This window comes from Phyllopteryx taeniolatus, chromosome 5, assembly GCF_024500385.1.
Source record: "Phyllopteryx taeniolatus isolate TA_2022b chromosome 5, UOR_Ptae_1.2, whole genome shotgun sequence".
NCBI lineage: Eukaryota > Metazoa > Chordata > Actinopteri > Syngnathiformes > Syngnathidae > Phyllopteryx > Phyllopteryx taeniolatus.
In genome coordinates, this window is record NC_084506.1 from 1,791,838 (window position 1) to 1,936,016 (window position 144,179).

The 144,179-nt window shown below is 42.8% G+C and overlaps 2 protein-coding genes and 1 long non-coding RNA gene across 6 annotated transcripts; 2 read left to right on the forward strand and 1 right to left on the reverse strand.

Annotated features, from left to right (window-relative positions):
• Positions 1–15,706: 15,706 nt before the first annotated feature.
• On the forward strand, positions 15,707–86,107 carry LOC133477769 (transcriptional enhancer factor TEF-1-like). 4 transcript variants are annotated; one of them, XM_061772895.1, is made up of 14 exons: positions 50,139–50,223; positions 58,763–58,799; positions 58,918–59,079; positions 68,747–68,811; positions 71,114–71,176; positions 74,401–74,532; positions 74,651–74,665; positions 74,736–74,785; positions 76,597–76,658; positions 77,584–77,708; positions 79,036–79,209; positions 80,825–80,965; positions 83,049–83,201; positions 83,290–86,107. In XM_061772895.1, the coding sequence occupies exons 3-14, from the start codon at positions 58,983–58,985 to the stop codon at positions 83,401–83,403; spliced, it is 1,191 nt and encodes a 396-aa protein (XP_061628879.1). In that variant the 5' UTR covers positions 50,139–50,223; positions 58,763–58,799; positions 58,918–58,982; the 3' UTR covers positions 83,404–86,107. The 4 variants fall into 4 exon arrangements, with proteins under 4 accessions (XP_061628877.1, XP_061628878.1, XP_061628880.1 ...); XM_061772893.1 differs by lacking the exons at positions 58,763–58,799; positions 58,918–59,079 and adding an exon at positions 15,707–15,929 and having other exon boundaries at positions 49,876–50,223; XM_061772896.1 differs by lacking the exon at positions 58,763–58,799 and having other exon boundaries at positions 50,094–50,223.
• LOC133477771 (uncharacterized) lies at positions 45,812–53,015 on the reverse strand. Its single transcript, XR_009788471.1, has 3 exons — positions 52,259–53,015; positions 51,535–51,621; positions 45,812–45,898 (listed from the first exon to the last, which is right to left on the reverse strand). It is a non-coding gene; the product is annotated as an uncharacterized LOC133477771 (long non-coding RNA).
• Positions 86,108–88,186: 2,079 nt separating the features above from the next.
• On the forward strand, positions 88,187–91,643 carry LOC133478491 (ras association domain-containing protein 10-like). The gene has a single exon (XM_061774591.1). The coding sequence runs from the start codon at positions 88,505–88,507 to the stop codon at positions 89,894–89,896; it is 1,392 nt and encodes a 463-aa protein (XP_061630575.1). The 5' UTR covers positions 88,187–88,504; the 3' UTR covers positions 89,897–91,643.
• Positions 91,644–144,179: the final 52,536 nt, after the last annotated feature.

The following is a 144,179-nucleotide window of genomic DNA, read 5'->3' on the forward strand; positions in this document are numbered from 1 at the left end:
CTGACTCTTGCTCTTTCGTGTCTCCCTTCTCTTGGTTTTCCCTCCGGGTGGCTTTGGGTGGCCTCGGCCGTGCCGCCGCCCCTACGGTCGTGGGTCCCGCACAATAAGCGTTGCTAGGCTGTACAATATTAGTGCTTATTAATTTGGGGGAAATTACTAGCTTCACACAAAATCCCAACTTCGCTCTCGCTTTGACTCAACAGATTAAACGCTCACAGTTTCAACTTTAGCCCTGCAACACGTTCTATTTTATTTTCTGTACACATTTTTTTTCTTTCACCATTATTCGTGTTTCGTTGTTGTAGTTAGACCCCTCTTTGTTTTTCCCTATAGATCCCTCGTAGATTTCATTAAATATTCTATAAAATTCCACTCTCTGTTGTGTTTTGTGTGTTGTGTTTTGAGTTTAATAAAGAAGAACTGTGTCTATCTAGAACTGGTATTTCATAAAATGTAGCAACCTTTAGATTTTGAGACTGATAACAGAGGTTTGTTGTCGCTTTTCCTAAGTTTTATACATATAAAAAGTGACATGGTGCCCTTTTACGAGACAAAATAGCTTGATTTATAACGTCAAATCACGCTAAACCGGAAGCAACGCAAGCGTCGCTGCTTTGACGAATTTATTTCTTAAATAAATTACGTTTTATCCAAACGCCTATATACGCTATAGCACTCTCATTTGAACAACAGCTAGAACCCCAAAATTATGTTCAACCGCTAATTTAATATGCTGAAAAATTACTAATAAATTGTGGTGTCATTGATTAAAATGATACAAACACGATGTTGAGTGCCACATCTTTTCAAGGCTTATGCAAGCCCCCAAACAAATATATACGTGCTTTAATGTCCCAAAACTGTCCCCAATCATCACCAAAATTTACATGGACATCTATATTCATGGCAGCTTCAATCTCTGAAAATATTACAATGATCAGCATATTATTTGGGATTTTATGGACATAACGTGTGTTCATTTTTCTCAAATGATTGGCTCTGGAGAAGAAAATGCTTAGCGTCCATAAAATAAAAAACAGAAGGGCGATGTTCTGATATGTTCAGAGGTGTAAGTGGACATAAACAGAGATGTCCAAATACATTTTGGCGACGACTGATTGCAGTTTTGGGACACTTATTGTTCAATTTTTGGCCGGGACATCCTGTTAGGACAGTCAGCTGTGCCCATTTCAGTTCAGTTTCAGTTTATTTTTGAAAGGGGACAATGCAATTTCATAAAACACATGAAGAACACATGGTTAAAAAAGCCAGAATTAGCCAGAAGGCTAGTTTTCATCTGTAGTCCCCTGGCCATGATGTAAAAAAGCAGTAAAATACATCTACAAGACAATATAATACAGGATACATAATCAAACTATACTATTAAGAGAGAATAAAACCATAATTTTTTTTATCATAACAAAAAGACAACATAACATACTTGTCTTTTAGTGTTGGCAGCTATAGGTGTTAACTAGCCACATTTTCAGTTTTTTTGTGAAGGCCTTGTATGTTGTAAGCAGTTTAACCTCCTTAGGTACTGAGTTCCACTCACCAGCGCTCCTCACTGACCAGGCTGACTTACTGAAAGTGCTCCTGCGCAGAGGAATGAGACAGTCACCTCTGACAGAGCCTCGAGTGACACGCTCAGAGCTGTTTCTTTGGCTGATGAACTCAGCCAGAGGAGCTGGGGCCAAATCATGCAGTACTTTATAAATCAAATTTAAATCTGCAAATATGTGAAGACGGTCCCAGTTTAAAAGACTGTATTTTTTTAAAATTGCACAGTGATGATAGTGCCTTGGTTTTTTATCCATCACTTTAATTACTTGTTTGTACAAAACTTCCAATGGTTTTTTTGCATTCTGACCAGCCTGGGACCAACTGGTTATGCAATAGTTAAAGTGACTAAGAATCATCGAATGCAGGTAAATTTTTGCAGCTTCAGTTGACATTTCATTCCGAATTGCACGAAAATTTGCGAGGTTTAATTTGATATTTTTACACAATTTGTCAATATGGGTTTTAAAGGAAAGCTGTGAATCTATTATTAACCCAAGATATTTGTATTGGCTGACAATTTGCATTTTTTCTCCATTAACAAGTATGTCGGGGTCAGGTGATACTCTATTTGTTTTAGTGAAATACATGCCTACAGTTTTAGAAACGTTTAGCTGTAGACAGCACTCCTGCAACCAAGTTGTGACACAGGACATTGTATTAGTGAGTTTAGCAGCAACAGTATCTTTGGAGCGACCATGAACAAAGAAAACTGTGTCGTCTGCATACATTACGCACTCTGCTTCAGAGCAAACAGTGGGCAAATCGTTGATAGAAAGACTAAATAAAAGGGGGCCCAATATTTATCCCTGAGGGACTCCAGAGGTTAGCCTAAGAGACTCTGATCTGCAGTTGTTAACTGATACAGATTGTGTTCGGTCATGCAGATATGATTCAATCCAGCTCACAGCTTTGCGAGAGAAGTTAAATTTTGAGAGCTTGGTAAGAAGAACAGAGTGATTTACTGTATCAAAAGCTTTCCTGAGGTCCAAGAACACCGCCCCTACAACTCCATTAAAGTCCGCGTCTGTCACAAAATGCTACCATGCACCCTACAAAAACACCTTTGTCATTCAATGAACTCTTTTCAAACGTCTTGGAGGAATTTTTGATGGAATGAATATAAAATTGAGCTGACGAAACCCACTTGTGTAGGCGGAAATTAATCTGCAGGAATTACGTCTTGTGGGACGATGTGACTGTCTTACTTCCTCAAGGAGGCCTTTTAACAGTCTATTTTTTTTAAACAGGAAGCCTTCTAACATGTCTCACGATCACTGCTTTCACAAAACAACAAAAAAATCCAGACTTTCATCCATCCATTTTTTTTTTACCGCTTATCCTCAGTAGGGTCACGGGCTGCTGGAGCCTATCCCAGCTATCTTCGGGCAGGAGGCGGGGTACACCCTGAACTGGTTGCCAGCCAATCGCAGGGAACATAGAAACAAACAACCATTTGCACTCACATTCACACCTACGGGCAATTTAGAGTCCTCAATTAACCTAGCATGCATGTTTTTGGGATGTGGGAGGAAACCGGAGTGCCCAGAGAAAACCCACCCAGGCACGGGAAGAACATGCAAACTCCACACAGGTGGGGCCGGGATTTGAACACCAGACTCCAGAACTGTGAGGAAGATGTGCTAACCAGACTTTCAATGAAGGCAAAATTTACACTTCAGAACACAGAGTAGTTCTGCGACAAAATGTCATTGGCTCCTGCTCATTACGTGTCAGGTTGTGACATGTTTACGTGGCCAAAATGTGGTTGGAAAATCCAATATTTGATCAGAAAATCAGCCTAAAGTCACTACTGAGTCTTTTTTTTTCTTTGTGTGTGTGTGTGTGTGTTGGGGGATTTTGTCCGCAGACATCACTTGTAAGTACAGAACTATGGAATAAGGGTGAATAACTCTTAGCCGTCCCTTTTTGTCTAGTCCCTTCCCCTTAATCCGTAAATGGAATTGGGACGACAACATCGTCACCCCTCAGCCCCTGCTGGTTGTGTTGAAGGCCGACACGACAATTGTTTACATTTGCAAGATGCCCTCTTGTGTCAAATGAATGTTACTATTATTATAAATTGCGTTTTTTTAAAATTATTTAAATTTGTCTGTGCTGTTTCTAAAGGTGCCTGGTATTTAAAAATTATTGATAATGTTTTTAACAGATGAAAGGGTGGATACATTTCTATATTTCATCTTTATCTCCTCAAAAACATTTTTTGTTTTTTTTTGGGAGAAGGAACATTTGTACAAACTTTATGGCCTAACGTCGACCAATAAAGAACACCAACAACAACCATCACAAAACATATAATCAAACATTTGTAAAGACATGCAAAAAAATAAAAAATAAATCGCTCAAGCAGAATAGAATAGAATAGAAGAGAACCTTATTGTCACTATCACAGGAATATCCATTGTCATTCTGGCATTGGGCTTGTCGTTCTGGAGTGTTGTGTGCTGTTGTAGAAGATGGTTGCCTTGTCGCATCTCTGTGGAGGAAAAGGTGTCCGGTTATTTATTACGTTGACATCGTGTGTTGAGTAAAACCGATTTGAGACGAGGATATTCATGGAAATCACAGCTAACGGCTCCACGCCGAAGAACACATGTCATCATTGTGTCCCTGGGCAAGACATTTAACCCACATTGCCTATGAATGAGGGGCCGTAGGCGCAGAATGGCACCCATGCTTCCGTCAGACTGCCCCAGGGCAGCTGTGGCTATACAAGTGTTACAACTACCAGGGTGTGACTGAAGAGTGAATGAATAATGCATGAAATTGTAAAGCCTCTTTGAGCGCCCTGAAAAGCGTGATATGAGTGTAATTTCTTAATTATTATTATTATTATCAGCTTTGGGTTCGATTAAACAGGACCAGATTTCACATTAAGCAAATCTATTTGTGAGTAACTTTATCAAGATCATTATTAGTTCGGTATTTTTGTTTAGTGGTGCGCCTTGAGATTTTTGTAATGTAAAATCTGTGACTTTGCTCAACAAATGCTGAGAAAAACTGGTCCAGAGTGTGGAATAAAAGAGCGAAAAACGTGTTCTTGACTAATTTCTTTAAATATCTAAAACAGTTTTTGACTATTTAATGCCATACCACACTGTTAGTGAATTCATTCATTCTACTGATGGACTGATGGACTGATTTCATGTTCTCGAATATGTTGATCCATGGTGGCCGAGGATTTAGGACAACTGTCTCAGTCCTGAGGTTTGTTGTTCAAATCTCAGTTTAGGCCTGTGTGACCAGTCTCAGGGGTCATTTCAGTTGCAAAAGTTGCAAAATGTTCTATGGGGAAACTGCAATAGGATCCAGCACAGTCAAAAAGTGAGTTTCCAGGATAAAAGGCGAAGAACAGTAGCCTGCTTTGCTGCATATAAACAAACAACCATTTTCACTCACATTCACACCTACGGGCAATTTAGAGTCTTCAATCAACCTCCCATGCATGTTTTTGGGTTGTGGGAGGAAACTGGAGTGACCGGAGAAAGCCCACGTAGGCACGGGGAGAACATGTAAACTCCACATAGGCGGGGCCGGGGATTGAAACCCGGTTCTCAGAACTGTGAGGCAGATGTGCTAACCAGTCGTCCACCGTGACGCCTCCATCCATCGATTTCTGGAAAAAAATCAATTATAAGTAGGTTAAATTAGATTGTGATTTTGACTGCCATTCGTAGTTTGGAAGCTGTGATAGCTGATCTCATCTTTCCTTTTTGAAGACCGTGATTATACAGACATAGCACTCATCATACTATTTCATACACATTATACACTTCATAATTATTTTATTTACTTACAGTCTTACATTACACTCGACTATTCACAGAAGTACAAACCACAACGGCTATGTTATTATATATGACGTTTGTGCACTACACTCTTCTACTAGAATCACAAAGTTTTTTGTTACCATCTCTTTGCTAGTCTGTTTATACTTGAATACAGCACCCCAATGTGAGTAACACAGCAACATTCCTTGAGAAATCACAAGCTTTGAATGTATATAATAAATCTATAGACCGGTTCTTAAAGGTGCTATATTTTACCAAACCAACTTTTTCTAGTATGTGGGATGTAATATTGGCTCTATGCTGCCTCAGCAAACGTGTGAAATATGAATTAAAATTGTCCACGCATTCCCGACGTTTTTCTGCCAAGAGGCCTGAAATCAGATCATTTGAATTTCTCAAGCTTATCTATGTCACTAGTGTAGATCTCCGCCTACCTCTCCACGCCGAATCAACGCTGTCAACATAACAAACACGAGTGCTCTCACAAGTGGATCTTCTACATGGAGGAAACCATTCAGAAGAAAGGGGGCATTCTTAAACAAATATGGACAACATGGATACAAAACTGGGTCAAACAGAAGTAGCCGTCAGAGGGGTCTTTTCTGGACACTTTTCTGGTATGACAAAACCGAGGTAATTTTTTAAAATAAAATTGACACTATTATACAAGGTCCAGGGTAGAGGGTCACTCTATAGAGGTCTAAATAGCCAAAATATAGGACCTTTAACTTGGTACACATTTTGGCCACAAAGTTGTTCCATTTACAAACCCCAATTCAATGAAGCTAGGACATTGTGTAAAGCACATTAAAACAGAATACATCCATCCATTTTCTGAGCCGCTTCACCCTCACTAGGGTCACGGGCGTGCTGGAGCCTATCCCAGCTGTCATCAGGCAGGAGGCAGGGTACACCCTGAACTGGTTGCCAGCCAATCGCAGGGCACATAGAAACAAACAACCATTCGCACTCATGCCTACGGGCAATTTAGAGTCTCCAATTAATGCATGTTTTTGGGATGTGGGAGGAAACCGGAGTGCCCGGAGAAAACCCATGCAGGGACGGGGAGAACATGCAAACTCCACACAGGCGGGGCCGGTGATTGAACCCCGGTTCTCAGAACTGTGAGGCTGATGCTCTAACCAGTCGGGCCACCGTGCCGCAAAGCAGAATGCAATGATTTTTAAATCATTTTCAACTTATATTCATTTAAATACAAAGAATAATATTCAAACTCCATCCATCCATCCATCCATTTTCTGAGCCGCTTCTCCTCACTAGGGTCGCGGGCGTGCTGGAGCCTATCCCAGCTGTCATCGGGCAGGAGGCGGGGTACACCCTGAACTGGTTGCCAGCCAATCGCAGGGCACATAGGAACAAACAACCATTCGCAATCACAGTCATGCCTACGGGCAATTTAGAGTCTCCAATTCATGCATGTTTTTGGGATGTGGGAGGAAACCGGAGTACCCGGAGAAAACCCACGCAGGCACGGGGAGAACATGCAAACTCCACACAGGCGGGGCCGGTGATTGAACCCCGGTTCTCAGAACTGTGAGGCTGATGCTCTAACCAGTCGGGCCACCGTGCCGCAAAGCAGAATGCAATGATTTTTAAATCATTTTCAACTTATATTCATTTAAATACAAAGAATAATATTCAAACTGATAAACATTATTGTATTCATTTTGAATTTGATGCCTGCAATATTCAAAAAAAGCTGGGACAGGGATTGTGTTATATCACCTTTCCTTTTAACAAACCAATAAGCGTTTAGGAACTGAGGACACTAATAGTTGAATCTTTGTAGGTAGAATTATTTTCCATTCTTGCTTGAAGTGTCTCCGTTGTGGTATTTTGCGCTTCATATTGCGCCTCCACATATTTTCAATGGGAGACAGGTCTGGAGTGTTGGCAGGCCAGTCTAGTACTTGCACCCTTTTCCACTTTGCGTCAGTCCATCTCAGATGAGCTCGGGCCCAGAGGAGCCATCAAGCAGCGTTTCTGGGTGTTGTTGATAAATGGCGTCCACTTATGGTAGTTTTAACTATTAACTATTTGTAAATGTAGCGACGAACTGTGTTAACTGACAATAGTTTTCAGAAGTGTTTCTGAGCCCACGTGATAATATCCTTTACACAATGTTGCAGTTTCTTAATGCAGTACCACCTGAGGGATCGATGGTCTAGGGCTTTCACTGTTGGTTTTCGGCAATGTCGCTGATGTGCAGAGATTTCTGCAGATTCTCTGAATCTTTAGATGATATTATGGACCGTAAATATTGAATCCCTAAAATTCCTTGCAAATGTATGTTGCGAAACATTGTTCTTAAACTGTTAGACTCATGCAGTTGTTCACAAAGTGGTGAACCTCGACCCATCCTTGCTTGTGAACAACTGAGCCTTATGGGGATGCTCCTTTTTATACTCAATCATGACACTCACCAGTTTCCATTTAACCCCTTCACCTGTGGAATGTTCCAAACAGGTTTTGGAGCATTCCTCCACTTTTCCAGTCTTTTGTTGTCCCTGTCCCGTCTTTTTTTTGGGAACAGGTTGCAGGCATTACATTCAAAATTAGAGAATATTTGCAAAAAAAAAAAAAAAAACAATAATGTTCATCAGTTTGAATATTAAATATCTCGTCTAGCATATTCAATTGAATATAGTTTGAAAAGGATTTGCAAACTATTGTATTTTGTTTTACACATCCCAACTTCATCGGAATTGGGGTTTGTATTATTAATAAAGTTACAATAATTTCACTGTACTGTCACAATATCAATCCGATTATTTTGTACTGTTTACCATGTTATTGTGCCTAGTCAAGCTGATTTTGTGTGCAAAGCAATTACACCCTGCCAGCCAAACACAGACCACATATAGACAACACACTCAAATTCACACCTATGGACATTTTAAAATCTTCAATAAATTATCACATATGCTTTTGGAATGGCGGCACGGTGGCCGACTGGTTAGAGCGTCAGCCTCACAGTTCTGAGGTGCGGGGTTCAATCCCCGTCCCCGCCTGTGTGGAGTTTGCATGTTCTCCCCGTGCCTGCGTGGGTTTTCTCCGGGCACTCCGGTTTCCTCCCACATCCCAAAAACATGCATTAATTGGAGACTCTAAATTGCCCATAGGCATGACTGTGAGTGCGAATGGGTGTTTGTTTCTATGTGCCCTGCGATTGGCTGGCAACCAGTTCAGGGTGTACCCCGCCTCCTGCCCGATGACAGCTGGGATAGGCTCCAGCACGCCCGCGACCCTAGTGAGGAGAAGCGGCTCAGAAAATGGATGGATGGATGGATGCTTTTGGAATGTGGAAGAACATGGAAGTACCTGGAAAGAATGCACAGGGAGAACATACAGTACTAACTCCACACAAAAAGGGTTGAGCCCAGATTTGAGCACAGAAGCTCTTATCCATCCATTTTCTTTTCCCCTTATGCTCACGAGGGTCGCGGGCGTGCTGGAGCTTATCCCAGCTATCTTCAGGCGTGAGGCGGGGTACACCCTCAACTGGTCGCCAGCCAATCGCAAGGCACATAGCAACAAATGATAATTTGCACTCACATTCACACCTACAGCAATTTTAGAGTCTTCAATCAACCTAGCATGCATGCTTTTGGGATGTGGGAGGAAACCGGAGTACCCGGAGAAAACCCACGCAGGCACGGGGAGAACATGCAGACTCCACACTCGAGACTGGATTTGATCCCAGGTCCTCAGAACTGTGAGGCAGTTGTGCTAACCAGTCGTCCACCGTGCCGCCTCCAAAATGAATGTAAAAATAAAATAAAAATGTACAGATTATCCTATTCAGGGTTGCAAGGAGCTGAAGCCTATCCCAGCTGACTTCAGGTAAGAGGCAGACTGCACCCTGGACTGGTCGCCTGTCAATCACAGGCCACAACAAAGACAGACCTGAACTCAACCCATGCTACATGCATGGAGGTCATGTGAGAAAACCACAACCATGTCAGTGACAAATAGTAAACTATTTCATTTTAAAAATAGCTCATTTTCAAAAGCTGGTGTTACATTCACGTCTTACCTTCACTAATAACGCACTATTTGTGAAGCTAAAGTTATTTCTATCTTTGCAATTATGAAATATTTAGTATGAAGTAACAATGAGGAAAAGACAAATTTTAAACGTGGCGAGAGTACAGTAGAATAACAGAAGAACTGGGCTAAGTCAAGCCATTCACACTAAAAGTACAACAGAATTGATGGTGATATTCGCATTCAGCAGCTTGAAAGCATAATTCCATTTCACCATTACAATCAAGCGTTTAGGCCTACAGGCGTTAATAAAACCAGGAAACCAGGAGTGGTCAGACTGATACTGAGGTCACTGTGTTGAATATTTGAGCGTTTTGCTTTGTTCAGCTGTGAGTGAGTGGAAGGAGGCGCACATGTTGCTACAAATACTGTATGTCAGTCATACACAGACAGTGCGTGCATGGTTCACATGTTGCTCAGCTGTGTGCGGGTATGTCTATGTGTGAATATTTCTTCCAAACATACTGCAGGGTGGAATGGTGTAATATGCCTGCTACCGCTCTGCTGTGTGCTTGTAGTGTAGAGTTTCAGTGGGTGTTCCGGGCTGTGACCCTGGCATATCTGTTTGTTTTATGTCACAACCCCTCCCTTTAGGGAAATGACAGTCCAGCTTCGCCTGAGGGAATGAAACCTGAGATAGGCAGAGCTTAGTAATAAACAACAACTCCTTTATGAGGCGGCTGCTTGGTGCATTCAGAGATCTAACAGAGTGAAAGAGACAAAAGAATTTCTGGTTAGGGCAGTGGCTCCCTAAAAGTGGGATCCCTGCAGTGCAGCCCCTTTTGTGGGGGCCATGTGAACCATAACAAAAGTGCACATTTAATTTAAAGATAAAACAGAGCATGTAGAATACTTCTAGGGTTTGAAAAGTATCTTTGTTTATTTCAAGATGCCCATCTCACTTTTTGAAAAGGTCATTTATTTTGTAGATTTTCAATTTCCAACAAGCATCATCAACACAGGGAACTATAATACATTGGCATTGGTAAGGTTAAGTAAACAACATACTGTAGTACTGTTGTATACCATACAAATTCCAGCGGCTGAAATGTTTCAGCCAAAAACAGTCCAAAGGTGCATTTTCAGTTTTGGAGCAAAAGACTGAAAATGTCACTGAAATAAAACAGACAACATTATTTATTGTTTATTGGTGGTAACTCATAGCTTTGCTGAAGCCAGCGCGAGAGCTTGTACACTACATAGTTAAAAAGTATTTGCTATTAACAAGCAATCCCTCTCCTTGAGCCATCACCTTATCGTGGTGGAGGGGTTTGTGTGTCCCAATGATCTTAGGAGCTAAGTTGTCTGGGGCTTCATGCCCCTGGTAGGGTCACCCATGGCAAACAGGTCCTAGGTGAGGGACCAGACAAAGCACGGCTCCCAAAACCCCTATGAAGAATACATTAAATGGATCTAGGTTTCCCTTGAGTCCAAGTGGACCTCTATTGCCGAGGCGGCCGACCGGAGCTGTGGACATAAGGTAGTTGGTGCCAATCCTCGAACCCATTGGTGGACACCCGCGGTGAGGGATGCCGTCAAGCTGAAGGAGGAATCCTATCTGGCCTTTTTGGCCTGTGGGACTCCTGAGGCAGCTGAGGGGTACCGGGTGGCCAAGCGGAATGCAGCTTTGGTGGTTGCTGAGGCAAAAACTCGGGCGTGGGAGGAGTTTGGTGAGGCAGTGGAGAACGACTTCCGGACGGCTTCGAGGAAATTCTGGTCCACCATCCGGCGTCTCAGGAGGGTGGGGGGGCGGGGGGAAGCAGTGCACCATCAACACAGTGTATAGTGGGGATGGGGCGCTGCTGACCTCAACTCGGGACGTTGTGATTCGGTGGGGAGAATACTTCGAAAACCTCCTCAACTCCACTGACACGCCAGGCACAGGGGAGAACATGCAAACTCCACACAGGTGGGGCTGGGGATTGAACCCCGGTCCCCAGAACTGTGAGGCAGACGCTCTAACCACTCGCCGCCAATAGTGGATATAGTAAATACAAATACAAAAATAACATGGAAGAGAAGTCATTTTGCTGCAAATGCGTCCACCAGTACAAGGTTTAAGCAATAAGTACAGTAAAATAACAAATATTGAAGCCTTAAGTTTTTCACGATTACAATTAATAATCGTGTTGAATATTGAATATGATGTGAAATGCAACATTATGCTTGAATTATTTTTATCCTGCTATATAACATACAACAATAATTGTCCCATGGTCATGTTCCTGACACAATTTTAAAAATATGGAAGTTCAGAAAAATTCCAATTAAGGAGTTTAAATTAAATTGAATATAGTAGGCTAGTAATTAAATATTAATGTTTAATTAGTTATAGGCTGGTAAATCAACACTAAATCAAGAGTACTGCGTATGCTGGCATTGCTTGTGTTAGCTGCTATAGTAACTGGTCAAGAACAGACTTACCGTAGCTGTATACTAAGAAAGGACAACTTTGATATTGTCTTTTTCTGATTATATGAGCAACAGGGTTGCATTGGTATGTGTGCGTGTCACTACATAAGGACTGAAAAACTGAAATATAGAAGAGATGACTGGTCAAAGCAATTAGCTTGTGAATTTAATTGCCGCGTTATCTAGCTACTAGCAAATAACATTTGGGAAACACTTTTACAACCAGTAGTTAAATTTTGTCAAAGGACAACTATAATTTACAGCATGTTTCTGTCGTTTGCGCATTCGTTCATGGGAGGGACAAAAAAATGTCCTGCAATTCTGGAATGACCCATACATGTAAGTCAGTCAGCCCAATTCCTCTTTCATATACAGCAGCTTCACAGCACAGCAAGCATATGATGGACACAAACCAGGGCGACCTGTCTCCATCTCCTCCATCTCGTTCAACTACAAGCTGTCTCTCATGCCGTGGCCAGGTTCTTCAAACGCTGCACTTCAAATGCCAATTAACCAACTCAAAGTTCTTTCAAAGGAGCTTTCAAATGTAGCCAAGAAATGTGGCCTTCTTTTCCCTAGGAATGAATTTTGTAGCATACAAGCAGCTGTTTTCATTTTGTTATTTATTTATTTTTTTTTAAACACAAATTTGTCATAAGTACATTCCAGATACGTGTTCTGTTGATACACGGTATCTTGCAAAAGTCTTTGATCACCACTTTGTTCATTATCCTCTATGAACAAGGAAGTACCCTGCTTCAAATACATATTACTGTATAATACAAATAATAAATGTTATTTTCAAAAAAGATTTTAAAATAAAATCATATATGAAAATTACATTTATTATTCATGGGACCAGAAATACATACACAGCTAGTACGTGCCAGAGAAACCTTCCCAATACAGCGAACATGGCTGGAAGGTCATTATTCATCATACAACATACAACAGTCATGGGTTCACTAAAGAAAAATGCCCACTAAAAACATACTTATTACAATGTGGGCAAAGCATGCTGGGAGTGGCAAGGCTTTCACTGTCATTAAAACATATATTCTTCTCATATCACAGCATCAATTCATAATTATTTCAGTAAGTTTGAACTTAATTTAGCATGTGAAAATACAGGAGTAGGGAAATGGCACTGACTCGTCTCTCTCAAGCTGAAGAAGTAGGTGCAAAGGTGCATCTTAAATGAATACATCACTGAAGAGTTAATCTAACACCGTTTGATCAACACTGTGAAATAACCCCTACTCTGGACACGATTTAAATCCGAAATCAGGCAAAATTCAACAACTTTATGACACCAAAAAGCAAGCAAAATTGGAAGCATTGTTTTACTTTTTGTTTTGTTTTTTTACTATCACTGACTCCGTTAGTAATACAAATTACGTCGGCGTCAATGCACGCATTGCTGATGTCATAGACGGAACATGGCATCTACAATCTTTTGCCCTGGCTGTCCAGAAAACAATCACCAGACACTATATTGAAATTTGTGCAGAGCATTTTCTCTCCGTGGCAGAGCAATGAGGAGTTCTACAAAAAGTAACCACAATGGGAACAGACAGTTCATGAACAAAGAGAGCTTCAGCAAGACACCTCCCATTTCAACACAGGCCCTGTATTTCTCACATCTTGCAAAGAGCCATCACTGCTAGCCTTGCTGATAGCGGGTTTACTGATGCATTAGCAAAATGTCGCAACATAGTGGCTCACTTTAAACACAGCCCTGCAAATACAGAGGAAATACCCCAGGAGCAATCAAGACTGGGGAAAGACAATGAGCGACTCATGCAGGATGTACCCACAAGGTGAAATTCAACACTGGAAATGATCTCTCGTCTAGTGAAGAATCAAGAAGCTGTTTTTGCTGCTTTCGACAAACAGAAGCACAAGCTCGTCATGTTAACTCCATCAGAGCTGCTAAAACTCCAAAAGCTGCTGACTGTCCTTAAGCCATGCGGGTAAGTATTTATATTTTGATATTTGACAGTATTTATATTTCTATTTAATATTTTTAATGGCATGTATTGTTTCTTTAAAAAGCTCTATATTTGACAGTTAGTTTGTAGATTAACACAGCAGATTTGTGACTGAACACCTTGGAGGTGAGACATAACTGTATATCTCATGTTCAGTGGTTTTACCTGCTCGCCGCCACCTGTACCGCTCCATGGAGGTCTCCAATGACGACGCAACCTACACTGTGACATTAAAGACAGCCTTCACAAAGGACTTCGCAACGTGTAGCGACACTCAACCATGAGCGGCTCAAGATGCCCACTGTGCATGACCAACGCGTTCAGGATTTACAATGTCTTGCAAGGGGAGAGCGAGCAGAAGTTTGAACAAGCCTTGGGGCCCTACTGCAGGAACAGTGTGAGGATACCGCCGCACAGGAGCCAGCAAAGAAAAAAAAGCTTCTTTGTCTCTTCAGACTCTGATTCCGATCAGAAAGGCTGGTGTAGCAGGGCCCTGAATTTGTACAGAGCAGAATCCACCATCAGCGAAACAGATTGCCCAGCCCAGTCCAGTCGAGCAGGGACTCACCCATATCTGTCTATCTGATTAGCACTGCCACTTCTGTTCCATGTGGGAGGCTGGTCTCACTTGCAGGTCACATAGTTAAAAAAAATATAGCTGCCTTGAGCTCTGGTAATGTGAGCAGGCTAGTTTGTCTTTAGCAACGGGCTGAAAAAGAGGGAGAGGAAGTAGTCATGGAGGTATTGTGAAGCCAATTTTTTGGCACTAAAATGTTATAGCCATATGTACAAAATTATGTTTGCTAAGAGTACTTGGGAGTTTTAGGCCTTTTGAATGACCATTTAAAATTCTTGTTGTTTTACCAGAAAAAAAAGATGTGCACTTTTGTTGATTTTTTAAAAACCCTTTTATTGACAATACAGTTCTGAAAAAAAATCTGTCTTAAAATGGCACTTTAACTTGGAAATAAAATATCCTTAAATGGAACTCTAAGTTTCTGCTTATTGAATTTTGACCAGGGAATATTTTGTTATATTCTATTTGTTTTTGTACAGTTTAGTATTGAAATACAATTAAATGCATTTTTGCAGAGTTAACAGTATCACGTCTCTGATTGAGTCGTGCACTAAAAATGCATTTAAATAATAAAAAAAGCTTTTTTGTGACAAATGTTTTATGATTAAAATGCGATTAATTAATTTCAAAGCATCTAATTAATTTGATTATTTGTTTTAATCGAGTCCCACCACAAGTTTTTTTTAAAGGCATAAATAATTGTACTCGAAGAAATCTGCCTAGCAACAGGTGGTTGCAAGCCTCATAGTTTTTTTTTTTTATGCTTTCTCAGCAAATTGACCTAATGTACAATTTCATGTAAATTGAATTTGCGTGTTCTTTAATGTACATTACTATTGCCATAAAAAAATATATATATTTTTTAAATATCTATTTTTTTATGACAACAGTAATTTGACTTGACTAGAGAATTTTCTTCTCGTTCAGTTACGACTCCGTTTTTCCCATTCAGTAAAAAAGAAAAATGGACGTTTTTTTCCCCCTTGACATGAAATGTGACTTTTCCTTTTAAATAGCTTTCTTTGAGTTTATAACAGCAATGGCGTGTGAAGGAAATATGAAATTGTTCCAGCCTGGTCTGCTGTCATTGTTTAGTTTGACGCTGTCAGCTGCTTGCTCTTATTCTCTTGGTCAATTGAAAAGAGTTTGGGCACCGCACTCTTTCTTTTGTTGTCCAGGCTCCACTACAGTCAGCCCCCCTCTTTCTTTTCTGCCACCCATCCTCCCACCCTCCCTCCCTCCATTTGATCTATCCAGGGTGACGCCAGTCACCCCGCCCCGTTCAACTCCGTCCACTGCGTTCATTTCATTCCTGCTCCCATTCCGCGCATATTTCGCATCCTTGGAGAGACCCGGCGGCGCATTTTACGCACTCAGCGCGCCCGACTCTCCGTCAAACCAAAACCGAGTGGAGGCTTGCGAGTTGCCGAGGGAGCTTCCGCATGCGTCGGATGCCCCCGTGTGCGCCAAAGTGTGGGAATTTAGCCATAAAGGGGCAAAGAAACCGAGGTAAGTTGTCCAGGAGGCGTCCCCTCCTCCGCGTTTGCTTGGAAACGTTCACCTCCAAGTCCTCACTGACGCCAAAGAACACTTTCGCCGACATTGAGAGGAAGCTAGACGCGACCCCCCCAAAAAAAGCACGTTTGGAAGGTCTACCCGAGAGTATGAACAGTATGAAGTGTTTGTCGTGTGCACCTCGGAGCCGCCGACGCCGCTTTTTTCCCTTCCACTTTGAGTCGGCGATTCCCGGGCTGAAAATGTTGTTTTCTTCCCAAAATGGTCGCCTTCCCGCCGTTCCCTCACAGTTGAGCGATTCGCGTTCGGAGCACGCGGGCAGTTTGCGAAGGCAGCTTGAGCGTCGACGGAGAGACGACTTGTTGCGTCGGCGGCTTTTCGCTTAGCTCCGCAGGCGGGGGGAAGGGAGGGGAGGGAGGCGGGCAGGCCCCGGGCACGACACACGACGCGTTAGACACGAAAAAACGACAGCAAACGCCTCAACTCACTTGCAATCTCTGTTGGAGTGCCGCCTTTGCTGTCACCGAATCAAGACCAAACGTGGAAACGCCAAGAAAGTACACTTTCATACATTTGGCCGTGTCTCATATCTTTCTCATGGTTGCGCTTATAGGCATTATCCTTCAATGTAACCAGACTGTCTTCAGCCATTTGTTTTTTGTTGTTGTTGTCATATCTATGGCAGTTTATGCCAGTATCCTGTCTGTAAGGTTTAAATGCGTATAAGAAATTATATTCATTGTCCAAGTGTGTACCCCACCTCTCTCCCGAAGTCAACGTAATGGGTAGATCATATATATTTTTTTGTTGTTGTTTATTTTGTAGGGAAGATATTTGCATTGTTAAAATAAAAGTTTTCTCGCCTTAGTTGCTCTTGTATGGCTCAACATACAGTTGATGGTAATCCATAGTGAAAGAAGACCAGTATGAGTTTTTTTTGTCGTATACTAGTGATGAAGATGGCAGTATCCAGCGATTGGGATAGTTGACAGATATCTAGAACTTATTATAAAACAACGCTACCAGTCAGTTGCAGCTCACTTTTAATCACGCAGATGTGTGCAAGTGCATTAGGACATTGTTATGTAGTCAGGGATGTTACAATATTGACGTGGTAATGATGGGCATTTGTCCAAATTTTCTTGCTCGACTATGGGCAATTACTTGTGATTAAAAAAATATATATCAATCAAAATAATTCATTATAGATGACAGAAAATACTAAGCTAAGTGTGTTTTTTCCAAACAGACATCTGCATTTCAGCAATTATTCTTTTCTTCATTAAAAAAAAAAATATATCTTAATTAAACAGACCTCTCCCGGTTTGAAGACTGAATCAACAGCGCCTCTGTGTTGGAGCCAATTAGTGCTAGTGTAAATGCAACTGATCAACAATCAATTATACAAGTGACAAAATTTCAAACGACAATCAGTTTGTATGGTCATCCCAATTAAGATGTCCTGTGTACTCAATTTGTGGTATAAGCTTGACTCAAAGGAGTTTGAACATTAACATGAGGCAAACTGTGACCCTTTCATGAGTTCTTAAAATATAAGAAGTTTTTTATTTATTTATTTTTTTATACTTGTCGCACACATTTACACCTATAGTATTACTAGTAAGGTATTTTTTCCATTCTCTGTTCCTTATAACGATACATTTGTTGTGAAAGTACTGTATATCAATTTGTGTGTGTCTGTTATTGTCTTTGCTGTGTCCAGGCTTGGGAGTGTACAAAGCGTTTCAGTCACCCTGGGCAAACAGCCTCCTTTCGTCCCCCCACTTTCCTGCCCTCCTCCTCCACCCCCACCCTCTTCATTCCGTTGACATCTGTTTTGAGTGCTCTGTGCACCTGTAGACTGTGGAAGAGTGTGCATGTGTGTGTGTGTGTGTGTGTGGGTACGAGAAAAGCGAGGACGATAAGGGAGGTGCAGAATGCAAATCCAGGCGTTTGTTCAGGGACTAAGCAACGCAGACCGCCTGACCAACGACCATTTGGTGTGTGTGTTTGTGTTTTGTGTCTGTGTGTGTTTGCCTCTTGCTGTCCCGGCCAGGCAGGTCTATTGTTGCAGCAGCAACAGGCGTCGGTGGATGAGGACGCACCATATGGCCTCTGTGTGCTTTAGTCACAACCGCTGTGTACTTGTGCATGTTTGTGTGTGTGTTCATGTACTAAACCAATGCGGTCTCAGTATGGTGAAGTTGCTTGCTGCAAGCTGCTCCCTTTTGTATCATCTGGCATCTCATTTCTTGACACGAGGACAAAATATGGCATCCAGACTTGAGGCATTTTTTTTCTCTCCAAAACACGTTGAGATAGGCATGGGGTCCCTCTTTGAGTTGAATCAATCAAAATGAGTTCTTCACATTGGCACACATCAACAAGAGAATTAATGCTTGTTTCTAGATAAAAAGGGATCTTGGAGCTCACTGATTTGCTGATTGCATAATTATTATTTGAAACACTAGCCCTAAACCCAAAGCAGTTGTAATTCCAGGATCACAATGGTGTTTTGCTACAACATATAATGAGCTTCTTTATGCAGGTTCCAGGAAGAGACCACTTCTTAAATGTATATACAATCAGTGTGATTACTGATCTACAAGCAGTGTGTGTAAAAAAAAAATAATAATAATTGTACTATACTGTAGATGTATTGAAATTTTGGGAGCAGCAGAGAGCAACAATGTTGAGTGGGTGGGTTGGATCTGAGAGGTTCAGGGGGCAACTGGAGTAGGTGTAGGGGGGAAAGGGAGGGTGGGTTTTGGTATGGGAGTTTGGTAGGCTTTGTTTTGGGGATAGGGGGAACAATGAATATCCTCCTGGGTGGGGTAAGGGGGTGGGTGTACATGGGGGTGGGGGGTTAGTTTGTGGCCCCAGGAGGCTGGCCGTGCCTGTGCGAGCTTGTCTGACTGCCCCGGCACCCTGTTACTGCTCTCCAGTAGACGTCTGTTTTTCTGTCTGTCTCCAATAACCACTAATGAAATTTGAACCACGATGCACCTCTTTAGGGCTTGTTTTGGAGATTTCATGATCGTGATCTCAATGGTAAAATATTTAGGATTGTTATGCAATATGTTTCACAATAGGCATTGGGGATATGTTACATTACATAGTACATACAGTACATATATGTCAGAGTACACTGTAAACACTAAACTACCTTTTTAGTTACATCCAAGCACACACTCAAAGTTTCCAAATTATAAAGAAACACCACACCAAGAGTGTAATAGAACACAATCCAATCCTGGACATTTCTTTCTGAGATTAAACATTTTTTTACAGGCAATGTTAAGTAACACCTTTAAGATAATTTAATGTCATGCAAGTGTAATATTAAAACGTAATACCCAGGGCTCTATTTTCTTGACTGGTGTAAATCTGACACGGCAGGCAACGTAAATGTGTACGGAGACGGGTCAGACCATGTTTTTTTTTTATTTTTCAGATGCGTACAAGCAATTGTATTTCACAGAGGGGGGGGGCATGTCTATGTTACTGTGGGTGCGAACCACCAATCAAAGCGGCACTTCTCATACCCTTTAAATGTGACAAATCTCTCTGCGGAAGAGGACGAAGTGTTACTAGTCTTGGCCGATGTGGCAACAGACAATTTGAGCGGGTACCCTTATTAATACAGAATTAAATGAGTGTATCCCGCCTCTCGCCCAGAGTCAACTGGGATAGGCTCCAGCATGCCCGCGACCCTAGTGCGGATAAGCGGTACAGAAGATAAATGAATGAATGAACGAACATTTGACAGGCCACCGCACATGATCCGCAGACTTCAGAATCTGTCTGCCTTTGTCCCAATCAAATTCACCAATATCACGTTAGACCATCGGTCTACCTACTGCGCCGGACTTAGACCTGGTCCCAGCAGTTATAGGTTTAGATTGATTTTCTGGCACCAAATTGTCACTTAGCTGGGCGCATATCAAAGGACACACCCTCATTGCGCTGAAACAACCAGCTTGTCGCAGACTGGTCTGCCAAATTGGCAAACGCACAGCAAACCTTGCACTTGCATGAAAATCAAGATATGCTAGAAATCGTGGCCCACTGCAGATGCGCCATCTACAAAAATAAAGCCCTTGATGTGAGTGAACGTTGTGGCGGTATACAGCTGCACCATGCTAACAACTTAAAGTGTTGTACTCACTATATTTTGCATAACTGTTGCACTCATAAAATTAGGTAGTAGTGATGCACCAATTATTGAAACCAATCCCGTACCAAGGTATACTGTTGTAAAAAAATAGCAGGATACCATTTTTTTTTTAGTACTGGTAATTTAAATCAAACAAAAAAAAACATGCAACAGCTCTTAATTCATATGGTGTCTTAAAGGCCAGTACCCAAAAAGCCGACAGTCAGCCAATAACTCCCTGTCTTCTGAAGTTGTGTGCGTGCAACTTTGTGGGAGGCGGGAGAATGAAATGGCTTCAAACTGCAGACTAGCTCCTGTCTCCTTCGGACACGTTAGCACGCGTTAGTGGTAGCCACCGGGACGTCCTCAGAGTCCGGAGCTCACGAGGCTATGTGACCAAAGTCAATTTTATATGCGGTGGATTCGCCTGTGCTGTTAGGAAAACTCTGCATCTGATGCACACGAGTCAGTGTTGCCAGCAGGAGATCGATAGCATCGATAGCACAGGTGTGCACCGCACTGAAGCTGGGCTCGGAGCGCTCCAACCTGGGTACAGGTTACACTCCTTGTCGGAGACCACTCCAGAAATCAGGCAGTTCTAGAAGAATAAAAATATCTACCTCAATGCAAAAGGAAAATCACTTATTATCCAACCTAAAGGTCCACTTTTTGAGTGTCGTGGCTCCGTACGCAATGAAAAACACTGGCAGGGCCACTGAGTGGGTGCGCATGTATTGCTGACAATGGGAGAAATCAAATGCAGTCAAATACAAGAATACTACACCCTGAACTGGTCGCCAGCCAATTGGAGGGCACATGTAAACAAACAACCATTCACACTCACACCTATGGTCAATTTACAGTCTTCAATTAACCTACCATGCATGTTTTTGGGATGTGGAAGAAAACCATAGTACCTGGAGAAAACCCACACAGGCACGGGGAGAGCATGCAAATTCCACACAGGTGAGGCCGGGTTTGAACCCGGGTCCTCAGAACTGTGAGGCAGATATGCTAACCAGTCGGTTACCGTGCCGCCTATACATCATAGTATACTGTATATCGATGGACAGTTTTATATACATACAAACATTTGTCATAATATATGTGTATATGATAATGTAGGCATTGATGTAATTATTTTAATGACGGTTAAGAATGGGCTAATTCCATTATTACATTATTTATCATTTTGAATTAATTTTTTTTGTCAGTTTTCATTCCACTACTTTTATTGATGATTTGGATTTTTGGTATCGTTTCAGTACTAGCATCAAGGTACTTTATGCAGGTATAGTATCGAAGTCAACTATTGCAGTTCTATACTAATAGAACTATTACGTAGTAATATGTAATGTTGCCGTGTTATGGAAGGATGTAGTGTACGGTGAACCAGTTTTGGCTGGCTAACATCTGTGTAACAGGAAAGAAGGAATGTGTCTGTACCGTTTGTGTTTGACAATAGGAGACACACGATATTGTAATCATCTGTTAGTCCGCCTGAAGAGCGACATTCCTGTTAGTCTTGATCAACAGGTAGTGTTTACCACCTTGACTCTCATCAGCTAATTTATGTAAATCTTGAAATCTAAATGTTGAAAGACAGTTAACCAAAAGCTAGTTTTAAACATACGCAAATTAAATTCAGAAAAAATTGTGGCAAAAAGAAATTAAAACATTTAAAAAAAAAAAAAAACATTATTTTTCCTTCATGAAAGAAATGTGCCTTAAAGACACTGTACATGAGATACAATGCCTACATGTTTAAACTAGCTACACTTTAACTAGCAATCTCTTTCAGATGTTTTGGATTGTCCAGTATTTCAATGAAGTTCATCAGTTTATGCTTTACTTTCGTTTGTTAATTTCAAGGCAAATTTACAAAACCGCGGCACGGTGGACGACTGGTTAGAGCGTCAGCCTCACAGTTCTGAGGACCCGGGTTCAATCCCCGGCCCCGCCTGTGTGGAGTTTGCATGTTCTCCCCGTGCCTGCGTGGGTTTTCTCCGGGTACTCCGGTTTCCTCCCACATCCCAAAAACATGCATGAATTGGAGACTCTAAATTGCCCGTAGGCATGCCTGTGAGTGTGAATGGTTGTTTGTTCCTATGTGCCCTGCGATTGGCTGGCAACCAGTTCAGGGTGTACCCCGCCTCCTGCCCGATGACAGCTGGGATAGGCTCCAGCACGCCCGCGACCCTAGTGAGGAGAAGCGGCTCAGAAAATGGATGGATGGATTTACAAAACCTTCAGTATTCAGTTGTTTTGCCAACTATATTTTTATCTTAATCTTCATCAGTATTGTCCTGAGTGAGTTGCTTTATTGGTTGTAGCCAGCAGATAAACAGGAGTGACTAACCCTCACTGGGAAGCCTGAATCAACCTCGTTTCCTGAGCCCAGCATGAGGCGTACAGGAAGTGGGGATTTCAGCTCCATCTTGCTTATGTGTTTTCCCGGCTGGCCAAGCTGACATGATGAACCCTACGAGCTGAGAAAGCGCTCACTCTGTTGCCTGATTTCTTCCTAGATTAACCTTTGTTTTCTTGTCGTCAGCGGACCTGGCAGTAACGCCTCAGTCTTTGCTCTGCTGTACTGCTCCAATTGTGTAGCACCTCATCAAAAAGAGAGATCCTCTCTGACACGTGATGACTGCCAAAATATAAAGAACAGATTTTGCCTTTGAATTCTATTCTGTACAGACTCATATTAGCTACTGATAGTGAAGCTGAATTATAACTGGACTGTCCTGTTAGAAGACATTTCACCTCTCATCCGAGCAGGCTTCATCAGTTGATGCAATAAGGCTTAGTTAGGACGCACCAGCCAACTATTTATGCTCCAACTTAGAGGCATGCCCCACCTCACGTTAGGGGTGGGCGATATGGGCAAAATTTAATTTTACGATAACGATAATTTGACGATACCCTTAAAAAAAAAAAAAAAAAAAAAAATAAAAAAAAGTGTAAATCTCTACTTCCTTCCTAGGACATTTATTGATAGACAGCATTTCAGAACAACTTGTTTATTTTGTAAAGTGCTTTATACATTTACTGCAAAATATTGTACAAGAATATTGTATGGCAGTATTTAACAAATAATCTCAAATTTATGTCCAGGCTGTATAGATGAGTATATGTCAATTTAGGTTTGCACAATAGTATTTTAGTTAAGATTTTGTAACAAAACAGATCAAAAACTATTTAAATGTCATCATCTAAATGTAAACCTAATAAAATATTTTAAACCAAATTTTTGTTTGTCTCTACAGCACACACTATCATACAAATGTGGCTAGAATACTGCAGAAAGAAATGCAGTTGATGGCGTTCTTATGTCTTGACAATATTTACCTGCTTTGTCACATGGCACGTCTTTGTTAAATGGCCATTTGTTAAATGGCTTTTCTGAGTGCGTTTTCTTTAGCGGTAGTCGCGCATGTGGAATTGCAAAGTTTTACGTATTCCTCATACTCGAGGTTGGTAGGGTTACTTTAGAAATTTATTCTGATACAGATACCACCTATGATGATGACAATGTGATCTCATGACAACAGATTTTTTTTTTATTCAGGGTGATAAGTTTAACAGCTGGTAATGGTGTTTTTTTTTTTGCCATGGAGTCACATGACTGAATCATGTCCGCTAATTCGACGAATGAGGACTTCCTCCTTTTTCTCTTCCCCCCATGTCGTGCATGTTACGGCTGCGTCAAACAATATATTTGGAACCCAAAGCAAAACAACAGAAGATGCATGTTTACGGACTTTATTCAACAAAGGGAGCACGCTGATGTGAAAAGATGAATATAAACAGAAAGTGACGTGACAGAAGGGTAACGTGAAAACAATCTAGCGGACCGGTACTTAAATAAGGACAATGGACGGAGAGCCACAGGAGGAAAACACTAAAGGAGGAGAACAAACTCTAACCTACACAAGGAAGAGAAACAAGAACAGAAAAACACAGTATTACTTACTAGAAAAACAGCAGACGAACAGAGCTAGTGGCAGGACAGAATGTGCGAGAATGTAACAAAGCTGGCAAGGTAATGGCAACAAGCGAAGTACAATTTCTCAGCGTTTTCCTCCTGCGTCTCCCATGCTTAAATACACTGCTGATGACAAATCACCAGCAGCTGCATTGCGAGAGACTCCGCCCACCGACCTGGACCCAGGCACTGCAACACAACAAAAAGTTCCACACAGGAAACAAGCAAACAAAACAGGATATGACAGTGCATCTTTCCGTTTGGTTTTCTTTTTGAGACTATGAATACTCGATAATGTAAAATTGCACATCGTTGAAGCAACGTTCACAATTATATTAAAGCCGATATATATCGCCCACCCCTATACAACGTATGGAATCAATCTTTTGGAATGCAAAAATGGGGGAGAGCCATTAAGCCGCCTGGCCGAGAGGACATTGTCAGTCCACCAGAGTTGTTGGGTGGAAACTGCTCTATGTTGTTGTGCTTTTTCCACCTTAGTGTATATGGCCTCTCTCACCCCTCTTTCAAAACATGTCTTCCCTGTCCGGCATATATACATTTTTGTCCACAAAAAAGTGCTGTTTCTCTTGGAGGTGCAGCTATACAGCTGAGTCTTGATCTGAGGAGTTTGCCCGTCTGTGTTGTGCCATGCGTCTGCTTAGTGGTTGCTTGGTTGCTAGCAACCACTGTGCAGACGCATGGCACAACACAGACGGGCAAACACAGACCGGCCTTGCTGAAGATAGGAAGGAGACTATCCTTTCTCCACCAGCTAGTTACAATTTGCACAAAGTGTGACCTAGGGCTGCATGATTATGGCCAAAATGATAATCACGGTTATTTTGGTCAATATTGTAATCACGATTTAATCATGATTAATCCTCATGTTAGTCAAAACATCTGTATTTGTATTGCGTTACTTTTGAACAAACAATATGTGAACAGTTTTCGATGCAAAATGAAACTTTGGATAAGAATAAATGATATAAAAAAATAACATTTCCTCCAAAATTTCAAATTTACCAAGTGCTAACTGAATAAATATGCTATTACAGAGTGCAATCACCAAGTGCAGCTCACTATAAACAAGTACAGTTTATACATAAAATGCATTAACATTATTGATTTCTCATTTGGAAATACCTGTCAATATAGTGAATTGTCAAGGACAGGTATGGCTCCATTGTTCTGCTTGACCATAGGTCAGTCGTGGTCACAAATTGCAAAGAAATCAAAAATTGTGATTTCCCTCTATAGTTACTCCCGAAATGTTTCATACAACATGGACAAAGTTTTATATCCTGAAAGCTGAAACAACGAAAGGGATTATCAATCAAACTGAATTTGTAAGCGCTTTTCAAAAAATGCAACACAAGGTGATTTACATTTGATTAAAATATAAATATGAACCCATTTCCATTTTCTTTACCGCTTATCCACACTAGGGTCGCGGGCGTGCTGGAGCCTATCCCAGCTATCTTCGGGCAGGAGGCGGGGTACACCCCAAACCGGTCGCCAGCCAATCGCAGGGCACATAGAAACAAACAACCATTCGCACTCACATTCACACCTACGGGCAATTTAGAGTCCCCAATCAACCTACCATGCATGTTTTTGGGATGTGGGAGAAAACCCACCCAGGCAAAGGGAGAACATGCAAACTCCACACAGGCGGGGCCGGGATTTGAACCCAGGTCCCCAGAACTGTAAGGCATATGTACTAACCAGTCGATCACCGTGCCGGTAAATATTAATCAAACCTGTCAATTAGTAATTACAAAACTATGCCAAAAATTGCATATGGCTATGACTGCAGAGCTGCCAACCTATAGGAATTGACTTCCAGAACAATTTGGCTGAACTTCCATATTTTTTAAATTATGTCAAGAAGATTACCATGGGACAGTTATTTTCAAGCTCCTCAAATTTTGCCATGCAATATCCCCGCTTGAAAGGGATAGAATCGTCTACTCAGAGGTTTCTCTGGAATTCACTCAAATGACCAGACAGCTTTCCTTTTTCTTCCTTTTATTTGTGTGCTGTTTTACGACAAGCCATTAGCCTCTAGCCCAGTGATTTCCAACCCTTATCAAGCCAAGGCTCATATTTTACAATTGAAAAGTCTCACGGCACACCAACAAACAAAATTAAAGTGGACATTAATTATTGTATGTACTTCCTGGCATCTAATAGAAGAACATTTATTTGTTGTCTGTCACTATGCCTCACTGGCATAAATAGATGAACAAAGAAACATTATTTCTTGTAAATAAGTATTTTCTTGAGCAATTAAGTAAAATCTGATAATTTCCCACGGCAGACCCGAAAAACGCTCAAGGCACACTAATGTGCCACGGTAGACTGGTTGGGAATCACTGCTCTAGCCTCTAGGTGAAAAACCTTCAAAATAAAACTCCAATTCCTCCAGAACTTGTTCACCTCAGTCTGCACTGCTTTGAGTCTTTTACAGGGATAAAAGCATTGCAGTCTCCGTTCTGAGTTGCTCGGCCAAGTAAAAGGCTGTTAGGCGTCACATACTGAATGCAATTCTCCCGGCTCTGCATCCTGGCATCAATCGGTCGCTCATTTGGCAGGTTGGCGGCCATATAGAGAATTGTTTGGAACTCACTGAAGCTGAGGGAAAGTTCTCTTCCAAGACTCTGCAGTGCTCTCTTAACAACACACACAGCAGCTTCTGCGGCACCATTCCGGTGTGGGGAATCGGCTCAGTGGATTTTCCATATCCACGTTGTTCCGTTTTTGGCAGCATCATCTTCTAGGGCGGCTTTATCTTAGCTGTCCAGGAATCTGTACATCTCCTCCAACACTGGCTTTGCTCCAATGAAATTGGTGCCTGGATCTGACCAGATTTTCCTTGGATGTCCACAGATTGCAGTAAACCTTTGATAAGTCATCAGGAAACATTCAGTGGATAAGGTGTTGACAAGCTCTCCATGGATGGCTCTGCTGGCCATGCAGCTGAAAACAACTCCCCAGATTTTAAGCGTAACTCTTTTCTTGACATCTTCTCTGACATAATAGGGTCCAAAGAGGTCAACTGTTGTAAACTGGAAGGGTGCAGCAGGTGCAGTTCTTTCAGGAGGAAGAGCACTCATTATTTGTTGGCATCTTTCAGAAGTTGCCTTCCTGAAACACATGCATTGATCAGCGATCCGTTGAACAATTTTTCCTCCCCTAACAATCCACGCCTTCCTTCTCATTTTGAACAAAGTTCCCACCACTCCATCATGACCCTTATCATGAGCTTCACGAGCTAGTAGCACAGATACCCAGGAATCATAGGGCAAGATGGGACACCAATTGTGTCCTTGTCAAAGCTCTGGACCACCACATACCATCATTCCCAGTATCTTGATCTTTGAAGACTACCAGCCGGTCTGTTGTGGTACTTGGAAAAGACTTGCCTGATTGTGCAGCCATAAAAATGTCTCTCAAGGCATCCTCTTGTTCCTTGACTGAAATTACTCCTATTACGGACACTGCCTCCCACTTTGTTTAGGGCTCTTTTTTGTCCAAGAAACCGCTTTGCGGCTCTCCAAACCCAGGCTACCGTCTTAACCAATTTTGACAGAAGGCTGAAGCTCTTGACATCCAAAAGACTGTTAATAGCAGACACTGCTAGAGGTCTTTGTTGTTTTGCATATTTTGATTGTTCTTTTTCCTCTATTTTTCTAAGTGCAGCGTTAAATGTTTTCTTTTGCTGATTTGATTGGCCAACCCCTTACTGGCAAACTCAAGAACTTTGGCCCATTTTTCCACTGCGAGTTCTCTTCCAAGTCTCGGGGCCTGGTTCCTCTTGTAATTATGTCAGCAATGTTTCTTGATCCTGGAATCCACCACTAGTCTTTAACTCTAGTGCCACCTAGAATCTCCCCAATCCTATGAGCAAAAAACGTTTTATATCCATAGCTTTCCCGCTGCACTGCACCAAGAACTGTTTGACTATCCACGAGATGGTACCACTGCTCCACTTGGATTTGGCTGTGCAGTTCAAAGTACTTTTTTAAGCGTGAGGCAAACACCTTCACACACATTTCTGCTTTAATGGCATCACCTTTGTGGTCCAAGGGAGGGAGTTTGGCCTTGGCTTCGACCAGCCTAATATCTAAGCCTTGATCTGAATCCCATTTCAGATATAGCACAGCTCCATAAGCTTGCTCTCTTCCATCGGTAAAGGTGATTGCTTAGGGCTTACTTTTGCAACACGGCGGAGTTAGCGCTCTTGTGAATAAATTTTTTCCAAGATGGACATATTCCTCAAAGAGCTTAATTGCATCCTCTCTGAGACAATCTGAAAGTGCCATGTCCCATGACTCCTGGTTCGACTCTTTGCCTCCTGAAAAGCTCTCCGTACCAAAATGGCCCCTTTTTGCTTAGCAGGAGTCACCAGGCCGATCGGGTCATAAAGTCCTGACACCTGGCTGAGAAGTTATCTCCTTGTCGGCTCTGATTTGCTCAACCAGGAGATCTTGGCCTAGTCGCATATGCTTCCTTCTTTTTGAGAAGTTGATGCCAATCATGATATGGAGCTTGTCCTCTTCTACGATGTATCCAAGACCAAGTGCTTTGTTGTCATCCTCACGCATTTGGTTGGGTAAAACCATGATTTTTCCCTCCATCCTCCCCAGCTTTGTACTGAGCTCCTTCCTCCCAATTTGACCAGACAGGAAGGACCCATGGCTTGAGCTCAAAACCCCCAGCTCTCAGGATTCGTTCCACATTTGGTTTAATGGTTTTCAGCTGGTTGAGAATGTTGTAGGACGTGAGAATGTCATCAACATAGCTATCAATATGGAGTACGCGTTGCTCCTCTTTGAGGTGGGTGAAAACAGGCAGATTAGCAATTTCTCGCATTGCCAGCTGCACAATGCAACCAGCTGGTTTATCTCCAATGTTCACTCTCGTAATCGCATACATTCCAAGCTCCTCTTCTTCTGAGTCTCTCGATTGGGGATTAGGAGCACTGAGGTGACTAACGTACCAGACTGGTCCCTTCCAGTTGGCAATCGAGTCTTTGGAAAGTTTCAATGCAACCTTTCAATCAATCATGTTATGAACTTGTGCTTTGTGGGCACTTTTCCAGTCAGGCTGCTTGGCTAGCCGCTTCTCTGTTCAGAAGAATGTGGCTTCCACAGCTCCTCTGTTGATTGGCGGGGATGTCGGGTCTTCCAGCCAAGGATATCTTACGTGCCACTGTGGTTTTTTTGCTATGGTCGTTCCCTTTGACATAGGTTAGACCTTCTCTTACCACCTGGAGCGCTCTCAAAAGTCATCTCCTGGCCACCCGGCTGACAATTCCCACATCGACAACCACCACATCTAGGCTCACATGCAGCCCCAATAGTTTCCCACTTCCACCAATCCAAGAAATCCCGGTTGGTGGTTGCTGTACTTACCTCAACATGTGTATTTGGAGGAAGCTGTCTTTGGACATTGCTGCAAATCTCCTCATATTTTGAAGCAGCTGCTCTCATTGATCTTGCAAAATGTGTTTTAGACCTGTGGGCACAATGAGATTCTTAAAAAGCCCAGGATGTGAGCTTCCAACCGTTTTTCGAAGAGGACCATCCCACAGCACAAGATCTCCAACAGCTGACCTTCTCTATGGCTTATGAGCAAATTAATTTCTCTTGGCCTTTTGAGTTCATCTACTCCTGGAAAGAATTCCCGCAGCTGTTTTGGAGTCACATGTCTGTGAACATCTGCAATCTTGTCCAACCCATAACCAATCAACTCGTATGATCTGAGCGTGCCTTTTGAAGTATTAATTCGGATGCTTAGAAGGTATCACCTCGTCTCAATGTGGAACTTCATTCCTCCAACTCCATGCACGACGAGTAATTTCCTCACTTCTGAGGTTTAGTTTGTTTGCAGTTTTATGGGAAATGTAGTTGGTGCCAAAGGCCAAGTCAATTAATCTTCCAACTTTTCCCCCAGCATTTGCAGTTACATTGAGAAGCATCATAATTACTGGAAGCCCCTTTCCTCTATGAAGTTAGCCTTTCTGGAAACTAATTGGATGGTCCAGAGCTCCAACTTCATTAAAGTGAAGCTGGATGTCTTTCTGCTCATCTGGAGGGACCCAGCTTTTCCATTGACTATAGAACTCTTTGGAAGTCTTTTCGAGTTCTTGCATGTGGCTGAGTATGAAGTCACAGGCCTCCTGGTTGCCATTTGGTTTTGTAGCAGCCGCACATTCACACGTAGCCTCTAACGCTTTCATTGCTGTGTATACTTCACTTTTTGCAAAATTAGCCCAGAGAGAATCCTGGATCAGACTATTGACCTTCTTTAGCTTTGACTCACACTCACTTGCAGTCTTGGTTATGTCAGCTTTTTGCTGCTCAGTCAACTCAGCTTCCAGCTGCGCCTCCAACGTTTGCAATGAGCTCAGCCTCCATGTCATTGTTTGCATCCATAACTTTACTGGCCTCCATTTTTAGTTTGCCAAAATTATCCTTTATACATGTGCGAACATTGAAAATATTAATGTTTGCATTGAGTTATGAAAAGCTAAAATCCACACTACTTTGACATTAATTTACCCTGAGATTCCACAATAAATATTTAGTTCATGATTTCTCAAAGGACAAGATCAAATTAAAACCACACATATTTTACACATAATAATATCACCACAATTCAATAAATCAAAGACGTTCAGCAATTAGCCCATCCATCCATCCATCCATTTTCTACCGCTTATCTGAGGTGGGGTCACAGGGGCAGTATCTTTAGCAGGGACGCCCAGACTTCCCTCTTCCCAGCCACTTCATCCAGCTCTTCCGGGGAGATCCCGAGCCGTTCCCAGGCCAGCCGAAGGATGTAGTCTCTCCAACGTGTCCTGGGTCGTCCCCGGGGTCTCCTCCCGATGGGGCGTGCCCGGTACACCTCACCGTGAAGGCGTCCGGGAGGCATCCAAATCAGATGCCCCTCTGGCTCCTCTCGATGTGGAAGAGCAGCGGCTCTACTCTGAGATCCTCCCGGATGACCGAGGTTCTCACCCTATCTCTAAGGGAGAGCCCGGACACCCTGCGGAGGAAACTTATTTCGGTCACTTGTATCCGGGATCTCGTTCTTTCGGTCACGACCCACAGCTCGTGACCATAGGTGAGGGTAGGAACTTAGATCGACCGGTAAATTGAGAGCATCGCCTTTCGGCTTAGCTCCTTCTTTACCACAACAGACCGATACAAAGTCCGCATCACTGCAGACGCTGCACCGATCCGCCTGTCAATCTCCCGTTCCATTCTTCCCTCACTCGTGAACAAGACCCCAAGATACTTGAACTCCTCCACTTGGGGCAGGATCTCATCCCCGACCTGGAGAGGGCACGCAACCCTTTTCCGACTGAGGACCATGGTCTCAGATTTGGAGGTGCTGATTCTCATCCCAGCCACTTCACACTCAGCTGCGAACTGCTCCGGTGAGAGTTGGAGATCACGGCTTGATGAAGCCAACAGAATCACATCATCTGCAAAAAGCAGAGATGCAATACTGAGGCCACCAAATCGGACGCCCTCTACGCCTTGGCTGCGCCTAGAAATTCTGTCCAAAAAAGTTATGAACAGAATCGGTGACAAAGGGCAGCCTTGGCGGAGTCCAACCCACACCGGAAACGAGTCCGACTTACTGCCGGATATGCAGACCAAACTCTGACTCCAGTCGTACAGGGACCGAACAGCCCGTATCAGGGGGTTCGGTACCCCATACTCCCGAAGCACCCCCCACATGACCCCCCGAGGGACACGGTCGAACGCCTTCTCCAAGTCCACAAAACACATGTAGACTGGTTGGGCAAACTCCCATGCACCCTCGAGGACCCTGCCAAGGGTGCAGAGCTGGTCCACTGTTCCATGGCCAGGACGAAAACCACACTGCTCCTCTGAATCTGAGATTCGACTTCCTAACGGACCCTCCTCTCCAGAACCCTTGAAGAGACCTTACCAGCGAGGCTGAGGAGTGTGATCCCCCTTTAGTTGGAACACACCTTCTTAAAAAGGGGGACCACCACCACAGTCTGCCAATCCAAAGGCACTGTCCCTGATGTCTACGCGATGTTGCAGAGGCGTGTTAACCAGAACAGCCCTACAACATCCAGAGCCTTGAGAAACTCCTGGCGAATCTCATCCACCCCCGGGACCTTGCCACTGAGGAGGCCTCAACCCCAGAGATAGGAGAGGCCGCCTCAGAGAACCCAGACTCTGCTCCCTCATGGGAAGGCGTGTTGGTGGAATTGAGGAGGTCTTCGAAGTTTTCTCCCCACCGGCTCACAACGTCCCGACTCGAGGTCAGCAGCGCCCCATCTCCACTATACACAGTGTTGATGGTGCACTGCTTCCCCCTCCTGAGACGCCGGATGGTGGACCAGAATTTCCTCGAAGCCCTCCGGAAGTCTTTCTCCACGGCCTCACCGAACTCCTCCCATACCCGAGTTTTTACTTCAGCGACCACCAAAGCTGCATTCCGCTTGGCCAGCTGGTACCCATCAGCTGCCTCAGGAGTCCCACAGGCCAAAAAGTCCCGATCGGACTCCTTCTTCAACTTGACGGCATCCGTCACTGTTGGTATCCACCAACGGGTTCGGGGATTGACGCCACGACAGGCACCGACCACCTTACCGCCAAAGCTCCGGTCGGCCGCCTCAGCAATGGAGGCGCGGAACATGGTCCACTCGAACTTGATGTCCCCCTGCCTCCCCCGGAACATGAGCAAAGTTCTATCGGAGGTGGGAGTTGAAGATCCTTCTGACAGAGGATTACGCCAGACGTTCCCAGCAGACCCTCACAATACGTTTGGGCCTGCCACATCGGACCGGCATCTTCCCCCATCATCGGAGCAAACTCACCACCAGGTGGTGATCAGTTGACAGCTCCGCCCCTCTCTTCACCCGAGTGTCCAAGACATGCGGCCGCAAGTCCGATGAAACGACCACAAAGTTGATCATCGAACTGCGACCTAGGGTGTCCTGGTGCCAAGTGCACGTGTGGACACCCTTATGCTTGAACATGGTATTCGTTATGGAGAAGCCGTGATGAGCACAGAAGTCCAATAACAGAACACCGCTTGGGTTCTGATTGGGGGGGCCGTTCCACCCAATCACGCCCTTCCAGGTCTCACTGTCATTGCCCACGTGAGCATTGAAGTCCCCCAGCAGAACGATGGAGTCCCCAGCGGGAGCGCTCTCCAGCACTCCCTCCAAGGACTCCAAAAAGGGTGGGTACTCTGAACTTCTGTTTGGTGCATAGGCACAAACAACAGTCAGGACCCGTCCCCCCACCCCAAGGCGGAGGGAGGCTACCCCTCTGTACCGCAACGTACAGGCGCCGAGTCGGGGAGCAATAAGTATACCCACACCTGCTCGGCACCTATCAGCATGGGTAACTCCAGAGTGGAAGACAGTTCAACCCCTCTCGAGAGAACTGGTACCAGAGCCCAAGCTGTGCGTGGAGGCGAGCCTGACTATATGTAGTCGGAACTTCTCAACCTCACACACCAGCTCGGGCTCCTTCCCTGCCAGAGAGGTGAGATTCCACGTCCCTAGAGCCAGCTTCTGTAGCCGGGGATCGGATCGCCAAGGTCCCCGCCTTCGGCCACCGCCCAGCTCGCACTGCACCCGACCCCTATGGCCCCTCCCACACGTGGTGAGCCCATGGGAAGGGGGAACCACATTACCCTTTTCAGCTGTGCCCGGCCGGGCCCCATGGGTGCAGGCCATTTTAATCAAAGATGACCAGTTTTTCTTAAAGTTATCCATTTGGTTATTACGTTTAGCAGAGATATTTTCTAGTTTTATATACTCTATGACAAGATTTTGGCAGGCTAATGGATGCCTCCTTCAGCGGAGATACCGGTGCAGGGCTCCAAACTACAACTGCGTACATGCCCAAATGCACATTAAGTCCAAATGGCGTCGGCCATAAACAAAGCCTCAAAATTGTGAAATGTTTTAAGTGAATGCGCGACACGGTGGACGACTGTGAGGATAATATTATAATATTATAATATAATATTTGCATTTCAGGCTCCAAAATGCTGTTCTTGTGTAAATTAATAGCAAAAACAACGCCATTTCTTTTTCCTAATTTTCAGTTAAAAATGTGGAAGGCCCACAGTTGAGTAGCTTTTCTCAAAGATTCATATTTAAAAACAAATCCCATGCCTGGGGCTGCCTGTCTTATCAGTGTGAAAGGTCATGTTTAGGGTTGAGCTGTGGGTGTTGTTTAGTGCTTCTGGGAAGCTAAGCACCAGAAAGTATCCGAAGCTGAGCAATCACTTGTTGGCTGAGAATCACGTTTTCAAATTGTTTGACGTTTTTTAGCAAAATGCAGTTGATCTGCTTAGTTTAAATTACAATCGTTATCCTTGCATAGCTTCTCAACATTGGCTACCAAGAAAATTTTCTTATTTCTGAGAGCAGAGATTCGGTGTTCCACAAAATGGAAAAAACAAGAAAAGTAATGTCAATTAGCAATTAGTACGAATACATTAATTACTTGATGAATTCTGGACACAAATAAGGAACTATATCTGGTTTTATCTCAGTTGGTAATCATTCTGTATAACCAGTACTCATGCATGTACTGTATGTGTTTTGCAAAATATTAATGTGGGCTTGTAATGGATCTTCAATAAGTGTAATAGTGTAAAATAAGTATCTGTTTTTCCAGATGTTGTCATTTGTTTTTTTTGTTTTTTGTTTGAGTCTTGTTTGGTAACATCTAGGTATCCCAGAAGGTTCTTATTGGTATTAAAATGAAAAATGTTGTACTGCTCCATGCCCTCAGCTATGGATTGGGGGAAAAAACTGCCAAAACCCACAATATCCTTGTGTGGGTGTCACCTTTTAGTTTTGTGCTAGCTCATTTTAAATATACACGTTTGATTAACGCTGATGATCATGTTTGTCATCTTGCTCTTCTGTTCTTTTTTTATACTGCTTTGAGAGAAAGGAACAGGAAATAACCAGATTTGATAAAAACCTTTAAGGTTTCCTAATTAAGTCACTGATGGTGTAGTGGTACACTCGGCTAACTTTGGTGCAGGCAGCGTGGGTTCAGTTCCCACTCAGTGACGGTGTGAATGTGAGTGCGAATGGTTGTCCGTGTCTATATGTGCCCTGCGACTGACTGGCGACCAGTTCAGGGTGTAGTTCGCCTTTCGCCCGAAGTCAGCTGGGATAGGCTCCAGCGTCCCGCGACCCTAACCAGGATAAGCGGTGTTGAAAATGGATGGATGGATGGAAAGGTTTTCTAATTAGCCACGGGACATACTCTTCCACACGCTACCATGTTTTCAGGATTTACAGCAGCCTCGCCCTATGCCTCCTAATCTGCATCTGTCTAAATAAAAATGCAATAACCAAGATATAATGGACAATATGTGCGTGCGTGTGTGGGTTTGTGTTCATATGTGTTTGTGGTTAGGTGAATACAAATATTAGATAGAAGAGGATCTAATTGTAGTGGATGGATGGACTATAGATTTACTGTTGCATTTAGGCAGCTATAAAATATTCCTACATGAGTATGGACACACACACACCAATGTCTTTCTTGGCAATACTCCTAAATTCACACTTATTAAATGTGGCTGGTATACCTCCGCTGGCCTCTTTAATCTTGTGACAGATACTGTATTGTTTTGTGTCGTTGTATGTGTGTGAGTACGAGATGTGTTCACCCCCACTCTATCCAAAGGAAAAGGCAAGATATTGATTCGCTGACTCAGTAAAAAAGTAGATGTTGACAAGAGAAAAGAGTTAAACCTTCCCATCACATTTCACACGAAGTAAGCCAATCATTGTATCGGTGTGCAGTTGGGGACCATGCTAAGGAAGACGTGTATAATGATTGTGCTATGAATCAAAGCCGCCTCACCATGATAAAAACAAGGGTCTCACTTGTAGAATTAGGATAGTATTAGCATAGAAGAAATAATTGTTTACTTGTTTTTTTCCCCACTAATGCCCACTGCTTCTGAAAACATCAGTTCTAAATAAGGAATTAACAAAACATTATTTTTTTTTTTTATGAGCAAATAAAAAAGCTATATAGGCTATATACAGCATAAGACCTTTGACAGGATTTTGTGGAATTTTTGTCCATTCACCCAGATGCATGCACATTTGTGAGGTCAGAGCTCTTGGATGTTGGAGTAGAGGGCCAGGCTTTTTTCTTCTTTTTTTTTTTTGTCCTGTTCCGCTTTCAGGTCAAGCAGAATGGAAAATCTGTATCCCTTTCATGGCGGAACAGTTTTACTGTGTCACAGTGGAGTTTTTAAGCTTCCATGTGGTATTGTCGGTACCCCCCTACCCACCCTTGAGGTCTTGCACGCTGCCAGAACTAAGACAAGAACGTGTAAAATCCTCTCGGACCCTCCACATCCCGGTCGCGAGCTCTTCCAGCTCCTTCCCTCAGGTAGGCGCTACCGATCAATGCAAACTAGAACTAGCAGACAGCTTCTTCCCTCTTGCGATCAACTTCTTAAACACCTAACCTACAATTCCATTACAACATGCTGGCAATTTTTTGTCTTGAGTTCGTTGTCACATTTCTGTGGGGCCAATTATATATTACTCGTGCACTCACTGTAGTAGTCTCGCCACGCTGCGCTATTTGCATATCTGTTGTTGACCAATACTGGCCACTCATGCCAGAGTAGCATCTGCTCCATTTGCACACTGACTGAGGAGTATATGCAACATTTGCACAATCAACATTGTCCCATATTATCGCACTACTCGCTTGAAGTCTCGGGGCCCTTTGCACAATGGTCATTGCACCGGACTATTGCAATATCAGTCTTTCGAACTGCTCTAAGTGCTAGAGGACTGTGCATCTTTTTGCACAATTGTCAAAAAAAATAAAATAAAATGTACCGGCATGACCAGATAACTAGCAACCCTTTATTGCTCAGTGACTGGTTTTGGCAATGTCTTTATGTCTCAAAAGTGTTCTCTGTCAATTGACTCTCTGTTGTTGTACTGGAGCGGCTCCAACTACCGGAGACAAATTCCTTGTGTGTTTTTTGGACATACTTGCCAAAAAAAGATGATTCTGATTCTGATCTGATTATAATTGAGGTTCAATGAGAATCAGACTTGATGAGTCGAACAGAACAAAGTTTCTAGAAGGGAGAGAGAACCAAAGACAAAAGACAAAGCACTAATTGTAAACAGGACGAGAGAAGTAAATCTTTACATTGTCTCCAACAATGAAACATTAAATATGAGTGTTGCATGGGGCTGTAGTGCTACACCCTGTGAGGGAAGGACAGGACAAGATAGAATAGGACAAGGACAGGAGAAGAAGCATGCAGGACAAGGGTCGTGAACCCGACTGTACAACTGAAGTGTGGTGGCATTAATTATGTGAATTATAAAAGTCTACAGAACGAGAGTATTAGTGAGGGGATACACAAGCGATTTGCATATTCACGAGTTATTCGTCGCAGTAAGTGCGGGACCCCACACCAAGTGAAAGAGTCCTAGGGGTGTGTGTCTGTGGATACATGCAAGTGAATTGATACCGTTTTACATGCAAAAAGACTGACAGAAGTGTCCTGTAATTGCTGTGGCTGCACCGCGGAGACTGAGGATCCCACCCAATCAATAGAGGGGCGGGATAAGGCCCAGGGGTCTACCCGAGAGCAGCCCGTCGGACGGAACACGTCCCACACCGAGGGAACCAGGGTGGTCCGCCGGCCCCACCGAGGCGCCCCAACAACCGGCCATCCAGTGGGGGCCCCAGGGACCCAATGCAACCCCTCCAGCCAAATCCCCCACCCCACCCACCGCCCCACATGCCCCTCCAACCCCAGGAGAGCAAAACGCTCCCCAACCCGCAGGGCCCGCAATGCAGCCAGTCCCCACCCAGCCCGAGAGCGGGAGAGTGTCCCTTGTTTGTTGGAAAGGAGGGCAAATAGGGCCACCCGACAAGGGAACAATAATGGGGGGAACCAAGGAGCAGCCATGAAATGTCAGCCCCAACACCAAGCAGTCATCCAGCCCAGGAGCACCGCCATGCAAGTAAGTGAGACCCACCTCCCCCCCTGTTACTATGACTGCCAGGTCCCCGACTGGCAGTCATTGGCCCTACCCCGTGTATCAGTGCCCCCCAAGTGGTGTGTTGCATTAAAATCTGGAGAGGTCAGTGAGCCGAGGGGGTGGGGGAAGGGCTGCCAGGCACTACTGCCAAACAGCCAAACAACCCCCTCCCGCCCCACCCACGACCCACCGCCCCCCCAGAGATAGGTGTGTGTGGTGCATTAAAACATGGGGAGTGTGTGTGATACATTTAAAATCCAGGGAGGCAGGCAGGGCGGAGGGGCAGTGCGCACGGACCGGGAAACAGCACAGGCGTGCTGAAACCCGATCCGACACCCACACCCTCCCGATCCCATACCAGTCCACCAGGAACCCTTTAATATGTGTATGTGCCCAGATGTGTTTAGTGAGAAAAATATATACAGTCCTACAATTTACGAATGAGTTCCGTTCCTACGCTGGCGACGTAACCCAAATTTCCGCGGAAGTCGGATTTCACCGTTAAAGTCGAAACTTACGTCAAAATACTTCTGTTACGGGTATTGTCCCACGTGATTGTGACAGGAAGCTCAGTGTGTGTGGGCATGTGCGTCGATGCGTGAGTGAGACGGGACTGTGAAGGAGGAAGGAGTGCTCGCAGGTGCGAGTGTGTACAGTGGCAAGTGAAGTGACGGCGACTTGCGGAGGACCCGTTGAATGTGCAGAGGAGCTAATAAAGCCATTAAAGCAGCAAATCGGTGCTTCGTGCCTTCATTGTTGCCGCCACCCAGCTCAGCTGTGCAACGAGAGAAGGGTGTTAACCCCGAGGAGGACAACCTCGGCACTGGAGAAGGCGTCTCCCCTGCGTCTCCCGACCACGGTCAGGTGACCGTAGCAGGAAAGGTTAAGACTTCGTATAAAGAAACTAAAATACATTAAAATAAAAAAAATAAGATACTGTACTTACCATTACTGATGAATAAAGTGTGAATAAAGGAGGGCGAAAAAGGCAAAGATACTCCCGGCGCACAAACACAGACAAGCACTATGCACTAGCTAAGCAGAAACACTATGGTGCTGGGGACAAAATGGCGGACGAGGCACGGGCATCGTAAAGTCGAAACGTCGTAGGTCGAGTACGTCGTACCTCGTGGACTTCCTGTACAGTGAATGGTGTGAGTGTGTGCTAAGTGAGTGATTAAGAGGCATGGCTCCCGCAGGTCGGGCCCATTAGGGCGGACAACCACAGACGAAGAGGGCAATCCCTCCCAGACCCGAAGCCCCCCCCCCCCCCCCCCCCCCCCCACACACACACACACACCCCCGCCAGCACCCACTACCCGCCCCTGAGCGTGGGAAGTGGAACCCTCGCCAAACCAGCCAGGGAAAAGAACCCCAAAACAGGCCCCACAGCCTGCAAGGACCTGCCCGGCTCCCCCACGGGAAGAGGAAGAGGCGACCACAGCGGGACGCAAGGAACAGAGAGAAGAGGAGGAAGCAGGCCCGAGGAGCGACAGGGGGGCCCCACCGCCCCCACCAGCAGCCAGCACATCTGCCTCACAGTTCTGGGGACCGGGTTTCAAATCCCGGCTCCGCCTGTGTGGTGTTTGCATGTTCTCTCCGTGCCTGGGTGGGTTTTCTCCGGGCACTCCGGTTTCCTCCCACATCCCAAAAATATGTGTGGTAGGTTGATTGAAGACTCGAAATAGGTGCGATTGTAAGTGCGAATGGTTGTTTGTTTCTATGTGCCCTTCCATTGGCTGGCGACCGGTTCAGGGTGTACCCCGCTTCCCGCCCGTAGATAGCTGGGATAGGCTCCAGCAGCCCGCGATCCTAGTGAGGGTAAGCGGTAAAGAAAATGGATGGATGTATGATATATCGTTCTCAAGTTAAGTACTGGTAGGGTCCATCATCTGACTTCTTAATTAATCATCAATTGAATTATCAGTTAAGCGAAGGTAAAACAACATTTGAGAATAATAGAAACCGTTCCATGTTGACTGTCCCTCAAAAGCCCGTTTATGTATTTATCAGTTGGCCCTTTCATGTGTGCGCTGGTGATGTTACTCTCCTCCACTTTGACTTTTCAAGGATACGTGTCCTCACATGACGCTGTGTTCAGTTCACACTCCATCAAAGGGGGGAGTGTTGTAAGATGGCACAACCACCACATTTTGTTGTGTCTATGGCTGGTTGATTTAGCTCTTTTAAGAACGTCAGCACGGCTGCTGTTTATGACCTATGACAAGAGGTGTGTGAATTGCAATTAGCCTCATTTGACCAAAGTCCTCACAGTCCACTACTGAACTCTGTTCCCTTTTAAAGGTTTGCCTGCAACAAACTGTATGTTTTGGGCATTTTTCCTTTTTTTTTTTTTTTTTTTTACATGAACAGTGTTTTGGAACCTGAAAATGCTAACGTTTGGAAATGGTTCTTGAATTGGGAGGTTTTGGAAATGAACGTTTTAAAAACGTCACGTGAAAATGGAGGAACATTAAAGATAGATAGATACAGTAGTTAGACCGACAGATTATGTTTCTATAAGGGAAAATCAATATGTTTACTGATTAAACTAATCACTAAACTAAAACTACATTTAAAAACTAAACACTAGAGGTGTAATGATTCGTTTTAGCAACAATTCGATACATATCACGATTTGTTGTTGTTGATTTTATTCAAGCATGATATTCTCTCATTTCGAAAATATGATCTGAGACGACTCAGTAGCTGGAAATCGATTCAGTAATTATTGAGCCGAAAGTTTAGCCAGTGTAAAGGCTTCTTTCTACTCGCCCGGGTGGCGACTGCGATGACGTCTCTGCGGCTATCCTGCGTGCAGTTTGCCTTTATACTCGAGCACAACCCATGCTCGCTTTTTTGAAAATGTGCTGCAGTTGTCCTCCAAGTGGGGGGTGTCGCTGCGGCTGGTATTTGCTCGGACACCACAGGGTGGAGTTTCCTCTGCATTTTATGCAATTCCGGTAGCCATTTTTACTTTTCGTAACAAGGAACAAAGCAAAAAAGTGGCGACCGTGGAACAGTGCCTGCTAGAACAAATGGACCTAGATGACTAGGTGATGCGTTTAATTATATTGCAAAATTGATCAAGAAGGCGGCGGCATAGGTGGTATGTTCGGCCACTAAATGAAAGTCGGGATGGCGGTATTGAGGAACAAAGGTGAAAGCCGAGTACGTCATCACCGCATGTGATTAAAACGGACCAATCAGGAGAGATGATCTCCACGGCATTCTGCGCGCGGTGACAATTTGTGCCATGTGCGTGTCAAGTGTCGGTCACGTGATGCACGTGATTTTCCTGCTGTACTTGTACTGCTTTGCAATAAAACAAAGGGGAAAACAGCAACTTATTATTATTCATATTCTTCAAGCTACAGTTGTGCTGGTTCGGACAGTTTTTTCCTCAAAAAGATATGTATTTGGTGTTAGAATTATGACAGGGGGTACTTGGAAAAACGTCTCCACTGTAAGGAGTCCCTGGCTCGACCCAGAATCCTTGTTCTAAACAGTCCAATACTAATACTTTCAGCAAAGCAAAGCAAATGTATTGATATAGCGCATGTCATACACAAACTAACTCAATGTGCTTTACATGATTAAAAACATTTAAAAACAAAGAAAAAACTAAAAGTACAATTAAAACAGTGTAAAGTGCAAGAAATATCATTTAAAAGTGGAAATGCTCTAAAAAGCATGAGAAAAAAGAAGAGTTTTTAACCTGGACTTAAAAACATTAACACTTGGGGCTGACATCACTTCTGTTGGCAACTTATTCAATTTGTGTGCAGCAGAATAGCTAAATGCTCCTTCACCATGTTTGCTTTGGACTCTATGCTCCACTGTTAGACCTGAGTCTGTAGATCTCGGAGCCCTACTTTATATTCCATGAGTATTTCTTCCATGTATTCAGGACTAAACCATTTAGTGACTTATAGACCAGAATCAGAACTTTAAAATCTATTCTAAAGCTGACTGGGAGCCAGTGTAAAGACTTTAGAATTGGAGTAATATGGTCTCACCTATGCTCTGGTCAGAACCTGAGCTGCAGCATTCTGAATGAGCTGCAGCTGTTTAATGCTCTTTTGGGAGAGTCCATTACAATAGTCAAGTATACTTGAGATAAAAGCATGGATGAGCTTCTCCTGGTCTGCTTGGCACATGCAAGAAGCCTTCACTCTGGATGTGTTGTTCAGACAGTAGAAGGCAGTTTTAGTAATTGATTTGATATGACTGTTGAAAGTCAGGTCGGATTTACATCTAGGCGAATAGAAATATGATTGACACATGCATCCATTTCTGAGCCGCTTCTCCTCACTAGGGTCGTGCGCGTGCTGGAGCCTAGCCCAGCTATCATCGGGCAGGAGGCGGAGTACGGCCTGAACTGGTTGCCAGCCAATCGCAGGGCACATACAAACAAACAACCATCCGCCCTCACATGCACACCTATGGGCAACTTAGAGTTGTCAATCAACCTAGCATGCATGTTTTTGGGATGTGGGAGGAAACCGGAGTGCCCGGAGAAAACCCACGCAGGCACGGGGAGAATGTGAAAACTCCCCATAGGCGAGGCTGGGTATTGAACCCCGGTCCTCAGAACTGTGAGGCAGATGCTCTAACCAGTCGTCCACCGCGCTGCCTGGGTTATTTCTAATCATTTCTTAAAAGAAGTGGTTGTGACAGTGAAATATGCAGAGTTGAGAGACTTTTATTTTGAAATGACACATAAGATTTGGATGGGACCACTTTTGTTGGAGACCTGGGGTGGTGTAGTGTCCCCCAGAACTGGACTGGTTTGTGATACCAAAAGGATTATTTTTGTTCCTTTTTAAAAAATCAGTATGCATTGATATCCACAAATTAGTTTGAGGCTTTTATTTTGAAGGTGGCTTATTACCGTAATGCCTAGCATACACAAAACTAGGGGCGGCCGGCCCGACCCCTTTTTGAGTGGAGGCTGGCTTGACCACACTAAATTACTGCAAGAACCCCTTGACGGTTAATTCTACCATCCAGTTGGCACATTACATTCGATTAGCAACCAATTTATTGTCATGATGTCAACAAAATGACAAATGATGAGGTAAAAGATAATGGCTAAAACTACAAGTTATGTTAAAACATAAGTAACTCGTTTACGTTCAATTTACTGCATGTTTGAATTTGTCTCCCACTCTGGTGTAGTGTTACTCGCTGGTGTGGAACTTGACCGCAGTTGACAGCCCTCACTTGGCTCACACATGCAACGTAAATCAATTCCCTTGTCTATAAAGTGGAATGAAATGTATCTGTCAAAAAAGGTCAAAGTCAAAAGCCATTACAAGTATAGTAAAAACAGAAAACAAAAAAATATTCCCTATATTTAAGATGCATTAAAATACATCAACAGCCCTCTGCATCCTGATCGAATTGTGAGGTGGTGAGAGATTCCTACCTTTAGTGGGGACATGACTGCTTTCTTCTTTATTTGTCAATCAGCAGCCTACAATCATATCCTCGATTTTCTCCAAGCATCACGGTTCACATCAGTTTGATGTTGTATGTATTGTGTTGTTCTAGACTGTTGATACCAAGTATTTAAAGTCCTCCACCCTCACTATCTCTTCCCCTCCCCTCATTCATTCGTCACACCTACAGCACACCTCACCACTGTTATGCTGCCTTCATACATGTCCTGTACTATTCTAACTTACTTCTCTGCCACTTTTGACTGCCACATGCAGTAAGTACCACAGTTCCTCTCTGGGTACTCTGTCATAGGCTTTCTCTAAATCTACAATTACACAATGTAGCTTTTTCTGACTTTCTCTGTACTTCTTCATCAACAACCTCAAGACAAATAATGCTTCTGTGGTACTCTTTCTGGGCATGAAACCATACTGTTGCTCACAAATACTCACTTCTGTCCTGATTCTACCCTCACTACACTTTCCAATAAATTGATTGTATGGCTCATCAACTTTATTCCTCTACAGATCCCACAGCTCTGCACATCACCCTTGTTCACAATGTCTGTTGATCATCACTCCCATGTGACAAAAGAATAGAGGATAAGAAATTCCTGTACTTGGAAAAAAGCATAAGCAGCTACATACCAAAAAGAAGGAACTCAAACTGCTGGCTGTCGATTGTTGCTATTGTTTTCTTGGTTGAATGCTTTGGCAGGCCACGAGACACACACCCATTTTTTTTTTCTCAGATGAAAACTGGTTACATTTGAAGTGCAGTGGATATGGAAAGTCTAAACACGCCTGTTCAAAAGCCAGGTTTTTATGATATAAAAAAATTAGACCAAGGTAAAAGATAAAATTTTTCCCCACCATTAATTTGACTTATAACCTATACAACTCAATTGTATTCTTATAAAAATATTTTCAAGAAGGGAAGTAAAAAAAATTCTACTCCTTAGCCCATCCCCTTATCCCATCGTTTGACGAGCTAAGGGGAAGGGGTAAATGGCCCTAGGAATTGGGACAACACATTGTCACCCCCTGCTGGCTGTGTCGTAGTCAGACACAACAATTGTTTACTAGACTTTACGCCGATCTGGTCGATTTGATCGGTATCGGCCGATAATTAGCATTTTATGCTGATTGGCTTTCATGTCATAATTCGCCAATCCGATCAATGACCTCATCGATCGGCTCCGCACATGACATTTAACTCCGCGTCTTCGCCGTGTATGAATCAAAAAGCTAGTTTATTTTTAGCCTTGTCACGTGTCTTGTGGTGCAGTACTGTAACTATCTGACGGCCAATAAAGTTTTTTCAATCTTGTCGGTGAAAAAACACATCGTCGGTGTTGGACTATTTTGCGGTATCTCAGACAAACAACACGTAAGTTCGTTGCAGTCTGTTCACTGAAGTACGTCGTGGGGAACACCATCTAAATGCTTCAACACAACAAATTTGATCGGACACCTGAAGAATGTACACGAGGAGGAGCATGCCGCGTTCAAGCAACGCAACGGGGGGGGGACAAAACAAAACAAAAAAACAGGAAAAATCAAATGGACGCAAACTCTGGACAACAACCGTCCATATAGCCGTGACAGTGAGAAAGTTAGAGTAAGCATGTCATTAACAGTATTTGTTAAAGTAATTTAATTACAGTAAGTTAGCACCAATTATTTCTGTCATGTAATGTTGATTTGACCTACACAAGTATATACAATAAATTAACAAGTCATGTAAATAGACACATTGCTCCATCTTGTGATCGGATCGGTGATCGTTTTTTTAAACTTGCTGATATATCCGAGATCCAAGAGTTCTGCCACAAAAAAATCATGTTCGTGTAAAGCCTATTGTTTACATTTGCAAGATGCCGTCTTGTGTCAAATGAATGTTCCTATTATTATTAATTTTTATTTTTATTTGAATGTCTTTGTGCATTTTATAAAGGTGACTGGTATTTTAAAACTGTTTATAATAAATGTTTCCTGCAAGGGCAGGGTACATGCATTTCTATATTTTGTTTTTATCTACTCTAAAAACACATTTTAATACAAGTTTTGACAAACTTTATGGCCTAACGTTGGCCAATAAATAACACCAACAGCAACCATCACAAAACACATAACCAAACATTGGTAAACACACACAAAAAAGAAAATATCTCAAACAGAATAGAATAGAAAATATAGAAAACTTTGTGACTGTCACAGGAATATCCGTTGTCATTCTGGGACTGGGGTTGTCGTTCTGGAGTGTTGTGTGCTGATGAAGAAGACTGTTGCCTTTTTGCGTCCCTGTGGAGGAAAAGGCGTCCGGTTATTTATTACGTTGACCTCATGTGTGTTTAGTTAACCCAATGTCAGACGAGGATGTTTACGGGGAATCACAGCTAAAAGCTTTACGCCGATGACATACTGCATTGCATGAGTGATCAGGTTACAGCTTAACTATATGGAAAGTGCACATCATAGTATACTCAAACGCGACATTATTAGCAACGCTACATTAGCTACGTAGCTTCTGAATGTGACTTAGCTTTCTAACAATTCTTTCTAATCGTTCATAAAATGCATGTCATTTTTAAATGGGATACCCCTTCGTTCTCATGCACACGCAAAACCAAGGACTAAGATGAAAGGCAAGGGCTAAGTGGTACAATTGGGATGGGCCCTAAACCCAAATACATTTCAGAAGTTCTAGTATGCCTTTCCTGACGTTTTTGAATGTTATATTACAGTAGAAGCCATGGTCCGCAGAGAACCGCCACAGCATCAAAGAACAGAAAAATTCATTTGATGTGTGTTAAACTTGCTCCCTCAGAGCCTAACGTGAGGTTAAGGGACAGACAGTAAATCAGCAGTGGTTGAGATAATATTCTTGGATAAATTCTGTTTGAAAAACATGAGCTGTACCTGAACGATTTTTGCCTTGCAAATCTGTTAGGGAGGATGTTACTGTTCAAGTTGTAAGACAAATGAAAGCTCACGTGAATCAGCTTACATACTGAAATATTCAGCTACTGAGTATGGTCCTTGATTTGAAGGCAAAAGTTGACTGCGTGCAAAATATTACATATTCAGAATAATTCGGTTTTATTCTCAAGGGAGCACTAAAGCATGACAAAAGTAGAATAAAAATGTTTGTTTTGTGGATTATGGAAAAACCCGCCTTTATACAGTAGAACCTGTATGTGTGCATGTTGGAAGCAGTTAAAACGGATGCCGTCGAGTGGTCCAATAGAAGAACTCATGGGGGGAAAGGACTAGCTTGTTGTTATATTATAAGTACCAACAAGAACCCTGCTGCAACGTGTCTATGTGCTCTCAGTGTGCAAACGAGACCAGAATTTTACATAATTAAAAGATGGACTATGGAGGCTTTTAGCCATGGGCTTTATATGCAGATAAACCCATGCATGTATTTGGCTTGTAGGGAAGCTGTAACAAACTAGTAGGCTACACAAGAAGAAAAAGGAACACCAAGGGAGAACGTGAGGGTCCAAGGCAGCTGCAGGATTGTGGCTGGATGCCCTGCGTGTGTTCTGCTGACGGTTTGGCACTGAGACCATGAAGCCTGCTGTCCTGGCTGGAGTGTCCGAGGCCTCACTCACTAACTCACTCACTCACTTACACACACACACACACACACACACACACACACGTACAGAGTACAAGGGGTAACTCAGGGTATGAAGCCCAGTAGTCAGAGTTGATTGTTGTGTGACTAATGTTTCTCTCCAGCGTCCATCTGTTACTGGGCCCCTCTCATGCAAGAATCTCATGAAAACTCCTTTCTGCCCTCTTCAATAACTCCCTCATTATGAGCAATGCCAGACGAATTAAAAAAATAAATAATAATAATTACAAGCTCTTCAGTAGTCATTTCTTATATCAACCTGATATGTTAAGTGGACAAAATCAAAGGTAGATAACAAAGGGTCGGTGTTGCATTAAAAACTTAATGTCTCCTCACACTGAGAGAGGTGTTTGAAGGCCATTGCTGGTAAAAATGTGCTCTGTGTTATGAATGTTAGCATGTGATTTACATGCAGGAAGCGAATGAGACAAATACATTTAAAAAATCATGACTGCCGATCAGTGCTAGGTGTACAGTACCTAAAGTGTGCTTACGTCAGCTGCGATTGGTTTCAATAGTCCCGTGATCCTGACAGGATAATTTAGTTAAGTTATAAAATGGATGCAAAAATACCCAAAGAGGACAGATAGACGGGGCATATACATTATTCAGATCTTCAACCAAATTGAATGGATTTTTCCATGATACACAGCAAGCGAAAAACAAAACCTTTATCCTTTATCTTATAAAGGACTCCAAATTCTTTTGTCTTCTGACGTGAATCAGGGCAGGAAGCATACAATGTGTGTCAAATGCACTCTTGTTATAGGTTAATGAGAACTGAGTTTTTGGGTCATGTAACTAAAAAGAAGACTTAAAAGGGATTCATATGCTTTGATTCAGTCAATCCCTTCATAAATGTTAAATGTTGCAGCTTAAACGCTCATGATCAGCTCTTCATTTTTGCTCATCAATATTCTAACACATCTAAATCTATGCTGACCGAAGCCTCTATTTCTTGCCTGTGACTACCACTGGAGGTGAGTGATGTCCACTGGGTGTTTTATCACTTGAAGACATGCAGCTGTGTATGCACACTGTCACTCACAGTGTCAGAGCAATGGAAACAACATGCAGCTTGCTGAATGAATGGATTGTTGTTTGAATGGAAAATGTTAGGGCAGGAGAGGAGATGGGATGGAAGTTAAGGGCAGGAATTTGGAGAGGAAACATAAATGGAAGTGAACAGAATGAGCACGGAAGGGGTACCGCAGGACAAACACCCGTAAAAACAGCACATCTCATCTATTACAGGTTCTAGGGGAGTCCAGGTCATCTGATGTCCCCTTGCGGCGTTGTCTGTTCTTATTGAGTTATCATGCACTGCTGAAATGTGTGGACACTGTTAAATGTAGCCAAATGGAACATGCTCCTGTACATGCTCCTGTTGCATATTTGTGCATGTAAGTGTTATTCTACAGCCTCTCCACCCCCCAACCAAAACACACACACACACACACACACACACAAAAACAATTCAAACTGTGGCAAGGGACAGAGCATAGGAAGTGTGAACAGTTGAGCCCTGACAAAATGACGTTTGCCCAAGGAGCTGGCACTGCAATTGTGTGTGTGTGTGTATGTATATACTACGCCAACCCTGCTGTTCACCGGAGGGGATTTTATGAGAATTGTAGGCAGCTGGCAACCCACTTCATTTCCCCCCCTCCTTATCTGCTGGTTGCGATGTGTAGTGTTTGTTGCTCCACTTAATGTAATGTTGGAAGAAAATGAGCAATTTATTTTTTCTTCATGAAAGAAAGCAATAATATGCCTCCAGCTGTGGCTGTGGTCTACTCTGCACTACAAAATGATTTCTTTATGGACTCTTGTGAGCCATACAGTAAATTCATCCAGTAAGAGTAGAAATCGACAACTAGACGCAATTTATAGCAAGACATTTTGGTTTTAATAACGGCATCAATGAAGGCTGTAATCAGTTCAGGTGACATGTAAGGACAGTGTTGTGCACGTTTAGTGAAATGGGGCCATTGTCAATATTTGTATTTACTCCTGTGCTTTTGTTGATTTTCAAAATGTCTGCTACGAGTCTTATTCAGATCAGACAAGATGAACTTAGAACAACACAGCAGAATGCCGTTGGCTCCAGTCTGACTCGACTTGCCATTTTACCACCAATGCTGGATTTTTTTTTTAACCATGTTCATTCAGTGTCACAAACAACAACAATTAAACTCTTGTAGTAACAGTAGATGAGCTTTAACAACAACACAAGTCAGCTGAATGTCATCATTTGTACTATGTTGTACTTATCGTTCAGGAACAACATCCATCTTCAGAGTTCTTCAAAGTTAACATTTATTTTGAACTGTAACATTGCTGTAAGTCGAACCAGATGCCGGTCGTGGGCACCAGTGACCCTTTACTATCTTGCTTGGAGGATACCCATATTGGGAAACTGGCCTTCATTGTCACTACAAAGTTGAAAATCTAATTCTAGTTGTAATACTATTGCAATGACAGAATTCATCTGCCTCCAGGCAGATATACTGTACTGACATACCAGACATAGTAACTACAAAATAACAATGATAAGTGACCATTTTGAGTCATTTGAGCTATCGATTTTCTCTGCATAGCTTAAACATTTATTTCCTTTGTCTTGTTTCCATAGGCTTCCTCGCACCTGCCCTGGGATTTTTAGAAACGTTTCTCTTTTCTATGGTTTGCCAGCCAATTTTTGTGGAATATTTCGGATCTTAAGCAATTTGGGGCTATCCTTGTGCACTGACCACAAACCGAACATTAGCTGCCAGGATGGAACGCAGCAGTTGGAGTGGCAGTGAGAGTCCCGGGGACGACATAGACAGACTGAGTGACTCTGGTGGGGACAAGACAATGGACGGAGACCCTGAGGGAGTGTGGAGCCCTGACATTGAGCAAAGCTTCCAAGAAGCCCTTGCCATTTACCCGCCATGCGGAAGAAGGAAGATTATACTGTCGGACGAAGGAAAGATGTATGGTAAGTGCTAATAAACAGGACATGTTGTTCAATCACTTCAGGAGAAATGTTCATTCATAAAATGTAGTGTTTGATCGGTCATCCCAAACAAAAGCCTCCTTTGCCTTCATGAAGAAAAAAACTGGTTAATTAATTACTATGATACTCCCATCCAATTACATGCAGCGACCACCAGGGTAGTTCATTTATGTTACACTGTTGTTCACACACGGACATAAAAGAGTTAATTGCTTAGTCCATTTAAAATCTGTTGCTAGCTCTGTGGCTAACCAAAACAACAGCACCTACCAAGGTAGTCACTCAAATAATTAGTGTGGAGAGTCTTGGCAGCCACCTGATGTTAGTTTCTCTCAGCTTGTTACACTGAGTAACCTGTTCCTGGGGCTGAAATTTGGCCATTACAAAACTCTCAACTATAGTACTGGTTTAGTCCTAAATTCCTTTCTCGTTGTATCTGTTAGGGCTGCACGATTTTGGAAAAACATTGACATGCGACATGACATTGCATCTTTTTTTTGTTGTTGTTGTAACTGCAATATATACAGTAGAACCTCGAGAAAACTGACCCCGATATAGCAGATGTCCGATAAAATGGATTATTGGGACTGAACATTGTGTTAAAAAATAGTTTCCATTTTTCACTTAAAATGCCATTGACAAAGACTGTTAGTTCCAGAATTGACCGCTGTTGTTTACTGGTGCTGTGGAGCAATGCGGGCAGAGAATGGGACTGACATATTTCCAGGTCACAGATATACAATATGACTAGACATGCCTCCCGTGCCTATGTCACGGCCATGTCATGATGGTAGTATCTATTGTGCTGTAGAGTTGAGAGAGAGCGAGAGAGAGAGAGAGAGAGAGAGAGAGAGAGAGAGAGAGAGAGAGAGAGATGGCGGCAGTGTTAATTCTGAGCAATACAAAACAAGTCTGGAGTCTGGAACACACCATTTTTGGTACAGTAAAGCTGTTTTGTCAGGCCGTTTGCCTTTGGCAACATATTTGGATCTAGGAAGCACACTAATTCCTCACAGCTCATGAAAGCGACTTGCCTAAGATGTAAGGCTGGGTGATTATGGAAAAAGAAATGATCATGATTATTTTGATGGATATTGAAATCACAATTAAGAAACTTAGTATTTGTTTGACTACCAAAACAATATTCTGGCATATACAATATTCTGGCATTTTAGCAAGTAGAAATAACGTTGGTAATCATAATTGACCTAAAAAAGGAACATTTTTGTCTGATTTCATGTCAGACAATCAGGGGGAAAAAAGCATTTGTGTCTTTTTATACAAAGCCATGACCATGATCTGTTGTTCCTGCTGTATGCTTCTTGGCATCTTGGGGGCAGTGTGGTGCGTTGCATGCATGGAGCTGCATATTAGAGTAACCTACAAAAAAAAAGTAAAAGAAAGTTGCTATAAAACTTTATTAAACTTGTTTTTCACAAATTACAGAGAATATATGGCCTTGGATATTGTTATATTGTCCCTCTGTATGTGTTACTACGCCATTTGTGTGTAAATATTCGTTATTTGAAAATAAATCCCTCCCATTATCTAATGCTAATGTTAGCTAGCCTGTCTGTTTTGGAGGCTATGTTGATAGTGGGTGTGCGAATAATGACTGTAAAAGGGCAGTTCAAATTTCGATTAAGTATTGCTATTAAATAAACGTCCATTCATTCCAACAGTTTCCAAGAACATCCAATATTGTCTACATTAACTTTGTCCACATAACTTTCCACTTTTGTAAGGAATTTGGGGTGATTGCGGTATCTTGTATGTGTCTATGTTTACCCCGGTTTGGTTTCTATGTGGTTGTGGTCTCGACAATGAGAGAAACAAAGAACAATTACTAACTGAAGAGAGCAATTACTAAGTTAAGGTGTTAATGTGCTTACCACTATAAACTACACAGAAAATAAGGCACATTAAATATGGAGAAATAGGCATTTAGGTGACAATCGCTAATGCTAACGCAGCGCAACACGATCTGTAGCAGAAGGACTTAACTTCACCAACTTACAATGAACAAAGAAGTGGCGCTCCCACACACCTCTCATGGAAGCACACTCGGTAAAGGAACACAGACACCTCTCGCTCCTAACTGACAGGTGGTAAATATACTGCGTCACACTAATTAGCAACACGACCGCTCGCAGTGCCGCTAGCTCTCTTTTCTTCCTCGCTCACCCGCTTGCACACGCGAGCCACGAAGGACCCAAACCTAGCTGGCTGAACATCGCCTGTCTGAAACATACAAATATGTACACCTTCAATAGGGTTTTCCATTGACTAATAGCGTAAGATGGCGATTTCTAAAGCGATGTGTCTTGTATTTAAATATCCGATGTGTGTAACTCTTTTTGTTGTGCGTTTATTTTTACTGTAAACTCCCAATGGGGTGTCAATAAACCACTTAAAGCCAGCTCAGGGTAGGCAGAAGAACATGCGTCACACGCTTGCTGCAAGCAACACAGGGTGCATTCAGGGTGCAATTAACAACGCAGTAACATACTAAATACACAACCCGTGCCGCTGCACATTAATTGTTTTTCTTCGATTATAACGTTTTTTGTTTTTTGTTTTTATTGTTAGAAGCCAAAATTGAAATCACAATTAAATTTCAATGATGAGTACTGTACGTCAACAATGCCACCATGGCCAAGCACATTGGCATGGTAAGTTTGAATAAAATATGAAACTTTCAAACATTTTCAAGCGTTTTCTTATATTTATTTACAATAACTTTGTACTGCACTAGGCGTTTTAGGCCACAAACATCCATCCATCCATTTTCTGAGCCGCTTATCCTCACTAGGGTCGCGGGCATGCTGGAGCCTATCCCAGCTATCATCGGGCAAGAGGCGGGGTACACCCTAAACTGGTTGCCAGCCAATCGCAGGGCACATACAAACAAACAACATTCGAACTCACATTCACACCTACTGGCAATTTAGAGTCCCCAATTAATGCATGTTTTTGGGATGTGGGAGGAAACCGGAGTGCCCAGAGAAAACCCACGCAGGCACGGGGAGAACATGCAAACTCCACACAGGCGGGACCGGGGATTGAACCCCGCTCCTCAGAACTGTGAGGCTGATGCTCTAACCAGTCGGCCACCGTTAGGCCACAAACAAACCTACATAATAATTTTGTACTGTACAGTAATGTGGGTGCATATGTCCTCAAAAAAAAAAAGCTATACCTGCCGATTCCCCTCCGCCCCCATTACTCCATTCTTTCGAGGTTTCACAGTATTGCGATGTGGTAAAAAACAGGAAAACATATTTGTGACGTGAAAACCAGCACGCAGTTTTCATTTTCATGTAGTGAGGAGAAGCGGTACACAAAATGGATGGATGGATGTATTTTTTTTGACAGTTTATAATACCTTCAGTAGAAAATAAACTATGCTCAACAGAGCACAGAAGTACAGTGGGTACGGAAAGTATTCAGACCCCCTTAAATTTTTCACTCTTTTTTTTATACTGCATTTGCTAAAAGTTCATTTTTTTCCCACATTAATGTACACACAGCACCTCATATTGAACTGAATTGTTGAATTTTTTGCAGATTTATTAAAAAAACAAAACTGAAATATCACACCCATAAGTATTCAGACCCTTCGCTCAGTATTTAGTAGAAGCATCCTTTTGAGCTAATACAGCCATGGGTCTTTTTGGAAAGATGCAACAAGTTTTTCACACCTGTATTTGGGGATCATCTACCATTCCTCCTTACCTCTCCAGTTCTGTCAGGTTGGATGGTGAACATTGGTGGGCATGAATCCTCACTAAACCACGGATATTGTACAAACCCCAATTCCAAAGAAGTTGGGAGCTTGTTTAAAATGTAAATAAAAACAGAATACAATGATTTGCAAATCCTTTTCAACCCATATTCAATTAAATATGCTACAAAGACATTTAATGTTCAAACTGATAAACATTTGTTTTTTTGCAAGTATTCACTCATTTTGAATTTGGTGCCTGTAACACGTTCACTGTGTAAGATCACCGTTCCTTTTAACACTCAATAAGCGTCTGGGGAAAAAAAGACACTAACTGGTGAACCGTTGTAGGTGGAATTCTTCCGATTCTTGCTTGATGTACAACTTCAATTGCCCAACAGTCTGGGGTTTCTATTGTCGTATTTTGTGCTTCATAATGTGCCACACAGTTACAATGGGAGACAAGTCTGGACTGCTTGTAGGCCAGTCTAGTACTCACATTCTTTTACTAGAAGAAGAAGAAGAAGAAGAATCATCTTTTATTGTCATGAACATGCATGCATGCACACGAAATTTGTCCTCTGCATTTAACCCATCACAGTGAACACATACACATGTTTGTGGAACACACTGGAGCAGAGGGCAGCTGAAGCGCCCGGGGAGCATTTCGGGGTATCAGTGTCTTGCTCAAGGACACCACAGCCATGAGTCCGGGGTATGTTGGCGGATGGTCCACGCTGTTGTAACACATGCAGAATGTGGCTTGGCAATATATTGCTGAAATATGCAGGGACTTTGCTTGGATGGCAGCATATGTTGCTCCAAAAACTGTATGTAACTTTCAGCATTAAGGGTGCCTTCACGGATGTGCAAGTAGTGCTGATTTATATATAGAGAAGCTTGATTTGATTGATATTTTATTAAAGCTCGATATGGAAAAAGGGGATCATTGATTTTATTTTCTATCCTTTTGGCTACTCTGCGAAACTTCTGTCAACATGGAGGAGAAGATGCTTGTGACTAGCAAGCCATAAATAGTCCCAAAAAGGGCATGTCTATCATTTCAAAACAACCGTAGTCTGCAAAAAGGTATATAAAAGATGTTACGACTAAGACAGGCATATCCTTATAAAATCACAAGAAGATGAAGCATGTTATCGAGAGCGATGCATGTATCACATTAAAGAGACTCCTAACTCCTTGCCACTCCTGTAAGGTAAACAAAACAATGTCTCAGAGCACATAGCAATCGTGGTGGAAGTTGAAGTGTTCGTGTTTTTGTGTTCACTCCGTGAATGTGGCAGGAAGATAACAAGATAGTAGTCACTGTCTGGGCTAACTGTTCCAGACAGTTGGGTTTGTACAGTGTGGCATTCTCGAGAATTGGGCAGATGCTGGCTTTTGAACTTTGCATTGATAACCATCTGGATGGTCCTTTTCCTCTTTGGTTCAGAGGACGAGACGTCCATGATTTGACATGGACTCGTCAGACCACAGCAAACTTTTCCGCTTTGGGTCAGTCCATCTCAGATGAACTCAGGCCTAGAGAAGCCATCCGGCAGCGTTTCTGGGTGTTGTTGATATATGGCTTTCGGTTTATATGGTAGTTTTAACTTGCTTTTGTAGATGTAGTGTCGAACTGTGTTAACTGTCAATAGTTTTCCGAAGTGTTCCTGAGCCCTTGTGGCAATACCCTTTACAAAATACTACTGTTTTTTTAAGGCAGTGCCATCTGAGAGATCGAAGATCATGGACATTCAATGTTGGTTTTTGGCCTTGCCGCTTACGTGCAGAGAATTTTCCAGATTCTCTGAATCTTTTGATAATATTATGGGCCATAGATGATGAAATCCCTAAATTCCTTGCAATTGTATGTTGGGAAATGTTGTTCTTAAACTGTTGGACTATTGCTCACGCAGTTGTTCACAAAGTGGTGAATCTTGCCCCATCCTTGCTCGTGAACAGCTGAACCATTCGGGGAAGCTTCTTTTAACAGGTCTTTTTGAGCATTCCTCAACATTCCCAGGCTTTTGTTGCCACTGTCCCATATTTTTTTAGAACATGTTGCAGGCATCAAAATTTAAAATGATAGAATATTTCTAAAAAAAACAATAACTTTCAATAACTGATAATAGTTTTCTGAAGTATTCCTGTGCCCATATGGCAATAGCCTTGCCGGTTTTTGATGCAGTGCCGCCTTGCAGCTTGCATGCAGCGATTTCTCCAGATTCGCTGAATCTCTTCATGATGTTATAGATTGTAGATGATGAAATCCCTGAATTCCTTGTAATTGTATGTTGAGAAACGGTCTTAAACTGTTGGACTTTTTGATCACGCAGTTGTTCACAAAGTGGTGAGCCTCGCCCCATCCTTTCTTGTGAACAACTGAGCCTGTCGGGTATGCTCCTTTGATACCCAATCAGACTCACCTGTTTCCACTTAACCGCTTCACCTGTGGAATGTTCCAAACAGGTGTTTTTTGAGCATTCCACAACTTTCCCAGTCTTTTGTTGTCCCTGTCCCGGCTTTTTTGGAACGTGTTGCAGGGATCAAATTCTAAATGAGAGCATATTTCCAATGAGAGAATATTTGCAAAAATATATATTAATCAGTTTGAACATTATTTATGTTATGATCCTCAGAAGTACATGTACTGTAGATGGCTGAAACTGACAAGGCGACATGCGAATATGACAGCGAGCGAGGCCACGAGTGCTCGGAATCGCCCTCTAAAACCCCCTTCTGTTTTGAGCTTGCCGTCTAAGCCATAAATCCTCATAGACAAGTTCAAGCTGCTGCCTTTCCAGCTAGCCTGCTTCTACTTAGCTTGCTGGCTACCTAGCCACTCTAGCTTCACGCTGTGTTGGATCAACTTTCTCCCATTAAATCTGCCACCGTGCTGTCGCCACCCTCTCCGACTATGGTTCCTTTTCCACTTCCATGGTATTTGTGCAGCTCATTGGAGAGCTAGACAAAATGCAAGTCTCCTTCAACATACACCTCATTTTTGGTGGAATGAGTCGATTTCATTTTTAGCACTATGGAACATCCATGTGTCTTGGTGGACTGCCCCCACCCTCATGCATTTCACTGAAGATGTCCAGAAAATGCACATGTATCGCAATCAAATGTGAAATGTGCACTTCAAGTCCCTTGCTAAAAGCCTTTCGGCCGAAGACTGGATTGAGCTGCCAAGATTCAACTGGCGGTGTGAGGGAGAAGTTGCCCTAATCTCCATTTTTAGCCAGAGACACTGCTGATGCCCATACAGATGTGGACTGGGTGCCTTGCGAAGTAACGAAAATCTGTGCAGTCACTTCAAGGATGATCACCAGGAGGGAAGTGAGACCATCCCATTCCAATTCTTCTGACACACAAATTGATGTGGGCCATAAAGCTTCTTGTTGGGCAGAGACAACCAATACCTTTCTACAAGACCAGGAGCCATGACACACACCGAGGATTTCGACAGCTTTTGTGTCCAAAGTTTTGTGGTGGAACATTTCCAGGCTGCATGAGCAAATAGCTACTTTATCGACCGTGTTAAACATGATGGACACTTGAGATGGACCAGCTGGATAATTCTCTTGGGAATGACATAACAGTCCATCGTGCATTGTATCGTTTCCCCGAGAAGACTATGCACCTTGCCTTGGTCAGCAAAGTTTTTATGGCCTTTGAATGAGTTTCAAGGCCAGAACATGGATCAAATCAAAATGTACCTAGATAGTGGGTTATTTTATTATACATATATTTTTTACAATTGTTTGGTCACATTAATAAGATGTACTTTAAATAGTTTCACCAGAAAAAGCTTATTGACACCAGTGATGAAGAGTACGGGACCATGCTGGATGCTGCCGGGGCATCATTCAGTGGTGGGATCAATGAGTCAGCGGGGTCATTTAGAGATAAAGCAAAGTTTGAAGACACCGTTGTCGGATGACATTGGAATGATGGCGTAGATGGAATTAGGACAGGTGGCAAGTCACTACCATCAGCACCACCACGCAAGAGTGGTGGTGGTGGTGGTGGTGGTGCCTGCGAGTCTCAGTGGCTACACAGTGTAGCCACTGAGACTCGCAGGCAGTGAAAAAGCACAAGTGATTTCATCACCTCACCTGCCAGGAAGTGTGACTTTGAGAGGTGTTACTGCCAGAACCTTAAGCTCTCAAGGTCCGGAAAAGTAAAATGCATTCTGAATAGTGTGAAACAATGTAAATAAAAGATTTATTAAATTCAAGTTCAGTGAGTCCTCAAATTTCAGTAGCAGTGTGTGTTTGTATGTGTGTGTATGTGTGTGTGCAAAGTGTCTGGGAAAAGAAGCCCGTTAGCGGGCTACTAATGAAGCACTTTTCTCTGGCCAACACAACGAGCAAAGTGTCCTTGGAGAAAAAGGGCGGGGTATCGTGATGACCACAGCAGACAAGGATGCACCCCAAGCTGACCATATAGCGTTGAAATGGGGCCCCCAATGTGAAGGTGGAAAGGTGCACCGTTACAGCCATTGTCCACAAGAGAGTGCCAAAGAGCCCCCATGGTCCCCACGATACATGGAAAACAGTGTGTGTATGTGTGTGTGTGTGTGTGTGTGTGTGTGTGTGTGTGTGTGTGTATGTTTGAACTAATATAATAATGAGCAGATGGTCCGCTGGCTGCCACCAGCTGTGACTCCCTCTTGCCCTTCTCTCTGCATGCAGAGTGCTCTCTAGTGAATTCTTTATGATGCTGCTTCAGTTCAGGGCCTCTATATGTAATAAATTAAGATCTTGGATCTGAAGTACTTATTTTTCTCAGACTCAGTTGATGGGATCTTGCTGGAGAACCTTGCGAGGTAAAGCTACATGGCCAAAATCTATTAGTCATCTATTAGTCTATTTTGACGACTACTGTGTGTGACCTTTTAGTCTCATTGAAGTTTTTATCTTCTTTTGCTTTTTGGACATCTTTAGCCTTTTCCCAGTTCATCCTCATCTGTGTTCTGAGCATCAGCAGTCAGCTGCTTTAGTGAAATGCTATGATAAAGCCACTGCACACCACCTGCTCAACAACAGGCACAGTGAGTGAACAGCTGCTGTGCATCGTGAATAGGATCTCTCACTCACATTTATCAGGTAAATCCAAATAAATCGTGTTGCTGTTTTGTCTGCTGGATGTTGCAATGTTTGCTCACACTTTTCACATGATGAGGCGATATGTAAATGTTTTGAAGGCAACACACATCCTCAACAGTTGATGTATCAATATGCCTGAAATGTATGCATAAACACTGATAGCAAAACCCCTTCTCAACAGTTAAGTTTGGTTATTTAATGGAATTTTGACATTTACTGTTTTCTGAGGCAAAGCATAATACAGTATGTGAACCCTTCAGAACGGATGAGCAGCATTTGGGCCAAAAGATAAGACTATTACGGTATTCTTACGCCACAACAACCTAGCTTAAAAACACAATCAAACTGATCGCTGTTCATAACCTGGAAATATGAGGAAAAAGTACTGTAATATGCATACAGGGTAGGGCTGGGGAAAGAAGTCAAATAACTGCTAAGACGACAGAAAATTTCTGCCTATCTTTTAACCGAAGGAAACATGTTTGCGCCGCAGTCCATGTTTTTCACACAGACACGATAAATGAGATTGTTGTTTTTTTTAATGCCTTTGAAATCATGAAAAATAAGGCCCGCCCTTATTATTTTTTATTAGTCAATATATTTTACATTTTGCTTTTAAATCATATTGTTGTTATTGTTATTATGGTTGTTATTGTTTCTCGATGAAATCGTTTTTCTTTACTCTGTGATATGTATCCCCCTGGGTCTGAAATACAGAATAAAGAGCTGCAAGACTAGCCTGGTTTACATGGAGCCTTCTGTTCCTATTGTAATCAGTTTAAAAGCCCAAACTGAATGAAAATGCTCCATATAAAGACCTGACTTGGAATAAACAGGCCAAATCCGAATGTAATTTCACTCTGTTTCACAGGGGTGGAATATTCCTTTTGCAGCCCTGTGGGGGGCACAAGCCAGTGCAAAGATAAATGCAGAGGGTTGCGTCAGGAAGGGCATCCGGCTTAAAACTTTGCCAAGCAAATATGAGCATCAATCCAAAGAATTCCATACCGGATCGGTCGTGGCCCGGGTTAACAACGTCCGCCACCGGCGCCGTCAACCTGCAGGGCACCGTTGGAAATTCAGCTACTGTGGGTAGAAGTCGAAGAAGAAGAATAGGTGGAAAGCGGGTTCTTCGGCAGAAAGAGAAGAGGAAAGCACATAGCCGAGAACTGAATGTGGGGACTTTGAATGTTGGGACTATGACAGGAAAATCTCGGGAGTTGGTTGACATGATGATTAGGAGATAGGTTGATATATTGTGTGTCCAGGAGACCAGGTGGAAAGGCAGTAAGGCTAGAAGTTTAGGGGCAGGTTTTAAATTATTTTACCATGGTGTAGATTGGAAGAGAAAATGCGTCGGGGTTATTTTAAAAGAAGAGTTGGCTAAGAATGTCTTGGAGGTGAAAAGAGTATCAGATTGAGTGATTAGGCTGAAACTTGAAATTGAGGGTGTTATGTATAATGTGATTAGTGGCTATGCCCCACAGGTAGGATGTGACCTATAGGTGAAAGAGAAATTCTGAAAGGAGCTTGACGAAGTAGTTCTGAGCATCTCAGACAGAGAGAGAGTCGTGATTGGTGCAGATTGTAATGGACATGTTGGTGAAGGAAATAGGGGTGATGAAGAAGTGATGGCTAAGTACGGCATCCAGGAAAGGAACTTGGAGGGACAGATGGTGGTAGACTTCGCAAAAAGGATTCAAATGGCTGTAGTGAACACTTTTTCTAGAGGAGGCAGGAACATAGGGTGACCTACAAGAGCGGAGGTAGAAGCACGCAGGTGGATTACATCTTGTGCAGACGATGTAATCTGAAGGAGGTTACTGACTGTAAGGTAGGGGTAGGAGAGAGTGTGGCGAGACAGCATAGGATGGTGGTGTGTAAAATGACTCTGGTGGAAGGAAGATTAGGAAGACAAAGGCAGAGCAGAGAACCATGTGGTGGAAGCTGAGACAGGACGAGTGTTGTGCAGCTTTTCGGGAAGAGGTAAGCCAGGCTCTCGGTGGACAGGAGGAGTTTCCAGAAGACTGGACCACTGCAGCCAAGGTGATCAGAGAGGCAGGCAGGAGAGTACTTGGTGTATCTTCTGGCAGAAAGGAGAGAAGGAGACTTAGTGGTGGAACCTCACAGTACAGCAAATCATACAAGGAAAAAGGTTAGCTAAGAAGAAGTGGGACACTGAGAGGACCGAGGAGAGGCGAAAGGAATACATTGAGATGCGACACAGGGCAAAGGTAGAGGTGGCAAAGGCCAAATAAGAAGCATATGATGACATGTATGGCAGGTTGGACACTAAAGAAGGAGAAAATGATCTATACAGGCTGGCCAGACAGAGGGATAGAGATGGGAAGGATGTGCAGCAGGTTAAGGTGATTAAGTATAGAGATAAAAATATGTTGACTGGTGCCAGCAGTGTGCTAGCTAGATGGAAAGGGTGTTGTGCAGAGCTGTGGGAACTATAGAGGAATAAAGTTGATGAGCCACACAATGAAGTTATGGGAAAGAGTAGTGGAGGCTAGACTCAGGACAGAAGTGAGTATTTGCGAGCAACAGTATGGTTTCATGCCTAGAAAGAGTACCACAGATGCATTATTTGCCTTGATGATGTTGATGAAAAAGTACAGAGAAGGTCAGAAGGAGCTACATTGTGTCTTTGTAGATCTAGAGAAAGCCTATGACAGAGTACCCAGAGAGGAACTGTGGTACTGCATGCGGAAGTCTGGAGTGGCAGAGAAGTATGTTAGAATAATACAGGACATGAATGAGGGCAGCACAACAGTGGTGAGGTGTGCTGTAGGTGTGACAGACCAGTTTAAGGTGGTGGTGGGACTGCATCAGGGATCAGCCCTGAGCCCCTTCCTGTTTGCAGTGGTGATGGATAGGCTGACAGATGAGGTTAGACTGGAATCCCCGTGGACCATGATGTTTGCAGATGACATTGTGATCTGCAGTGAAAGCAGGGAGCAGGTGGGAGAACAGTTAGAAAGATGGAGGCATGCACTGGAAAGCAGAGGAATGAAGATTAGCCGAAGTAAGACAGAATATATGTCCATGAATGAGAGGAGTGGTGGGGGAAGAGTGAGGCTACAGGGCGAAGAGATAGCAAGGGTGGAGGACTTTAAATACTTGGGGTCAACTCTCCAGAGCAATGGTGAGTGTGGTCAGGAAGTGAAGAAACGGGTCCAAGCAGGATGGAACGGGTGGAGGAAGGTGTCAGGTGTGTTATGTGTCAGAAGAGTCTCTGCCGGGATGAAAGGCAAAGTTTATAAAACAGTGGTGAGGCCAGCCATGATATACGGATTAGAGACAGTGGCACTGAAGAGACAACAGGAAGCAGAGCTGGAGGTGGCAGAAATGAAGATGTTGAGGTTCGCGCTCGGACTGACCAGGTTGGATAAAATTATAAATGAGCTCATCAGAGGGACAGCCAAGGTTCGATTTGTTTTGGAGACAAAGTTAGAGAGAGCAGACTTCGATGGTTTGGACACGTCCAGAGGAGAGAGAGTCAGTATATTGGTAGAAGGATGATGAGGATGGAGCTGCCAGGCAAGAGAGCTCGCGGAAGACCAAAGTGAAGGTTGATGGATGTCGTGAGGGAAGACATGAGGGCAGTTGGTGTTCGAGAGGAGGATGCAGGAGATAGGCTTACATGGAAAAGGATGACGCGCTAAAGGGACAAGCCGAAAGGAAAAGAAGAAGAAGAAGAATATTCCTTTTGCCAAACCAATTAGAAGTACATTTTCGCCATGTATACTGTCATTCAGAATATAGCTGGGATGCGCATGCTTAGTCTTGACGTAAATGCGTGGTGACGTCATCGTTTATGCAAGGTATAAATATGACGACTCCCTACGGAACTCGTTGCTTTTATCAAACGTTTTTAAAATAAAAATATAAAACAATTCCAACTTCTGTGCTGAATAGAGGACGCACCTCCATCTTGATCAATGTCGTGACGGTCACGACGACGTGCGCATGTCTCACGGCTGTTCCGATTAAATGTAGTGCACATCATTTATACACCCAATCGGAATAGATCACGTCACATGTAAACAGTTGATCGGATCTTCCGATCTTCAATCGGAATTATTCCAGTCGGAATGACTAAAAAGTCTCCATGTAAACCCGGCTAGTTGGTCCGCTGAAGATGAGCCCTTCACCTGCCAATCAAATATATGTTGACATTCGCTGTAGTCACCTACTGGCTGAATAACGTGTGCCACTGAGGTTATGCTTAATAAACAGTTAACGTTCCCATTTTTGTGTTAATTGGGGACGAACACACACAACATCTCGGAGAGGCACTGACGTTTTAAACGACTTCGCCGTGGCGGAGCGTGCTGTTTAGCCCCTTAACTCGCTGGGTCATTCGCTCGCAGGCTAGCTCGTGGCCGAGCTATTAAACACAACAAACAGTTAACTTTCCCTTGGGTGTCTCTGTTGTGTAAATCTACACGCTGCACATGGAGCAAGGCTGAGTATTGGATGGAGCCAACACCGGCAAGAGCGTATCGGTCCAGTGGCGTTCCATAAGCCCTTTTGCGGCTAATGAGACAGCCGTCCAACTCTGTCAGCTTACTGTGTGATCCGCACGCCGCCTCACCACAACAAGGACCATTTATCGAGTCTGGAAAAACTATCGTTGTACATTTTATTTATCGAACGATAAGTCAATATAGTACCGTAATTTCTCGTGTATAATGTATAATACGCACCCCCAAAGTTGATCTAAAAATTCTGGAAAACCCTTCTACACATGTGATCAAAACATTACGTATTACCTGTATTTTGTTAGTTTTTTCAAATGATTATTCTGAAGCTAAGCACTTTTTTTGAACACGTAATCCTTTTTTTTTTAAATTTACTTGCTCTTATTTTGAAATTCACAGCCCTCCTTTTATTTAATAAATTAGAAAACACACAGTTGTGCTCATATGTTTGATTACCCAGGCAGAATTTGTAAGATGGGTTAAATTCTTTAAAGAAAACATGAAGGACCAGGCGCAATTTTTCTTTCAATGGGATTCAAATTAAACGGTCAAGCATTTCAGAAAAGGATTATCGTTAAACAAAACATAACCATAAAGAAATTGATTATGGTTGTTTTTCAGTCATCAGTCATATTAAAAAAAAAAAAAAAACATTTCACAAATTCTGCCAGGGTATGTAAACTTATGAGCACAACTGTAAATATATCCAGTCATACGTACCTCTGTCATATTGGAATGAAAGTGTAGGCTACCCTTTTTTCATAACCACTAGATGGCAGCATACATTTATAAAATGTGAAAGTTTTTTTCCATTTGCCCCTATACCCATGTATTATACGCAATATTGACTTTTGACAATTTTGGGGGGAGGCGCATTATACACGAGAAATTACGGTAATTATCGTGACAGGCCTATTGGCAGTTGTTTATTATGTTACACAACACGCGGTAACGGCGCTAACGGCGGTAACGACTCATAATTCCAATAATTGCCCACAACAGTGAACATTTGTCTGTGACGTGTCTGTTGTGTCAAAATCGGGCTACATTTGTGTAGTCTGAGCTCAGCTTGACATTCTGGACACCACACGTATGCCATACACTCACCACCAACATATGCAGTTAAATGATACAAGTCCATTCATCATAAATGAAAATAAAATGCATGTTAGTCGTTTAAAAATATATTTATTGAATTTGTTTTTGGGATGACTGGGGGGGCGTTTTGTCGATTATTCGATGGATTTAGTCTATAGGATAATCGTTTCTAAAAAAGATTCAATGACGACAGCCCTAATACAGGGGCAAAAGAAACATGACAACGTATCGTATGTTATAAATATGTCAATGAACTGTTTTATTAACTACCTTTTCAACATTTACAGTCATGCTTTCATTTTTTTTTAAAGACCCTTTTGTTTGCATTTTGAGGCGCCTAAAGAGCAGTTTTTAAAAATCTGTAAATTTTATTGTAAACGGTCTGGCTTAAACTGTTCCTAAATAGGACATATTGTGGAAAATTGACTTCAGTTCAAATAGTTTTGCCATTGGAATACCTACCCAACCATCAGGTGTGAAATTAAACAACAAAGTAAATCTAAAGTTATCTGCTTTTTTCTGACAAGTTATCTGTGAGTGAGCTGCACTTGGGCTGCTAAAAATGAGCAAATATTCTGTAAAAATACTTCTATAATTCTTAATCCTAGGGGTATTGTGATGAAAGCATGCCGCAGACGTGTTAGTAAAACACCAGAGGACGGTTTTAAATTGTGGAGAAAAAAAAGCACAATATATCTCCTTAAATCTTGACCAAAAATGTGAAATGACATCTGTCCAGTTTGCAGATTTGGTGATTGTCACGCTCCCTGTGGAAAACATGGATTATTCTACAAGAAAATAATGTTGAAAGCATGTTCCACTTAAGCAAAACATAATATGCTATCTGAGGACTACTTAAACCATTTTTCCCGACACCTCACTGTTATTAATGGTGGTTCTGTGTGCCTAACAGTAAAGGTAGAATGAGCTGCAGGTGAGCAAAAAAATTGAAATCTTACTGTGGCAGACCTATCTGTGGCTAAAGATACCCCCCACTGGCTGCAGGAAAATTGGCTGCAATAGAAAAGAAGATGATGTGCAAGGGTGCCATGATGTACTTGTTGAAGAAATGCGTCAAAAATGATAAATGAATGTGTGTAAAAGGGAGCGAGAATAACAAGGCGAATAATGGTGGAATTATATTGTCGAGATTCAGTATAATGACCATTAGTTTAGGCATACCGGTATGTGTTTAACACACATCATAAGGATCTACAGGTGAAGATGTTCCCTTGAGGTTGTCCTAACTGACCTGTATTCAGTTGCCTTGAATGGCTTTTTTATATCTCAAGTTGATGTATTTAAACTGATTAATTGTTGTTTTTTCATATCTACTCTCAATCACAGTGGATACATTTACAACATGTTGATCAATTTGTCACATGCAGTTGCTGTGTTGATTTATTTTTATTTTTATTTATTTATTTATTTTTTTTACATTTGTATTAATTCTGGTATTGGGCTTTAGGGCATATTCACATGCAATAATTATTTTAAACAACTCTTTTCAAGGAAATACACAACATTTTTCATTTTGACCCTTTTTTGTAATTTAAATGATACATACAGTACATGGTGCAAATCATGTATATTGCTCTTTTTGAAAATTAATTAAATGTGCAATTTTCACCTTGTTCAAACAATTCTGGTAACCATCTGTTTATACAGCTGGCTTTAGGTCATCCACTGCGTTACATTAAATGTTTCAGTTTAAATGGTAGGTTTTCTTTCATAGAACCCAAAACCATTTACACAATTTAAATGTAGCTTGTCGTCTTCAAAGTACTGGTATTTAACACTAACTTTCCGCATGAAGTCCACATGAAACTAATTTGCAGGCTGTCAAAAGCAACAAACAAATCAGACAAGCTGTTTAGTCAAATACAATCTTTAAGAAACTAATTTCTGGAAAAGACTAACAACAAAGACAAATCAAGGGCAACGGCAATAACTTTTTCCGTGGACTGACAGCGAACAGTCGGTACAACATTAAGTTAACAATACACAGCAGCAACAACACTCAGTTTTTGTTCTATATGGTGAAAAAGACTAATCATTAAATGCATACCCTGGTTATGTTTGTCCATACTGTATGGGCATGAGTGAAACCCAACTCTGGGCAAGAGTTCACATCCTGCAGGTCAAAACATTTCTTGGCTTTTAACTTGTAAGGGGCAAGGTCACTGAGGTACTGACCTTTTGCCCGAGAACTCAAGTCAAGCAGCCGAAACTCTTCAACCCAATTCATTTAGTGATGGCGGTGGCCAAGAGCACCTATGCTTGTTGTTGAGATTAGTAAATATATTTGAATCCTCGGTGGGTCGTTATGTCTTTGCTGTCATTTAGCTGTGAGAAGATTCTCGTGTTTTCTACTGACTGCAGCAGCTCTCTTTATACTGTATATGCTGTATGAATTCTTGCTGTTTGAAAAAAAAGCAACTGGACCTTATACTGTGGTGTATTACAGTTATAAAAGTCTGGTGCCCCTCTTCTTCTTCTACAATCAAGTATTCAATAAAAAGACTGTTTTATTCTTAATTGTATCAGAAAATTACAGGTTTTAAGAATGGAGGCTCCTTTGGTCAGAAACAGTTGTTCAGCAGTTTAAGTTGAAGTGTGTGTGCATGTGTGTGTAAGTGTGTGCGCGTGTGTTTTCTGGGGTTTCTGTTGGTCACGGTTAATGACCATCTGACTTTGGCCTTGAAGTCTTTCACTGGGCACGTACAGCAGGAGGCAGAGACAGCAAGGGGGAGGGAGCAGAAGCCTATTCACTTGGAGAGGGACAGAGGAGGGGAAAAGGAACAGCCAGAACAGAGGATGGATCGACAGAGGGAGGGAGTGAGTGCTTGTGTGTCTGTGCGTGTTGGAGAGTTTTAAATAAAGGGAGGGCCAGAGAGAAAGATGTGTGCCGCAGGGTTAGTGAAGGATGATAATTCACCGTTAAGCCTCCTAGAAAGACCAGCTGGCCCCTCTGGAGTCAGATGTCATTCTCCGCAGCCAGGACTTGTTCTCTGTGTCCGTCTGTGTGTGTGTGTGTGTGTGTGTGTGTGTTGTGTTGGCCCTTAAGCATGTACATACGTATTTGTGTGTGTTCTGTTGTCAGTGGCAGCGTTTGACGCCTGGAAGGAAAACACCTGCATGTGGAGCTGAAGATTGTATCAGTCTAAGCTGCCTACTGCCTATCTCAGTGAGAGAGCGATTGGTCAGAACACACAAAAACACACATGCGTACCCACACGCACACATCTAGCCACACACACACACACACACACATACACACACACCATCTGCTTGTTAGTTAGGGCTATTGTTCGGAGCCATTTGGGTTGTGTGTTGAAGTTTGGCTTAGTGCTGATCTTGACCATCAGTTAGCCAGCTGGCCTGACTTTTTGGGTTTTCCACTTGATTGGAACTAAAAGCACTATAGGACACTAACCAAACAACACACAAAACACCCATGTTTACTTGTATGCAAACTAACATTACATAATTTCACACAGTCTCATCAAGTGGGGCACTCTATAATGCATTTTCTACACACTGTGAACACATACAGTACTTGATTCTCTTTGGCTCTCCTTAGACTGCACTAATCTATACTAGCCAGGTCATGCTGTGCTCCCTATTCAATGGGTTGAATTATTCAGCATTGTCAAAGTGTATGTCAGTGTGTATGTGTGTGTGCACACATGTGCACCCATGTAAGCATGGCTACAGCTGGCCTGGTGCTTTTGTTAATCAGAGGTGGCCAGTCTGCATGAATGCTTGTATTGTTGGGTCATGTGTATTCAGAACCACGGCAAGTGTTATTGGGAGTGCTTGATTATATTCATGTGTGTGTACGCGTGCGTGTGTGTGCGTGACTCAACTGAGGTGTGGTGAGCACACACACACCACTATATGAGGCTGCATGTCACAGGGTCACTGGGTCAATAACACTAAATTGTGCCACTCAGTGTCATCTGATTTCTGGTTGTGAATAAATAACAGTTATATAAATGTAGTTATCTGTGTCTGTGTGTCTGTGTCTTTGTACAAACAATCTGTCAGGTGAAATAATTCCTGTGTTGTCTTTTTAGGTCGAAATGAGCTCATAGCCAGATACATCAAACTGCGCACAGGAAAAACGCGGACAAGGAAACAGGTACAAATGAAGGAGTGTGTTTCAATCCACTTTTTTTAATTTTTATTATATAAATCAAATCATTGTCATATTTGTACATGAGCTAATATGCAGATTTTAACAATCAAGGCAATTTATTGGTTGTTGTTTTTCATATCCAGTACTGTATTCAGTAATCCTTCGTTTATCGCGGGGGTTACATTTCAGAAAATCCCCAAAGTAGAAAAAAAATCCGTAAAGTACTGACCAATTATTTGCTTTATCATTTCTATACATTTTAAAGTTTCGTATTTGCATTTCAGTGGCAATACGTGGTAGTTTAGAGAGGTGAAGCAATGTGTTTGTCCACTTGAAGTTTCCACACCGCGCAAACACTCTACATAAACACATGCCTTTAATAGGTGGGTGTGCTCTACTTGATTGACATGAAAGTCAACCCATGCGGACATGTGAAAGATGGCCGATTTGCTGGCTAAACCATGAGACAATGTGCCTCACAACGACAGTCTCGGCGTTGTAGGCAACGCAAAGCATCATGGTGCTCCCTGCTGTTTCCCAGAATTCATCGCGGTCCTCTATTAACGTACAGGTTGTAGAAAATCAAATATTTACTTGCAGTTGTTCCATATTGTTATTAGTGTGCGTTTTAACTGTACTTTACATCGGGCTAGGTTAGTATTTGTGAATTTATTTCACGCAACTTTCACTATGGTTTGTGTGTTAAACAGTGCCATTCCTGTCACGTTCATTGTGTTACTTGAGCAACTTACTGACTTACCAAATGTGTGAGTAGAAATTGCTCAGTAGAATTTCATTTCCTACAAAGTAAAAGGGTCTACTGTATTTGTCCTTATGTTAGGAACTGCTGCCACATTACAGTCAAATAACTAGCAATGCTAACTGAACCAAAGATGTGCAAATGAATAATTGCACTACACAGACCAACGAAAAAAAATCTGTGATGCGCTGTAACCATCATAAGTGAAATGCGATATAGTGAGGGATTACTGTATAGACAGCACTGTATATGAAAACAACTACTACTGCATATTAGGGCTGCATCATATTAGAAAAACAACAAAATTAGTGGATCAGTGTTGGGAAAGTTAATTTTCCACGTGAATTACTTCAAAGTTCAGGTCATTGTTCCAAAAATGAAGTAGTTCAGTTCGTAGTTCATAATTCAAAATTTTGAACAGGCAAAAAAAAAAATCGCAGGCCTAAAAACAAACCCTCAAAATACTGGCATTTCATTTCCTCATTGTTGTCACCCATTCAGTCCACACCAGGAGCCAGCTGCAGCTTTCACCCTACAGTCTAAAAAAAAAAAAAAAAAAACAGAGGAAAAACACTACTTTTGTCCTTAATGTGCAAACAAAAACACCGCAACACAGTATGACAGGAACGATGGACACTGGTAACTTTGCATTCCTCGCAGCTCTGGCTGACAATATTAACAGAAATATTCTATTACAAAAGGCGTTCTGGTTATTTATATGTGCCCTGCGATTAGCTGGCGACCTGTTCAGGGTTTACCCCGCTTCTCACCTGGATATAGCTGGGATAGGCTCCAGCATGCCCCCCGACCCTAGTGAGGATAAGCGGTATGGAAGATGAATGAATGAATGAATGAATGATGTACTGAATTACAAAAGAATACTCCCATTTACGCAGTGTCCCTGAACGCACCTCACACACTCACGCAGCCGCCACGCCCATGCAGAGAGTAGTTTCATTCTGAAGAGTGAAATAGGAAATGCAGCAGGTGTGCATTCTTTCCCATGTCCTCATTCATAGTTGTTATACAAGGAGATAAGTATACAGCACTCTGGGCTGTTCCGTGTGTTGTTGGAAGCGTTAGAATTTACCGTAACATGGGTGCCAATATTGTTAACATGTCCAAACAGGTCCATCTCCTGGTCACTTTTAATATTCCAGTTGAGTCACTGTATGTTACAGTACACCCAGTAGCAGGGTCTACTGCGATGTAACCATTGCGCACACGTACATCGCAATGACGATACTCAAAACAAAATATCGTCCAGCCCTACTACATTGTATTACTTTAGTCCTTGGCCCAATATTCCCAGGTGTTTTTCTGCTCTCTCATTTGATGCACATAGATGGATCTAGTCTGTTGTCAGGGGACTCGTGTATGTGTGTTTGCGTCCGTGTGAGTGCTTGGAAAGAGTCCTTTCATAACCATGGTAACCCACTGCTGGTTGTTTCCTCCTCTCTTTCTGTCATCTCCTCTACTCTCTTCTACTTTTTTTGTACTTGTTTGTATTCTACTGTACTCTATCGTATGCGACAACTCTCACAGGTTTCCAGTCATATCCAGGTCTTAGCCAGAAGAAAATCAAGGGAGTTCCAGTCCAAGATAAAGGTAGGACTCTCCAAAGGTCTTTAACGTGCACAATCAATACAGCGTGTTGCAAATGTTACGGTGCTGGGAATATCTGGTAATAACTTCTGATTAGCGAGGACGCAGTAATACCTTTCAAGACAGCAAGAACCGACCATAAGCAAGGTCTACCCTTTTTCAAACCCCAATTCCAATGAAGTTGGGATGTTGTGTAAAATGTACATTTTCAACTGAATGCATAACAAAGAAAAGATATTTGATGTTCAAACTGATGAACGTTCTTGTTTTTTTTGAAAATATTCTCTCATTTTGAATTTAATGTCTAAAACACATTGCTGGGAAGCTGGGACAGGGGAAACAAAAGTCTGGGAAAGTTGAGGAATGCTCAAAAACACCTGCTTGGAACAACAGGAGAACATTTTAAATGGAAACAGGTGAGTGTCATGTTTGGGTACAAAAGGAGCATCCCCAAAAGGCTCAGTTGTTCACAAGCAAGGATGCGGTGAGGTTCACTACTTTGAGAATAACTGTGGGACCAATTAGTGTCACAGTTTAAGAACATTTCTCAACGTACAAATGCACAGAATTTAGGGAGTCCACATTTTTTTTGAGGAAGTCATGGACGCCGTGTCCACTAGCCCAAAGAGGAAAAGGACCCTCTGTATTTTTATCCGCGCAAAAGTCAAAAGCCATCATCTGCAAAGCCAGCCACATTCTGCATGTGTTACAACAGCGTGGCTTCGTAGTAAAAGGGTGTGAGTGCTAGACTGGCTTGCCAGCAGTCCAAACATGTCTCCCATTGAAAATGTGTGGCGCATTATGAAGCGAAAAGTACAACAACAGAGACCCCGAACTGTTGAGCAACTTAAGTTGTACGTCAAGCAAGAATGGGAAAGAATTCCACCTTTCCTCAGTTCCCAAACGCTTAATTGAACCTGTTGCAGGTATCATATTCAAAATGAGTGAATATTTGCACACAAAAAAAAAAATATTAGTTTGAACATGGAATATCTTGTTTTTGTAGTGTTCAATTGAATACATAGGTTGAAACCAATTTGAAAATCATTATATTCTGTTGAGGTCACTGATGGTGTAGTGGTACACTCGCCTGACTTTGGTGCGGGCAGCGTGGGTTCAGTTCTCACTCAGTAACGGTATGAATGTGACTGCGAATGGTTGTCGGCATCTATGTGCCCTGTGACTGACTGGTGACCAGTTCAGGGTGGAGTCCGCCTTTTGCCCGAACTCAGCTGGGATAGGCTACCGCGTCCCGCGACCCGAACCAGGATAAGCGGTGTTGATTTTGTTTTTTCAGTAAATTAAAGCCAAATTTAAATGATCCACCTGCAGCAAACCAAAAATGCCACTTCTCTATTCCATCATCATTTTATTGCATGTGCATAAGCATGCAGTCAGCTGTCATCTTGAACTAAAAAGGACTAGTTCACTTAACAATGCACAATATATATTTGCAAAATAATAGCCAATTAAAAGATTTATTTTACCTGGTTAATGTGATTTTTTATTTTATTTTATTTATTTTTTTTGCACCTGAACCTCAGTATACAGCATCGGCACAGTAACGTGGTAAACGTCACCTTAATCTTAAAACACAATTGGAAGCTGTCATCTGTGAGGCGTGAACAATGTTGCTTTTCAATATAGTTCATGTAGCACGGAGCTGTTTTCTTCAGAAACGTCTTTGATGTATCCATTATTTACCCACCGGGGGTCGAATAGCTCAATAAATCTTGCCGGCAGGTGTTGCACATCGGCGGTTGTAACCCAATTTTTGCGCACCCCAAAAAAATAAGTTCTATATTAATGTTAGAAGAGTAATAATCTTCCAATGTACAATTACAGTTGAAAAATGAAACAAACTCAAATAAAACAAAATTTAATCTAAATTCAAACAAAAAAGAAATGATTTATTTTCCATAGTCACAGAGACCACAAGTTGCCCCTCATCAATCCCCTAATTATTGAAATAGTACCTTCCTTTCGAGGGGATATTTTGGTTCTATATTGTTTTTATGCAACAACATATTGTAGGACTTGTTGGCCACATGGCTTCGTCTGTTGACACATTTAGGTCCTTTGCTTGCTTGCCACAAAGGCCATATCACCACACCCAAACAGCTTATTGAAAAATGCTGCTGACATCCTCAACATGGGGGATTGGCTACATAGTAAGTCAGATAAATTAGAGAGAGAAAGTTATGCACTGTAATGTTGTAAAAGTAATTACAACTCACCATGACGCCGTTTCTCTTCAATGAGCCGGTCCCATCTTGGGGTAATCTTTATTTATTTATTTATTTTTAACTCCAAAGTCCTTTCTTTCAATGAAGAAGAAGATTTTTTATGGCTTCATTGCCTCATTTGCGAACCCCTCACGCCAGATTATGCAGAGCGGGTTACGAATGTGTCTATTAGTCTAGTCTATCCATCCATCCATTTTCTGAGCCGCTTCTCCTCACTTGGGTCGCGGGCGTGCTGGAGCCTATCCCAGCTGTCATCGGGCAGGAGGCGGGGTACACCCTGAACTGGTTGCCAGCCAATCGCAGGGCACATAGGAACAAACAACCATTCGCTCTCACAGTCATGCCTACGGTCAATTTAGAGTCTCCAATTAATGCATGTTTTTGGGATGTGGGAGGAAACCGGAGTGCCCGGAGAAAACCCACGCAGGCACGGGGAGAACATGCAAACTCCACACAGGTGGGTCCGGGGATTGAACCCGGGTCCTCAGAACTGTGAGGCTGACGCTCTAACCAGTCGGCCACCGTGCCGCGTCTATAGTCTATCTACTATTTATTATTTTACCATTCCAAAATTATTGTTGTGAAAAAGATAATTAAAACAACAAAGGTAGTGGTGCTCCTAGCCTTTCAAAAGAGGTCTTGCTGTCATTCACCTATGTTGGAACAGCAGATTGTGGACACACAAAAACACCGTCAAAATGATAGATCAAATCCCAGGAGCCAGCAAGGCAAAAAAATCAAGAGATGGTGAGTGAGCGTCATAATTGATAATTTCGGAGCTACTTGAATCAAGACTGAACTTGAATTTCTAGCCTACTTAACGAACAGACTTTCGGGGAAGGGTTATTTTTTATTACTGTCATGCCGACGAATAATATCTCAATATGTTGTTACTATTAATGCTTGCTTTTAGTTTGAATGTGTTGATTATTTTGTTGACGGTTCTGTTACATTCTCCTGTTTGTGTTCTCTGCATTGTAGGATCATAATGCCAAGGAGAAAGCGCTCCAGAGCATCTCGTCCATGTCCTCTTCTCAAATCGTCTCAGCCACTGCCATACACAGCAAGCTGCTGCCGGGAATAGTGCGGGCCAACTTTGCCGGCAACACACAGGTAACACGTGCCAACAAGCCATCTACACGCTTGCATAAGTAAAATATTTGATGGGCAGAAAGATGGACACTATTTGAAGTAATACGAACAACAATACTGTCTGTATTTTTCTTCACAGCCTCCCTATGCAATGGTGAATAACACACGAATGTAGTGAGTCCATACACCCCTTGTACAGTGTAATAATAGTGCTTTGTTTCCAGCTGTGGCAGGGGATGATCCCTGGAGGACAGTCCAGTTCTGCCTCAGAAGAGTGAGTCACATTATGCACTCTTTCAAGCTTACTTATTGGTGTTCAATATGAATTGTATCACGGTGTATACAGTACGAGCAGCCTTTAATTAAGCAGTAATCTGTTCCCTTGCGATTGGCTGGCGACCAGTTTAGTGTGTGCCCCGCCCCCTCTCGCGCGAATATAGCTGGGATAGGCTCCGGCATGCCCGCGACCCTAGTGAGGATAAAGCGGTACAGGAAATGGATGGATGGATGTGTTCCCAGTCTTTGTTTTTGTAATACTGTATGTAGTAGGTGACCCTTAAAATAACAGAACTTTCTTTTTGCTAGTTGTTTCTTTAAAGTTAAATAGGTGATAATGATGGACCAGGCTAGGCATCCATCATGTTGTGTTAACCATTGTTCCACACATAACAATGGCCAGCCAATCGTAGGGCACATATAGACAAACAACCATTCGCCCATTCACACCTACGGACAATTTAGAGTCTTCAGTTAACCTACCATGCATGATTTTGGAATGTGGGAGGAAACCAGAGTAACCGGAGAAAATCCACGCAGGCGCGGAGAGAACATGCAAACTCCACACAGGGGAGGTCGCGTTTGAACTGGGCCTCAGAACTGTGAAGCAGGTGTGCTAACCAGTCATCCACCTCTAACAATTCTCAACAATACAAAAGATAAGAAAGAGTTGTAGCAGAAGAAATGGGAGAAGCTCGGATAACTTTTAGCCTACCTACATGGCGGTTACAAACTCTGCTCTGACCATTTTCTGAGCAAATCGGGGGAGGGGACTCTTAACGCACCCCACACCATGGCATAATCTGTCAGGATAGTATTTTATATTTACGTCTTTTGCTTTGCATAGTAGAGTTTCAAGTTGCAGTGCCGAACATTATTTACTGACATTGGTTGTCTGAAGTGTTCCTGAGCCCATGTGGTGATATAATTTACATGTTGATGTTGGTTTTTGATGCAGTGCCGCCTGAGGGATCGAAGGTCATGAGTTGGTTTTCGGCCTTGGCGCTTACATGCAGTGATTTGTCCAGATTCTCTGAACCTTTCGATGATATTATGGACCGTAGATGATGAAATCCCTAAATTCCTCAAACTGTTCGACTATTTTCTCACACACATAAAGAGGTGAACCTCGCCCCATCTTTGCTTGTGAATGACTGAGCAATTCAGGGAAGCTTCTTTTATACCCAATCATGGCACCCACCTGTTCCCATTTAGCCTGTTCACCTGTGGGATGTTCCAAACAGGTGTTTGATGAGCATTCCGCAACTTTCTCAGTCTTTTCGCCACCTGTCCCAGCTTTTTTGGAACGTGTTGCAGCCATCAAATTCTAAGTTAATGATTATTTGCTAAAAACAATAAAGTTTATCAGTTTGAACATTAAATATCTTGTCTTTGTAGTGTATTCTATTAAATATAGGTTGAACAGGATTTGAAAATCATTGTATTCTGTTTTTATTTATGTTTAACACAGCGTCCCAACTTCATTGGAATTGGGGTTATATAAAAAGCACTTCGCTTGCTTGGAATAGACATAATTAACTCAAGTTTTCCTTAAATTTGATATCCTTATCCCTTGAGTTCAAGTGGAAGTCACATGACTGCATAATGGTAATCACAATCTAAAATGGGACCTTCGTAGCTTTTAGATCCTCTTGACCTCTTGCGCTTGTGCAAGTGTTCCTCCAAGTCACAGAACACACTGTAATAATCCCTTTCAGTACAATGCAGGTACAATGTGACGGGCCATGCTGTGTCTTGCATCCTTTCAACTTTTTAATACTGTCCTTTCTGTCTGCCTCTTTTTCTCAGCATCAAGCCGTTCTCGCAGCAAGCCTACTCGGTGCAGACAGCAGGGACCACCACAATCACAGGTGAGAGGAACCACACGACAATTATGTATTTTCTCTGAAGTGAACAGGTGGTCCTCCCTCTTGCTCTTTCGGCCACTGCTTCTCTATAGAATAGTTTTTGATTGGCCCGGTCAGCATGAGGCTTGCCTTGTGGGAAGGGCCTGAGTAGAACAAAGTGGGTCAATCTACCTCCTTAGGTTATTTATAGTGATTAATTTAGGTTTATAAAATATGCCAGGAATCATCTTGTTTTATGTTATTCTAGTTTAGACAGTCAAAAGATACCACTATCATTAAGAACAGGATTTAGGTTGGGCTTGATTGGTATAGTGCGAGTTCCAGCCAGTTGTATATACTTGTATATAAATAAATAGCTGAATACCTCGAATATGTGTGTTTTATGTATATTATTTATGTGAGATTCAAGATCGAACACAACAGTGATGTCTGGTGAGGCTCATGTATAGACTATATGAACATTCTTTTCACACATTTCTAATTCATCCCACAGACAGCCAGCCTGAGCAAACAGGTGTACAAATTGCAGAGTGGAAATAAATAAAACAATGACACTGATTCAGAGATGCATGAATCTTAAATGTGACACTCTTATCACAGTGGAAGTCAGGTTTTGGTTTTGGGATATTTCAGCATAACGTGAAGAATTGCAGAACAGTTTAACATGGAAAGAGTGGATTTTTTTTTCGTCTAAAAATTTAATTTTTAAGATGAGATAAATCAATCCGGGGTTCATAACTTAGCACCTCCACTACTATGTCGTAATTATAGAAACAATCAGTACTATACATACTCTACAATAATGTTTGAGGACTGTTCCCTCGCTTTGTTTGTTTACCACTGTCATGTATTGTGGTAAGTTTTGTAATAAAACACAATTTTACGATGACGCTGCTTAAGTGTGTGCGCGCGCATGCGTGTTGCTCAGGTTATGAGCGTCCTGCAGCGGAGTCGCACAGAGAGCCGGCGTGGCAGGGTCGTTCGATTGGCACCACTAAACTGAGACTGGTGGAGTTCTCGTCGTTCCTGGAAACCCAACGAGAGCAAGAAGCTGTCAGTATTACACAAACGTACACACACACGCACACACTTAGATGACAGATAGCTGTGTTAGCTTCCATTGTGTCTCCACGTATGACTAACCTTGTTATAGCTCTGTCTCTTCAGTCTGTCTGTCATGCTGTCACACTGTGGATCCAATGCCATTTTTCTGCCTCGCGCACACAGACAGCCGACATTCATCTTGTTGATTTTGTTTATTTACTTCTTTACTGCACGCTATATTTCACCTGGCAACAGGCAGAAACATTATTGAATACTTTAAGGCAGTGGTGTCGGGCCACATTGGAGTTACAGAGGGCTGTTATGACTGGGAGACCATTTAAATGTTTGATCGCCTCATCATATTATCACATTTACACAACAAATTGATAATTCCTTTTGAAAGCAGAAGTCAAGGATAATCGTTTGTTCAATTGGTGTTCAAGTTGCTGTGAAAAAACGGGGTTGTAAATTGTTTTTTTACAAAATCTCAAAGATATTATTTACTGCATATGTCTAGTTGAAATTTTGCCAAAGATTCGAGCGAGAATCATGGAAGTTGACACACATGATTTGATTTCGCAGACTACATAAAATGATTTGGTGGGCCGTATTTGCCTCCCGGTCATTGAGTTAGACACCTACGCTTCAAAGGACTCATGTAAACCCACGTTGATATATATATATATTAATTAACTACTAAAGCTTACATAGTTAAGATTACTTTTGATAATATGTGTGATTAATTAGCAGCTATCGTTGTAAAAGTATGAAGTCATTTAATTCACCTAAATTCTTGAGCTGCTTTAGAGCTCAAGTAATATAAATTACAAGACTTGAGCAAACATGCACTGATTAGGTCACCATAAGTTGAGACCAACCAACACATCAGGTGTTAATGACCCTGTCTTGTTGCGTCATTGGACATAAATGAAGCTATTCAACAGCATGTATTCAAATGCTCTCCTTACTGTATCTATTTAAAACCCAGGATATAATACATCGATCTTTTTTATTTATTTTTTTTTTTTTCATCATTAATATGTTCTTAATTTGATAAATGGCGTCATATGAATCAATATTCCAACGTTTGGGTCCTAGATTTACTATGCGCATTGTCTAAATGAATGCAGATGTCATTTTTTTTGCTTAATGGTGTGGTTTTATTGCGTTTTGCAGACATTAAATTTTGACCTTGAAATGTCTCACCGAGTTAAGTGTTCAAGGAAGAAAAAGGCTGAATTCTCTCAACCTTGATGCCATAATTAACAAACTGGGTTGTAAATGTTCTTAATGGGTCTGTCTACGTCTAATTCATCCATTGCGCTCCCCTCCTCAGTACAACAAGCACCTGTTTGTGCACATCAATCAGAGCAATCCGAGCTACAGCGACCCCCTGCTGGAGTGTGTGGACATCAGGCAGATCTACGACAAGTTCCCAGAGAAGAAGGGGGGCCTTAAGGAGCTGTTTGCCAAGGGCCCTCAAAACGCTTTCTATCTCATCAAGTTTTGGGTGAGCGCATAACTGATTTCGACTTCACGCACCCACACATTTGTCTTTTTCTCTCTTCCCAACTCAACAAATTCAAGCTTCAGATCGGCTTTGAAATCGTCCAAAATCATACGTCAACCAGTAGTTTTCCATCGGGGCGTTTCCTTGTGCTGACAGGTGTGAGGGTGTGTGCATGCTCTATATGTGTGATGTCTTTCCACCTGGGATATGGAAGTGGCAGAGTGATGAACACACACCGGCTTTGTTTGAACACCTGCTCTCTCCAGACTCCTACGTTGCTCCATCTCCACTTAGGAATACATCTGACTTTAAAGCATCCCTGGCACCCAAGATTCTCACTTTTGTGATTGTTATTGCACAGTTGAATTGAATAGAAATGATGGGCAGTTGCGCAGGGCATTTTCTTGATTGTTGTGCCACTTTTTTTCTGAGACTCAATAAATCGGGTAGGAGAACCATGGGGATAAGAGACTCGTAGGTACATTGTGGACTGATTTCTCTCAGTAATGCTTTTAGATTTACAGTTGAATCCAGGTTAATGTCGCGACCACATTTTCTCACAGCGACTGAGCGAGCGAGTGAGGAAAACAATGGAGGGTAGACAAAAGATTTGACCGCCACTCCCTGACTCCCACCACACAGTTCTCCTTGGAGAACTCATTACAAGTAGTACACACCCGACTCACTTCTCTCAATTAGTCATTGACGAGCAACACGTTCTCATTAGTCTGCTCTGAATATTTTCTTTACGTCGCTTAGATTTAAACCAGACTACCGTATTGTTTTCGTGTCTTGTTGGGAAGTGTACATTTTACTTCCAAGATTACAGGTGGTTAAAAAAAAAAAGAAAAAAAATGTTTTATTTGAACTGTTAGAATTGTGAGCTTTGCTCACTTGCAAATCGTGGAGGTTTGGTTTCTTGTCAAAACAATAAAAATTGGCTCATTGTGTCTCTTATTTAGGTAAATGGTCGTTTTTAAACGTGTCAACAAAAACATGTCCCAGTATGATGCAATGCAGCTCTACACCAATGCCGACTACCCCTACAGTATTATTAAATGAATACCTCTTTTTACGTACGTGCCTTATATTTGATGTGGCTCTTGTATTCAATTTCATTAGATTGTGCAAGTGGTCATAATGTTGTTCAGTTCCCATTGATTTGAATGGTTGCCGGATTTTCCTTCTCCTTATACGCACATCAGGTGCATCTCAGTAAATTCAAATTAATAGAAAAGTACATTTATTTCAGTAGTTCATTCAAAAAGTATACATTCAATAAACACATAAGAAAATTATTTTCAGAAGCCTGAAACGGTTCACGGCTGAAATATAAAGTACGTCCGTCACTAATATTTACTGTATAACTATAACTTTGAAATGCATTATTATCAATGTAAAGCCATTTTTTTTATATAGCTTCTGTAGGGATAGTCACAGCCAGCAGGGGGCATCATTAGACTTGTGATTTGATTTGACCACCGTCGTCTAGAACAGGGCACACACCCGCAAGAATTTTCCTTTCATAAAACCCTTTTGACATAAGTGAAGATTGTGTCTTCATCCTACATGTGCAGTTTCACTACATTCTTTCTTTTTGCTCGCATCTTGGCAGGCGGACCTAAATTACAATGTACAAGAAGACCCGGCGGCCTTCTATGGGGTCACTAGTCAGTATGAGAGCTCAGAGAACATGACTATAACCTGTTCCACCAAGGTCTGCTCTTTTGGCAAGCAGGTTGTCGAGAAGGTGGAGGTAAGACTGTATTCCTTGTTTTCCATCGAGAAATTGATTTGCGTTGACACGTCATTTTGAAAATGCACAGCTTAGATGTAGCTGTTAGGATGATACTTTTTGTAATATTTTATAACATGTCTCTCATTGAGATTTCTCCCTTATGTTGAAACAGACAATTATATCACCATCTGATACAGTATATTTGTTGAAAAATATAATATGAACATAGTAATTGTGCACCATTCATGTATAGTATAGGGCTGCCACAAACGATTATTTCGATAATCGACTCGTCACCAATTATGTTTGCTATTAGTCGACTAATCGGATCATACAGTCATGGAAGAAATTCAAATAGACCACCCTTGTTTCTTCAGTTTCTTGTTCATTTGAATGCCCGCTACAACTAAAAGTATATTTGTTTGGTCAAATATAATGATGACAAAAATAGTATAATAATATACCTTTAGTGGTACCAAGCAGGGCGGCACGGTGGACGACTGGTTAGAGCGTCAGCCTCACAGTTCTGAGGACCCGGGTTCAATCCCCGGCCCCGCCTGTGTGGAGTTTGCATGTTCTCCCCGTGCCTGCGTGGGTTTTCTCCGGGCACTCCGGTTTCCTCCCACATCGCAAAAACATGCATTAATTGGAGACTCTAAATTGCCCGTAGGCATGACTGTGAGTGCGAATGGTTGTTTGTTTCTATGTGCCCTGCAATTGGCTGGCAACCAGTTCAGGGTGTACCCCGCCTCCTGCCCGATGACAGCTGGGATAGGCTCCAGCACGCCCGCGACCCTAGTGAGGAGAAGCGGCTCAGAAAATGGATGGATGGATGGATGGTACCAGGCATATAAATGAACTCGAAATTGGAGAAAAAAGGGTGGTGTAATAACTGTAGGTGGCTTACTGCAGCAGCAAGCAGCTGCTCTTACATAACCGTCATTATTCTTTAGTGTTTTAGGATTGATTTTAAGTTTTTGGAAACTGTAGTTAAATACTGTAAAATCACTAATTTTACTGTAAGGTATGTGGTAAATAGCTGTAGAATTAACAGAAATGTCTAACAGTGTGTTTGAAATGTCTTAACAGTCTTGTGCCATCATATCTATCTGATATGGTTTTTATCATATCAACCCTCGTGGGTATTGAGGTTCCCCGATGCCGCCCTTTGAATTATTCCAAAAACTAGAGAGAAAAAAAACTTACGGAGAGGCTGTATTCAGCCATTATGACCCGTGCCTTTGGAATAGCCTCTCAGAGGTCATCAGGACCACAGAATCTGTTGATGTTTTGAAAAGGAGACTCAACTATTTGGTTTAGCTTTTAAATGATTTATTGATTATTTATTTAGACATTTATCTACTCATTAATTTATGTATGTATGTATTTTTTTTTTTCCTATTTCATTGTAACTCCTATTATCCTTCAGTTTTTATCCTGTCTTATTGTCCATTAGTCTTGTCAAGTTTTACTCCATTATCTCCACGTTTGTTCACTCTGCCTGCCGGGATGTCATCCTCCAGTTTCCCTAGGGGAGGGGGGGGGGGGGATGGGGTGCTCTGCTCAATGTGGGACTTAGTCCCCTCTTGGTCTTCCCCGGTCTCTGTGGCAGCATCCTCTGTCCTTTCGGGCTCCGGCACATCTCTGTGTGGATGGCTCCCACAGGTTGTCTTTCCTCACCTGGATCCTCAGTTCCTTGCCATGTCTCAATACAATTAATCAATGGGTGTTGTTTTTGTGTATATGTATATTGTTTATGCGGCTTTTTTTATGTGTGAAAAGTGCTACATAAATAAAAATCATTTGATTGATTGATTGGACAGTGCATCTTCTGAGGTTTGAATCTCGGCTTGAATCTCAGCCTTCATGTGTGGCCTTTGCGCGTTCCCCTTTTGCTTGCGTGAATTTTCTCTGGGTACTGCGGCTCACGACCCACATTTGAAAAAGATGTTTATAATTATATCGCTAACGTCTTTGTGGGAGCCACCGTTGTTGCGTTACGTCAGAGTAGTCTAGACTAGAAGTCGTCTCGAAAAATTTAGACTTCCCAGGCATTGTCACGGACATGTCTTGAACAGCCATGTCTTCTCTCCTCCCGCAGACGGAGTACGCCAGGTTTGAAAACGGTCGTTTTGTCTACAGAATCAGTCGCTCTCCAATGTGCGAATACATGATCAACTTCATCCACAAGCTCAAACACCTGCCGGAAAAATACATGATGAACAGTGTACTGGAGAACTTCACTATTCTGCTGGTGAGCATACAACACAATCTGTGGGATGTTGTTCTATTCATGGGTACTTTTCTGATTAATCTTCCTCTTTTTGGGGGGGTGATTTTAGGTCGTGAGCAACAGAGACACTCAGGAGACCTTGCTGTGCATGGCCTGTGTGTTTGAGGTGTCAAACAATGAGCATGGAGCACAGCACCACATCTATCGTCTTATCAAGGAATAATACTCACTTCCCTTCACACACACACACATATATGTACACACACGCACACATATGGCCTTTTAATGGTATGCGAATTTGACGTTTGAGGTGAAATGACTGAAAATAAAAGCTACAAAATATCTTTGAACCAGACAAATCCACGCTGGGAAAGGAAAAATAGCTGCACCATGACAACTATCGTCAGACTAGTTTCAATTCACACCAGCTAGGTCAGATCAGATGAGACCTGGGAGAGTTTTCTTCATCTATAGATATAAAATCTGATCTCACCAGATGCTTTCACGTCTCCTTTAGCCTCGTCTCCATTTACTCCCCGCTTAATTTCTAATTTGTGTTGCTTGCCTACTTGAAAACAAAACAAAATCAAATATTCCTCACTTCCTGAGACTGTGCGTGTGTGCATGCATATTTGTGTGTGTGTGTTAAAGGTCAGACCCTGTGTATCATCAATAACCATACAAGTTCATGTTGAAGGAAATAACACTACAACATTGTCATAAAGTATAGTACAGAGGCGGTTTTGTACAGATAGCGATGCTAAATTGTGTGAGCAGCAGCCTTGCACAAAAAAATGGTTTGTCCCAAAGGAAATAATCACATTTTTCTACCATTTTGTATGTTTTCTTCAAGAAAAAAAAAAAACCTATATAGTAATTATTCCAGGAACGCTATCTAAAATGGATGTTAATATGAAATTATAAGCAAAACTAAACAATTCAGGTAAATTTTTTTTGTGCAACAGCATTGATTTAGTTGTACTGACTATGTCAAGTATCAACTATTGGAAAGCACTGTGAATTTTATAAACTATATAACACAGTTGCTCATGATGTACAAGATGGGAGAAAATTTCAGAATGTAAAAAAACAAACAAAAAACAAACAAAAAAAAACCCCGTTGACGTCCCTACAAATAAAGGTTGTTCAGATGACTTACACCAGCTTATTTGAGCTTTAACACATGTGGACCAACTTATTGTGTTCAAGAAGAGACTTAATATCTGCTATTGTTGTTGTTTTTACAGCACACGTGCCTGTTTTTTGTTTTTTTTAATTTATTATTATTATTATTTTTTTAAACGCTTGTTGACTAGGGCACATTGAACACCTAAAGGCAGTATCTTCTTTCCTGTTAGGTTACTCAATATTGATGAAGGAATGCATTTATGAAACAGAAACCAAAAGCTGTACACTGTAGCAGGTGATGTTTGCTGATTGGTCCATGTCATGCTGAACGGCATGAAGTGCCTTTTGTCTGGAAACTAAAGTGTCTTCTCTTTGTTACTAAATTCACACACACACACATTTTTTTTTTGTCAGTGTTCGACAGTTGTTTAATCAAGGCTTTTTTTTTTTTTTTTTTTTTAATTAAACCTGCTCCAATATTGGACTGATATTTAAATGTTCAATGTCTTCTAATAGTAATTTACAATTTTAAATTTTATTATAGCAGTTTTTACTTCCCACAGAATGTAAATACAACACCCCTTGGGTCATTTGTCGAAGCAGTGTCTGCTCATGCAGTGCGGATGTTTTTTTTTAGTTTGTCTACTGATGTTGTTGAGACTGAACATTGTCAGATGGCTCATTCAAAACAATGCAGCAGTTTGGACTCGGCTACATTATTGGGAGATCTTTAATCTAACTGGTAGAAACAACTAGCTTGGCTTCATGTACTTCATATTTTTTCCCCCCCAACAAATACCCCTCACATTCTCCACTAACTTTTAATTATTATGTTGGCTAATGAGATTCAACAGCACTGACATTTGGGGTGGGTCAGCACCAAATGGTCCACATTCATGGGTACGTGTTTGCATTTTGACATTAAGGTGCACGCGCTCACTGAGAAATTAAGGACATGTTTTTAAGAAATTAGAATTTGGTCAGCAAAATTGGGACGACAAAAACAAAATACAGCAAAATACAGTATTAAACTCTTTTTACAGAACCCACATACCAAAAAGCTTTGAAATTATAATCTTTAGGGTTATCTGGAGATATTGAGGCCTCAGCTTTTTTCCGGAGAAGTGGTGTCCACTGTATCGATTACTTTAGAGGCAACAAACAACAGTATTTTCCTAACATTACATCTCCATGTATTCGGATCCTTTGACTGTTTCTTTTCTTTTCTTTTTTTTTTTTAAAACATACTTGTGTGACACTTCTTATCATCTTGGTTGGCATCCTCTGGCTGGAACCAACCAGTAAGAGAATGTCCTCAGCAGTCAATAAAGTTCCCACTTCCAAAGTGGTGAAAATTTGATGTATTCCAAATGATTTCAAAGTTCACCTCCTAAGTTTGTGAATGATCGTTGTGTGTTGTTAACGTTGTCTTTGGAGAGTTAGGCCCATACATGGCACAGAATTCCCGAATGGCCTTGAATTTTTGCTTCCCGTTGTATGAGCGATGGGAGAATTTTTTTTTTTTCTAAGGTGCTTTGTATAAAGGTGACAATAATGTTTATTGCAGATGTTGTGTATATCTTTGATATTCTAATCTCCATCCTATTTTGTGAAGAAGAAAGTACATCTAGGAGAATCCAAATGCCAGGTGGTGTGTCTATTGGTACCGCACAGGGTCTGATTGTTGCTTTGTAACCTTTTCCCCCTCGTGGCGCTAAAAGTATGTTAGATATTTTCTAGCTTTGTAGAGACTTTGTATGCATATGCTATTCACTTTCAAATAAATGGCCAGTTCTAAATGGTGTTTTGTCAGCATTCATCAATCTATAGTCAAAACATTGTGAAAAGACGGCGCAGTGTAGTTTCCTCTACGACCACTTGAGGGAGCCAGACCATAAGATCTTTGCGTAAACTGCTGTATATTAATTCATTGCATAGAAACTGAAAACCACTCACATAGCCCCTCACTCCTTCATTTCAGTGTATTTATTATTGTCAAGATAAGATACACTTTCTGATCAGGATGAAGCACATCCCATTAAAACAGCCCGTCACCAATAATCATTGCCTCAAATATCAATTTAAATACGAATTATAGAGGAACAAGTATAAAAACTTTATACTTTCATGCAAAGAGTTCATAATTTATCATTATCGTTGTTACATTGGAGTATCTGGGGCGGGCCTGTTTGTGGTTGTAGTGACCTCACAAGGAAATTATCAAAACCGTTTGCGTTATCTGACAGCCCAGACGCACCCTCAGCATCAACAAATCTCCCTTATCGAATCTACTTTTGTGTACATGCACTCCCGCCCGCCCTTGTGTGTGAAATGTGATCGTGGATACTCTGCTAAGCGTTTATCTCCCAACAACGCTCACGGATTCTTAAGCGCAGAGGTTGAGATCGAAACAGACTAATGACACGCACACACAAATGTTCTTTAGGGAGATAAATCATTTTATGGGGTTCCTCATCCATATTTAAGCCTGGGAGTTAGAAAAAGGATAATGGAGTCATACACTATATAGTGCAATGTGTGAGAATGCCACAGGGTGGAAGAGATGGATTTTCAGCGACTTTATGGTGAGTCCAGCTCTCTTTGGCCTTTTGTTACAATTCATGCCGCTCTGCAACAATGTTCATCCATGGTGCTGATTGGCATGCAGGGGCATCTAAGATAATTCAGTCTTTCAGAAAATTGTAGGTTCAACTATTGTGTTATGTATGAACCTAACCCCGACTTCCCTGAAGGACCTGACTCCAAACAGACCCCATCAACCTCTCGAATAATTTATGTTTGTCCCGTCTCAACCATCTTGCAACTGTGAAACACGCAGTCCAACTGGGACTTGGACTCATTGGACTCAGCATAACTCCACTGATCTTTCCAAAATCTCATGTTCTAAACTTTCGGCCTGCCCGCCAGACTCCATTTCTTCGATCACGTACGTATGGTGCTGTTCCCCACCCCTTGCAAGCTAAAGGAGGCCAACCTTGGACCCGGATAATTTCAGACCCTTATTGAAGTGTCCATTTCACTTTAAAATTCTCGCGCGTTCCATTGCCACTCAACTCGAGTAATACAGCCGCTCCAATCTTCATTTCAGTCTGGCTTCAAAACTCACCACGGCGCACACACATAATTAGAATTGGAAGTCCATTTAAAAAAAAAATGAAAACCTCTCATTCATCCATTTATTGTTTGAAATACTTTTTACCTCACTTGGGTTGCAGATGAGCTGCAGTCTGCACCAGCTGACTTTAGGCGAGAGGCCGTAGGTACACCCTGGGCTAGTCGGCAGCCAATCGCAGGGCACGTAGACCAGGGCTCCCAAACTTTTGTAACAGCTATTTCTTGGGCCCGGGATGCCAGTTTGATAACACTCAAATTATTGGGGAGTAAATCATCTCCTCATTGTTGCTATAGCTTGACTCCACGAACGCTTGGGTTTGGACATGCGCTACAATGTTTACCTTTAAACTATATATTGTTGTTTTTTTTCATTTTCAAATTTACACCAAAGAAAGTTTGATTTTTATTTAAAAAAAAGAAAAAAAGAAACAACAACAAAACCTACAATGCAGCTCACATTCAGGTGTAATTTTTTTCTTTTGTATTTGTATTTATTTATTTGAATAGCAACACACATCACAAACATGTCCGACAGGAGCTGAGATTTGATTGAATGAACCACTCACTATTGCACCACGCTGGCCTTGTTGCTCTCCTTTAAAATACATCTTTTAAGAAGCAAACTATCCTAAATATAATCCAATGAGTTGGTTTTGTTTATTGTGTTTGTGGGCTCGAGGGTGGAGGGGAGCAGTAGCGGAGGGTGGGGGGTTTGGGGGCGTGTCCCAAAGCTTCCAGGAGCCTCCTCTTCTCTCCCACGCACACGCAGCCTGTCCCGACACAGGCAAGCAGGCACGCACCCCTTCTCCTCGCCACTGTGCTTTTTCTGCCGGGGCCACAGAGACACGCCGCGTGAAGTCCACGACGGACGACAAATGGATGAAATGACTTTCGAGATGAGCTCTGACGCTCCCTCATCCTTTCAGTGTTTACTTTTAGACTTGTGTCAGCAGTTTTTCATGTTCTTTTCCTTTAGTTGACTGTCACGCTTGAAGTTGGAACTTTTAAAGATTATTTGAAAAAAGGAGCAGGATAGCCAGAAGCACTTCCAGTGCTTTGAGATGGAGCGAGAAGAAGGGAAAGTCTCTGTGTGGGTCTGCCGGGAAGAGAAGCTGGTCTCCGGGCTGACGAAGAGGACCACATGCGCCAATGTGGTCCAAGTCCTGCTGGAGGACCAGAACCTGCGGGAAGGTGTCTCAGCGGGGATGCTGTCCGGACCCCCTCAGTCCTATTGCGTGGTGGAGAAATGGAGGGGCTTCGAAAGGATTTTACCAAACAAGACCAAAATCCTCCGACTGTGGAGCGCCTGGGGGGACGAGCAGGAGAACGTCTGCTTCGTCCTGGTCAAGAATGACGCGTCGCTTCCCAACAACGGGCCCCGGAGTGCTGAAGCGAGGGTGGTCCAGCGGCGGGAGAATTGGGGTGCCGGCGGGGTGTCCTGCTGGACCACCACGCCCTGCACCAACTTGTCCCGGGAGAGGCAAAGGCGCATTGTGAGAAAGGCCTTCAGAAAGTTGGATAAGATGAACAAAAAGAAGGAGCAGGCTCTTGGTAAAGATAAGAGTGCGGTGGAGAAGATGGAGACTTTGGTCCACTTGGTGCTTTCTCAGGATCACACCATCCGCCAGCAGGTCCAGAGACTGAAAGAGCTGGATAAGGAGATCGAGAGCTACGAGTCGAAGGTGCACTTTGAGCGCATGAAGAGACACGGGGTGAACTATGTGCAGGACACCTACTTGGAGGACTCGTCCTCCTTCCCGGAAGACTGGGCGCGCAAAGTCACTCCGGAAGCACTGGCCCAGTTTGAAGAGTACGCACGCCGTTGCGAGGAGGTCGGGAGGCTGCAGGAGGAGCTGACGGAGCGAGAAGCGCTCGTCGAGAGCATTACCGCGGAGATCCAGGAGGAGCTCAACCGTAGGTGGATGAAGCGACGGCGGGAGGAGAGGGGCCAAGAGGAAAATGTGTCGCAAGTGTGCCTCTCTGCCCCACCCGTCCTCCAGAATATGTCTGGAGAAGAGGTGGCCTTGGAGGGGGAGAGGATCAAAACGCAGCTGAAAACCAGCCTCTACATTGGGCTGAGACTCAAGACAGACCTGGACGGCATGAGGGGGGACTTGGACCTGAGTCTTGCACTTTGGGAGAGCAAGGAGACTGAACTGCTGGACCTACTGGCCAAAGTGGAAACTCTGGAAATTGATCAGGTGAACACCAAACTGGATGATGAGGAAGAAGAAGAAGATGATGATGATGATGATGATGACAATGAGGATGATGAGGATGCAAAAGCAGATAAGGGTGCAGTGGTGTCAGCAGAGAAGAACAGCATTTGGGTGGAGCAGCCCCGAGGACTGTCAAAGACCTGCAGCGTCAACGACGAGGACTCGGACACAGGTCTGAGCTCCATGCACAGTCAGGACTCTGACAACCCTCCTGTATGTGAGTCTCTGGTCTAAACTGGAACACATGGACTTGGGGCAGGGGAATAAAGTAAACCTCAGTGCAAAGTAATCCATTTTAGTGTTAGCAGAGGAAGCTTGACTTTTTGCCTGACTTTTTTTTGGTTGTTGCATGAGGCGAGTTCAAAAAGTGCCACTTCTCAGGCTACCGTATTAATTCTGTCACAGTCAACTGCATAGATATGTAAATTAGAATATTTGAAATGGCAGGCGTCAAACGCAAAGGTGTCTAAGGCAAAACATGTCAACTTCATGTTTCGTGCTAAAATCATTACAAATTGCAAATTGTCTACACTTCAACATTAAAACACTGCAAGCTTCTTCTTTTTTTTTTTTTTTTGTAACAAAACCCCCTATGAGGCTTGTCTGTGACCTTATTGTAAGATGGTGTTTAAGATTAGTTTAGCCCAGTCTAAAAATCAACCCAGTGCAGAAAAGCCAGCTCCTCTGGCTGAGTTCATCAGCCAAAGAAACAGCTCTGAGCGTGTCACTCGAGGCTCTGTCAGAGGTGACTGTCTCATTCCTCTGCGCAGGAGCACTTTCAGTAAGTCAGCCTGGTCAGTGAGGAGCGCTGGTGAGTGGAACTCAGTACCTAAGGAGGTTAAACTGCTTACAACATACAAGGCCTTCACAAAAAAACTGAAAATGTGGCTAGTTAACACCTATAGCTGCCAACACTAAAAGACAAGTATGTTATGTTGTCTTTTTGTTATGATCAAAAAAATTATGGTTTTATTCTCTCTTAATAGTATAGTTTGATTATGTATCCTGTATTATAATGTCTTGTAGATGTATTTTACTGCTTTTTTACATCATGGCCAGGGGACTACAGATGAAAACTAGCCTTCTGGCTAATTCTGGCTTTTTTAACCATGTGTACTTCATGTGTTTTATGAAATTGCATTGTCCCCTTTCAAAAATAAACTGAACTGAACTGAAAAGTTTGTTGTTTCTTTAAAACAACTATTGGGGGCTTTATAAAGGACATAAGCATAATAGTGGTCATTGCAGTTGTCCTTGGTGGAAACAGTTGAAAGTTTCATCCATCCAATTCTGTGTCATTGTCTGTAATTGTTCAGATTCTTTTAGTTACAGTTACTTCTCTTCACTACTGACAAATATCAACTTCTCTCTCTACTAATGACCACCTTGATGCAGCTAATTGACCTGTATTTACAAGAATGACAGTTGTTTTCAGTTAACATTTTGAATATTTTACACCAGTTACACCAGTGATTCTGAAATATGATTATTATTATAATTTTTTTTTTTTCATCCTGGTCTTGAATGACCTACCAGGTCTTTACTTTTGATTCTTACTGTATGCACAGTAAGTCTAAACCCATGTAACATTAGATTACTTCTGGAAACAGATATTTCCGTAAAGGTATTTTAGGCCTTGTTTTATTATCCCTAAACACGACCTATCCATATGTTTTGCAGATAAGCAGACTGTTGTGTTGACAAATCCTACATGTCTGATGGTTTAATTGCTAAATACCTTTGTAACCCCGGTAAGAGTACTAATATGGTTTATGTGGCATTAGCGGCCTTGCGTGGAGCTAATTTAAGGGCCATTTAGTTTGGCCACAACATGGCAACATCTTGCGCTTTCATAAACGCTGGCTCTAGATCAGCGACTCCATGTACTATACACTCAGACATGCAATCAGCTGCACTGTGACAGCATTACACCACATAATTACATGACTTGAACGTGTTGAAATAAACAGCAAAAACTCTGGCTTTCAGTGTGGCTTTTTTTCCCAGCACGAGCGACTTGTCTGAGGGCATTTTCGATTTGATTCAGCGTTCTGAAACTCATCTTTGTTTTTATGGCAAATGAAATCGTTTGCACAGCTCAGTGAAAGGTGTGTGAATTCAAGCGTGCATGAATATGTGTGCATGCTGCTCACACATAGTTGGGTGCAATCGTTATTCCCTGATCACTCTTGCATGAGCTTCTGCTCTCATCATGATGGCTTGAAAGAGAGACATGAACATGAAACCACTCCTGCAAGCTCATGTTACCGCCACACCTGCACACAGCCCGCGGGTGATGTCTTGAAGGGTCAGGTCACTTCTCACTTGCCTCCTCTGCTGTCTAAACATGCGGGCATCTTTGTTCTATTGTACCTGCAATTAGAGGTATTGCATTTTACAGTAATTTTAAGGTTTTTTTTTGTTTTTTTTGCATTCACAATGAAAGGGTGATGACTCCGTGTAGCATTAACACGATTCTGTTGCTAATAAAATGCCTAAAGATTTGCTTTTTTTTTTTTTTTTTTGGTTTTTTCTTTGCATATTAATAATAAATATATAAATTCATTATATATATATATATATATATATATATATAGCGCAGGAAGAACGTCCAAACTTCACACAGAAGGGCCATAATCAAGTTTTGAACATCAAACCTCAGGACTGTGAGGCAGACTCTTGCACCATGCTGCATGTGTTTGATAGTGACACCTAACAGTCCGCTTTGTGGCCAAATGACTTTCAAACTTTGACTGTGCCGTGCGCATATAGCACGGTTCCCCGAGGCCGCTATCTGTCGGGCTGCTCGTGATTCATGCCGACGCGTCACTCGATACACCTTCCGCCATCCGACACCGTCTTGTCCCATTCCAATGGGGAAGATGTTTTCTTCGTGAGGTTGTATTAATGATGGTGTATGGTTGCTAATTCTTGACTTTCTTCTACACTTCTTTGACTTTGAGTGGACACAAATTACTTTTGTTCCTCGGTGGCAGTTGCACATGTTCGTTTGATCCCAGCGACCCTCCCCCTCAGTGTCCTTTTGCGTTTATCCGTGGTTGACTTGAAAAGACTACAATGCCTCTTAGCACATAATAATGTTTTAAAAGAAAAGTCACCCTTCTCCTACTTGCCACTGGCACTAACACTAATATCGGCAAAGCAATTGAATGACTGGTGCTTACTTGTGACCTCTGCCAAGAAGGCAGTACAGTATTTCTGGTTGCATATGCAGTTTTATGTACAAATTACCAATATATGTAAATTGTTGCGATCATTTGGAATGTAGTCTTTGTTAGTTAGCGGGATAGCTACTGTAGGTAGCAACAGTGTTGGCATCATGGGGAGCAATTTGCAGGAATACCAGGTGCTGGAGTTAATACATTAATGCACAAACCGGATATAGACCTCATCAGTGTTTGATGTCATTCAAATACACTGATCACGAAATATGGTCTAAATATGCTACATTATAGAAGAGTCCAGTTTTTGAGTCATTTACTTGCAATTTGGGCACCCGCGATGGCGAGGCGGGTCATGTGTTTTCCGTCCGTGTAAACACAGCCATATCAGCCATACGGGTCACTTGAAATGCATATTGTATAAATGTAAATAGTAGACGACGGGAGCCATTCTTGTTCAGTGTATCGTTCAAGTCAAGTGTGTTTTAATAAGTGGACGTAATCGCTGGAAATTTTCCAAATGTACAGCTCTCGCACAATATATTGTTCCTAGTGAGACGTTGCAGAAGGATTGTAAAGCATTTGTCACTGAAAACAGAGTAACAACCCAAGATACTTTAGCCAGAAGACCATTTGTTCTTACAGTTGTATTTTCTATGTCTTAAGAGATAAATCAATGTATCATTTCGAGGTTAAGAATGACCTGTTCCTCCTTCGCGCAACCACAGCTGCCCTCTTGATAACAAGTATGATCTGAACAAACCAGCAGTGTTACTGCGGATAAAAAAGTGCAGTGGGACAAAGGACAAATGTAACATCTCGCTCATTTACAGATTTAGCTACATATTACTTCGGAAAGCGAGGAGCAGTAAGTGCGATCCCACACGAAAGCTCATTGAGCACTTCTTGACACAGCTTCTCCTTACATGACAATATTAAATAAATATGGTATTTGGACTGTTTTTTTGTGTTGTCTTCCACAAAGAAGACTTTCCTTTGTTTTTAATGTAGTAGATCAATTGGTTTTACCACAATGTTTTATCACTGGTATTAAACCAAAAATATGTTTAAACAAACAGTCTGTTCACCTTTGTGTTCCATTACAAAAAAATTATTACTAGATCAGTACACGGTAATTAACATGTCGAGCACATCATGAGATGAAGAAAAAAACGAAACAGAGCAAAGGAGCACATGAGAAGGCAAAAATAAATAAATACATTCATAAATCGAGATAACAACTATGAATATGGTGAGTGCCTGAGAGAGTGAGAGAGCATATTGTTAGATAATTGTTGTGTCTCTGTGTGTGTGTTTGTGTGAGAGTAGTCAAAGGTGTGTGAGGTGTGTGAGATGGCACAAAGTCAGTAAGCGGTCACAGCGTGCGTTGAATAAGCTCAAACACACTGCAGTTTATGTAATAAAACACGGGAACTTACGCTGCATGCGTGTGCTTGTACGTCAAACTGTTATGTGGGATATGCACAACAATACAGTATATTTATTGTCATCGAGGGCATAATGCAAGGCCATTACAGGTTATGAGTTTATGTGGCTTACCGGGATGCAGTGGAGGATTTTGCTGCTTTCAAATCTAGCATGCACAATTGGAAATGACCACAGAGCACATGTGACTGCATTTAAATCAGATTCATTATAGAACTGTACACACACTACTTAATGTCAACGAACATTCTAAAGTCAAACGTCACTGAAGTTGTACAATCGTGTTTTGATTTTATATTTATATTTATATATATATATATATTTTTTTTTTAACATTTGCTCAACAAGTAACAATATAATACACCAATACATTTTACAATGTGTATTTCTTTTATTTTATTTATCATGATTATTGAAATATATTGCTAGATTTGTCCTGGAATTAGAAGGTTAAACAAAAAAAAAAAATGTTGCAATAATTTATTATATTCAAAACAATTTCTGAATGGGGCATTGAACTGATCCCTTAATTGTTGCATAAAACTGTGAAAGACTATTTTATGTATGGCACGTCACTAACTGGCAACAATTATAATAACTATCCTAACGGTTGGACCCATACATTTTCCAATCAGAATCAGAATCAGAATCAGAATCATCTTTATTTGCCAAGTATGTCCAAAACACACAAGGAATTTGTCTCCGGTAGTTGGAGCCGCTCTAGTACAACAGACAGTCAATTTACAGAACACTTTGGAGACATAAAGACATTGACAAAAAACAACAACAAACAACAATTGTGCAAAAAGATGCAGAGTCCTCTAGCACTTAGAGCAGTTCGAATGGCTAATATCGCAATAGTCCGGTGCAATGACCATTGTGCAAAGGGCACTGAGACTTCAAGGAGTGTATGCGGTTTAAAGTGACGAGTAGTGCGATAATCTGGGACAATGGTTGTGCAAATGTTACAGATACTCCTCAATCAGTGTGCAAATGGAGCAGATGCTACTCTGGCATGAGTGGCCACTATATGCAAATAGTGCAGCACGGCGAGACAACTACAGTGAGTGCACGAGTAATACATAATTGGCCCCACAGAAATGTGACAACGAACAACAATGAGGGGTCATATAAGATCAAGATACAAACTTTTATGGATTATCAAAGAAACAATATTTTGTAATTTAACCATGAAATATAAGCTTAAAATTGATTTATTTATTTTTTGTGTGTTTGGCCCAAAAATGCAGTGGATTGGTTTCTATGTTTTGTTGTTGGTTAACTTCTACACTTCTACTGCTGACCAATGTTCAAATAAATAAAACTTCCCAAACTTCGCCCCGAAAATAAAACAAAAAACGCTTGACTTTAAATAGCTTTTCAAAAGACCAGGTGATGGTCAAGGGAGGAAATGCAATGCCACATTAAGTTTAGAAAAACAATACAATGCAAGTCAGATTTAAGTATCTTGAAAGCTTAAGGTATTTGGATCATGGACCTGTTCACTGAGTTAGGTTTTGTGCATTCTGAATGTAATTTTCAAATACCCCTGGGATAAACAAAACATTTGAGCATTATAGGATGCCACGGCTTTAGTGATGAATAGGAATATATAACATATAACTGTTAAAGTGTTCATGCAGGACAGACATGGCGTGATATTTTTGCACAGTCGTCACTGCTAATTAGCAATGCACTTTTTATCAGAGTAATGGAACAGTGAACCCTGAATAACATCCTTCGCTGCCCTTGATTTATACAGCGTGTCAGTGATATTATTTATTTAGATGCGCAGAATGTGCCAGAATCCACCTCTTCTGTAAAATCCGCATATATTGACAAGTGTGGAAGACACCCTTATCATGAATAATGAAGCAGGAACAGCTTGTAGGGCCAGGCTGCTGTTCTGCCGTGTCAACTAGCATTAGGACAGGAAATGATGACACCATTTTACTTAGGAATCATACTGTGACTTTAATGGTCAAGGCACTGGGGCGTATTTGCATGTCAGAGACAAAGGATTTGAAGGAATAGAGCACCAACCACTTTAGTAAGCTATGGGGTCATGGTATCTAAGAGAGGAAATATTCAAGGGCTTGGATGAGCACCTTTTGTACTTATTTGTATTATACTGACTATATTGGCCTATCTGGTTTCAACACAAGTGTAAAATGCATTTTAAAATCATGTTGTGCCTTTTAAGCCATGACTCGAACCTTGCATTCATTCGTTCGATACTGTTTTGTACATTTTTTGTTATTTTTTTGCTGGCTTAACATCTGTAGCAAGAATTTTATCCAAGTCGCTCCGGGGAGGGATTCAAGCAGTAACAACTTTCGCCACCCTCCCCCTCTCCTCTGCTATACAGTCGTGCTCAAAAATATTGGCACAATTGTACTGTCTATTAAATACATTTGTCTAAAAACATCCTTCCACTATTCTGGCATTTAGCAAATAGAAATATTTTGGGTAATTCTAATTGACCTAAAACAGAAAAGGTTTAGTCGGATTTCATGTCAGGCAGTCAAGAAAAAAAAAAAAAAAAAAAAAGAAGCATAATGTGTCTTTTTATAGGGGGGGCCAATATTTCTGAGCACAACTGTAGTTCCACCATTCAGAGGTTGAACCAAAAATACTGAACTACTGGTCTGTTAGGTCAAACAGGAAAGAATTTTCAGCACAGTACTGCTCGGTCCGTTGAGACGCTTGTCGTTCACTTGCTTCTACCTCAAACAATAAATTGTCTATGAAGTCTTTGAAGTCCCGCATGTGGAATTTTAGGTATGTTCATGGAGAGTTATGCATGACAGACGGCAGGACGTTAAATGTGAATTACACTATGTTCTATTTTCTGTAAGGACACGTGTCGCAGTTGCTCGATGCTTTTTAATGAGCCGACATTGCAAACTAACTTTCTGTCCGGTATGTCTGTATGATTTTTAGAAACGAGCACATCGATATTTCAGGTGACGATTGCAGGGTTTTTGCTCCAAACCTCCAGATGATCTCGAATCACATTGCAATTACATTTTTCTCTGAAATCACTGCAACGTTGTATTCCTGAAGCTGCCACATTACTCCAGTATGTGCTAAGTCCGCTTATTTCTTTTGATACATAGAGTATATGTGGCTCAAGTAATGACGGGTGGGACTGATCCAATTTACTCTGAAATGCAGTAAATAATAATGGCAAAATGTAGTGTTGCGCTAAAGACCACAGTATCTAAGACCAAGATTTGTCCGAGACCAGAACTCACCCAGACCAAGACAAGCAGTGTTGGGAAAGTTCATTTTCAATGCAAACTACTTCAAAGTTCACATCACCATTCCAAAAATAAACTGGTTAAGTTCAAAGTTCATAATTCCAAATTTTGTTCCCCATTCCATAAATGAACATAACATATAACAATAACATTCATCAGGCAGAAATTAGCTAAGTTCAGTTCATGTTCGCCCTAAATATGAACTTTAACTTTAAGTTCATGAACTTTAATTGACCTCGTTCCTGAAGATTTAAAGAAGAGCTTGATTGTCTTGAAGAAACATGTGACCTCAACGTGCATCTCATAATGAAGCCACTTTAAGATGGAATTTAAACCACTTTCCAGAAATATTCATCTTAAAGACAAAATTAGATTATCTGATGTTAATTACACTTAAGGTTAACTTACTTATGTTTCTGTTTTATTTCGAGATGGCAGCTTAATTTCGATGTTGCGCCCGCCGTTTCCATGAGTTGAAGACCGCAGAATTTGCACACCGTGTTGCATGTACTGTAAGTTTTACATATGGAGTCTTTGTAGTTGAGGAAGGTTGCAGTCATTACAGGGGTGGTGGGAGGTTAGTAATTCACGAATCGAAGAAGGGATTTGTTGTTTTAGCAAGTGCTTCTCCTTATGTTCATATAAATGCAGTTGAAGAATAGCAGATCAGTGCTGGTCTTGACCCGGCTTGATGGAGAATCCCCAGTCCGGTCAATCCGAGACCAAGACACCACCAGGACTTTTAGGAGTCGAGCCCAACACCCAACACTAACAAAATGTTTAACGAAAGTCAGTCAGAGTGTTTTATGGTATTGTTACTGATTGGTTAAAAAAAATGAAAAAATAACCCAAACAAAAACCAACAAATTCACTGATTTGCTTCTTCTAGTACTTACAATGAATGACATAAAAACAATCACTCTCCAAAAGAAATAACATGAGATTATTTCACCAAATTATGAAGTGCATTTCTTCCTGCTGCAGTTTCCCCCCAACATTCTATGCACACTTTCGATCAGACTTTGCATCTTTTTCATTTTGCCCTCAATATGCTCCATGTTAGATGAAAGACTGAATAGATGGCATGAGATGAAAACAAAAGAGAGCAGTGTGTGCACAGACGGAGACAAGAGGACCGACAGTGTGATTTACAGAGGAAGTTGGCCTCGATGTTTATGAACTTGACGAACCGCTTCGTTTCTCGTCTGTTTTATTCAGTGACTTGAGTCATACTTCTCCCGCTCCTCTTCTGCACTCATCGGCCAGTCATTTCAGTCAAATGAGATGTATTTTTCATGATCGCACCGATGCCGCCTTGAAGCCCAAAAAGAAGACATCATCCATTGGTGTTATAGCAACCTATGAATCAGTGCATTATTTTGACAATAAAAACAAACTGAATCACGCACTGTTTATATAAATATATCACAAACGGAGGGAGTTGATGCTGCATAATCGTGAGAATGTTGTTTTGAAGTTAGTTGCTCTAAATAAGACGCTGACATTTAAAAGAGTTTCTGATTATTCCAATCTGGAAAAGGGTTTTATTCAAACTGAGCAATAAATGTAATAAGATGGATTTAAACATATTTTATAGCATATATTGTGTATGCTGTTCAAACTGGATGTGTCAAAGGAGGCCTCCATGCATTCATGTGTGAATTGACAATGAGAGGTAGCGAGGCAGATGAAACGGTGCATCATCTGTTGGAAAAACAATAGATGGAAGACAACAAACAAACTGGAACGTTGGCATTAAACACAAGAACAGTTCATTTGGTTCCATTCTGCTTTTATGGGGAAGGAAGTTCACACATCTATTTCTGTCACTGGTTTTCCGAATGGACAGGACCAGGTCAGGTGGAACTGCATATGTGTCCAAAAATGTAAAAACAAATGAGAAACTGTTTCACCTATGAGACTTTTCCTATTTTTGAGAGGAATATGAAAAGTGACTGTAGCTCAGAGGTGTCCAAACTGCTGCCTGCCAAACTGCTTCCCCCCCCCCCCCCCCCCCATTGGTTGTCTGTGGCATGGGGTGGTGGGGTGGTGGTGGTGGTGGTGGGAGGCGGGGGGGGGGTTGTGAAAAAAACTTCTAGGCCATAGATATAAAAATCCTATTAAAAATAAACACAAATACAGCAGTTATTAAGTGTGCCTTCAGGAACTGCATGAGGAAGATTCTTACACTGTCTGCAACTAAATAAAGAGCAAATGAAGAAGTTTCTGATTCTGAACCTTGAAATGTCATGTCGGTACTGTCGTGTAATTTTTTCACTACCTGTCTGCGATCCACCCCAAATCACCATTTTCAGAAATAGGCCGATAACGTATGATTAACATTGTTGTATAATTGCAGAATTGATTTGTGGACAGGCGGCACGGTGGCCGACTGGCTAGAACGTCAGCCTCACAGTTCTGAGGACCCGGGTTCAATCCCCGGCCCCGCCTGTGTGGAGTTTGCATGTTCTCCCCGTGCCTGCGTGGGTTTTCTCCGGGCACTCCGGTTTCCTCCCACATCCCAAAAACATGCATTAATTGGAGACTCTAAATTGCCCGTAGGCGTGACTGTGAGTGCGAATGGTTATTTGTTTCTATGTGCCCTGCAATTGGCTGGCAACCAGTTCAGGGTGTACCCCGCCTCCTGCCCGATGACAGCTGGGATAGGCTCCAGCACGCCCGTGACCCTAGTGAAGCTCAGAAAATGGATGGATGGATTTGTGGACAGGCACTCGGGAGACCTAAATGCTTGTACAACCCCAATTCCAATGAAGTTGGGACGTTGTGACCCCGGACTGTTGAACAGCGGAAGTTGTACATCAAGCAAGAATGGGAAAGAATTCCAGCTACAAAGCTTCAACAATTAGTGTCCTCAGTTCCCAAACGTTTATTGAATGTGATGTAACAGTGGTAAAGATGACCCTGTCCCAGCTTTTTTGGAATGTGTTGCGGCCATAAAATTCCAAGTTAATGATTATTTGCTGAAAACAATAAAGTTTATCAGTTTGAACATTAAATATCTTGTCTTTGTAGTATATTCAATTAAATACAGGTCGAATATGATTTGCAAATCATTGTATTCTGTTTTTATTTATGTTTAACACAACATCCCAACTTTATTGGAATTGGGATTGTATACAAACAAGTAAATTTTCCATAATTTGTCCCCATTAAAGCTGAATGTATTACAATAGGTATTTCAGTGTGTATACAAAGGGTAACATGTATTGTCCATCCATCCATCCACTTTCTGAACTTCGCTTATCCTTACTAGGGTCGTGGGTGTGCTGGCGCCTATCTCAGCTGATTTCGGGCAAGAGGCAGGGAACACCCTGAACTGGTCGCCCAGTATAATTAAGTACTATTACACGAGAGGGACTGATTTTGGACTGTAATGCGGTCATAGGCACAAGGCCACAGGCTGAGTGTTAAAGATCACAGCCTTGTCTATATACAGTAAAACATCATGAGAGTAATATTGCGTTATACAAAAGTTCTACAAGTACCATTGATTAGTTCACAGAACAAGCAACAACAAATTAGGATTTTCTTTGTTCATTTAATCAGTTATTCGCCTACACCAACACAAATTGTCCCACGGAAAGTGGTGTTAGCCATAGAATAGCACAACATGCTAACTAGCCAGCATCAACATTAATGGTGAAGTATGTCATATTCAAGATGTTAGCAAGATTTGAATGTAGTCTCACTCCCCCTCCATCCGAGTCTCTGGCCAAAGCCACGCCCCTTCATCGACGTGCACGCAGAAGTCCCCAGCTGGAATTACTCCATTACCGATTTAACATCCATCCATCCTTTTTCTGAGCTGCTTCTCCTCACTAGGATCGCGGGCGTGCTGGAGCCTATCCCAGCTATCATCGGGCAGGAGGTGGGGTACAACCTCCTGAACTGGTTTCCAGCCAATCGCAGGGCACATACAAAAAAAAAAAACATTTGCACTCACATACACACCTAAGGGCAATTTAGAGTTGTCAATTAACCTACCATGCATGTTTTTGGGATGTGGGAGGAAACCGGAGTGCCCGGAAAAAACCCACGCAGGCACGGGCAGAACATGCAAACTCCACACAGGCGGGGCCTGGGATTGAACCCCGGTCCTCAGAAGTGTGAGGCAGACGCTCTAACCAGTTGTTCACCGTGCCACCAAGATGTGCCATTATAGTTAAAAAGTCTTGGCATTATCGTTTAAAAGTTCTCAGCATGTACGTTATATTTGATTGACTAGCAGCTTATTTAGCAACAACTAGCTTTTATAAAAGCTATAAATATCAATGCTCCACACAAAAGAAATGTCAGGTGAATTTATTATATCCTTTGTTGTTTAGAGTTCGGCGGCAGAAAAATTGTCAGAATTGTTTTAATGAAGCATACTTTTTACTTTTACTTGAGTATATGTGTTAAGAAGAAATGGTACTTTTACTCCGTGACAATAATCCACACGGCACTCGCTACTTTCATTTATCAGTAAGTGCGTGCATGAACTATTTTTAGACTCTCGTTTTTTATTTCCGCATCAGGCGTGTTGCTCCAATCCACTGTGATTACCACAGTGATTTTTGACTCAAGTACACCAATCAAACGACACAAGAAAGTCACATGTCCGCACACAAAGTCTTCTATTGGGCTTTGCGGGCCAATCAAAGTGAGTCATGACAGCCACGCGTGACTCATGTTTACATTACATCCATCCATCCATTCTCAACACCCCTTACCCTGTTTAGGGTCGCGGGGCGCTTGAGCCTATCCCAGCTGACTTCGGGCGAAAGGTGGACTACATCCTGAACTGGTCGCCAGTCAGTCGCAGGGCACATATAGACATGGACAACCACTTGCACTCACATTCACACACTCACTGAGTGGGAACTGAACCCACGCTGCCCGCACCAAAGTCAGGCGAGTGTACCACTACACGATCAGTGACTGTTTACATTACAGACTATGAAAAACAACAGCTTTTACATGCAGCGTGGCTTTGTCACTGCTCAAACGTTGAATATTTCAATCCACTTTTAACTTGAGAAAACGCCCTGCGGTAAATTGCAGATGTTTTTGACGCTGTTTTGTACGGCAACATTAGCACTATTTTATGGTCACAAATAACTGCAAAACATGCATCTTCTCAGGTACGTTCTGTGCTCTCTCTCTCTCTCTCTCTCTCTCTCTCTCTCTCTCTCTCTCTCTCACTCTGTCTCTCTCTCTCTCTCTCACACGCGCTATCATTAAGTCAGGTCAGCAAACAGCTTCTTCATGTATTCACTTTAATGGATAAAGTAAATAATGTTTCTAAAAGGCCCTGTGTCAATCTTGCGGATTATACATGGGTATAGGGGCAAATGGAAAAAAAACTTTCACATTTTGTAAATCTATGCCTCCATCTAGTGGTTATGAAAAAGCTGTAAACCTTCATTTCAAAATGTCACCGCCACCTAGTGGTTATAAAATGGTGTAGCCTACATTTTCATTCCAATATGACAGGGGTACGTATGACTGCATATATGTACAGTTGTGCTCATAAGCTTACATACCCTAGCAGAATTTGTGAAATGTTGTTTTTTTTAAATACGACTGATGACTGAACAACAACCATAATTAATTTCTTTATGGTTATGTTTTGTTTAATGATAATGCTTTTCTGAAATGCTTGACCGTTTAATTTGTATACCATTAAAATAAAATTTAATGTGTTTCGCCGGGCCTTTCATGTTTTCTTTAAATAATTGTACCCATATGGGGCCCGGCCGGCACAGCCCAAAAGGGTAACGTGGGTCTCCCCTCCCATGGGCTCACCACCTGTGAGAGGGGCCATAGGGGTCGGGTGCAGAGTGAGCTGGGCGGTGGCCGAAGGCAGGAACCTTGGTGATCCGAGCCCCGGGTACAGAAACTGGCTCTAGGGACGTGGTACATCACCTCTCTGGCAGGGAAGGAGCCCAAGCTGGTGTGTGAGGTCGAGAAGTTCCGAATAGATATAGCCGGGCTCGCCTCCACACATGGCTTGGGCTCTGGTACCAGTCCTCTTGAGAGGACTACTTCCACTCCGGAGTTGCCCACGGTGAGAGGCGCCGAGCAAGTGTGGGTATACTTATTGCCCCCGGCTCGGCGCCTGTACATTGAGGTTCAACCCGGTGGACAAGAGGCTAGCCTCCCTCTGCTTCGGGTGGGGGGACCGGTCCTGACTGTTGTTTGTGCTATGCACCAAACAGCACCATCAACACTGTGTATAGTGGGGATGGGGCACTGGTGACCTCGACTCAGGACGTTGTGAGTCGGTGGGGAGAATACGTCGAAGACCTCCTTAATTCCACCGACATGGTTTCCCATGAGGAAGCAGAGTCTGGGGTCCCTGAGGCGGGATCCCCTATCTCTGGGGCTGAGGTCACCGAGCTGGTTAAAAAGCTCCTCGATGGCAAGGCCCCAGGGGTGGATGAGATTCGAGTTCCTAAAGGCTCTAGATGTTGTGGGGCTGTCCTGTTTCACACGCCTGTGCAACATCGTGTGGACATCGGGGACAGTGCCTCTGGATTGGCAGACTGGGGTGTTGGTCCCCCTTTTTAAGAAGGGGGACCGGAGGGTGTGTTCCAACTACAGGGGGATCACAGCCCTCAACCTCCCTTGGTATGGTCTATTAAGGGGTGCTGGAGAGGTGGGTCCATTGGGAAGTCAAATCTCAGATTCAGGAGGAGCAGTGTGGTTTCCGTCCTGGCTGTGGAACAGCGGACCAGCTCTACGCCCTACGCAGGGTCCTCGAGGGTGCATGGGAGCTCGCCAAAACAGTCTACATGTGTTATGTGGACTTGAAGAAGACATTCAACCGTGTCTTCAGGAGTATGGGGTACCGAACCCCCTGATACGGGCTGTTCGGTCCCTGTACAACCAGTGTCAGAGTTTGGTACGCATTGCCGGCAGTAAGTCGGACTCGTTTCCGAGGAGCGTTGGACTCCGCCAAGGCTGCCCTTTGTCACCAATTCTGTTCATAACTTTTATGGACAGAATTTCTCGGCGCAGCCAAGGCGTAGTGGGCGTCCGGTTTGGTGGCCTCAGTATTGCATCTTTGAAGATGATGTGATTCTGTTGGCTTCATCAAGCCGTGATCTTCAACTCTCACTGGAGCAGTTCGGAGCCGAGTGTGAAGCGGCTGGGATGAGAATCAGCACCTCCAAATCTGAGACCATGGTCCTCAGTCGGAAAAGGGTGGCTTGCCCTCTCCAGGTCAGGGATGAGATCCTGCCACAAGTGGAGGAGTTCAAGTATCTTGGGGTCTTGTTCACGAGTGAGGGAAGAATGGAACGGGAGATTGACAGGCGGCTCGGTGCAGCGTCTGCAGTGATGCAGACTTTGTATCGGTCCGTTGTGGCGAAGAAGGAGCTAAGCCGAAAGGCGAAGCTCTCGATTTACTGGTCGATCTACGTTCCAAGAGCTCGATGGCGCAATCATATGGGCGGTTAAGGGGCAGGGCTACAGCATGGCCCTTGCTGAAAACTTGACCCAGGTCATGGTAGCACTCCGGAACAAGGGTGATGTCAGGCTTGCCTGGTTCATCGGCACGACTGGCAGGTATGAGAGCAGATTTTAGAAATTTAGTATGACAAAATGTACTCCATGTGGTTAGTTTCGGGTGTGTCCAATCAATGTCCGGGTTGTGTAACTTAAACCAGGGTAACCTGAGTACTAGGGGTGTTTGAGGGCACTCAAAAATAAAAATATTGATTACGTCATGGTGGGAAGGAGGAAAACAGGCAGGTCTACGGTTGGTCAATGTGGGATTGTTACTTGTCCATTAATTGCAGTGGTCTTTAAGGCCTTGGCCAACAGACAAGTCTGTATTCCCCTTCGTCTCACCTGGTTGCGATCAATAAAGTTATCGTCCGCCTCGCTGTCGACCAGAGCGGATAGGTCTTGGTACTGGTCCTTTGAAGACAGCATGGCTGAGAGCTGAAGCAGCCATGTGGAGGAACATCTCGAATTGGTTCAACAATAGGTAACCCCCTATTGATGAGCCCACCCTTTTAATGGTCATGCCGGAGATGTGCGGATAAAGTGACCACCCTGGCCACAGTAAATACAAAGCTTAGCATTATATCTCTGTGCCCTTTCCTCAGGTGTGAGTTTAACCCTTCCCACTTGCATGGGTTCAACAGTGTCAGCCAGAGGCGGGGGCTGTGTTGGATGAACGGGTGATTGGTTCATGCATGGAAGAGATCCGTAATGAGAGGGCGGGGCTGTCGCTTCTCATAAAGTTCTAAGATGCTATCTGAGATGGGAATCGATCCTTATTGCAAGGTTGACAAGTTGATCAAGGTTGGCAGGTTCGTCATGGGAGGCTAACTCATCTTTAAGGGACGCGGAGGAATACATCTTGGAGTGCTTGGTCATTGAATTTACTTTCAGAAACGAGTGTACGAAACTCCATGGTGAATTCCGCCACATTGCAGGAACACTGGCGATGAGACATTTGGCGCTTGGCTGCTTCCTTTCCACCGCCTCACAATCAGAATCAGAATCATCTTTATTAAGTATGTCCAAAACACACAAGGAATTTGTCTCCGGTAGTTGGAGCCGCTCTAGTAAGACAACATACAGTCAATTTACAGAACACTTTGGAGACATAAAGACATAGACACAAAAAAAAAAAAAAACAGTCACTGAGCAGTAAAGGGTTGCTAGTTATCTGGTAATGCCGGTACATTATTTTTCTTTTTGACAATTGTGCAAAAAAAAATGCAGAGTCCTCTAGCACTTAGAGCAGTTCGAATGACTAATATTGCAATAGTCCGGTGCAATGACCATTGTGCAAAGGGCGCTGAGACTTCAAGGAGTGTATGCGGTTTAAAGTGAATCCGGCCTCGCCTGTGTGGAGATTGCATGTTCTCCCCGTGCCTGTGTGGGTTTTCTACAGGTACTCCAGTTTCCTCCTACATCCCAAAAACATGCATGGTAGGTTAATTGAAGACTGTAAATTGCCCGTAGGTGTGAATGTGTGTGCAAGTGGTTGTTTATATGTGCCCTGCGATTGGCTGGCGACCAGGTCAGGGTGTACCCCGCCTCTCGTCCGAAGATAGCTGGGATAGGCGACAACACACCCGCGAGCCTAGTGAGGATAAGCGGTGCAGAAAATGGATGGATCATCCTGTGTGTGTAGTGCTAAAAGGGTTTCTCAACCACACAGGGTCATTCAGGCAGCCAAGTACAAACTTCAGTGTTGTATTTATCAGTGTGGTGAGGTTGTTGGTGCACCGGTCATTGGCTTTGGCCTCCAGCCTGTGTACTAATATAAATGTCAACCATGAGTCCACACACAGTGCCTCAAGCTGGTGATCCCTCTATTTCCTAACTGCTTTCAAAGGCAAACAAACTTGATGGTATCAGTAAATGATATGACTTTTGATGTGTGTGTTTGTGTGTGAGAAAGTCAAACAGTGTGACCACAACTGAGAGTGTGACACACTTTTCTCACAAGACTTTTAAATATTCCTATGTGGAAGCTTCTTCCATACATGTCTACAGGTATGCGTGGTTACAGTATGTGTTTTGTATGTCGTGTGTGTTAGTGGGTGTGAACACTTAAACAAGTTCCCACATGTGTGTGTGTCGTATCGGTGCAGGGTGCCACTGACTTTATTGGTCTTCTTGACACATTCACACACGTCCACCTATTAAATGTCATATCTCGATCCTGTCAGCACCTCCTATTAGTGCAATGGCAGGGTGGACCTCTATTTTGGTTATGCAGCTTGTTCGGAGTCACAGACAAGTGACTGTAGTAGTTACATAATAATAACATAATAATGGCATTTATTGTTCAGGCAGGGGATGTAAGTATACAAATAACCGCATTAGTGACACTGAAGACATTCATTCATTGATAAGCAGAAAATTAATATAATAAATAAGTAGTAAAATAAGGGTGGTCCTACAAGTTTACAGTTTTGCAATTTGCTGTTACAGTATATGTTTTTTTTTCTCACAAATGGACTGATAATTATATGGATTATAGTCAACATAGCATTGCTTAAAACCAAATCTAATAATAGCCTAGGCAGGCCCAAGTTCATCTTGTACTTTGGATCTGTTTGCACACTGCACTGAAAGAGTCACGTATCTCAGTTGTGACTCCATATGGGGCATGGCGGCGAGTAAGTGTTGTCCTTTATGTCCAAGCAGTATTTTAATGTAATAAAATGCAATATAATAATTACTTTTTAGTTAGCAATTTTGTGGGCACAGTGGAATCAACTCTGAGTTTGGTATTCAAACAGTCTCGTGGAGGTGACGGGCAAATGTTAATGTTTTCCATTGGATTACGGGCAGTTATGACTGAGTCCCTATAAATTCTGCCTGGCAACAAATGAGCAAAAAGTGTGACGGGTGTAGAGGTGATACAGAAAACAGATGGATGGATGAGAAATTGGAAGATAAAAAGCACATTGTACAGCTGAAGAGAGTACTGTGTTTTTTCTGGGTTGTAGTATACAGAGGTCATCAGTGCCCCACTTTCTTTTAAATAAAAAAAAACAACAACTCACTGAAATGTTACCTGGGTTAAATGTGTTTTTTTCATGCCTTAAACTTGTGCAGTGTGTTATTGTAGAGATCACATCTCTTATCCTTTTGTGTGCATACCCCACTGCAGCATTTATTATGTTCTGTTAGTGCAAACATTGGTTTAATTGACAGTCCTTTTAATTGAGATTAACATGAAAAACTCTTCATGTCCTCCTTTCAAGTAGCAGCTCACTTCAACTGTTGCCCTCAGCGTCTGGGATAATCCTAAATACGTTTTCCAGTGTAGTAAACAAAGTTGTCATGCACACCGGGCGATAACGTAAGCGATTCACAGGATGTATAGTACATCTGACTCCATCGTCCTCCTCATCATCATCACCAAAGATGAATAGAGGGAAACAGATGCTGCCTGCTGCTTTCCTGATTGCCACTTCCGATTACTTCTACAGTGAGTATGTGTCTGCGTGTGCGTTTCACTTTCCATCTCTGCTCCTTTCAGTTGGGATGCAAAAGTAGGATTGTGTGTTAGAAATAGACCTTACTGTTGCGATTTTCAGCTCTTTCTTGCAGAAGTGTGTGATTTGGGCTTTTGCATGTTAAACAAATCTTACCCCCAAAGCAGTCATCCATGTGTCATGCGCTCATGCAAGGCATCCATCCATCCATCCATTTTCGACACCGCTTATCCTGGTTAGGGTCGCGGGGGGCTGGAGCCTATCCCAGCTGACTTTGGGCGAAAGGCGGACGACTCCCTGAACTGGTTGCCAGTCAGTCGCAGGGCACATATAGACATGGACAACTCAAATTCACACTGTCAGTGAGTGGGAACTGAACCGACACTGCCCGCACCAAAGTCAGCCGAGTTTACCACCACACCATCAGTGACTCACGCAAGGCAAAACACTCTTATTCAATTATATACTGGTTGCTCATACTGCTCATCATTTCCAGGGTTGTGGGCAGCATGGGTTGCAAACTTTCCATGTGTTAACTGCAATTTATATACAGTATAAGATAAATGGAAATAAGCCAGGAATTTACAAGTACAAAACTGAAACAGGGAACTTTTATATATCCGTTGTGGTAAAGAAGGAGCTTAGCCGAAAGGCGAAGCCCTCAATTTACCGATCGATCTACGCTCCTACCCTCACCTATGGTCACGAGCTGTGGGTCGTGACCGAAAGAACAAGATCCCGGATACAAGTGGCCGAAATGTGTTTCCTCTGCAGGGTGTCCGGGCTCTCCCTTAGAGATAGGGTGAGAAGCTACGTCATCCGGGAGGAGCTCAGAGTAGAGCTGCTGCTCCTCCGCATTGAGAGGAGCCAGATGAGGTGGCTGGGGCATCTAATTCATATGCCTCCCAGACGCCTTCCTGGTGAGGTGTCCCACCGGGAGGAGACCCCAGGGACGACCCAGGACACGCTGGAGAGACTACGTCTCTCGGCTGGCCTGGGAGCCCCTCGGGATCCCCCTGGAAGAGCTGGATGAAGTGGTTGGGGAGAGGGACGTCTGGGCGTCTCTACTAAAGCTACTGCCCCCGCGAACCGACCTCGGATAAGCGGTAGAAAATGGATGGATGGATAGATATTGATTGGGACTTTTTTGGAGTCTCTCTGGTTAAGGTTCTTTTAATTTAACATTTGTAATTGGACTTTGTTGGAATTTTTGGAGGGTTGGGGGATGAGTCAGGTCCATCCATCCATCCATCCATCCATCAATTTTCTGAGCCGCTTCTCCTCACTAAGGTGTGCTGGAGCCTATCCCAGCTGTTATCGGGCAGGAGGCGGGGTACACCCTGAATTGGTTGCCAGCCAATTGCAGGGCACATACAAACAAACAACCATTCGCACTCACAGTCACACCTATGGGCAATTTTTAGAGTCTCCAATCAATGAATGTTTTTGGGATGTGGGAGGAAACCGGAGTGCCCGGAGAAAACCCACGCAGGCACGGGGAGAACATGCAAACTCCACACAGGCGGGACCGGGGATTGAACCCGGGTCCTCAGAACTGTGAGGCTGACGCTCTAACCAGTCGCCCACCGTGCCGTCTGAGTAATATTTAACACAACATATTTTTTTTGTTCTTCAATGAAAAAAAATGATGGTTGAATAATATATGGAAAACTTTACAAAGTTCAAGTTATAAATCTGTTAAAATGTCTTGCTTTTTAACTGTATTACTTTGCATGGATGTCTGCTTGTGACATAATAAAACCTATATTTATGCATGAATATCATACTTTTCACTTAAATTACCCTCCTCAGTTCATTCCCATAACTCCTGCGGAAAGTTTTGAATTTGGAATACTTCAAAAATTCCCCAATTTAACTTTTTCATTCATTCATTCATTTTCCAAACCGCTTATCCTCACTAGGGTCGCTGGCGTGCTGGAGCCTATCCCTGCTATCTTCGGGCGAGAGGCGGGGCACACCCTGAACTGGTCGCCAGCCAATCGCATGGCACATATAAACAAACAACCATTCGCACACACATTCACATCTACGGGCAATTTAGAGTCTTCAATTAACCTGCCATGCATGTTTTGGAGATGTGGGAGGAAACCGGAGTACCCAGAGAAAACCCACACAGGCACAGGGAGAACATGCAAACTCCACACAGGCGGGGCCGGATTTGAAGTCCCCAGAACTGTGAGGCAGATGTGCTAACCAGTCGGCCTCCCGTAGCTATTACAACCCTAATTCCAATGAAGTTGGGACGTTGTGTTAAACATAATTAAAAACAGAATACAATGATTTGCAAATCATGTTCGACCAATATTTAATTGAATACACTACAAAGACAAGATATTTAATGTTGAATAATAATTAATAATTAACTTGGAATTTTATGGCTGCAACACATTCCAAAAAAGCTGGGACAGGGTCATGTTTACCACTGTGTTACATCACCTTTTCTCCGGGGTCTCTGTTGTCGTATTTCATGCTTCATAATGCGCCACACATTTTCAATGGGAGACAGGTCTGGACTGCAGGCAGACCAGTCTAGTACCCACACTCTTTTACTACGAAGCCACGCTGTTGTAACACGTGCAGAATGTGGTTTGGCATTGTCTTGCTGAAATAAGCAGGGGCGTCCATGAAAAAGACGATGCTTGGATGGCAGCATATGTTTCTCCAAAACCTGTATGTACCTTTCAGCATTAATCGTGCCTTCACAGATGTGTAAGTTACCCATGCCATTGGCACTAACACAGCCCCATACCATCACAGATGCTGGCTTTTGAACTTTGCGTCCATAACAGTCCGGATGGTTCTTTTCCTCTTTGGTCCGGAGGACACGACGTCCACAATTTCCCAAAACAATTTGAAATGCGGACTCGTCGGACCACAGAACACTTTTCCACTTTGCATCAGTCCATCTGACATGAGCTCAAGCCCAGAGAAGCCGGCGGCGTTTCTGGATGTTGTTGATAAATGGCTTTTGCTTTGCATAGTAGAGTTTGAAGTTGCACTTACGGATGTCGCGCCAAACTGTATTTACTGACATTGGTTGTCTGAAGTGTTCCTCAGCCCATGTGGTGATATGCTTTACACATTGATGTCGGTTTTTGATCTAGTGCCGCCTGAGGGATCGAAGGTCACGGGCATTCAATGTTAGTTTTGGCCCTTGCCGCTTACATGCAGTGATTTCTTCAGATTCTCTGAACCTTTTGATGATATTATGGACGATATGATGAAATCCCTAAATTCCTTGCAATTGTACGTTGAGGAACATTGTCCTTAAACTGCTCGACTATTTTCTCACGCACTTGTTCACAAAGAGGTAAACCTCGCCCCATCTTTGAGCAATTCAAGGAAGCTCCTTTTATACCCAATCATGGCACCCACCTGTTCCCAATGAGCCTGTTCACCTGTGGGATGTTCCAAACAGGTGTTTGATGAGCATTCCTCAACTTTCTCAGTCTTTTTTGCCACCTGTCCCAGCTTTTTTTGAACGTGTTGCAGCCATAAAATTATAAGTTAATGATTATTTGTTAAAAACAATAAAGTTTATCAGTTTGAACATTAAATATCTTGTCTTTGTAGTGTATTCAATTAAATATAGGTTGAACATGATTTCCAAATCATTGTATTCTGTTTTTATTTATGTTTAACACAACGTCCCAACTTCATTGGAATTGGGGTTGTATATTTATTCATATTTAAATGCATTTATTTGTATATGTTCATTGCATCCATCCATCCATCCATCCTTTTTCTGAGCTGCTTCTCCTCACTCGGGTCGTAGGCGTGCTGGAGCCTATCCCAGCTATCATCGGGCAGGAGGCGGGGTACACCCTGAACTGGTTGCCAGCCAATCGCAGTTGTTCATCACAGTATTACATTTATTGGCATTGGAACACACGCTGTTGTCACAGTAGTGAGAAAGACACTCCCAGTTGGGAGCAGTCGTGCAGAGATGTCAAAGTGCAGAGGGACCCTCTTCACTTTTCCCCTGGAATGTAAGAATGTGATTGTAGATTATTTTAACAGGGCGGATATTGGTAAATCACTAACTCCTATTGCTGTGGATTTTTTTAAATCCCCCATGAAAACCTTCCTCATCCTCACCTCATTTTGGATTTGTTATTCCTGTCCTGTTTTTATTCAATTATCACGCGAGGGGAAAGGTGAAAAGAGAAAATTTGGCATGGAGTTGAAACTTATTAGTGTATAAACTTAAAATCTGTCAGCCAAACAGTCATATGTGGTTAGCATGTCTGCTTCACACCCAATTGTCTGGGATTCAATCTTTACTCTGACCTTTCTGTGTTGGGTTTAAATATTCTCCCGATGGTTGCTTGGGTTTCACCTTGTTTCATCCCACATTTCAAAAACATGCATGTTGGGTTAATTGAAGGGAGAGAATTGCTCTCTTGTCTGAAGGGTTTACATTTATATGTGTGCTGTGATTGTCTGGCAATCAGTGGTCAGAATGATCAGTTTTTGAAACATACTAATAAATCACTCTTTCTTCCATGTCCCATATATTGAAATTAAACATTGTCTGAATGTAATCAGTTTCATGTGCGAAAAAAAACAACCCATTTTGAACATACTTTGTTTGTTATGAATCTTATCAGGTCTGCCAAAGGGTGAGGGTGGTAAGTGATTCGGTCCAGGTCTAAAGGTATTAAACAAAACATAGATCGAGTAGTGGATCATTTTAAACGGGTCTTTGTGGTTTGAGTTTCCTGTAATTCCAGACAGAAACAAATCCACTTTGGCTCAGTAGGAAACATCCAAGCAGCAGGTTAAAGTTTATCATATTGGTTGCTGATTTCATAATCAGGGGTCTTTAAATCGTGCAGGTTAAGTGAACAGAGGTATGTGACCCCCCCTCGCTCCACTCCAGGTCAGGTTGTGAAGTTTGTCTTTGATCCTGAACTACCAAGTCCAACCATTAAAGTGTCACAGGGTCCATGCAGTACATTCCAGGGCTTTTAATGGGTCACTACCAGAATACTGAACTGCTGGAACTGGCACAAGATGACCAAAAATATTGTTCAGTGCTGAAAAACACTGATTTTTAAACTTATTTTGACTACGTATATGATTCTATCTGGAAATATGATTCCATCAAGTCGATTTAGGCCTGCAAAACAATTCTAAAGGCATTGTGGCATTTAGAATTGATAATTCTGAGGTTTGAGAAATACCAGTTGACTTCAAAATGTTGCAAAAATGTTATTCAACTTAACTTCTGGAATAAACATATCCCATAATAGCATGCACTAATATGTGAAACATAAACAACAACGTTATAAATGAAATATTGTATTCATGTCAGTGCAACAAATGTGAACACTTTAATCAAAATACAGTTCTATTTAGAATTAGCTCAATTGTTGGATTATTATTGTCCAGGTAAAGGAAGCCATGTTCTTTTAAAAAAGATACATTGAGAGTTGTGGTTTGTGGTGTACATATAGCATGCATAACAGCAATGTTTCAAGGACTCACCATTGTAAGACAATGTAAAAACACGTTCGAAGCCACAAGGGCACTCGCCTGCAGTTCTGACCAACAGTGACAACCAAAGCGAAAATTGTCACAGCAATATAAGTCAAATAAATGTAGCTATTTTTCTTTCTTTCTTTCTGCTTCTGCTTTTTTTTTTAAACCACCATAGTGGTAAAACTATATTCTTTCTGACTGTGTGTGAGAAGCCCAGGCTTGATGGTTGGAAAAACAAAAAAACAACAGTTTATGATTAACATTACATAAAGTGCTACAATACTGCTTCAGCCCAATCTGAAGCTCTGGTATCACTAAGTCTAGCATGTTGACTGATGCGTTTCTCACCCATCTTTGTCACCAGATCATATCTTCGTCTTATCACCAAATCATAATTTACAATCCTCATTTCCAATGAAGTTTGAAGGTTGTGTAAAACTTAAAAACAGAATAGAAATATTTGAAAATCCTATATTCAATTGAATACACTACAAAGACAAGATATTTCATGCTCAAACTGATAAACATTTTTTTTCTTCAAATAGTCCCTCATATTAATTTGTTTCCTGCAACATGTTCCAAAAATGCTGGGACAGGGGAAACAGAAGACTGGGAAAGTTGAGGAATGCACAAAAAACACCTGTTTGGAATATTCTACATGTGTTTCTCAATGTACAATCGCATGAAATTTATGGGATTTCATCATTTGCGGTCCATAATATCATCAAACGATTCAGAGAATCTGGAGAACTCTGCACGTAAACGGCAAGGCCGAAAAAGTCAACATTGAATGCCCGTGACCTTTCATCCCTCAGGTGGCACTGCATTAAAAATCGGCATCATTAGCTAAAGCATACTGCCACAAGGGTTCCAGAACACTTCAGAAAACCATTGTCATTTAACACAGTTTGTCGCTACATCTACATTACAAATGCAAGTTGAAACTCTGCTGTGCAACGCGAAAGCCAAATACACTATATTGCCAAAAGTATTCGCTCACGTTCCTTAACTCAGATATGAATTTAAGTGACATCCAATTCCTAGGGTTCCACTGGGTTTAATATAACATCAGTCCACACTCTGCAGTTATAACAGCTTAAATATTTCTCGGAAGGGTTTCTTCTGGGAAGGTTTTCCAAAAGGTTTATGAGTATGTTTATGGGAATTTATGACCATTTTCCATTGAAGCGCATTTGTGAGGTTACACACTGATGTTGGACGAGAAGGACAATCATAAGCACAGTCATGTTGAAACAATCAACAATCTCTAAACTGTTCCCACAAAGTTGGAAATGTCCAAAATATTAGCCCTTGAGCTCCAGTGAAAGGAACTCTGAATGCTTCAGCATACCAAGAGATTTTTGACACTCAAACAGTTTGGGGATTATCCCTTCCTTTTCCAACATGTCTCTGTACCAGTGCACAAAGCAAGGTCCATAAAGACATGGATGAGAGAATTTGGTATGGATAAACTTGACTGGCCTGCACAGAGTCATGCCCTCAACCCGATAGAACAGTGGACAGTGAGCTAGGCCTTCTCGTCCAACCATCAGTGTGATCTCACAAATATGCTCCTGAAAGAATTGGCAAAAATTCAGATAAAATCATTTCTAAACTTTGTTGAAAGCTATCCCACCAGAGTTGATGCTGTTAAAGTTGCAAAGGGTAGACCAACATCATATATTAAACCCTATGGATTTAGAATGGGATTTCACTTAAAATCATATGTGAAGCAAGTGAGTAAATACTTTTGGCAATATAGTGTATCAACAACACCCAGAAATGCAGCCGGTTTTTCTGGGCCCGAGCTTATCTGAGATGGACTGACGCAAAGTGGAAAAGTGGTCTGTGGTTTGACGAGTCCACATTTAAATTTTTGGGTGGAAATCATGGATGTCGTGTTCTCTGGGCCAAAGAGGAAAAGGACCAACCGGATTCTTATCAGTGATAAGTTCTGAAGTGTGGTGGGAGTGGCTATATAAATTATAAACGTCTATAGGACCAGAGTGTGAGTGATGGGATATCCAAGAAATTCACATAGTCATAAGTTATTTGTCGCAATGAGTGAGTGGCCCCACACCCAGCGAATAAGTCCTAGGGGTGTGTGTGTGTGGACACATGCAAGTGAATTGACACTGTTTCGCATGGACAATGATCGTCAAAAGTGTCCTGTAATTGCTGTGCCTGCACCGCCGGGGCTGAGCTCCCCACTGTGTCACTGCTGCCTCACAGCCTAACCCCCCTCACCTAAGACCCGCCGCCCCCCAGTTATCAGTATATGTGGTTCATTAAAAGGAAGGGGATGAGTGTGTAAATGCATTAAAATCCTGGGGGGCAGGCAGGGCGGAGGGGCAGGGCGCCTAGACTGGGAAACAACACTGACGTACTGAAACCTGGTGTGACACCCCCACCCCCATGACTCCACATCAGCCCCCCAAGAAACCCTGAAAATGTGTAAGTGCCCAGATGTGACTAGTGAAAAAATTAAAACATATTTATAGTGAATAGTGTAAGAGTGTGCTGAGTGAGTGATTGAGAGGAATGGCTCCTGCAGCTCGGGCCCATCAGGCAGGACAACCACAGACAGAGAAGTCCGCCCCACCCAGCCCCGCAGCACTGACCCCGAGAATCCCCCCCACATTACACCCAGCACCCACTACCCGCCCCCAAGTGTGGGAGGTGGACCCCCCGCAGACCGGGCAGGGACGAATACCCACAGCAGGTCCCACAGCAGGTCCCACAGCCAGCAGGACAAAAGGATTTGCTCATCTTGACACTAGTTTAGGCCAGACATGCCTGTGGTGCCTGGCCCCCGTTTGGGTTGGTGGCATAAACACTGTGCCCTGGGGCTCTTCCGGTCCCATGCCTCCCAGAGCTCGCTATGTCTCAGCGTGTGGTGTGTTGCTGGGTTTCTGGTAATTTACTCGCTTCTGTGTCCTGAAGCTTGCCTTGCTTGTGCGCTTGGTGGTCTATGCACCTTACTGCACTAGCGTGGGGTTGTCTGCATGACCTAAGGTTAAGCATTAAGCATTGGCAACTACTGCAAACCATTCTTCAGTAATGTTCAGGCCCAGAATTGGTCCTGCATGTTGGCGACCAAAACTGCTCTATGTATGGATATGAGGACTCCTGAGCTTTGGGGTGGAAGGGGATGCATGGAGTACAAATCAGACTACTGTTCAAATGCTTGCCTTTGCTTTTTGGCATACTTTTTGGCCTTTTCTTGATGAGATTGGTTTGGCTTCAAATAATTAAAATAAATAAAATGTGTTCTGTTTTTTGAGGTTCAGCGAGGACAACGATAGGTCGCCACCCACACCCAGAAAGAAATATCAATATAAATTGTCTGTTCCATTTTTCTCGAATAAATTGCTTTACCAGTCTTGACATAAATCCATCCATCCATCCATTTTCTGAGCCACTTCACCTCATTAGGGTCGCGGGCGTGCTGGAGCCCATCCCAGCTATCATCGGGCAGGAGGCAGGGTACACCCTGAATTGCTTGCCAGCCAATCGCAGGGCACATACAAACAAACAACCATTCACACTCACATTCACACCTATGAGCAATTTAGAGTCTTCAATCAACCTACCACGCATGTTTTTGGGATGTGGGAGGATACCGGAGTGCCCGGAGAAAGCCCACCCAGGCACGGGGAAAACATGCAAACTCCACACAGGCGGTGCCGGGATTTGAATCCCGGTCCCAGAACCGTGAGGCAGATGTGCTAACCAGTCGTCCACCGTGCCGGCTGGCATAAATCCATACAGACAAAAAAATAAATAAATAAAATACAAACCATTGTGATGAGTAAGAGCTACTTACTAGATAGATTACAACAGAGATGAGAGAGATTTTTGTTGTTTAGGTGAATTAAGCAAAATGTACACAACCGATAGGTGTGGCACATATGCCAAGTAAGAACCCATTTATTGCCTTTTGAGTTACAACAAAGCTGTTAACAAGGGTAAAGAATAGAAATGATCTAATCTTTCTAATCTTAATGCATTACGTCATTCTTCAGCAACCAAAAGTAGCTGGCTGACTAACATGCACACAGACAGACAGTTGCATATATGTTGCTCATACTTTTCTTTTCTCTTAGAGGAATTTATTTTGTCTCGACAGCTTGACTCATGATGAGAATTGGTGAAGTCATCTTACCACTTCGAAACCTATCTCTTCATTTTAGGAAACAGCAGCACACAACCAGCACAGAACCAGCACTTTTTCATTCATTCATCCATTTTCCGTACCACTCTATCTTCACAAGGGTCGCGGGCGTGTTGGAGCCTATCCCAGCCATCTTCGGGCGAGAGGCGGGGTACACCCTGAACCGGTCACCAACCAATCGCAGGGCACATATAAACAAACAACCATTCATGCACACGTTCACACCTAAGGGCAATTTAGAGTCTTCAATTAACGTACCATGCATGTTTTGGGGAAGTGGGAGGAAACCGGAGTGCCCGGAGAAAACCCACCCAGACACGGGGAGAACACGCAAACTCCACACAGGTGGGCCGGGATTTGAACCCCGGTCCTCAGAACTGTGAGGCAGATGTGCTAACCAGTCGGTCACCGTGCCGCCATACTTCCGAATGAGTGATTTTTTTTTAAAAGACATCTTCTATAGAACAGCTTGTTCTTTACTCCAGTGGGATTTATAGGATATGAAGCCTATATATTGTAACAGCAGACTAGATTGACTTTATTTAGGAGATTTGAATACAATACATATTTTGTGGAAAATTGAACATTTGCATTTCAAACTTGGTGATTGGTTCCTATATTTATATTTGCAATAACATTTGTGCCTATATCTGAAACCAGTGTAACCCAAGTAGTTTATAAAGAGAAAATAAAAAAAGGTAAATTTAAATAGAAAACCTCAAGGAAAGCATCTGGTGTGACAAAAAAATACCTTTTAGACTGCATTACTGACATTAAGCATAACACAAGTGTGTGGGATATTGTAAGGTGTTAAACTTCACACCCTGGTCCCAACATCATGGAATAGCGTAAAAAGTGGTGTCACGCCTCTGATACTACAAGTACATCCGAAACTGGAAAATTGCCAGATCATTTTTGTCCCCAGATTTAAAGAAATAGGAAAAAGAAAAAATGTTGCCTTTTAAAGATAGTATGAAAGGGGCTGTAGGGTTATATCAACCAGCAAACCTATTCTACTCTGATGTCTCTATTATGAGACATTAAAGCTCTCTTCATGAAGCATTAGTATTTCCGTTACCCCATTAACATTACAAATGCAATGAGAGATTTTTTTTCATGACTGTGTCTCCATCTTTATTGTCTGCTGTGACTCTATCACCACTTACACCATTTGGTCAATTGAATTAAATCGTCACACTGAGACAGTGGCGTGAGAGAATGTCAGAAGTGGCTGTGTGAGTACTCTGTGCTCTTTCTGAGTGCATGTTGGCTTGGGTGAGTTGGTTTTTGTGTATGTGAGCAGTGATTACTCTGAGCGGGTTAGCTATGGTGGCTTAAGCCGCATGTGGTTGGAGACAGTCCCAATGGGCTAGTAAACAGCCACTGAATAGGGCGAGTCTGGCATTTCAACACAATATGTTGTGGAGGTAAGTCAATGCATTGAAACTAAATGGTAATAGTGCTCTTTGACATCAGCCTCACACTTTCCAAGTGTATGGCCAAGCATTCAAATGCTGTGTGCCAATAAGCACAATGCTCCCATGTGAGGTGGGCCCCCAAAGATGGTCCTTTGCGTCTCCTCTCAACGAACCCCAGTAATCATTTTAATACCTAAACAAAAGTCAGTGGTATGTGCACCTGCCAGCAATGGCAGACACACCACAACAAAGTGAGGTAAAAAAAAAAAATAATAATTTAACAAAAACACCCAAATCAAGCAGTTGTTGGATAATACATTTGCGTCACTCGTTGCGCATGTCAGTTTATTTATTTTTTGCTTTACCAGAGAGGGTAGAAAGCATCCTAAAATCAATACTTAATGTTGTTTTTCTCTTAAGAGTGAATTAAAAAACAGTAATAGTGATCGGTCATTAGGGTTGGGCATCGAGAATCGAGAACCGATTGAAACGGGGACTAACATCTCCCAGAATTGTTCAAATTAAAAAAAAAAAATCCCAGTTTCGATGCCTATAGTCCCTGAAGAAGAAAGTGGCGAAAACCAATGAGAACATGGCAAAAACCAACAAAGAAGAAAACGCACGAATATATGCTTGGCCCAACAGCAGTGGCGTGTTATCTATGTTAAAATAAATGACCAGTCACCTCAGTGTAACACTTGGATTAAGATTATATTGTCCAAAGGAGGCTTTCACCATGTGTAGGAGTCAGACGCGGTCCCTCCCGCTTCGAGCCTCAGCCTAAACCCCGCGGAACTTCAGTCAAGTCAGTTAGGTGAGTGAAACAATAAAATACATCTATGTCAACATTGGCGCAGAAAACAAGTTAAACGGTGGGTTGCACTCTTGCACTGATTGTCTTTAGCATTTATTTTAGTCTCCTAACCAACAGTAAGAGCTGACTACAATCACACAAATAAAATTTACTGTACTGTAAAGAAAGTAGAGACAGTGGCATTACAACCGTCGAGACCTTCAAGTTCCTGGGAATTACAGTCTCTCAGAACCTGAAGTGGGAGATCAACATCAACTCCATCCTCAGAAAAGTTGAGGGAGTTCTACACAGCAGTCATCGAATCAGTCCTGTGTTCTTCCCATCACAGTCTGGTTTGGTGCTGCTACAAAAAAGGACATACTCTGACTGCAACGAACAATCAAACCTGCTGAAAAGACTGTCGGTACCCCCCTACCAACCCTTGAGGACTTGCACGCTGCCAGAACTAAGACAAGAGCGTGCAAAATCCTCTTGGACACTCCACATCCTGGTCATCATCTCTTCCAGCTCCTTCCCTCAGCTAGGCGGTACCGAACAATGCGAACTAAAACAAGCAGACATTCCAACAGCTTCTTCCCTCTTGCCATTAACTTCTTAAACAGTTAATTTACAATTACATTGCTGCCATTTCTTTTGTCTTGAGTTGTTGTCACATTTCTGTCGGCCCAAATATACCTTACTCGTACACTCACTCTGGCCATGCTGCACTATTTGCATATCTTTTGTTGACCAATACTGGCCACTCATGTGCCAGAGTAGCATCTGCAACATTTGCACAATCGACATTGTCCCAGATTATCACTTGTCACTTTAAACTGCATGCATTTCTTGAAGTCTCGGCGCCCTTTGCACAATGGTCATTGCACCAGACTATTGTTCTATTAGTCATTTCAAACTGCTCTAATTGCTGGAGGAGTCTGCATCTTTATGCACAATTGTCAAATAAATAAATAAATTGTACCGGCATTACCAACATTTTATTGCTCATGACTATTTTTTTTTTTTCTCAATGTCTTTGTGCCTCAAAAGTATTCTCTGTCAATTGACTGTCTGTTGTCGTACTAGAGCGGCTCCAGCTACTGGAGACATTGTGTGTTTTTCACATACTTGGCGAATAGAGATGATTCTGATTGTGATGACAAGCTTAACACTGAGTCAAAACGTCACCAAAGGTCAAACTAGCAACTTTACATCACAATGAATTGGGACAAATTTCACATAAATGTTGTCTCACAGTATCACAAGCACTAATCTTGTGTCTAATCGGTGTGTAGGTAAAGGAATCAACATTTTACAGAGCATTTGGTTCCATCCATTACTCTTTTTTTAAAAATTCATTTTTACTGGTGTCGTGTGAACTTATTTTTTGTGCCAAGATGCTGAGTTCCAGTGCGCCCCCTTCAAAATAAAGGCTACATGGTTGACAGGAAGTCAAGTTAAAACTCGCACATATAAAACACTTGATGTGATAAAACATCCATCCATCCATCCATCCATTTTCTGAGCCGCTTATCCTCACAAGGGAGTGCTGGAGCCCATCCCAGCTATCATTGTGCAGCAGTCACATATAACTATTTTAACAATGCTATATTTAACTTTTAGCTGAACCAATAATTAATGAATAATAAGCCAATTGGGTTAGTGCCACACACTTTGCCTTTGAGTTCGTAGGTTTGGTATTGATACTGGTGATTCAAGAACACCAAGTCAAATGTTTTTTTTTAGAAGCTGCAGGCTGCTAAGAAAATGGATGATCATAATTTGGACACTCGTTATTTAAACCATGCAAACTTTTTAACGCAGCCCCTTAAAGGAATCAGAATCGAGAATGGTTTTGAACCGGAATTCAAATGGAGAACCGGAATCGGAACCGGAATCGCTCAAATTCAAACGCCCAACCCTATCTGTCATTGATGAATTTGAGTGGCCACTGTAAAATTGGGCATTGTCGGTTAAAATTAAACAGCTCTATCTTCACAAGGGTCGCGGGCGTGTTGGAGCCTATCCCAGCCATCTTCGGGCGAGAGGCGGGGTACACCCTGAACCGGTCACCAACCAATCGCAGGGCACATATAAACAAACAACCATTCATGCACACGTTCACACCTAAGGGCAATTTAGAGTCTTCAATTAACATACCATGCATGTTTTGGGGAAGTGGGAGGAAACCGGAGTGCCCGGAGAAAACCCACCCAGACACGGGGAGAACACGCAAACTCCACACAGGTGGGCCGGGATTTGAACCCTAGCGGCTCATTACAGCTATCTTTGAATACCACCCAAAATATAGATAGGTTACAACCCATAACGAATCTTTGCATTGACACTGAAACCTCAACAGATGCTGCAGGCAAAGCCATTTGATACAATCAATTATGACGCACAATCAGACTTCACATCACACCTACAGTTTGTGTTTTCTGGCTAAGTAAAAAATCCAAGAATCACAACAAACCAAATGGAATGTCTCTCTTCGTGTACAGGTTGCAGAATGTAAACAGGACAGTTTGGTTTAAGATCTAGTAGTGCTGGGTGATACGGCCTAAATTTTATATCCCGATTTATTTTGCCGAAGGTCAAATATTTGTTTTGACTCAATATTTATCACATTAAAGTTAAGAAATGTATAAAACTAAAACAGACCAAATCAGTTTACATTATAAGCTAGAATGTTAATTTAACAATTATAAAAATCACAAATAAAGAACGTCACCCTAAAGTTTTTTTCAAATATAATAATCTCAAACTGAAAGAAGCCACTATTATAGCAGGGTATTGGGACTTTATTTTAATCTACAGTATTTCAAATTGCATATTTGTGGAAAACACAAAACACAATGTGATGGCTGAATGTAGTTGTTTGTTTATATTTGCCCTCCGATTAGCTGGCGACCAGTTCAGGGTGTACTCTGCTTCTCGCCCGAAGATAGGTGGGATAGGCTCCAGCACGGCCACGACCCTAGTGAGGATTAGCGCTATGCTGTAACACCATTTGGTATGACAGATAAGTTATAAGAAGAAGAAGAAGAAGAAAGTTGTTCTCTGAATTTAACCCATCACAGTGAACACATACACTTGTTAGTGGAACATACTGGAGGAGGGGGCAGCTGAAGCACCCGGGGAGCATTTCAGGGTATCAGTGTCTTGCTCAAGGACACCACAGCCGTGAGTCTGGGGGATGTTGGCAGATGGTCTCATGATGTTTCCACCATCTGAGTGGATCTGAGTCACTCTGAGGTTTTATTCTGTGTAGGCAGCCTGGCAGTTCTTTTTCAATCACTTCTCTCTGCATCTTGATATGTGACTGGACTGACTGGACGAAGAAGCTTCCAAGGCTTCGCTTCTCTAGCTTGGCTGCTGAGATCGCTTCCTCAGTGGTAGCAGCTAAATCTCACCACTGTGATGTGGTGGGTAGTTCTGGTTCATGGAGCAATGCCTCTGCCTCTGAGGTAACTCTTTTTCAGTCCCTCAAGGCTTCTGTATACTCGCGCGGGCGGCGACCGCGCTGACGTCACTGTGGCTATCCCGCGGGCAGTTTGCTTTTACACTTGAGCGCAACCGACGCACGCTGTTTTGAAAATGTGCTGCAGTTCTCCTCCAAGTCGATGGTGTCGCGACAGCTGGTGTTGGGTAGGACACCACAGGGTGGAGTTTCTCTGCATCTTATGGCCATTTCGGGTAGCTGTTTTTACTTTCCTTTCCAGAACAAGGAACAAAGCAACAACAATGGCGACCGTGGAACAGTGTCTGGTAGATGACCAGATGATATGTTTAATTATACTGCAAAATCGATCAAGAAGGCGGCGGCGGCAGTGGTATGTAGAACCAAGGGGAAAGCTGAGTACGTCATCACAGCATGTGACTAAATCGGACCAAACACGAGAGATGATCTCCGCGGCATTCTGCACGCGGCGGCAATTTGTGCCGTGTGCACGTCAAGTGCTGCATTGGGGCCGCGCGGCCCTATCCGCAACGGTCACATGATGCAACGTGGGTGCTGTCGGCCGCGCGAGCACAGGAGTATAAAGAGGCCTTCAGTCATGGTCTCTGGGACATGTACTTGTGTACCTGGGATCAAGGAATGAGGCCATATTCAGTAACTACTGGGTAGCAGGGTCATTATATTTTTCCTTCAGGTAGTCAATAATAAATGTTTTAATTGACCGAACTGGGTTTCCGTAAGAGAATGTCACATAGGTCTCAGAAGATAGAGCATTCCAGTAGTAGACATTCCAACAGCTTCTTCCCTCTTGCAATCAACTTCTTGAACAGCTAACTTACAATTCCATTACAACAAGCTGGCAATTTTTTGACTTGAGTTCGTTGTCACATTTCTGTATTATGTATTACTCGTCCACTCACTGTAGTTGTCTCGCCGTGCTGCACTATTTGCATATAGTGGCCACTCATGCCAGAGTAGCATCTGCTCCATTTGCACACTGATTGAGGAGTATCTGTAACATTTGCACAACCATTGTCCCAGATTATCGCAGTACTCGTCACTTTAAACCGCATACACTCCTTGAAGTCTCAGTGCCCTTTACACAATGGTCATTGCACCGGACTATTGCGATATTAGCCATTCGAACTGAGGACTCTGCATCTTTTTGCACAATTGTTGTTTGTTGTTGTTTTTTGTCAATGTCTTTATGTCTCCAAAGTGTTCTGTAAATTGACTGTCTGTTGTACTAGAGCGGCTCCAACTACCGGAGACAAATTCCTTGTGTGTTTTGGACATACTTGGCAAATAAAGATGATTCTGATTCTGATTCTGATCTGTGAACACCAGGAGAGGCCCAATGACCTTATATATGGACTCCGAGATGTAGATATACTGCCAAGACAAAATGAGATGTCTCGTTTTTTGTTTTTTTTTATCTGAAGAGAGAACCTGTGTGATTGCCTTTTCTTGCTCCAGCACTGTGCATCATTTTGGCCCCTCACCCCCATCTGGTAGGGGGTTCACTGACTAGTGTTTATTGAGGTTGGTTTAGATCCTTTAGAGTTGCAGCCAAATCTCTTCTATGCTTCCAGATGAATGAGAAACTAGCAACCAACCTTTTGCATACGTCAACAGTCCTTTTGACCTGAGGATCCCACATGTTGATAAAGAAAAACAATTTTAAATACATTTCATTAAATAAAATCAGAAATTACAAATGTACAGTCTATGAATCCTGAAGTATGTTTAGTTCAAAATTATTGTGTAGACACACCCCCACACCCCCACACCCCCACACTCCCACATATTATATATATATATATATATATATATATATATACACAGCAGCTGAAATAAGTATTTACCACATCACCATATTTCTCACTAAATATATTTCCAAAGGTGCTATTGACATGAAACTTTCACCAGATGTTGGGAACAACCCAAGTAATCCATACATACAAAGAAAGTACATCAAATAAGATCATAAATTAAGTTGTGTGTAATAATGTGAAATGACACAGGGATTGTATTTAACACATGAAGAAAGGGAGGTGCAACAAGGCATGGAAAGCCAAGACAACACCTCAAAAACACCTACAAAAAGGTCTCATTGCTCTTACCCATCTCATGATGGGTAAGAGCAAAGAGCTGTCTTTAAACCATCGCAAACTAATTGTTGCAAAACATAACGATGTCATTGATTACAGGCACATATCTAAGCTTCTGAACGTTCCAGTGAGCACGGTTGGGACCATAATACGTAAGCGGAAAGCCAATCACACCACCATAGATTTGTCTCGATCAAGTGCTCCTCGCAAGATTTCTGACAGAGGAGTGCAAAGAATAATCAGAAGAGTTGTCGAAGAGCCAAGGTCCACCTGTGGAGAGCTTCAAAAAGACCTGGAATTAGCAGGTACTGTTGTCACAAGGAAAACAATGAGTAATGCATTCCGCTAGACCCCATTGCTGGAAAAAAAAGCATGTCAAAGCTCGTTTAACGTTTCCTGAACAAGATTTAGACAAGCCAATTAAATTCTAGGAGAATGTAGTCTGGTCTCCACCCATTCCAACCTGCCTGGACTTGTTTCTTTGCTTCCTGACCACACTCACCATTGCTCTGGACTGTTGACCCCGAGTATGTAAAGTCCTCCACCCTCGCTATCTCTTCTCCCTGTAGCCTCACTCTTTCCCCTCCACCCCTCTCATTCATGCAAATACATTCTGTCTTACTCCGGCATTTCATCAGGATAATGATCCAAAACATACTGCCAAGGAAACTCTCAATTGTTTCAAAGAAAAAAAATAAAGCTGCGAGAATGGCCTTGCCAATCACCTGACTTGAATCCAATTTAAAATCTATGGAAAGAACAGAAACTCAAGGTCCATAAAAGAAGCCCATGTAACCTTCAAGATTTGAAGACTGCTTGTGTGGAGGAATGGGCCAAAATCACAACAGAGCAATGCACGCGACTAGTTTCTCCATACTGGCGGCATCTTGAAGCTGTCATTGCAAAGAAAGGCTTTTGTACATAGTATTAAATAAATACCAGTTGGCGTGTTTAATACTTTTTCCCTGTGTCATTTCACATTATTACACACAACTTAAATTTCTGAGCTTATTTATTCTACTTTCTTTGTGTGTATGGGTTACTTGGGTTGTTTCCAACATCTTGTGAAATTTTCACGTCAATAGCACCTTTGTAAATATATTGGTGAGAGAAATGTGTTAAATACTTACGTATATATATATATATATATATATATATATATATATATATATATATATATATATATATACATGTGCACACATTATTTCAACAGCTTATTTTGTTTTCCTATTTAAATTTTCACAGTGCTCATTTTGTGTTATAATGTTAGATTCTATGTACAATTCTAAAATAAAAAAATTATATTAACAAAGCATAAACAATAATTGGTACAAGCATTAAAATAATTATGTAGATGTTTTCCCTATGTGCATACAGCTTTGCTTATTGCTTGTTTGTGTGTGTGTGTGTGTTTATCTTTGTTTAACTACAAAACACAGTAATTATTACTAAAATGTTTGTAATGTTTTTCTCTGTAAGACTTGTATATGGGACAGACCCATTTTATTAAGTTTTTGTTTACGTAATAATTTTTGCAGTCAGTGTTAGTGTTGGGCCCATTTTTATTTTTTGCTGTAAGGTTTGTGTGTCCTACTTTTGAACTGTACGAAATGTGTCGGCAAGGGTAAATTATAATGAAGTTGTCTTACCGATGGCAAGATGCAACCTTTGGCCAGAGCACTCTTGTCTTTTCCATCTGTTTATGGTAATTGCCTTGACAATGTTGCTCCCGTTATCTGTGGTGATGCAGATCTGATTCTCCTCATCCGGCTTCCAAGACTGTAAGGCATCCTTAAGTCCTTGTGCAATTGTCTTGCTAGTATGTTCTTGGGGCTTGTCAAGCTTGTCTGCAAGCATGTGCTTTTCAGCTCCCAGTGTTCAAGGTAGTGAAAGTGACACAAATACAGTTCTATTGTGCTACGACTCCACAGGTCAGCAGTCGTAGAAAAGAGCTTTACAGCCGACACACTTGCCTTAACTTTCTCCCTCACATCATTGTAAAGTTTAGGCAATGCTTCCTCCGTGAAATATTTCCTACTGGGCAGCATGTATTTCCTTTAGATTTTTTTTCCCCACTGTATGCATGGGAATCGCATGGGAAATCTTGTCTTTGGCTATGTAGAAAGCGATTGCTGACATTACCTCTCTCCATTTGGCACTCGCCCTTTATTAACCACAGAAGCCGAACATAGATCCCGTTAGTGAAGTTTGTTTTGTTGATGTTGTAGAAGCGGCACAGGCAGTTGTTGCTCTCTTTAGTGTGAGACATGCCTCATACTTGACAACATGCTTCATCTTTAAGTGACTAAACAATTTGTCGTGTTGCCAACGTGTTTCTTTCACGTCTTGCAGACTACGGTTGTTTGTTCTGTGTCATATTGCCAATACCTGAACCATTTCTAAATGACAGACGTTACGTGCCGTTTATTTGGAACAATTTCAGACTTGCTAGCGTCTTTCTTTTCTGCCATGTTGGTGGCAGGGGTGGAGTCTCTGCCCTTCGTGTCCAATAGTCCACGAAACAAGCGCTCATGTAGAAGTTTTACGACACAATGAAATCTTGTGGAGAAAATAGTATACAAAAAAATAAGATAAAATCGAGGATCCATTATCAACCTCAAATGATTCTTCAAATTGAAGCATCTGAGTCTCAGAGCTACAGTTCCTATCTGTGAGGTATCTCTCAAAAACATCCTCTCAGCACCAGATGCAAAAATGAACACAATCTTGACATGTACAGATCTGAGTCTTTGTGTGACCCAATGAGACCCAAGTTAGTCACTGGGCCCTCTGCACATTGTTTCACTTTCACATGGATTTACACTTCACATTGGGAACCTCTGCACAATCTGATGCGGTTAAATACAAGAACTGTATCAAAAGCTCAGTTTTGATTAATTCAATAATTTCTTGATTGTTGCGGTCATAGTTGGCTATGGTTAAGAACTGTTCTGAATTTTACAGAAAGGCCTTTTAAAAAGAAGCTAAAATAATAGAAACATGGTGTTCGGGTTAAAAATTTTTTTTAACTCAGTTCACTGTTCCAAAAATGAACTAACGGTACTTCATCCATCCATCCATTTTTTGCGCCGCTTCTCCTCACAAGGGTTGCGGGAGTGCTGGAGCCTATCCCAGCTATTATCGGGCAGGAGGCGGGGTACACCCTGAACTGGTTGCCAGCCAATCGCAGGACACATATAAACAAACAACCATTCCCACTCACATTCACACCTACGGGCAATTTATAGTCCTCAATTAACCTACCATGCATGTCTTTGGGATGTAGGAGGAAACCGGAATGCAAACATTCACACCTACGGGCAATTTAGAGTTGCCAATTAACCAAAAGCTCCTCGATGGCAAGGCCCCAGGGGTGGATGAGATTCGGCCGGAGTTCCTAAAGGCTCTAGATGTTGTGGGGCTGTCCTGTTTGACACGCCTGTGCAACATCGCGTGGACATCGGGGACAGTGCCTCTGGATTGGCAGACTGGGGTGGTGGTCCCCCTTTTTAAAAAGGGGGCCCGGACGGTGTGTTCCAACTACAGGGGGATCACACTCCTCAGACTCCCTGGTAAGGTCTATTCAGGGGTGCTGGAGAGGAGGGTCCGTCGGAAAGTTGAATCTCAGATTCAGGAGGAGCAGTGTGGTTTTCGTCCTGGCCATGGAACAGTGAACCAGCTCTACACCTTCGGCAGGGTCCTCGAGGGTGCATGGGAGTTCCCCCAACCAGTCTACATGTGTTTTGTGGACTTGGAGAAGGTCGTGTCCCTCGGGGGGTCTTGTGGGGGGTGCTTCGGGAGTATGGGGTATCGAACCCCCTGATACGGGCTGTTCGGTCCGGAGTCAGAGTTTGGTCCGCATGTCCGGCAGTAAATCCGACTCGTTTCCGGTGAGGGTTGGACTCCGCCAAGGCTGCCCTTTGTCACCGATTATGTTCATAACTTTTATGGACAGAATTTCTAGGCGCAGCCGAGGCATAGAGGGGGTCTGGTTTGGTGGCCTCAGTATTGTGTATTGGAAGAATGGAACGGGAGCTTGACAGCCGGATCGGTGCAGCATCTACAGTGATGCAGACTTTGTATCGATCCGTTGTGGTAAAGAAGGAGCTAAGCCGAAAGGCGAAGCTCTCGATTTACCGGGCGATCTATGTTCCTTCCCTCACCTATGGTCACGAGCTGTGGGTCGTGACCGAAGGAACAAGATCCCCGATACAAGCGGCCAAAATGAGCTTCCTCCGCAGGGTGTCCGGGCTCTCCCTTAGAGATAGGATGAGCGGTTCAGTCATCCGGGAGGATCTCAGAGTAGAGACGCTGCTCCTCCACATCGAGAGGAGCCAGATGAGGTGTCTGGGGCATCTGATTCGGATGCCTCCCGGACGCCTCCCTGGTGAGGGACGACCCAGGACACGCTGGAGAGACTACATCCTTCGGCTGGCCTGGGAACGCCTGGGATCGTCCCGGAAGAGCTGGATGAAGTGGCTCGGGAGGGGGAAGTCTGGGCGTATCTGCTAAAGCTACTGCCCCCGCGACCCGACCTCGGATAAGCGGTAGAAAATGGATAGATGGATGGAGTTTGAAGTATTCATGTTAAATTCCAGTTTAAAGGCTAATGCTGGAACTTCTGCAAAAGAAGTGACACGTGTGAGTTTTGTGCACAGCTGACTGATCAAACATGAGTACTGGTTCACTAATCTTTCACCTAGGTGTCAATCTAAAGAGAATTGTTCTACATAAAGCTCTGGATACAAATGTGAAGGTACTTCCGACATACAAGTACTGCAGTACATTTAGAGGGCTACATGCTTGTTACCTCATCTCGTTAAGGCACACACAAATAGTACTTGGGACCTCGTTTAATGTGTGACAACATGGTATGTGTCAAAGTTACAGGCGTCATAAGATAATCAAATGAAACATCTTCAAGCAGAGGAGTTCAATCAATGTAATTTAACAGATCAAATGAGACCAGCTCTAAGTTTCACATCTTATTGTAGTTCATTACAAGAAAAACAGGGTAGCATATTGAAATACTTAAACACTTCTTGCTTGTATATTATAAATATGATGATATGTGCATAGGGGCAAATGTGTCGCAAAAAAAAAAAAAAAAAGGTGAGTACCACAGCCAAGAGTAGCTCCCACACTGCTTAACATACAGTCAACAACAATGGATCAGATGACAGACTTCAGTCAACACACAAACAAGCTCATATAATTTGCACAGCCCTGTCTACCAAACCATCTCTCACACATGCAACCCAAAGAGTAGCACACCAGACAATGTTCCTAAGCAACGTTTCTGTCTTTTACACGCACAAATTGCACTTCTGGCAGGCTGCAGGGGTCACATATGTTCATCTAATTTCAAATGAGAGATAGGAAAAAACAGAATAGCTCTAACTGGGTCAGTGACTCCGACCTTTAAAACCTGAACACGTTTAACTTATAAGGGTTTCCATCAACATATGGACTACACAAAACAAAAACCTTAAAGGGGACATATTATGAACAATTTACTTTTTAATTGCTTGTATGTACAGGGTGATTGAAAAGTAATTCCCTAAGTACTTTATTTCTGAAGTATAATTCTTACAAGAAATGAACATGAGAAGAAAGTGTATTGCATGGAGTTTTATTTAAAATTCTATATGGGCGCCAGCATTAGCCACCGTTTTCTCAAGACACCTGGGAGCCACATTAACTGATTTCACAAGGAACTCTTGCGGGATGGAAGACATAACTTCTCGTATTCGCCCTTCAAGTTGTTCCAAAGTCGTTGGTTTGGTAGAATAGACTTGCTCCTTTAATCATGGAACATACACACAAAAAAAATTTGAAAAATATTACAACATATGAATAAATTATAAGTATTTTAAAATAGGGAGTTAATTTTGAATCACCCTGTATATAAACAGTCAGGTCTGTGGAGTGGCTGCACACCCATGAAGTGTGAAACTAAACAACCAAGTACAGTGGAACCTCAATAAAACTGACCCCGATATAAAGGATATCGGACAAAACGGACCGTTGTGACTGAACAATGTGTTCAAAAATAGTTTCCATTTGTCACTTAAAATGCCATTGACAGAGTCTGTAAGTTCCCAATTTTATTTTATTTTTTTGTCAAGCTGTTCGCTTTTGGCAATGGATTTGGATCTACTAAGCACACTAATTTCTCGTGGTTCATTATAACGACTCCCCTATGATGAGTACTGTACATCAACAATGTCACCATGACCACCATCATGGCAAGTTTGCATAAAATGTAAAATTTTCAAACATTTTCAAGCTTTTTTAAAAAAACATTTAAATAACGTTGTACTGTACTGGGTGTTTTATGGCATGAAAAAAACTACAAAACAATTATTTTGCACTGTACAGTAATATGGGTGCACCACCCAAAAAAAGTGCATTAATGTAACGGACAATCGGCATATCAGATGATTCGTCCGTTCTATCGAGGTTCCACTGTAAATCCTTTGTTAGCTGCCTATTTCCGAAAATGTGTCTATGAATGAGCTGTTCTGTATTTTCCCCAAATTGTGACACCACAATTCGGCTAGTTTACATAATATTGCTCCACACAGAGGTCCTCCGCCAATAACTTGGCAGCAGGGCAGGGTGAAAATCCGTCACTTTCAAGCCACGGGAGGAGTAAACCATATGAAACACTATGTCAAAGCCAAAAGGAAAGATGAGCTGCGTTGAGTTTTGCTGGATGCACAGATTGGAACTGGTTAACAGTGATTGGTGAAGTTGTCAACACGGTGGGGGAGTATCTGTGTTTGACCCTCTGTTTACTGCATGCAACACATACAAGGGTCCGTACACTAATTGGCAAGTGTTATGTAGTGGCTTCGCTCCATCCATCCATCCATTTTCCATACCGCTTTTCCCCACTCGGGTCATGGGCGTGCTGAAGCCTATCCCAGCTATCTTTGGGCGAGAAGAGGTGGTGTACACAAGCCAATCCCAGGGCACAGATAAACAAATAACCATTCGCACTCTCATTCACAGCTACGGGAAATTTAGAGTCTTCATTCTGAGGGAAGAAAAGCACAATGTCGGACAGGACAGGAAAGGAGGGGAAGAGAGCAGGACAAGGGTAGTGGCCCTGGCTGTACAACTGGGGGATGGTTGGGAGTGTCTTTGTACAGTCTAGACAGCTATAGAAACGGAGTGCAAGTGAGGGGACATCCCAAGAAGTTAACAAGGTCATAGGAATTGTTTATAGCAATTAGGGAGTGGCCCCACACGAAGAAACTGAGTCTGCAGACATATGGAAATGAACTGAAAGGAAAGAGCAGGCACAGGGGCCCAATCGAGTACCGCCCAGCTGGCAGTGGTGGTGGTGGATGCAGATTCATGAGAGGTTCATTTGTGACTAAAAAGCTCCGCTACCTACTCAACAGGAAACTACAGGCCTATTTTCAGGCTGCTGTATCCCCGCCCTGCTCAGCTGTAAAATGTGATGGAACACAAAGCAGGAAATTTCCTTTCTCTCTGTAAGCCACTCACATGTGGGCATATCATAAATGCATTGGAAACACTTCATTGTGAGCAATTCTAACATATTTGAGATTATCATTGTGAGAACCTGTGTGTGTGCACTGCCATTCACTTTATTTTGTTGTGTAGAAAAATTAGGCCTTGATTAACCTAAGCATATACAGTATTTAATATCAGACTGAAATGTTACTTTCCTATGTGATCAAATATAAAGCAAGTGTTTCGTTATTGCTCAGTGTCGCACTTTTAAAAAGGAGCAATAGTTTAACAAGCAGCATTTTGTTATGGCTCACATAATGGTTTTATTACTGTTTAGCGTGAGAAACACGCCTTGCTTGTTTTGGCATGGAGTTCATAATAATCCGACCTCAAACTGTGACCTTGGATTTAAAGTAAATGCTGCGCCTGCGTGAGTAGACTTACAATAAAAGTCGTAACTGGGTTACCAGACCTTGTGTAACGGCGTGGGAGAACTATTCAATTCTTAGAAGCACAACAATACAAATGTAGGATTCTGAATGGATTAATAAATGTCAATAACAATTATTAAATAATGTAATGCTGGTTAAATCAAAAGACAATGGAACTGTGCATGCAATTTTATTCGTATTGGAACAACTGGGGCAACATAACAAGCAATTTGAGTAAATAACAGTTACATTAACTGTGCGAATAAAAAGTATGATTGAAACATGACTCAGGTGACTCACTCCATGTCTTGTTGCACAGTAAAAGCTGCTTAAAGATCCTCCCCGTAGCTCTTATGATCATGTGACGCAAAAAACAGTTAATACCAGAAAATACAGCATGACAACATGACAGGTGGCACTCATGTAAAAAAATTTTACATGCAAGAAACAAAAATTATTGGGACAGCATCACTTTTGGAGCTTCTGACTTGAAGCCAGTCATAAAAATGAGTCCCGCCATTTCATCCGTCCAACTCTTGCTCGTGTCAGGGTCATTTGAGTTCAGTGTACTGTGACAATTAATGCTGGCCTTTCTCTGAGCAGTTTTTCAGGTGTTCTGTTCGTAAGTTTAAAATGCAATGGTATGCAGGATGGGCACATACTGTACATCCAATTCACACGCACTCGGGACAAGTTAAATCAAGCACAACGTGGCTTTTAAGTAGTTGCTGGCTTCCCTAAAATTATTGGAGCGATATATTTATTTTCCGTAACAGTTTGTTTGTCTTTTACTAACACTTCTAATTCCATCACTTCAAACTTTATTTTTCACTTGCGAAGCTCTCCCAAATATTATATGGTAAAAACCATCAGCCTCTTTTAAATACGACTGTTTTCACCCCTTTTAGACCTGGTGCCAACAGCGTGCCCAGTCTGTTAGAGTGAGTGAACACACAATTATATGTTCGCTTTTTAGGATCGAAAGTCAGTAAGTAGTAAAAGACCGCAATGTTTGTAGATCCCAACTTGCAACCACCATCCACAATCCGTTAACGTGAAGATGCAATTTAGCACCCTCTATTTGGGATCTTAGTAAGACAGGCCCATTGTGTTCTTTAAACACATCCAAACATTAAAATCTAAAAGAAAAAAATATCTCTTATAAAATGTTAAATGCCGTCACGGTGGCCGACTGGTTACAGCGTCTGCCTTACAGTTCTGAGGACTGGGGTAAGCCTGTAGCAATATTGGGCTGCTTTTGAATTGGTGAAAGAAAAAAGACAGTAGGATGTGTCTTTCATTCCTGGGCTAATACAACTACCTTCATGGACCTGAACTTTCACTGCAGACAATGCTGAGCAAAATCCTTCCATTAGTCAGGATGACAACTACATAGTTAAGACTATTTCTTGCTAAACCATCAATCAGTGTAAAGGAACATGGATACAAAGCTGAGGTCAAATTGCAGTCACCGGACTAAATAAAGCAGGTCTTGGGCTGAACGAGTTGGTAATATACAGTTAGTAATCAGGATTGACGCTTCTCACATTCAGAAATAATTAAACTGTTGGATTAGTCTGACTGAAATCAGATTTAAAGATGTAAACAACGGAATTCATCTAAAATTGTACCAACATGATTTTTTCATAGTGGAGTAAACACCACAGATTAATGATGATGAGGAGAAAGGTTGATATATTGTGTGTCCAGGAGAGCAGGTGGAAAGGCAGTAAGGCTAGAAGTTTAGGGGCAGGGTTAAAATTGTTTTACCATGGTGTAGATGGGAAGAGAAATGGAGTCGGGGTTATTTTAAAAGAAGAGTTGGCTAAGAATGTCTTGGAGGTGAAAAGAGTATCAGATCGAGTGATGAGGCTGAAACTTGAAATTGAGGGTGTTGTGTATAATGTGATTAGCGGCTATGCCCCACAGGTAGGGTGTGACCTAGAGGTGAAAGAGAAATTCTGGAAGGAGCAAGATGAAGTAGTTCTGAGCATACCAGACAGAGAGAAAGTCGTGATTGGTGCAGATTATAATGGAGCCAAGGTGATCAGAGAGGCAGGCAGGAGAGTACTTGGAGTATCTTCTGGCAGGAAAGGAGAGAAGTAGACTTGGTGGTGGAACCTCACAGTACAGGAAATCATACAAGGAAAAAGGTTAGCGAAGAAGAAGTGGGACACTGAGAGGACCGAGGAGAGGAGATAGGAATAAATTGAGATGCAACATAGGGCAAAGGTAGAGGTGGCAAAGGCCAAACAAGAGGCATATGATGACTTATATGCCAGGTTGGACACTAAAGAAGGAGTAAAGGATCTATACAGGTTGTCCAAACATAGGGATAGAGATGGGAAGGATGTGCAGCAGGTTAGGGTGATTAAGGATCGAGATGGAAATATGTTGACTGGTGCCAGTAGTGTGCTAGACAGATGGGAAGAATATTTCGAGGAGTTGATGAATGAGGAAAATGAAAGAGAAGGAAGAGTAGAAGAGTGGTGGACCAGGAAGTGGCAATGATTAGTAACGGGGAAGTTAGAAAGGCATTAAAGAGGATGTAAACTGGAAAGGCAGTTGGTCCTGATGACATTCCTGTGGAGTTATGGAAGCATCTAGGAGAGGTGGCTGTGGAGATTTTGACCAGCTTGTTCAATAGAATTCTAGCACGTGAGAAGATGCCTGAGGAATGGAGGAAAAGTGTGCTTGTGCCCATTTTTAAGAACAAGGGTAATGTGCAGAGCAGTGGGAACTATAGAGGAGTAAAGTTGATGAGCCACACAATGAAGTTATAGGAAAGAGTAGTGGAGGCTAGACTCAGGACAGAAGTGAGTATTTGCGAGCAACAGTATGGTTTCATGCCTAGAAAGAGTACCATAGATGCATTATGCCTTGAGGATGTTGATGGAAAAGTACAGAGAAGGTCAGAAGGAGCTACATTGCGTCTTTGTAGATCTAGAGAAAGCCTATTACAGAGTCAGAATCAGAATCAGAATCAGAATCATCTTTATTTGCCAAGTATGTCCAAAACACACAAGGAATTTGTCTCCGGTAGTTGGAGCCGCTCTAGTACAACAGACAGTCAATTTACAGAACACTTTTGAGACATAAAGACATTGACAAAAAACAATTGTGCAAAAAGATGCAGAGCCCTCTAGCACTTAGAGCAGTTCGAATGACTAATATCGCAATAGTCCGGTGCAATGACCATTGTGCAAAGGGCGCTGAGACTTCAAGGAGTGTATGCGGTGTAAAGTGACGAGTAGTGCGATAATCTGGGACAATGGTTGTGCAAATGTTACAGATACTCCTCAATCAGTGTGCAAATGGAGCAGATGCTACTCTGGCATGAGTGGCCAGTATATGCAAATAGTGCAGCATGGCGAGACAACTACAGCGAGTGCACGAGTAATACATAATTGGCCCCACAGAAATGTGACAACGAACTCAAGTCAAAAAATTGCCAGCTTGTTGTAATGGAATTATAAGTTAGCTGTTTAAGAAGTTGATTGCAAGAGGGAAGAAGCTGTTGGAATGTCTAATAGTTCTAGTTTGCATTGATCGGTAGCGCCTACCTGAGGGAAGGAGCTGGAAGAGCTGGTGACCGGGATGTGGAGTGTCCAAGAGGATTTTGCACGCTCTTGTCTTAGTTCTGGCAGCGTGCAAGTCCTCAAGGGTTGGTAGGGGGGTACCGACAGTCTTTTCAGCAGGTTTGATTGTTCGTTGCAGTCGGAGTTTGTCCTTTTTTGTAGCAGCACCAAACCAGACTGTGATGGAAGAACACAGGACTGATTCAATGACCGCTGTGTAGAACTGTCTCAGCAGCTCCGGTGGCAGGCCGTGCTTTCTCAGAAGCCGCAGGAAGTACATCCTCTGCTGGGCCTTTTTGAGGACGGAGTTTATGTTGGTCGCCCACTTGTAATTCCCAGGAACTTGAAGGTCTCGACGGTTGACACAAGGCAGCTGGACAACGTGAGGGGCAGCTGTGGCGAAGGATGCCTCCTGAAGTCCACGATCATCTCTACAGTCTTGAGCGTGTTCAGCTCCAGGTTGTGTCGGCCGCACCACAGCTCCAGCCGCTCCGCTACCCAGAAAGGAACTGTGGTACTGCACGTGGAGGTCTGGAATGGCAGAGAAGTATGTTAGAATAATACAGGACATGTACGAGGGCAGCAGAACACTGGTGAGGTGTGCTGTAGGTGTGACAGACGAATTTAAGGTGGAGGTGGGAGTGCATCAGGGATCAGCCTCTTCCCATTTGCAGTGGTGATGGATAGACTGACAGATGAGGTTAGACTGGAATCCCCGTGGACCATGATGTTTGCAGATGACATTGTGATATGCAGTGAAAGCAGGGAGCAGGTGGAGGAACAGTTGGAAAGATGGAGGCATGCACTGGAAAGCAGAGGAATGAAGATTAGGCGAAGTAAGACAGAATATATGTGCATGAATGCGAGGGGTGGTGGAGGAAGAATGAGGCTACAGGGAGAAGAGATAGCAAGGGTGGAGGACTTCAAATACTTGAGGTCAACCATCCAGAGCAATGGTGAGTGTGGTCAGGAAGTGAAGAAACGGGTCCAAGCAGGTTGGAACAGGTGGAGGAAGGTGTCAGGTGTGTTATGTGACAGAAGAGTCTTCTAGGATGAAGGGCAAAGTTTATAAAACAGTGATGAGGCTAGCCATGATGTACGGATTAGAGACAGTGGCACTGAAGAGACAACAGGAAGCAGAGTTGGAGGTGGCGGAAATGAATACTCTCGGAGTGACCAGGTTGGATAATATTTGAAAGAGTAGTGGAGGCTAGACTCAGGACAGAAGTGAGTATTTGCGAGCAACAGTATGGTTTCATGCCTAGAAAGAGTACTACAGATGCATGATTTGCCTTGAAGTACAGAGAAGGTCAGAAGGATCGAAATTGTGTCTTTGTAGATCTAGAGAAAGCCTATTACAGAGTAACTAGAGAGGAACCGTGGTACTGCATGCAGAAGTCTGGAGTGGCAGAGAAGTATGTTAGAATAATACAGGACATGTATGAGCGCAGCAGAACAGTGGTGAGGTGTGCTGTCGGTGTGACAGATGAATTTAAGGTGGAGGTGGGACTGCATCAGGGATCAGCCCTGAGCCCCTTCCTGTTTGCAGTGGTGATGGATAGGCTGACAGATGAGGTTAGACTGGAATCCCCGTGGACCATGATGTTTGCAGATGACATTGTGATCTGCAGTGAAAGCAGGGAGCAGGTGAAGGAACATTTAGAAAGATGGAGGCATGTACTGGAAAGCAGAGGAATGAAGATTAGCCTAAGTAAGACAGAATATATGTGCATGAATGAGAGGGCTGGTGGGGGAAGAGTGAGGCTACAGGGAGAAGAGATAGCAAGGGTGGAGGACTTTAAATACTTGGGGTCAACCGTCCAGAGCAATGGTGAGTGTGGTCAGGAAGTGAAGAAATGCGTCCAAGCAGGTTGGAACGGGTGGAGGAAGGTGTCAGGTGTGTTATGTGACAGAAGAGTCTTTGCTAGGATGAAGGGCAAAGCTTATCAGACAGTGGTGAGGACAGCCATGATGTACGGATTAGAGACTGGCACTGAAGAGACAACAGGAAACAGAGCTGGAGGTGGCGGAAATGATGAAGTTGAGGTTCGCTCTAGGAGTGACCAGGTTGGATAATATTTGAAATTAGCTCATCAGAGGGACAGCCAAGGATTGATGTTTTGGAGACAAAGTTAGAGAGAGCAGACTTCGATGGTTTGGACACCTCCAGAGGAGAAATAGTGAGTTTATTGGTAGAAGGATGATGAGGATGGAGCTGCCAGGCAAGAGAGCTAGAGGAAGACCAAAGAGAAGGTTGATGGATGTCGTGAGGGAAGACATGAGGGCAGTTGGTGTTCGAGAGGAGGATGCAGGAGATAGGCTTACATGGAAAAGGATGACGCGCTGTGGCGACCCCTAAAGGGACAAGCCGAAAGGAAAAGAAGAAGGAGCAAACACCACAGATTGCATTGTACAGGTGTACCTTACGAGTTGAAGTTTAACTCACACTACATGAAGCCTGTAGACCAGTTAAAACATGGCAAATAGGGTGTTTCACTCTATGGGTCATTAAAGAAGCCCTTTCAGCATTTCAAAATAGTCTGCAAATCAGTACCTCAGTCAGCATTTATTATTCCGTTTTTCTGCGAATTGCATTTCTGTTTATGTGTAGCCTTTATTGTACAGTCTGACTGTAGTGCAATCTGCCAGCTGTTCAGTCACTGTCCATGGAATCACTTGACTCTCAGAGGCTGGAAGCTGTAGTTGCTTTGACAAACGTAAACTTTACCAACAGGACCTGTACCAGCACTCTTGTGCTTTTGCTCAGATTTACGACGGCGAGTGGAATTTATACCTAAAGTTCTATTTTGGTGTCATCTGACCAAATGACATTCTCCTAATCCTCCTCTGAATCATCCACATGGTCACTTGCTAACTTTAGACGGGCCTGGACACGTGCTTGCTTAAGCAGAGGGACCTTCCAGGCACTACGGGATTTCAATCCATGACAAAGTCATGTGTCACTAATGGTAATATTTGTGACTGTGGTCCCAGCTCTCTTTAGGGCATTGATCAGGTCCTCCCGTTTAGTTTGGGACTGATTCTTCACCATTTTCAAGATCATTGACACCCCCACGAGGTGAGATCCTGCATGGAGTCCCAGGTCGAGGGAGATTGTCAGTCATCTCATATTCCTCCATTTTTTAATAATTGGACCAACAGTTGATCTCTTCTCACCAAGCTGCTTGCTTATTGTAGAGTAGCACATCCCAGCCTTCTGCAGGTCTACAATTTTGTCCCTCATGTCCTTAGACAGCTCTCTTGTCTTGGCCATGGTGGAGAGCTAGGAGTCTGACTGATTGAGGGTGTGGACAGGTGTTTTTTGTGCAGATATCGAGTTGAAACAGATTCCATTAATACAGGTAACGTGTGGAGGATTGAAGACCTTAAAGATGAAGTAACCGGTCTGTGAGAGCCAGAATTCTTGATTGTTGGTATCCATCCATTGCCTTCCGCTTATCCGAGGTCGGGTCGCGGGGCAGTACTTTTAGCAGGGAAGCCCACACTTCCCTCTCCCCAGCCACTTCCTCTAGTACTTCCGAGTGGATCCCAGGGGGTTCCCGGGCAAGCCAAGAGACGTAGTCTCTCCAGCATGTCCTGGGTCATCCCGGGGTCTCCTCCCGGTGGGACGTGCCGGAACACCTCACCAGGGAGGCATCCAGGAGGGATCCTAAACAGATTCCCGAGCCACCTCATCTGGCTCCTCTTAATGCGGAGAAGCAGCAACTCTACTCTGAGCCCCTCCTGGATGACCGAGCTACTCACCCTATCTCTAAGGGAGAGCCCGGACACCTTGCGGAGGAAACTCATTTCGGCCGCTTGTATCCGGGATCTCGTTCTTTCCGTCACGACCCACAGCTCGTGACCATAGGTGAGGGTGGGAACGTAGATCGACCGGTAAATCGAGAGCTTCGCCTTTCGGCTTAGCTCTTTCTTTACCACAACGGATCGATAAAAAGTCCGCATCACTGCAGACGCTGCACCGATCCGCCTGTCGATCTCCCGTTCCATTCTTCCCTCACTCGTGAACAAGATCTCAAGATACTTGAACTCCTCCACTTGGGGCAGGATCTCATCCCCGACCCGGAGAGGGCACGCCACCCTTTTCTGACTGAGGACCATGGTCTCAGATTTGTAGGTGCTGATTCTCATCCCTGCCGCTTCACTGTCAGCTGCTTCCAACAGAACCACATCATCTGCAAAAAGCAGAGATGCAATACTGAGGCCACCAAACCGGACCCCCTCTACGCCTCGGCTGCGCCTAGGAATTCTGTCCATGAAAGTTATGAACAGAATCGGTGACAAAGGGCAGCCTTGGCGGAGTCCAACCCTCACCGGAAACGAGTCCGACTTACTGCCGGATATGCGGACCAAACTCTGACTCCGGTCGTACAGGGACCGGACAGCCCGTATCAGGGGGTTCAGTACCCCATACTCCCGAAGCACCACCCACAGGACCACCCGAGGGACACGGTCAAACGCCTTCTCCATGTCCACAAAACACATGTAGACTGGTTGGGCGAACTCCCATGCCCCTCGAGGACCCTGCCAAGGGTGTAGAGCTGGTCCACTGTTCCACAGCCAGGACGAAAACCACACTGCTCCTCCTCAATCTGGGATTCAACTTCCCGACGGACCCTCCTCTTCAGCACCCCTGAATAGACCTTACCAGGGAGGCTGAGGAGTGTGATCCCCCTGTAGTTGGAACACACCCTTCGGTCCCCCTTCTTAAAAAGGGGGACCACCACCCCAATCTGCCAATCTAGAGGCACTGTCCCCAATGTCCACGCGATGTTGCAGAGGCGTGTCAACCAGGACAGCCCTACAACATCCAGAGCCTTGAGGAACTCCGGGCGAATCTCATCCACCCCTGGGGCCTTGCCACCGAGGAGCTTTTTAACCACCTCGGCGACCTCAACCCCAGAGATAGGAGAACCCGCCTCAGAGAACCCATACCCTGCTCCCTCATGGGAAGGCGTGTCGGTGGAATTGCGGAGGTCTTTGAAGTATCCTCCCCACCGGCTCACAACGTCCCGAGTCGAGGTCAGCAGCGCCCCATCCCCACTATACACAGTGTTGATGGTGCACTGCTTTACCCTCCTGAGACGTCGAATGGTGGACTAGAATTTCCTCGAAGCCGTCCGGAAGTCTTTCTCAATGGCCTCACCGAACTCCTCCCTTGCTTCAGCGACCAACAAAGCTGCATTCCGCTTTGCCAGCCGGTACCCATCAGCTGCCTCAGGAGTCCCACAGGGCCCAATAGGACTCCTTCTTCAGCTTGACGGCATCCCTCACCATTGGTGTCCACCAACGGGTTCGGGGATTGCCGCCACGACAGGCACCGACCACCTTACGGCCACAGCTCCGGTTGGCCGCCTCAGCAATGAAGGCGCGGAACATGGTCCACTCGGACTCGATGTCCCCCGCCTCCCCTGGAACATGAGCAAAGTTCTGTCGGAGGTGGGTCTTGAAACTCCTTCTGACAGGGGATTCCACCAGACGTTCCCAGCAGACCCTCACAATACGTTTGGGCCTGCCACGTCGGACCGGCATCTTCCCCCACCATAGGAGCCAACTCACCACCAGGTGGTGATCAGTCGACAGCTCCGCCCCTCTCTTTACCTGAGTGTCCAAGACATGCGGCCGCAAGTCCGATGACACGACCACAAAGTCGATCATCGAACTGCGACCTAGGGTGTCCTGGTGCCAAGTGCACATGTGGACACCCTTATGCTTGAACATGGTGTTCGTTATGGACAATCCGTGACGAGCACAGAAGTCCAATAACAGAACACCGCTCGGGTTCTGATCGGGGGGGCCGTTCCTCCCAATCACGCCCTTCCAGGTCTCACTGTCATTACCCACGTGAGCATTGAATTCCCCCAGCAGAACGATGGAGTCCCCAGCGGGAGCGCTCTCCAGCACCCCCTCCAAGGACTCCTAAAAGGGTGGGTACTCTGAACTGGTGTTTGGTGCATAGGCACAAACAACAGTCAGGACCCGTCCCCCCACCTGAAGGCGAAGGGAGGCTACCTTCTCGTCCACCGGATTGAACCCCAACGTACAGGTGCCGAGTCGAGGGTCAGTAAGTATACGCTCACATGCTCGGCGGCTCTCACCATGGGCAACTCCAGAGGGGAAGAGTCCAACCCCTCTCGAGAGGACTATATCTAGTCTGAACTTCTCAACCTCACACACCAGCTCGGGCTCCTTCCCTGCCAGAGAGGTGACATTCCACGTCCTTAGAGTCAGCTTCTGTAGCCGGGGATCGGATCGCCAAGGTTCCCGCCTTCGGCTACCGCCCAGCTCGAATTGCACCCGACCCCTATGGCCCCTCCCACAGGTGGTGAGTCCATGGGAAGGGCTATTCTGCAAGAATATAAAAATACATAAAAAAATCATACTGTGATTTCCTAGATTTTTTTTCTCTCTCACAGTTGAAGTGTACCAATGATGAAAATTACAGACCTCTCTATCTTTTTAAGTGAGACAGCTTTCACAATCAGTGGCTGTCCAAATACTTTTCCCCCCACTGTATGTGAGTCTCAGACAGTCAGGAAGAAGAATGATGAAAATTGATGTTTACTCAAGTGTCAAGGGGACAGTTTTGGCTCTTTTTAAGAGGCCAGTTTTGTCTCTTTTCAAACTGTTTTAACTCACTTGCACTAGTCTTTTAAATTGTACTTAAT

Excerpts from the sequence above, each read along its gene's own strand:
- LOC133478491 (XM_061774591.1), top strand. The coding sequence starts at position 88,505 with ATGGAGCGAGAAGAAGGGAAAGTCTCTGTGTGGGTCTGCCGGGAAGAG.
- LOC133477769 (XM_061772893.1), top strand. The coding sequence starts at position 50,019 with ATGGAACGCAGCAGTTGGAGTGGCAGTGAGAGTCCCGGGGACGACATA. Across the intron at positions 76,659-77,583 it reads AGGGACCACCACAATCACAG|GTTATGAGCGTCCTGCAGCG; the intron begins GTGAGAGGAACC and ends CGTGTTGCTCAG. Across the intron at positions 79,210-80,824 it reads TCTATCTCATCAAGTTTTGG|GCGGACCTAAATTACAATGT; the intron begins GTGAGCGCATAA and ends GCATCTTGGCAG.